The sequence below is a fragment of the Bos mutus genome, chromosome 5, assembly GCF_027580195.1.
Source record: "Bos mutus isolate GX-2022 chromosome 5, NWIPB_WYAK_1.1, whole genome shotgun sequence".
In the NCBI taxonomy this organism is placed as follows: Eukaryota; Metazoa; Chordata; class Mammalia; order Artiodactyla; family Bovidae; genus Bos; species Bos mutus.
Window position 1 is genome coordinate 59313415 of NC_091621.1, and position 144179 is coordinate 59457593.

Below are 144179 nucleotides of genomic sequence, written 5' to 3' on the forward strand. Positions count from 1 at the left end.
AATGGAAACAGTGACAGACTGTTTTTTCTTCGGCTCCAAAATCACTGCAAATGGTGACTGCAGCCATGACATTAAAAAACACTTGCTCCTTGGAAGAAAAGCTATGACCAACCTAGAGACAGCTTATTAAAAATTAGAGATATTACTTTTCCAACAAAGGTCTGTCTAGTCAAAGCTATGGTTTTGGTTTTGCCGTACATCAACATGCAAAAAAAAAAAAAAAGAGCTATGGTTTTTCCAATAGTCATGTATGGATGTGAGAGCTGGACTGTAAAGAAGGCTGAGCACCAAAGAATTGATGCTTTTGAACTATGGTGTTGGAGAAGACTCTTGAGAGTTCCATGGACTGCAAGGAGATCCAACCAGTCCATCCTAAAGGAGATCAGTCCTGAATATTCATTGGAAGGACTGATGCTGAAGCTGAAGCTCTGATGCAAAGAACTGACTCATTGGAAAAGATCTGAGGCTGGGAAAGATTGGCCATGTGATGCAAAGAACTGACTCATTGGAAAAGATCTGAGGCTGGGAAAGATTGAAGGCAGAAGGAGAAGGGGACAGCAGAGGATGTGGTGGTTGGATGGCATCACCAACTCGATGGATATGAGTTTGAGTAAACTCCAGGAGCTGGTGATGGACAGTGAAGCCTGGTGTGTTGCAGTCCATAGAGTGGCAGAGTCCGACATGACTGAGTGACTGAACTGAACTAGATCATTTTACATGAAAAATATATAAAATCCTTCACAAATAGATCATTTCAAAGCTATTTAAACTCTAATCATGTGGTGCTACTGATAAAGAAGACGCTTGCCAGTGCAAGTAGACATAAGAGATGCGGGTTCAATCTGGGTCAAGAAGTCTCCCTGAAGAAGGGCATGGTAACCCACTCCAGTATTCTTGCTTGGAGTATCCTATGGACAGAGGAGCCTGGCAGGCTGCAGTCTATAGGCCTGCACAGAATCAGGCATGACTAAAGCAACTTAGCATGCATGCATGCACCATATGTTAAAAAAAAAAGTAAAAACCCTGAATTCTTTTTTTCAAAGCAACCATAAAATTACTAAGTACTGCACTAAACCTGTCAAGAACTGTATAAAAATAGTAAGATCATTTATGAATTATGAGACATTTATTATACAAATTTTGCAAATAGAATTCTGATCATTATATGAGTAAAATGTCATTTTTCAAGAGATTTTATTCTAGATAGAAGTATTGTTCAACATTATCTAAGTTATTAATATAATTTAACATATTAATAAGCCTAAGGAGAAATATCACAATATTATCCATAGATATTAATTAAATATAAAAATATTTAATATTTTATATTATAGATATTGTCTTAAAATGTTAAAATATACTTATTCTTAGTTCAAGAGGCTTAATAGAGAAGCAATAAATATTTGCCTAGCAAAGTCAAGGACAAGATAAGGCTGTCCTCTGTCACATTAGTATCTAACACTTTAGCTACTTGTGAAAATATTTTGATAAAAGATAAACTAGATATAAGATTTAGAAATTAAAAAAAAAGAAATAAAGTGGCCTCTTTACAGACGATATGTTTAAATACCTGTAAAATAGAAGTGAATCAACAAAAATTATTCTGAAGGAAATAAAATAACTCAACATAGTATGGCATAAAACAGAATATTCATAAATAAGCATTCAAATAAAATAGTTTGAGCCATATTGGACAGTTATTAATCCATAAAAACATCAGCAATTTAATTAAACACTACTAACAGCAACCAGTAAAGTAAAAAGATAAATTTATAGTAGAAGAAAAGATCCCACTTGTAAGAATACAAAAGAGGTACAGTACCTATAAATAAACTTAACCAGAAATGAATAAATATTGTTTTTGACTAGAAACTGTAAAATACTCATGAAGAAAGAAGATTCAAACAATTTATAATGTAATGTGATGTTAATTAAAAAAAATGCTTTTAACTAAACACGCTGTCTCAAAGCTCAGATGGAAAATAAATGTGAATAACCAGGAAAATTCTTTAATAAAAACAAGGTCAATGGAGGCCATTAGCCCATTAAAATAAAATATAAAGCTTTCATAAATAAAACAAGATAGTACATTAGTAGACTATTGGAATAGAAGAAAACATATAGAAATATACATACAAACATGTACATAATATTATAATATGTGAAAATGTTTGTATCTAAAGTTAGGAAAGAAAAAAAATAGCTCATTCTATAAAAGGTTTGGGGAAAACTGGGTAAACATTAATACACAAATAAATTTGGAACTGTATTTCATGTCATACATTAGAAAAAAAAAACGCAAAATGAATCAAATATGGAAATGTAAAATTTTAACAAAGGCATGCAGTATAGCTGTGAAATAAATGACCCTAATTTGATCTTGCTAAGCCATAATGACCTAATTACAGAATCTCATTTCCTAATCCGGGATCCACTGGACATATTTGAACATTTTGCAGCCGTTCATTTCCATTTAAAACCCTCCAATCTTTGGCTTGAGTGACTTCAGGGTTCAAAGCTAACTCAGGTCAGGCAGATAGTTATAGTTACAACATGCCAGTTCAGGTCAGTTCAATCACTGTCATGTCTGACTCTTTGCGACCCCATGGACTGCAGCACACTAGGCCTCCCAGTCCATCACCAACTCCCAGAGTTTACTCCAACTCATGTCCATTGAGTCAGTGATGCCATCCAACCATCTCCTCTGTCATCCCCTTCTCCGCCTGCCCTCAATCTTTCCCAGCATCAGGGTCTTTTCAAATGAGTCAGCTCTTAGCATCAGGTACAAGATGCCAATATATAAATAAAACTAAAGTGAATAAACTGAATAAGTGGTGAGAAGAAAAAATGAATTCCAAAGATATTTCCTAGGTGTATTATTGATTAAATGACTTCAGTCATTCTTCCCTGACTCACCTTCCATAAGCAATTTTTGTGGAGGTAGGTTTTTAAACTCCAAGGTTTTGCTTTGCTTAGGGTTAGGCAATCAGAGTCATGTCTTTTCCAATATCCTCCCATACAAGATTTTAGCTTCTTTGAATAAGTGAGAAACAGCCACTTAGAGAGCAACATTGGAATGGACATCCAACTACTGGTTTGTACTGTAGATAATAAATCTTCACGTCTACCTGGCCCTTTAAAGTCTTCTTCCCTGGGATCTTTCATGTTTTTAAATATTATTGTTTTCACCAATTGGGTCCTCCCCTTCAGAGATCTTATCTACTCTCATAACTCAAAAAAAACATTGATGACTCCAAAATCTATAATCATATTTTTAAAAAACCTTTGGCTCCAGACCATTATTACCAGTTTACTATAAATTGTTGTCTCAAGTCAGAGACAACCACATGAAGGCAACTTAACACAGTAGTTAAGAGCATTGTGGGGGCAGGGGGTGGTGCGGTTCCCTGGAGGCTCAGTGGTAAAGAACCCATCTGCCAAACACGAGACTTGAGTTTGATCCCTGGGTTGGAAAGACCCCCTGGGAAGGAAATGGCAACCCACTTTAGTATTCTTGCCTTGGAAATCCCATGGATAGTAGGAGCCTGGCAGCTACAGTCTAGGGGTCGCACAAGAGTCAGACAGGAAGTAGAGACTAAACAATAACAGCATTGGAGCCAGGCTGCCTGGGTTCAAATCCCAAGTTTGTCAATTACTATTTTAAATACATGGTCCTGCAAAGTTGCTCAGTTTCACTGTGGTTCAGTTTCTCCAGATAGCTAAATTATTTAATATTTATCAAACATGTATAAGAGGATATAAGACAGATTGAGCTATTTAGGTGTTAAGTACATATAAATAATAATAAATGAGGGAAATTTACAGTGGGGATGTTCCCTCCAAGGAACTTATCCATGTACTTCATTAGAAAGCCAATAATTTGACATCTCTCCTCCAGGAGTTTGATGATCTATTGGCCTTAACCAGGAAAGTAAGGTATTTGAAAATAAAGAGTAAAGAGTACTGTTCCTGCAAGAAACTTGTCCCTCTCCTCTATCTCTCTTCCTAGAGCAGCTAAAAATATAAAAGCATAAGATAGAAGTTGAGGAGGTGGCCTAGAGCGATACACTATCGCCTTCCATGTGACTCCTGGTGATAATAAGGAAATGAGAGCAGACCACTGTACTTCCTTCCCGCTCCAAGTCCTTTGGCCCCAAACCAGGTCTGAATTGTGATGGGGGGAGGATATGAGATTAGAGTTGTAAACTAGAGTAGGCTTTTTAATAACTTAAAGTTGAGAGAAGTTCTAGAATTTGCCCAAGACATCATTAAGAGATTTGCTACCATCAGAGAAGGAAGATTTGACATAGCACAGTTGGGAGCAATGATTAGAAAAAATATAAATCCTTTTCAAGTGTTTACCCTACAAAGCTCAGACTCTCCAATAAACCTGTTATTATATATATAGCTATAAGAGCTTTGACATATGAGAGGCAAGCTGTAGCACTCAGATAGTTCTGGTTGGAAAAGCTTCTGCAAAATTTAAAATATTTTCATCAAGTCAAAAAAATCAGTAACATTTGACATAAATCAGGAGTCACTTAAAATGGCTTATACTATAACTGATTTTATTGCCATAACCAAAAAATTTTAATATTAAAAATGATTTATTGCCCAATATAATTTCATTAAACTCAGGAATTTCTAAAGATGAAATGTCTTAACACACACAATCACACACATAGTCAAAATTAAGTCATATTTTTAGCAAAGAAAAATTATGTTCTTAAATATATACCTCTTCACTAATTGTTTCATATGAATTAGATTATATAAGGAGAATACAAATAAAAGTGACAAAGAAAAAGGCAGATAACAAAGAAAGAGCAGACAACTACCTCCACAGTACTGTCAAGAATGCTAAAACATCTAGAGATGCAGAATTATATTTTTGCCACCCTATTTGTTGACTAATAAGTTGATTTCCTCATCTTTCAATGTTGCTATTAATACCACCCTGGGATTAGAATAATAAATCTGAGGTGGGAGAGGCATTATTTCAAACAGACAAGTTAAATCAGGTTGTTAACATATAAAATACTTAGCAGTGTAACAAATAGTAAATATATGTAGCAAGCATTAAATATATGTAAACTTATATAAAGACCTCTAAACATAATGGAGATGGAAGATCTTTGCTTTGTGTCCATTTCTTTAGGTCTCCCTCATGCCCCCAATACTGTTGATCCTTAAACAACACTGATTTGAACTGCACAGATCCACTTTTATGTGAGATTTTTCACTAAATGCATACTATAGTACTACCTAGTCCAGGGCTGTTTGAATCAGCAAATGCAGAAGCAAAGATATAGAAGGCTTACTGTGAAGTTATATGTGGATATTTGACTGCACATGAGGTGGTGGTAGGGGGCAGTCAACGCCCCTAACACTGTCATTGTTCAAGAATCAACTGCAAATCTTTCTAAATCTGAATCCATAAATACCATACAAAATTCACTGTAAACTCCAACTTTTCCAAACCAGCTTCAGCTGCTTCCTTCAGGCATTCTGTATGGTTTTAGAATTTCTACATATGTCAGCATTCCAGTTGTTTCAAATTCCCTCCCCCTTCTTCCACCTTCCAGTCCTTCTCCCTATTGTATCTTTGTCTCTGTCCCTACCTCTTTTATTATTGCTGCTCTTTTCTCATTTTTTCAAATTTTAAGTTTGAAACACTGCTCAGAAAACTCTTCAGGACACGTTTTCTGACAACTGCTCACATCCCCAACTAGTATACACAGCTAGGAGGGCTGTGGGTCCCACTCGTTAACTTGCTGTATACAAAACTGCAAAGTTTACACAAGGTTCTCTCTCCCAAGGTCCCTCTGAAAGAAAGTCAAGACAAAAGGAGCTGGCCATCATCCAGACGTTCTGTAGACATGTAGTTCTCAAACTGTGCTCCAGACTAGCAGAATCAGTAATATCTGAAGGCAAGTGAGAAATGCAAGATTTCTAACCACACTCTAGACCTGCTAAATTAGAAATCCTGGGGTTGAGGTCCTGCCATTTTTGTTTTCATAAGCTCTTTAGGTGATTCTGATTCATGCTGCAGTGTAAGAATTACTGCTGTAGATGATGTCCAACAAAGTAACTCTCCATGTAAGAAAGCTACTTTGCTGCTGAGTCAGGAGAGTGTCTAGAAATAAATCAACATGGTTAATTAAGAGAGAAACAGTAGGGAAAAAAAAAAAAAAAAAAAACCTAGACCTAATGTACTATAGTTCCTTTCCTGATGTTTATTCAAATGGTTCACAGAGGTAGAAGGAGAAATTGTACTTAGAATAAGTAAAAGGATTCTTATCAACTGGTTATGATGGAAAGATATAAAATTTTATTTATGGTTTGAATTAGTCGTATGTTTATTCAGCAAATGTTTCTTGAAACTTTTTTTTAATATAAATTTATTTATTTTAATTGGAGGCTAATTACTTTACAATATTGTATTGGTTTTGCCATACATCAACATGAATCCGCCACAGGTGTACACATGTTCCCAGTCCTGAACCCCTCTCCCACCTCCATCCCCGTACCATCCCTCTGAGTCATCCCAGTGCACCAGCCCCAAGCATCCAGTATCATGTATCAAACCTGGACTGGCGATTCGGTTCATATATGATATTATACATGTTTCAATGCCATTCTCCCAAATCATCCCACCCTCTCCCTCTCCCAGAGTCCAAAAGACTGTTCTATAGATCTGTGTCTCTATTGCTGTCTCGCAGAAGACAGGGACCTTATACTTCATAAAGTTAAATTCTAGTATGTGTAAGAAGTCTCATTTGCCCTCTTTGAGTCCCTGGCTAGGCCTAAGAATTAAACTGAAGTAAAACAGATTAACAGGAGAAAAAGCATACAAGTTTACACAAAGTTTTACATATAGGTGGAAGCCTTTATGTGAGAATGAAAACCCGAAGAAGTGACCAGAATGAAAAGCTTTTATACCCTTTAGACAAAGAAAAGACATTTGTGAAGAACTGATAAAGGATTTGGGGCTGCAATAACAAACTGTTGACAAGTGATCAGGAAGTGAGGGTTAATTTAACAAGGCTGCTTTGCACAGATTTTTCAGCCTCAATTCCCCATCTCTGGTGATGTAACAATGTCTTCCTTTTTTGTGGTACAGGAAGGGTACCTTTCACATGGGAGTTTTATCTCTGACTTTCAGGAAGAGGAAAAGAGGGTCAGAGTCCCTTTCCTTGTACCTGCTGTTTCTAAGTGCCTTTAATTTAAAATAATCATTATGACAAAATAGCATATTCTGGGATTCAGGTTCTGAATTATTCAAAGGGAAGAAAGAAAAAACTAAATATTTTATTATAATTTTAGGGCACTGTAAGAGTGATAAAGACAAGGAAACTGTAAGGGATTAGTAATGACTGGAACTAAATGATGGATGAGCAAAAAAGAAGAATATTAAAACAAGAAAATGAATAAAATTTGGGGAGTAGACATCAACTTGGGGACAATAGATTCTGGCAAAAGGAACAGAAAAATGCAAATACCTCAGGCTGAACTTGAACATTTCAAAAATTAGCAAGAAGGCTAGCGTGGCTGCAGCATAGTGAACAGAATGGAAGGTAGGCGAAAGAAGTAGAGGAAAGGGCTGAATCTGTGAGGACATCACAAGGATGCCAGATTGTATTCCAAATTTTGTGTGAAATCATTGGAAATTTTTCAATGGGAAAATTGACATGATTTGCTCAACTGCTGTGTAAAGAAGCTATAAGTGGGGCAAGAGTAGAATAAAGGTAAAAACCACTCAGAAGTCTAGAGTTGAGGTCAAAACAAGAGTAGATGGTAATTTGGATGAGAGTGGTAGCAGATAAGATAAAAAGGATAATCAGATTATAGATGTACTTTAATAGAATTTATGGGTGAATTGAATGGGAAGTGTGATAGAACTAGGATACAAGGATTACTTGTAGGTTTAGGAGCTGAAAAACTGCAAAATTGGTAGTGCCCTTTATTGTGGTGGGAACCAGTATGACAGCAGCAGGCTTAGAGAGGGATACTGAGGTCATTTTTGGCACATTAAATTTGTCTGTCCAAGTAGAAAGATGTATCATGCTTGTGCTGAGGGGAAAGACAAGATTAGTGAGAAAAATTGGGGAGGAATTCATGATATGAGAGAGAATACTTCTGAAGACTACACAGTTCATAGGAGGAAAGGAGGGAAAGCGTTTGCAGGTAATTAAGAAGATCCTGAATTTTTTGGTATAAAAGCAAATGGTCACCAAGAAACTAAAAGTCAGGATTTCAGGTAAGCCCCCCCAAAATATTTGTTGCCATCTGTTCAGATGTGTGACCCTGTTCACAAATGGGTGTCTGGGTAGCTAGATAAATTACTAGATCAATAGGACCCCAGATTTTTCTTTCCATGATCACCTTTCAGTGAGCTGCAAAAATTCAGAGATTTTCCACCAATTAATGAGGGTTGGTAATATTTTAATACAAAGACAAAAATAGGGAAGGAAAATTGCCTCAAAGGAAAAATAGTCAAATTTTACATGTGCTGGTTTTTATGTACAAAAGGACTAGAAGAGAATATTTGTATCATATATACTATTGTTCATAGCAGAAAAGTACTTAGAAAACCCTGTAGATTCACAGCCAAGCTTTAAGGATTTATTTAATGTATTACATATTGTCAAGAGAGTTTAATAAATGTGTTCTCTTGCTCAATAGAGTATGCAGAAACAAAATTATTTAATATATTTTCTTAAAATGTTTCTATATATCTTCCTGGCAAGATATTAAAATAACTTGTAGCTCTAAATATTTCTTCCATCATAGCCTAAAGTCACAGAACCTATTTTCACAATCTTGTTAACATGTACATATTAAACAACTCTAATATTTGTTTTTAAAAAAATTAATGAATATTTGTCCTAAATGGTATTTGAAGATTATAATTTCAAATAGCTGATTTTTGCATCTAAGGTGGAAAAAATTTATAGCAACTGTAAAGAAAAACCCAGAAAATATAAATATTATAGCTAGATAGGAAAGCAAAAAACTAATAGCAAAATAGTGAAAGATCCAATTAACATCATGGCTTTTTCCAATAGGACTAGTGGAATAGGTAAGTCAGCTTTTAAAAAAAAAAAAAACTGAAGAGGAAAAAATCCTTTTGTAAACAATACTTTTTGGTTACTAATTCACACTAGCAATTTCATAGCAAATGTATAACATGTGTACCACCATGAAGACAGGGCATGCTGTAATCAGACTGCTTTGTGAATTTACTATAACAAAATGATTAGACACTGGATTCAATCATGCCATGTCTGGGATTTGGCATTCTAACAACTACAGCCCAGCTGCCAGCCCTGCCAGTGGTAGAAACTTACCAGTCCTTTGTAATAAGGTTGTCTGGAGCTATTCCTTTGATTACTTTTGAGAGAGAGAAAGAATTATGTATATCTTCTACATGTGTAGAGATGGCATGACTCATCTGTGGTTGGAGGCTTTTCTTACATATCTTACTACACAATAGTATCCATATGAGTGATCACTGCCATGAACCCAGGAAATGAATATCTGGATACTTTTCATGATAAAACTAATAAATTATTCTAATGAATTCTGATGAGCAGGAACTAATATAATAATTTCAAATGTTTCAGTTCATGCTGGAGCAGAGAATAGCATGCTACAGCTTGAGCCAGTGCCTTTCCAAATTCTAAAGTGATATATTATAAATATTTTAATAATAAGGGATTTGATTTTGCTGCCAAATCGTATCTACTACATGCAATGTAACAATTGAATGTATCAAATACCTTTAAAAAAGTTACTTCTCCTATGGTCAGATTTTGAAATACCCCTGTTCTCAATCTCACCAAAATCCCAAACTAGAAAGATTACATCATATTGTTCTTTTAGACAATTAACTTCGAGAATGATGTTGATAACAGAAATGTTACAAAGAAGAACTGGTATGAGTAGAATATTAAGATTCTATTTTGAGGCTTTAGATACATTATACAGATGAAGATTGAGGAGATAATTTGCAATTATCTTACCTGTATGCCCCTAATAAATGATGTCAGTGGCTGTAATAACTAATCTGAAAGTCTTAGCAGCTTTCTATAGTACATGCATCCCTTGCTCCAGTGCAGATATTCCTGTTGGCAAGCATTTCAAGTAATCATTCACGGGCAAGTACTTTACATTTTGTTGCTCATACCGTGTTCAGTATCTCCATTCATTTGCTGAATAAAGATAAGGAAGGTCAAATATTTTGTAAGAAAGATTTCTGGAAGCTGGGTATTGAAGTGACATACAGGAATCACCTTTGTCCACATTCCACTGTGTAAAACTGTAAGGAGGCTGGAATATATAGTCTACTTGTATGTCTAGGAGTAAAAGCTGAATACACATAATCTCTGCCATATTTTGCTTGGTTAAGAGGTGAGGAATTGTGACGTGAACCAGAGCAGCAGAATGGAAGTGACCATGAAAACTTGATGACAAGTGGATATTTTGAAAAACTATGTGCACATGAAAAAGTATGTGTACATGAAAAATCAATGAATATTGAACCTAAGCGATATTTGAAGATTATAATTTCAAACAGGTGACTTTTGCATCTAAGGTAGAAAAAACTTATAGTAACTGTAAAGAAAAACCCAGAAGACATAAATATTATAGCTAAATAAGAAAGCAAAAAACTAATAGTAAAAGAGTGAAAGGTCCAATTAACATCATGGCTTTTTCCAATAGGACTAGTGGAATATGAAAATCAGTTTTTTGGTTTTTTTTTTTACCTGCAGAGGAGAAAAATCCTTTTGTAAACAATAATTTTGGGGGTTTTTTTGCTTTTCTTTTTTTTTAATTTATTTATTTTAATTGGAGGCTAATTACTTTACAATATTGTAGTGGTTTTGCCATACATTGACATGAATCAGGCATGGGTGGACATGTGTTCCCCATCCTGAACTCCCCTCCCACCTCCCTCCCCATCCCATCCCTCAGGGTCATCCTAGTGCACCAGCCCTGAGCACCCTGTCTCATGCATTGAACCTGGACTGGCGATCTGTTTCACATATGGTAATATACATGTTTCAATGTTATTCTCTCAAATCATCCCACCCTCATCTTCTCCCACAGAGTCCAAAAGTCTGTTCTTTACATTTGAGTCTATCTTGCATATAGGGTTATCGTTACCATCTTTCTAAATTCCATATATATGTGTTGATATACTGTATTGGTGTTTTTCTTTCTGACTTACTTCACTCTGTACAATAGGCTCCAGTTTCATCCACCTCATCAGAACTGATTCAAATGCATTCTTTTTAATGGCTGAGTAATATTCCATTGTGTATATGTACCACAGCTTTCTTATCCATTCATCTGCCGATGGACATCTAGGTTGCTTCCATGTCCTGGCTATTGTAAACAGTGCTGTGATGAACATTGGGGTACACATGTCTCTTTCAATTCTGGTTTCCTCGGTGTGTATGCCCAGCAGTGGGATTGCTGGGTCATATGGCAGTTCTATTTCCAGTTTTTTAAAAAAATCTCCACACTGTTCTCCATAGTGGCTGTACTAGTTTGCATTCCCAACAACAGTGTAAGAGTGTTCCCTTTTCTCCACACCCTCTCTAGCATTTATTGTTTGTAGACTTTTTGATAGCAGCCATTCTGACTGGTGTGAAATGGTACCTCATTGTGGTTTTGATTTGCATTTCTCTGACAGTGAGTGATGTTGAGCATCTTTTCATGGGTTTGTTAGCTATCTACATGCCTTCTTTGGAGAAAATGGATTAAAGATCTAAATATAAGACCAGAAACTATAAAACTCATACAGGAAAACATAGGCAAAACACTCTCTGACATAAATCACAGCAGGATCCTCTATGACCCACATCCCAGAGTAATGGAAATAAAAGCAAAAATAAACAAATGGGACCTAATTAATCTTAAAAGCTTCTGCACAACGAAGGAAACTATAAGCAAGGTGAAAAGACAGCCTTGAGAATGGGAGAAAATAATAGCAAACGAAGCAACTGACAAAGAATTAATCTCAAAATATACATGGAGCTCCTGCAGCTCAATTACAGAAAAATAAACGAGCCAATCAAAGAATGTAAATAATACTTTTTGGTTACAAATTCACACAAGCAATTTCACAGCATCTTATATTACTTTGGAATATATATGGAAAGAGTAAATAAAAATTTTAAAGTATATTAGTATAAAAATCCCATGGATGGAGGAGCCTGGTGGGCTGCAGTCCATGGGGTTGCTGAGAGTCAGACAAGACTGAGCGACTTCACTTTCACTTTTCAGTTTCATGCATTGGAGAAGGAAATGGCAACCCACTCCAGTGTTCTTGCCTTGAGAATCCCAGGGACAGGGGGAGCTTGGTGGGCTGCTATCTATGGGGTTGCACAGAGTTGGACATGACTGAAGCAACTTAATAGCACAGTATAAAGTATATTGGGATTCCCTGGTGGCTCAGATGGTAAAGAACCTGCCTGCAATGCAGAAGACCTAGGTTCAATCTCTGGGTTGGGAAGTTCCCTTGGAAAAAGAAATGGCAACCCACTTCAGTTTTCTTGCCTGGAGAATCCCCATGGACAGCAGAGCTGGCGGGCCACAGTCCATGGGGTCACAAAGAGTTGGACACAACCAAGTGACTAAGCACACCACCTTCACAATATTAAACTAGTTTTTGTAAATTGTTGTTGTGGTTTTTCAATCATTCAATCATGTCCAGCTATTTGCATACCCATGAACTGCAGCACACCAGGCTTCCCTGTCCTTCATTACATCCCAGAGTTTCCTCAAACTCATGTCCATCGAGCAATGATGCCATCCAGCCATCTCATTATCTGTCATCCCCGTCTCTAGCCTTCAATCTTTCCCAGCACCAGGGACTTTTTCAGTGAGTCTGCACTTCACATCAGGTGGCGAAAGTATTGGGGCTTCAGCTTCAACATCAGTCTTTCCGATGAATATTCAGGATTGATTTCCTTTAGGACTGACTGGTTGGATCTCCTTGCTGTCCAAGGGACTCTCAAGAGTGTTCTCCAGCACCACAGTCTGAAAGTATCAGTTCTTTGGCACTCAGCCTTATTTACAGTCCAACTCTCACATCCATACATGTCTACTGGAAAAATCATAGCTTTGACTAGGTGGACCTTTGTTGGCAAAGTAATGTCTCTGCTTTTTAATACACTGTCTTCCAAGGAACAAGCATCTTTTAAGTCCATGGCTGCAGTCATGTCTGTAGTGATTTTGGAGCCCAAGAAAATAAAGTCTGTCAATGTTTCCATTGTTTTCCCACCTATTTGCCATAAGGTGGTGAGACCAGATACCATGATCTTAGTTCTCTGAATGTTGAGTTTTAATTCAGCTTTTTCACTCTCCTCTTTCACCTTCATCAAGATGCTCTTTAGTTCCTCTTTGTTTTCTGCCATAAGGGTGGTGTCATCTGCATATCTGAGGTTATTGATATTTATCCTGGCAATCTTGATTCCAGCTAGTTATTCATCCAGCCTGGCATTTCGCACGATGTATTCTGCATATAAGTTAAATAAGCAGGGTGACAGTATACAGCCTTGATGTACTCCTTTCCGAATTTGGAACCAGTTCGTTGTTCCATGTCTGGTTCTAACTGTTGCTTCTTCACCTGAATATGGATTTCTCAGGAGGCAGTTCAGGTGGTCTGGTATTCCCATCTCTTCAAGAATTTTCCGCAGTTTGTTGTGATCTACACAGTCAAAGGCTTTATCATAGTCACTGAAGCAGATGTTTTTTTGGAATTCCTTTGCTTTTTCAATGATCCAATGGATGTTGGCAATTTGATTTCTGGTTCCTCTGCCTTTTCTAAATCCAGCTTGAACATCTGGAATTTCTCAGTTCATGTACTGTTGAATCCTAGCTTGGAGAATTTTTAGGATTTCCTTGCTAGCATGTGAAATGAGTGCATTTGTAGAGTAGTTTGAACACTCTTTGGCATTGCCCTTCTTTGGTACTGGAATTAAAAACTGACCTTTTCCAGTCCTGTGGACACTCCTGAGTTTTCCAAATTTGCTGGTATATTGAGTGCAGCACTTTCATAGCATCATCGTTTAAGATCTGAATTAGCTCAGCTGGAATTCCATCACGTCCACTAGCTTTGTTCCTAAGGCCCACTTGACTTTGCATTCCAGGATGTCTGGCTCTAGGTGAGTGATCACAACACTGAAGTTATCCAGGTCATGAAGATCTTTTCTGTATAGTTCTTCTGGGTATTCTTGCCACCTCTTCTTAATATCTTCTGCTTCTGTTAGGTCCCTACCGTTTCTGTCCTTTATTGTGCCCATCTTTGCATGAAATGTTCCCTTGGTATCTCCAATTTTCTTAAAGGGGTTTCTAGTCTTTTCCATTCTATTTTTTTTCCCTCTATTTCTTTGCATTGTTCTCTTAGGAAGGATTTCTTATCTCTCCTTGATATTCTTTGGAATTCAGCATTCAGTTTGGTGGGTCTTTCCTTTTCTCCTTTGCCTTCACTTCTCTTTTTTTCTCAGCTATTTGCAAGGCCTTCTCAGATAACCATTTTGCCTTTTTCCTTTTGTAAACAGGAATTATATTAACTAAGTATTTCTGCCAATAGGATAAATGAGATCAACACATTGAACTGGTAGAAGAGATCCAAGTTATTTTCTTTAGTTTTGTTCATCCTTTAATGCAACTTGTAGGAAAACATTAAGGGTTTTTCAGAAATAAAACTTTTTTTTTTTTTTTCTAATTTGAGCCTCTATGGAGATATATCTTCATGTTAGATCTGCACAAGAGGACTCTAAATCCTACTTTCTGGATTATTAAAAACCTCTCCTATGCTTTTTTCATAGATAATGGTATAGTTCTTTGTTGGATTAAATCAAAACTATGCAAAATAAGAGGCTAGCCATATTGTTTGGCAAGGCACACCAATACAATCCATAAATAGATATATTCCACATTTTAAGTTAAATATCATAAAAGTAGCTTGTGCCTACAGTGTGGTACTATATTCTATACACGTTATGGTATATATTATTAACCGAGATTTATAGTGGAAATTTACCTCGAAGTCTGTTTTTTTTTTTTTTAATAGTGTATTTTCCAGTAAATGGGTGGATTTTTTAATTGGCACATTTTAATATCCTCAATGTTTATTTCAATTATAGACATGTTACTCCGACAGATGTTTCCAAAGGAAATGTTTATTTCAATATTAGCAGAGAAACATCTGCTGTTGGAAGGAGAAAGACTGACATTTTATTTCTATAACTTAGAAAGGCCAGTGGCTCATCACCAAAACCATCTACCATCCATCTTAAACAAACATATTTATGTTATTAGGAATGAGCAATAATTTCCTTAATATTTCCTGGAACTCTAATTGTGTTCTGCTGAGATACTTGAAACTGTTTCTTTGTGATTCTATAATCTTTTCATTTGCCTATATTCATACAACCCAAAACTAATAAAGGTAAGATAGACTTATAACTCAGTTACAAACTATTACAAATAGAGTAATGGAAAGAGAATACTGATTAATGCAATATAAAGGGCAATCAATCATTTTACTTATCCATCTGAAAATAACTTCAGACTTGGAAGAGGTTTTTCTCATTATAAAGAGATATATCTGGTGTTTTTTGAGTTCTGTGGTTATAGAGAGAGATTTTATCTTGACTTGTATTTTATCTCCTGAGAAGCTTTAAAGGAAATGGAATGGAATTGCATAACCTATGGCATACACCTTCCCATCACTACTTTTTAGTAGAAAATCAGATTCGGTAAGCTTTTATTTAGTGAATACCTTACAAGTAATGAGCAATTTTTAATAAGTAAAACCTAAGGTTCCAATGTAAAGGCTCTTAAATATGACTGTTAACTCTCTAATGAACTGTGACATAATAATACAGAGGAAAAGTTTATATTTATCATTGCTTCCAGCAGTAGAATATCTGAGCATAACAGAAGTACTAGCTGCATTGATTTGGGTTCACATATTTTTGTCTAAGCCAAAGAAAAATTAATAAGTTCATTTTTGCAAAGTAAAAATTATTTTTCCAACCAAAGAAAATATGATGATTATATCTCTTCAAACAACATATTCTTTCCCCTCAGAGTTACAACTAGTCCCCAAGAAGCCTAGAGGATAAGAATTGCTTGGAACATTGAATAAAGAAATTAACAATTGGTTCAAGAATTTCAAGTAGTTCATACCAATGGCTGCTTTTACACAAAAGGAGTGATGATTGCAACAGGAAGGTTAACAAGAGAATTTGTTTTCAAATTTACTTCAGTTCAGTTCAGTCACTCAGTCATGTCTGACTCTTTGCGACCCCATGGACTGCAGCACACAGGGTTCCTTGTCCATCACCAGCTCCCAGAGCTTATTCAAGCTCATGTCCATTGAGTTGGTGATGCCATCCAACTATCTCATCCTCTGTCGTCCCCTTCTCCTCCCATCTTCAGTCTTTCCCAGAATCAGGGTCTTTTCCAACGAGTCAGTTCTTTGCATCAGGTGACCAAAGTATTGGAGCTTCAGCTTCAGCATCTGTCCTTCCAATGAATATTCAGGGTTGATTTCCTTTAGGATGGACTGGTTGGATCTCCTTGCAGTCCAAGGGATTCTCAAGAGTCTTCTCCAACACTACAGTTCATAAGCATCAATTCTTTGGCACTCAGCTTTCTTTATAGTCCAACTCTCACATCCATACATGACTACTGGTAAAACCATAGCTTTGACTAGATGGACTTTTGTTGGCAAAGTAATGTCTCTGCTTTTAAATATGCTGTCTAGGTTAGTCATAACTTTTCTTCCAAGGAGCAAGTGTCTTTTAATTTCATGGCTGCAATCTCCATCTTCAGTGATTTTGGAGCCCAAAAAATAAAGTGTCTCACAGTTTCCATTGTTGCCATCTATTTGCCATGAAGTGATGGGACCAGATGACATCACTTATATTTACTTAGATAAATTTACTCATATAAATTAAAATTTCAGCTCAACAACTGTCTAAAGTCCTTATAACAGTACCTAACACAGAGCAAGCTATTATTGCTAATAATGTTCTGTTCAAGAGAAAGAAGAGGTTGTAGGAGAACACAAAAGAAACATATAACCTGGTGGTATTCTTCTATTTTAGACCCATGAAAGGCACATGAATTTACTCACCCATTTAATAAATTTTTACTTCGTTTTTACTGATTTATAGTTGTACAATATTATGTTTTGGGTGTTCAACATAATGATTCACAATTTTTAAAGGTTGCATGCATGTATGTTAAGTTACTTCAGTCATGTTAACCTCTTTTGACCCTATGGACTGAAGCCTGCCGTGATTTTCTGTCCATGGGATTCTCCAGGCAAGAATACTGGAATAGGTTGCTGTACCCTTATCCAGGGGACCTTCCTGACCCAGGGATCGAACCCTGTTCTCTTATGTCTACTTGCACTGGCAGGAGAGTTGTTTTTGTTTTTGTTTTTTTCACCACTAGCACCACCTGGGAAGCCCTTTTTAAAGGTTATATTCCTTTTATAGTTATTATAAAAGTACTAACTATATTCCTTGTACTATATATCCTTGTAGCTTATTTTATAGTATAGTTTGTATCTCTTAAACCCCTACCCCTTTCTAACTCTTTCCCCTTCACTCCCCACTGATAACCACTAGTTTATTTTCTATATCTGTGAGTTTGTTCTTTTTTTGTTATGTTCACTAGTTTGCTATATGTTTTAGTTTCCACATGTAAGTGATATCAGGCTATATTTGTCTTTCTGTGTCTGCCATTTAATGTTTTCAAGCCATAGACCATACCAGGCTATTTATTAGGATCTGTGACCCTAGCAATTAACAAGACAAAAGTGGCCTGGCCTTGGAGAGGTCAGCAAATCCCATCACTGGAGAGTAGTACACAATTGTATGCAGATAAGAGTGACAACTGCCTTGAAGCAACCACCATGTGCTAGGTCCTTATAATTAATAACAAAACTGACATTGTGTTAATTTTAATCAACAGTTACTTTACATTTGTTATCTTTAATTTGACAACAACGATAGGGTACCTACTACATGCAGATTATAGATATGGATCTTGAGATCGCACAGAATTTAATGGTCTCATTGAGCTCACGCAACTGGCAAAAATGACAGGGCCAGAATTCACATCTCCGCCCTACTTACTACACTAGCTATTACAGAGTGAGTGAGAGGTTTCCTCCTAGAGATCCCTATACTCTGCATAGTTTTGTTCTTGTTGTTGTTGGTTTTACACTGAGTGCTACCTTCTCCCTCAGGGAACTGCTCTCTGTTTTACCCTAAATCAAATACCAAAATTTTTAACCATGCAATTGGTTCTCAAACCTCCCTGAACATTGGATTAACCCTTAAAAATTACTAATATACTGTTCCTACCAACAGAAATTATGATTTAATTGGTCTGAGTTATTGCCTGGGTATTGAATTTTTAAAGCCCCCTGGATGATTTCAATGTATTTTGAAGGCTGATAACCAATGAACTAAGAAATAAATGATTGCTTGGGTGGTGCTTAAATAGGGATCAGAGATATAAATTAAGGTATTATGTTTATATAATTTGAAAAATTACATTGAAAAATAATAAAAATTATAAATTCAATTTTATAAAAATGATTTGCAGTATTTCTATAAAGATTAAAAATATAATTTATTACATAATTATTGATAAAATAATATAATTGATTAAATATATAATTGCTTAAGTATATAATTGATTAAAACATGTTATTATTGATAGATTTAACAAAAGACACAAAATTTCCCCATATAATTTATATACTCTATGACTTGAAACTAAACATTAAAAAAATGAAGATCATAGCAACCAATCCTATGACTTTGTGGCAAGTAGAGGGGGAAAAAGTGGAAACGGTGTTAGATTTCATTTTCTCAGCTCCAAAATCTATGCGGATGGTGACTGCAGCCATGAAATTAAAAGATGCTTGCTCTTTGGAAGAAAAGCTATGATTAAATCAAGATAGTGTATTAAAAAGCAGAGATATCTCTTTGCCAACAAAGTCCATATAGCCAAAGCTATGGTTTTTCTGGTAGTTGTGTACGGATGTGAGAGTTGGACCATAAAGAATGCTGAGTGCCAAAGAACTGATGCTTTCAAATTGTGGTGTTGGAGAAGACTCTTGAGAGTCTGTCCCTTGGACTGCAAGGAGATCCAACCAGTCCATCCTAAACAAAATCAACCCTGAATAGTCATTGGAAGGACTGAATGTGAAGCTGAAGCTCCAATACTTTAGCCACCTAATGCAAAGACCCGATTCATTGGAAAAGACCCTGATACTGGGAAAGATTGAGGGCAGGAGAAGGGGCTGACAGAAAATGAGATGGTTGGCATCACCAGCTCCGTGGACATGAATTTGAGCAAAGTCCAGGAGATAGTAAAGGACATGGAAGCCTGGTGTGCTGCAGTCCATGGGGTCACAAGGAGTTGGACATGCCTTAGTGACTGAACAACAACAACCATTAGATTGTCCACAAACTAGCTTCTGCCTTCACACACATTTCACACTGTATTTCTTGTACTATTCACATTTTTTGGCACTGAGTCATCAAAAGAGTTTACATTTCAGTCCAACCTCTAGCCCTGTCAGTATGCCCTGGTAGATATGCATTATAAGCAGTACAAATATTCCTGAATGCTATTCATAACTGGCACAGCTAGCAATTATTTTGCTGTACACCAAAGATACCATGAACCATTCAACTACTTCTTACTAAACCCCAAAGACATTTATCCCCAACTCAGCTTCCCCTTAGTGTCAGTCATGTCTGACTCTTTGTGATCCCATGGACTGTAGCCCATCAGGCTCCTCTATCCATGGAATTCTCCTGGCAAGAACACTGGAATGGGTTGCCATGTCCTTCTCCAGGGGATCTTCCTGACCAAGGGATCGAACCTGGATCTCCTGCATTGTAGGCAGATTCTTTACTGTCTGAGCCACCAGTCACTCTACTAGGGGAAGTGTGATGGAGTGGAAAGGCATGTAGTGAAGAGACAATGTTCTCAATGACTCTAGTTATAATATTACTTTTGAAAATATTACTAAATTTTCATAACCCTTAAGAGACCTGTTAAAGTGAGGGATCTTGAAGATTAAGCTTTACAATATTCATGGCAAATCCATCTGTAAATATTAGCCACGATTATTGTCAGTAGCATCTCCATCATTTCAATACAGGGTAATAATCTGGTTAGAACATGTAGATAAGTAACTTATGTTATTAATTTCTATTTTAAGCATTTCACAGACATTAATGTGTTTAAGCCTCACAAGAACTTCCTGTAAGTACTATTATGATCACCAGCTCTCAGCTGAGGCAGGTGAGGCCCAAGAGCTCAGTGACCTTAACTCACAAAGTGAGTACATGGCACACGTGAACACAGACAGCCTGATTCTTGAGGGCATGTTAGGCATCTCTTTGAAGCTCAGCCTAAACTGAAAATGCATAATTGTTTATCCTAGTATGAGGAACCACCAAATATTTATTTTAAATCACTGAATAGGATGGGGAACACATGTATACCGGTGGTGGATTCATTTTGATATTTGGCAAAACTAATACAATTATGTAAAGTTTAAAAATAAAATAAAATTAAAAAAATAAATAAAAATAATAATAATAAATCACTGAATAGGGAATATGGGAGCTGATGAAAATTAACGGAAAACTGACTACTTGAATGAAAATTAGGTGGGTCTAAGGAGTCAGTATGGGAGTCCGCCCTGTACTGTTGAGGCAGTTCATATGCAACATAAAGGAAAACTTTAAAGTGGGCCTGACAAGAGAAAAGAGAACCACTGATAGAAATGCCAAGCAAAACGAAAATTGAGTCAACTTCCTACTGTGTGTCAAAGCAAAAGCCCAAAGCAAAGAGCATTTACAATGTGATTTACAAAGATACACAGGATCAATTAGCAAGACAAGGTACTTCTTTACTATTAAGATAGATACATTATAATATAAAGGCTTTGCACGTTCAATCAAAGAGCTTACAAAAAATACAATGCAGTGGTTTGCATTGTGGTTCACCCAGTAAGAAATCAAAAAGGAGTGTGTGTGTGGACAACTGTATCTGAAATTGTGTAACGGTCCTACTATGTGGTGAGAGAAGGCAAGAGAAGAACAGGGACTAAACCTAGGTCCAATGTTACTCTGATAAGTCAGACTAATTCCCATTCATTGTGATTCAGTTCAGACGTCAAGAAACAAAATCAGATGCACCCAACCCTGACATACTACATATTCCTTGTCTTTGTGTCTGTCTCTCTCAGAGCTTATCAGAGCATTTGGCATTTATCATAATCATTTCAGTTCTTATTTAGTTGCCTGTCTCCTCCAAAACGTAGTGACCTCATTGCTGGAAGATCTTATTTTTTACTTCTGTGTTCTAGTTTTGTCACCTTGGAACTGTTCCGGAAATCATAGAGTGATGAGTGAACAAATGAATGTGGGAGGGAAGAAATGCAATGTCTCACAACCTGCTTACTATGCATCACGGGGTTTTAAATTCAGCACGACGGAACACAGCACTGACCCGTGGCCAGGAATGTGACTCACACAACTTTCTACAAACATTGCACACTACCACCCACCCTTTGAACACTTGGAACACTTTTATTCTCATGATATTTATCATATCCATTCTCCAAAATATATATATTCGTATATTATACATATATATGTTGAGTACAACCATGTGATAGACACTATTTAAAGCAAAAGTATGAGTGTTGAACAAAATGATACTACTTTGTGTTCTATTAATAGAAGTTTTGTTCCTGTCCAGTTCCTGCATATTAAAAAAAAAAAAAAAAACTTATAGTCAACTCAGTGCTATATCACCTATGGTGGTGGTGGTGGTGGTTTAGTCACTAAGTTGCAACTGACTCTTACAACCCCAGGGACTGTACCCCACCAGGTTTCTCTGTCCATCGGATTTCCCAGGCAGGAATACTGGAGTGTGTCACCATATTTCCTCCTCCGATATCACATACAATATTTGCCCATTCATTTAAAACAGGGGCTTCCCTGGTGGCTCAGACGGTAAAGAGCCTGTCTGGGTTGGGAAGATCCCTTGGAGAATGGAACAGCTACCCACTCCAGTATCCTTGTCTGGAGAATTCCATGGACCTAGGATGTTCAGGGGGTCACAAACAAAGCGTAGGACAAAACTGAGTGACTGACACTTGCACTTTTCACAGTCCTACTTTTTAATTGCTAAATAGTTTACAGTATATAAAAAGTAAAACTTTGTGTTCAAATCTTATAAGCTACATTCTTAGTGAATGAATATAATTAAGCCATCACTAGTTTCACTGGACAGAGAAGGCAATGGCACCCCAATCCAGGACTCTTGCCTGGAAAATCCCGTGGGCGGAGGACCCTGGTAGGCTGCAGTCCATGGGGTCTCTAGGAATCCGACAGGACTGAGCGACTTCACTTTCACTTTTCACTTTCATGTATTGGAGAAGGAAAAGGCAACCCACTCCAGTGTCTTTGCCTGGAGAATCCCAGGGACGGGGGAGCCTGGTGGGCTGCCATCTCTGGGGTCGCACAGAGTCGGACACAACTGAAGCGACTTAGCAGCAGCAGCAGTTTCATTGGAAACTACTGCTGCAGGAGAGTCTTTCCTGAAGAATGTGTGTGTGTGTGTATATTGCTTCTACTGAATCAGAACCTATGATTTAACAGAAGATATGACCTTACAGAAACACTCTTCTGAGATCGCACATCATCGACATGCAAAGATCCTTGATCGGCAGATATTGAGGTAGCCAAGCACCAAATAATGTGGTATAATTTTTGAACATCCCCTAGTGCAAACAATAACTTCCTCACTAAGTCTGTGGAATCGGAATACATCACCTCCTATTATAACCGAGATCTGAAATTCCTATTTCTCCATCGATTTAAATAATGAAGGCTGCAGTCCATGGGGTCGCAAAGAGTCAGATACGATTGAGCGACTTCACTTTCACTTTTCACTTTCATGCATTGGAGAAGAAAATGGCAACCCACTCCAGTGTTCTTGCCTGGAGAATCCCAGGGATGGCAGAGCCTGGTGGGCTGCCGTCTATGAGGTCACACAGAGTTGGACACGACTGAAGCAACTTAGCAGCAGCAGGCTACAAAACAACCGTCTGATTATACTTTTAAAATCCTTTTATGTTTTGTTTCAACAGTGTTTTTTAAAAAAGGATTCTGAATTTTTTATCTTAAAAAGTTGCTACATTTAAAACGTGCACTTTCAAGCATTCAAACTCTTGATCAATTTAACAGCACTCTCTCAACGTTCCTGCCACTCAAGTCATGCCAAATGCTCTTTTGTTTTTTCTTTGAGAAAGGAATGCTGTCTTCTCTGACAGGACCAAAAGTTTTTCTATGAAGTCAGTGTTTATTTCACTGTTTTGACTTTACCTCCCACTTCCCCCAAATGCAAATATAGTTTTAGAATGTTATTTATATTTAGTTCTGTTTGTTTCCATTATACATGGAAAAAAACAAGGTTAAAAAAGTATATGTTTTAAAATTAACTAGCTATTGTTAGGAATTAGAAGACTAAGAAACACAAACTCTGGAACATTTTAATTCTTACCATCCCTCCTATTTTGAAAAACATATTGTACACTATGTAATTGTATTGAGAAAATTGTTCTCTCTGTGTGGTAAAGCTCTTGACACTAATTAACTCCCTACATGTATATAGATATAATTTTTAGTAACTTTCCTTTTCCATAGTGGAAGTTAAGCAAATTGAGTCCAGTCTAAAGATAAGAGGTTCTACAACACCTTATCTACTTCATATTGCTTAGCAATTATTCTTTCTTAAAATACTTCCCAAATTATTGTTATTTTAAAGAAAGATGAGATATTTTAATGTATGACTCTGGGCAAGTTGGCAGGCTTTTCAAAGTCAAGCTTAACTCATATCCTCTCATCTTCTCATTTTAATTCCAACTATATTCCTTTACGTGCCTACAAATTCCACTAAAATTAAGGTGTGCCTGTTTATATCTATTTACCTCTATTAATTTCAGTATCTTTACCTAATGAAAAGTTAACCTCATGTTTTTGATATTGCTAAATTCATAATTAGTTTAGGCCATATATAACATTATAAAAGTCAGAAGTATGTCTACTTTACTCATTGTTTGAAAAAGACTTAACATTTACTCAGCAGTAGCAAAGGTGAAAGTTACTTCTTCACTGAGTTAAGATATAAAGCTCATTTTTTATATCATAATACATGAATCAAAAGTGCTAATTCCTTAAGATGATTCTACAAGTAAGAAAGCTTCTAGAATTTAATAAGATATTTAACATTGCGTTGAAAGAAAGAGGTCAGAAGGTCAAAAAATAGGCCAAATTCAAGTGACACACTAAAATGGTACCCTGGAGAAATCACTTGTACTTTTACAATTTAGAAAGGTCTAAGTTCATAGTGCGGAGAAGGCGATGGCACCCCACTCCAGTACTCTTGCCTGGAAAATCCGATGGATGGAGGAGCCTGGTGGGCTGCAGTCCATGGGGTCGCGAAGAGTCAGACATGACTGAGCGACTTCACTTTCACTTTTCACTTTCATGCACTGGAGAAGGAAATGGCAACCCACTCCAGTGTTCTTGCCTGGAGAATCCCAGGGACGGGGGAGCCTGGTGTGCTGCCGTCTATGGGGTCGCACAGAGTCAGACACGACTGAAGTGACTTAGCAGCAGCAGCAAGTTCACAGTGAAAGTCGCTCAGTCCTGTCCACCTCTTTGTGACCCCATGGGCTTTACAGTCCATGGAATTCTCCGGGCCAGAATACTGGAGTGGGTAGCCTTTCCCTTCTCCAGGAGATCTTCCCAACCCACTAAAGTAATTCTTACATAATACTACTAAAGTAGATTTACTTTAGCTTGGTGGGGTGGGGATTTCCCTAATTAGTAAAGAATCTCCCTGCCAATGTAGGAGACAAAGGTTCAATCCCACGTGATACCACATGCCACGGAGCAACTAAGCCTATGCTCTACAACTACTGAGCCTGTGCTCTAGAGCCCAGGAACCGAAACTATCGAGCCCAGGTGCCACAACAAAAGAAGCCACCATAATGAAATACCCAGTCACCACAACTAAAGAGTAGCCCCTGCTCTCTGCAATAGAGAAAAGCCCATGCAGCAACTAAGACCCAGCACAGCCAAAAAAAAAAAAAAATTAAATAAATAATAACAGATTAAGATTTGGGCATGACTAACAAATTACATGGGCTTCCTTCGTGGCTCAGATGGTAAAGAATCCTTCTGCAGTGCGGGAGACCTGGGTTTGATCCCTAGGTTGGGAAGCTCCCCTGGAGGACATGGCAACCCACTCCAGTATTCTTGCCTGGAGAATTCCCATGAGCAGAGGAGCCTAGCAGGCTACAGTCATGGGGTCACCAAGAGTTGGACACGACTGAGTGACTAAGCACAGCACAGCACAACTAAGTATCTCATCATTAAAATCTTGAAAACAAATGCAACCCCTTAGACAGACTGAAAAAAGCATGGTGAGAAAGGGGTTACAGGAGAAATTTGGGGAAAACTATTTTTAGAGGTCATACAAAACAACAGAAAAGGATAAATAGCTAAATAGCCAATAGAGAGGGCCAAAGAGTTTGAAGATATAGAGAAAAAAAAGCAATCAATTCAGAAATGTTTGGAGATGGAAAGGATAGTGTTCTAGTTACAGGAGCCAAAGAATAAAGTGCAGAAATTAACCTTGACTAGAAAGAGAAATACCTCATCTGCACAGAAAATGTTTCAGTATGGATGGATTTGGATGCAGATGTTGCCTTGCAGGAATGGTAATGGGAGAACTTTTTAAAAGTCACATATTGTCTTGTTGGTAACAGTTAATTTTAAACACAAAGAATTTTAAAACAGGTTAATGTGCTTTTCTCATGCACAAATCATCGTGCTTGATTTTCCTCCATTCAACCACAAGTACACCTTGCAGAGAATTAAGGTTGAAAAGGAAAGGAAAAAGTTAAGGAACAACTTTGCCTTTTAAACTGGCTTGTGAAGCTCATTTCATTGATGGACATGTAACAGAAAAAACAACATTCAAAACTTTTAAGTTTGCAACATCAGAGATCAAGAAGGAAAAACAGGATGAGGATTGAGGGTCAAAAATCAAATCCCTGAAGGAACCTGATTCATAAACAGAGTTTCAAGAGGTAGATGAGCAGCCTATTTTATAGTCATTCTTTGATAGTGTTATTTCTGGCTGAAAGATCAGGAAAGTCCCTAAAGCATAAAAGAAAGAGTCACAGCAACCCAAGTAGACCATTCTTGTTAAGTAGTCCCACTTCTTCCAAGAGCAAGTATTGTCTAAACCAGTGAGAGGGAGACACTGCCTTTCTGAGGAGCAATGTAAGCAATCCTTCATACTGCAGGTAGTAAGTGAAAGGTAGCCTTTGTAGAGATCTGCACGGTGCTGGTCAATCTTCAGTAGGATAAATTCCCTCCACAACTCTTCCTTTGGACAAGCTATTCTTCAGTGTCCTAAGACCCATGCTTTCCAAATAGGATAAGGTCCTGGATAACCAGAGAGACAATTGAAAATAGACAGAAGGAGAAAGCTCCATGCCCCTGGACTTGGGGGATAAGCAGAGTCAGTTCCAGTCTGTCCCAACAGAGGCAGAGTTGAGGTCTATTCCAACTACACTTTTTGACAAGCAATGCAAAAAGATCTTAGGAGGGACAATGTAGTCAAGAGCAAAGATATATTCCAAGCCATATAAGAAAACAAGAATTCTTCTTCTGAGGTGGGAATCAAGGGGAATTAAAATCAGATCAGATCAGATCAGTCGCTCAGTCGTGTCTGACTCTTTGCGACCCCATGAATCGCAGCACGCCAGGCCTTCCTGTCCATCACCAACTCCCGGAGTTCACTGAGACTCACGTCCATCGAGTCAGTGATGCCATCCAGCCATCTCATCCTCTGTCGTCCCCTTCTCCTCCTGCCCCCAATCGTGGCCAAAGTACTGGAGTTTCAGCTTTAGTATCATTCCTTTCAGAGGCACAAATAAGGAAAAGTGAGGGGACTATATTCAAATAAATATAGAGGAATAGATAATTTATGAGAAGATGGTCCTGAGAGGATGGTGTGGCCATGTTTCAGGATTTGAGAAATTTAGGAAATACTGGATAACATGACATGCTCCAGATAGAAAAAGAAAAGGAAGAAAGAAATTTATACTTTAAAATATCAACTAATTACCAAATTATGGCAACATTCACCATGGTTCGATTTATTTGGGTTTAATTTATTTTCCCAGTAACAGATGTCCATGTTATTTGCTAGCTGCCAAACCACATGACTCTGTTTTGATAATAATTGAGGAGCTTATTTTAAAATATGATTTGTTTTATTAACTATAAACTGAATATTTAAATGTCATGAAGTAAAAAAAAAACTTTTTAACTAAGACTACAGAATCCCAGTGAAATTACTCATGCTTCTACCATCTGTTATGTAAAAAAAAAGTCCTGGCTTAAAAAATTTATATAAATACTTGACATCCAGCATTTGCCTATGTACTGTGATTTACTAAACTGTTACTTTAAATGAACAGAAAGAATACAATGAAAGTGGAACCAGCAGGAAGAGACAAGTTTTATTAGCCCAGAGAGGCATTATACAGAAATGTCAAACTGACCACCTACTGAAAATGGCTGGAACGCTCACTTCTTTCTAAATGTCACCAACTGCTCAAAATAAACACTACAGATGATGTATTAGCAGCCTTACATGATGTTCTTTTACAGTTATCCATACTTTATGCACTCCTTTTTTGTCCTCCAAACTTCAAGTGAAACTGTTTTTTTTTTTTTCTTTGTCCCTGGCAGCCTGTCATAAAACTCTTGTTTTCCTCACCTAGATGAACTTCCTCTGGACCAGGCTTCAATAAACCCTTCCAATTCTTCCAGGCCCCACTCTAGCTCAACATGAAAAGGGCACAACTTTTCAAGTCAGAAGACTGTCTGCTCTGTGCTTTGGACAAGTCTCACTCCATCTGGACTGCAGTCTCCTCCTCTGCAAAATGAAAGGATTCTGAGTCTTGTCCTTCAACCTTTACCATTCTGTGATTCAGATGCATAACTCATTAATACTAAGAAGCTCAGGGAAGCAGCAGTAGTAGATTATACAACCAAGGATCAAAAAGGATGCCAAAACTGTCGATCAAAAAGTATTCTACATCAATACTTTTCAACCAGATTCCCCAGATGTCCCTGTGGGGTTCAAATTTTCACATAAGTGAGAGTATCATTGATATTGTCAAAAAGAAAAGACTTAATTTGTGTGTGTACATGTGTATATGTGTGTGTGTATACAATAAAAGTGTATATATATGTAAAGTGAAGTCGCTCAGTCATTTCCGACTCTTTGTGACCCCATGGACTGTAGTCCACCTGGCTCCTCTGTCCATGGGATTTTCCAGGCAAGAATACTGGAGTGGGGTGCCATTTCCTTCTCCAGGAGATCTTCCCAAACCAGGGACTGAACCTGGATCTCCCGCACTATAGGCAGATGCTTTACCGTCTAAAATATATATATATATTTTAGAAACCATCACACAATTCATTGATGTCAGAAGACATTCACAAAGTACTAGTTGGAGATATTAAGATTTGTTTACTTGGTAAACCATATCCAACCATATGATTGCTAGGAAAGTAGTCATATAAAAATATGAGATATGTTATTTGTATTTTAAAAAACATGCTTTAAATCACAAGACCAAACCAGTGCCAGGAACTTGCTATGATCCTAAATATTTAAAACTATTTTGATGCAAGTATATGCCATTTAGGAAATTATAATACATGTGCAATTACATTAAATGTTTTTTTTTATCTCTGAAATAAAGCTAGCTATTTTGTTTACTATCAACAAGGAATGTTTACAGTCTTTTTCCAAAATAAGTTCAATGAATTTGCCATTTAGCATCTACTAAAGCTTCTACACAAAAAGTAATTTTACATGCTCATATTCATACAAATATGTAAGTAAAATAAGTGATAATGCAACATTTTCAAACTCCCATACCTTCTTAATATTTCAAAATATTAAGGTATTAACTCAATACCTTCTGTTATTTCCAGGTATTGAGAATGTATTTCAGAGTAAAAATGGAGAATTATAGCAAAATTGTAATGTACTATTTTTGGAGCTTATAAATGCATAAAAGCTATCAGATCAGATGAGATCAGTCGCTCAGTCATGCCCGACTCTTTGCGACCTCATGAATAGCAGCACGCCAGGCCTCCCTGTCCATCACCAACTCCCAGAGTTCACACGTCCATCGAATCAATGATGCCATCCAGCCATCTCATCCTCTGTCCTCCCCTTCTCTTCCTGCCCCCAAATCCCTCCCAGCATCACAGTCTTTTCAATGAGTCAACTCTTCACATGAGGTGGCCAAAGTACTGGAGTTTCAGCTTTAGCATCATTCCTTCCAAAGAAATCCCAGGGATGATCTCCTTCAGAATGGACTGGTTGGATCTCCTTGCAGTCCAAGGGACTCTCAAGAGTCTTCTCCAACACCACAGTTCAAAAGCATCAATTCTTCAGTGCTCAGCTTTCTTCACAGTCCAACTCTCACATCCATACATGACCACTGGAAAAACCATAGCCTTGACTAGACGGACCTTTGTTGGCAAAGTAATGTCTCTGCTTCTGAATATGCTATCTAGGTTGGTCATAACTTTCCTTCCAAGGAGTAAGTGTCTTTTAATTTCATGGCTGCAGTCACCATCTGCAGTGATTTTGGAGCCCCCAAAAATAAAGTCTGACACTGTTTCCACTGTTTCCCCATCTATTTCCCATGAAGTGATGGGACCAGATGCCATGATCTTCGTTTTCTGAATGTTGAGCTTTAAGCCAACTTTTTCACTCTCCACTTTCCCTTTCATCAAGAGGCTTTTTAGTTCCTCTTCACGTTCTGCCATATGGGTGGTGTCAACTGCATATCTGAGGTTATTGATATTTCTCCCAGCAATCTTGATTCCAGCTTGTGTTTCTTCCAGTCCAGCATTTCTCATGATGTACTCTGCATAGAAGTTAAATAAACAGGGTGACAATATACAGCCTTGACGGACTCCTTTTCCTCTATTTGGAACCAGTCTGTTGTTCCATGTCCAGTTCTAACTGTTGCTTCCTGACCTGCATACAAATTTCTCAAGAGGCAGAGCAGGTGGTCTGGTATTCCCATCTCTTTCAGAATTTTCCACAGTTTCTTGGGATCCACACAGTCAGAGGCTTTGGCATAGTCAAAAAAGCAGAAATAGATGTTTTTCTGGAACTCTCTTGCTTTTTCCATGATCCAGCGGATGTTGGCAATTTGATCTCTGGTTCCTCTGCCTTTTCTAAAACCAGCTTGAACATCTGGAAGTTCACGGTTCACATATTGCTGAAGCCTGGCTTGGAGAATTTTGAGCATTACTTTACTAGCATGTGAGATGAGTGCAATTGTGTGGTAGTTTGAGCATTCTTTGGCATTGCCTTTCTTTGGGATTGGAATGAAAACTGACTTTTTCCAGTCCTGTGGCCACTGCTGAGTTTTCCAAATTTGCTGGCATATTGAGTGCAGCACTTTCACAGCATCATCTTTCAGGATTTGGAAAAGTCAACTGGAATTCCATCACCTCCACTAGCTTTGCTCGTAGTAATGCTTTCTAAGGCCCACTTGACTTCGTATTCCAGGATGTCTGGCTCTAGGTCATTGATCACACCATCATGATTATCTTGGTCATGAAGATTTTTTTTGTACAGTTCTTCTGTGTATTCTTGCCACCTCTTCTTAATATCTTCTGCTTCTGTTAGGTCCATACCATTTCTGTCCTTTATCGAGCTCATCTTTGCATGAAATGTTCCTTTGGTATCTCTGATTTTCTTTAAGAGATCCCACAATGCAAAGAATAAAAGCTATATGCAAGGCCAAAGGCGAGCTTATGAAGATCACTAAGATAAAATTAAACATGATAAATCAAATAAATTCCAAGAATTATTTTGCACTGATAAGATATTGGCTAAAACCCTGTGTAAAAATTATAGAAACTTGCTAAATCATCTTTTATTGCACTGACTTCATGCATGCCAATGTTTTTAGCACATCACATATAAGACAAGCTTGGAACATTAATCCTCTAAGTTTTATGACTTCAGCAAAAATTATTCAAAATTGACCTATGGACTAGATTTTTAAAAATCACGTAAATACAGGATATCTCAATGAAGGGCCATTTGCATAAGAGTATAAATTTTTACCTTTATCATTATTTTGGAGTATACAAATGCCATTCCAAAAAGAAAGTTCAATTTTTCCATTATTCAGCATGTCACATGAGACATGAATTGCTCACCCATCTTTTTCAATTATTAATATGAGAAAGAAGAATGTTACCCCTCAGTGCAGGTAGCTGCAGTGGCAGGTCCAGCTGCTTATGACTCAAGTATCCTGTAATAGCCAACTGACAGTATTCTTCTATTTCAAAGCATTGTCTTTTCAGGTCATTTACTCTAATCATCAATCCCACTCCAACAGCTCTTCAATCCACTGGGACCACTGATCCACTGATCTATCACTTTTTCATTGGCAACCAGTGCCTCATTTTCTCATTAAAAAAATCCAGTTTAGATTCCCCATCTACAACTCTCATTTGGTTTTTGAATAAAACCTGAGCTCCTGTACTCTCTTACCTGTGCCTACTTGAAGAAAAAAAAAAAAAGCAACCCTTAATCCTCACTTAATCCAACTCTCTTAGCACACTAAGCTTGCACCTGAACTGTTCAACATGACTCTAGAAAGCACACACAAGCACCTGGGCTAGTCTCACCTCATATTCAGGACCATTTATCTCACTCAGGACCTCGCAGTGCTCTGGGATTCTAATATATGTCCCCATTGAGTTCAGTCTCCCAATTACAAAAATATTATCTTATACCATCTTCAGTTCAGTTCAGTAGCTCAGTCGTGTCCAGCTCTTTGCGACCCCATGAACTGCAGCACGCCAGGCCTCCCTGTCCATCACCAACTCCCAGAGTTCACTCAGACTCACGTCCATCGAGTCAGTGATGCCATCCAGCCATCTCATGCTCTGTTGTCCCCTTCTCCTCCTGCCCCCAATCCCTCCCAGCATCACAGTCTTTTCCAATGAGTCAACTCTTCACATGAGGTGGCCAAAGTATTGGACTTTCAGCTTCAGCATCATTCCTTCCAAAAAATACCCAGGGATGATCTCCTTCAGAATGGACTGGTTGGATCTCCTTGCAGTCCAAGGGACTCTCAAGAGTCTTCTCCAACACCACAGTTCAAAAGCATCAGTTCTTCAGTGCTCAGCTTTCTTCACAGTCCAACTCTCACATCCATACATGACCACTGGAAAAACCATAGCCTTGACTAGACGGACCTTTGTTGGCAAAGCAATGTCTCTGCTTTTCAATATGCTATCTAGGTTGGTCATAACTTTCCTTCCAAGGAGTAAGTGTCTTTTAATTTCATGGCTGCAGTCACCATCTGCAGTGATTTTGGAGCCCCAAAAATAAAGTCTGACACTGTTTCCACTGTTTCCCCATCTATTTCCCATGAAGTGATGGGACCAGATGCCATGATCTTCGTTTTCTGAATGTTGAGCTTTAAGCCAACTTTTTCACTCTCCACTTTCACCTTCATCAAGAGGCTTTTTAGTTCCTCTTCACTTTCTGCCATATGGGTGGTGTCATCTGCATATCTGAGGTGATTGATATTTCTCCCAGCAATCTTGATTCCAGCTTGTGTTTCTTCCAATCCAGCGTTTCTCATGATGTACTCTGCATAGAAGTTAAATAAGCAGGGTGACAATATACAGCCTTGACGGACTCCTTTTCCTATTTGGAACCAGTCTGTTGTTCCATGTCCAGTTCTAACTGTTGCTTCCTGACCTGCACACAAATTTTTCAAGAGGCAGATCAGGTGGTCTGGTATTCCCATCTCTTTCAGAATTTTCCACAGTTTCTTGGGATCCACACAGTCAGAGGCTTTGGCATAGTCAATAAAGCAGAAATAGATGTTTTTCTGGAACTCTTTTGCTTTTTCTATGATCCAGCGGGTGTTGGCAATTTAATCTCTGGTTCCTTTGCCCTTTCTAAAACCAGCTTGAACATCTGGAAGTTCACGGTTCATATATTGCTGAAGCCTGGCTTGGAGAATTTTGAGCATTACTTTACTAGCATGTGAGATGAGTGCAATTGTGTGGTAGTTTGAGCATTCTTTGGCATTGCCTTTCTTTGGGATTGGAATGAAAACTGACCTTTTCCAGTCCTGTGGCCACTGCTGAGTTTTCCAAATTTGCTGGCATATTGAGTGCAGCACTTCACAATATCATCTTCAGGATTTGAAATAGCTCAACTGGAATTCCATCACCTCCACTAGCTTTGTTCATAGTGATGCTTTCTAAGGCCCACTTGACTTCATATTCCAGGATGTCTGGCTCTAGGTCAGTGATCACACCATCGTGATTATCTGGGTCGTGAAGATCTTTTTTGTACAGTTCTTCTCTGTATTCTTGCCATCTCTTCTTAATATCTTCTGCTTCTGTTAGGTCCATACCATTTCTGTCCTTTATCGAGCCCATCTTTGCATGAAATGTTCCCTTGGTATTTCTAATTTTCTTGAAGAGATCTCTAGTTTTTCCCATTCTGTTGTTCTCCTCTATCTCTTTGCTTTGATCGCTGAAGAAGGCTTTCTTATCTCCTCAAATTTTCAGCACCCACTTCTCCCCACTCTTAGGTGATAACCAGATCTTAGTTCACTGAGCAAACTGAAGCAACCAAATCAGAACTTCTCTTCCTCCCATCTGCCTCATCTCTGTGCCTCTGTGGATGACTTCTGAAGATCCTTTCTGTAACACTGGATGACAAATCTCTACACCTATCTAAGGTCAACCTATTCACTTATATGCATTTCAACCTTGTCTCCATCTCAGACTTTGTTCCTTTAATTATCACTGCCCTCTCAAAACAAATTTTACTTCTCAAATTATTGGATTGTTTCTATTTGCATACCAACCTTCTCTAATATCTTTCACTAAAGAAAAAAGAAATCTATACGTATGTGCCATTTATTTACTCCTTAAATTCTCTTCTTTCATCTTTGCAAAATTTCTCAATGGGTTTGTTTATGCTTGCTGCCTCCATCTGATCTCTTAGTGCTTTGATCACAACCATTCCACTGAAATTGTTTCACTCAAGGATAATGACAATTTCCATGTTGGTAAATTCTATGGTTATACGGTCTATATTTAGTTTTAATTCTACTCAACGTTTCAGCAGCATTTAACTAGACATTTACCTCTTTCTTGAAACATTTTCTTCTTTTTAATTCCATGACCCTACATAATCCTGGTTTCATTTTACTGTTTCTGTTCAGACTCATTCTCTCTATTTTCTTCCTCTTCCTGACTATTAAGCCCTGGAATGACCTGGAAATCAAATCTTTGCCTCTGCTTTCTCTGCCCACCCCCACTCCTTAAGTAATGTCTTCCAGTCTCAGGCCTTTGGAAACCATCTACATGATTTGATAATTCCTAAATTTATATACTCATCTTAGGAAAGCCCCACTATCTCTTGACTGTTCATCTGACTGCCAAATCTCTCTCCTCACTTAGATCTTTAATAGAAATCTCACACTTAATGTTTCTAAAGTATAAATTTGAGTATTTCTATCCCTCCAAACTTGGCACCACCAGTTGCTCTGGTCAAAGCTTTGGAGAATTTTATTTTTTACATCCAAAATTCAACCCCTAATCATGAACAATTAGTTATATTGTGCTCAGTCTTCAGAATATATCTGAATTGGATTACTTTTTTAAACTTCCACTGCTAGCACTTTATTCTAAGGTATCACTATCCACCTAGCTGGAGTTATTTTAATTTTTTAAAAATCTGACTATAACATTCTCATTGTCAAAAACTCCCAATGGCTTCCCATCTGGTTTACCATGGGGACCTTACCTCATGGTCTTGTAGATTCTCCATTCCTTCCTCTTACATGTCTTTTTAATCCCATCTCCTAATGATCTTCCCATTTTTTCTGAACTCAACATATTTACACTTACTTCCTCACTTTAAATTTTTTCTTCCATAAATTGAGAAGACTTATTCATACACTTTATTCAGGTCTTTTGTCAAATTTACCGTCTTAGAGAATCCTTTCATGAACATCTTTTCTAAAATAACCTTCCCCTTTAACTTATTACATTTAATCTCCTTTATTTTTCTTTATAACACTATTTCCAAGAAAGATCATGATAGTAGCATATATAGTAATATATTTGCTTATTTATTGACTACTTCTACCAATGGACTATAGACTTATAAGGACTTACTTTCTGTCTTACTAATTCTTCTATCCCTAACATAGTACTCGACAGTGTGAGAGCAACATAGGTATTGAATGAATGAATGATGAGAAAACTAATGAATTTAGATAAATCCATGACAAAATTCAACAATTCAAACTTCTCGTTCTATTTAAAATTTTATTACTTATTCTCTTATATCACAAACAGTGCATCCTTGATGGCTTAACTAGAGTGTTCTTTAGTATTTTTATTATAAACTATGAATTTCAAATATAGGAATGGTCAAGAGTTTCTTTAGTTTCACTACTTTAGTATGATATTCAAAGATGAATCCCATTCAAATACTGAATTAACCAAAAGGCTCTTTCAGGTATTTTCAAAAGATCCTATGCAAAATCTGAAAGAAACTTTCGGCCAGTCCAATATAATTTCACTCACGCTAGGGTCTCACCTTTCCTTGTTCTATGTATTTCATTGTAGTTTTGAGTCAAACTGCCTGACCTCCAATACAGAATTAACTCATTATTAGTTGCACAACCTTAAAAGACTTAATCCTCCATTCTGTATAATGAAGAAAATTCTCATAAAATAAACAAGAGATTTAGTGCATATAAAGTACCTACAGATAGTACCTGATCCCCAACTTGCACTCAAAAAATGTCAGCTTTTTACACACTTTTTACACACAAATTTCAGAAAGCCCTGATTGCTTTTTGAAAGCAGCACACCTGGCTTCAGGTAAAATATCGGGAGAACGAAAAAATTCATTCATTTTTCCAGAAGATGTTACAGAAAAACCTGAATGAACTTTCTGGCCAACTCAATATTTCTGGGGATACTGACTTCCTTCTCACTATAAATTATTTTATGAGCATGTGTGGTAGACAAGGATTGAAAAAAAAAATTCAGGAATTCTAGGATTCGAACTTGCCAGTGTTATTTGATTATGATTTGAGGGTCTGAGTGATCCTCAGATTCTGAATTGTGCTCATGCTCCTAGATTTCAGAGGTCAGCTGACTTTTCTCTATTTAGGAGCCTTCCCAGGTTTGCCTGCTTGCCTTTATTACTGATTACCTACTTGATAGTCAAATACCACTGTCTTCCATTTGCCAGATCCTTGTACATCTTACATCTAAAACCTTTCTCTCTCTGCCATAGACTTTGTAAATCACAGTTCAAAGCTATGCTTCTGCCTACGTTTCATTACAAGTTTGTGTATTTATTCTGATAGGTTAATATGACATACTTCTTAGCATCATTGTATTCCATGCTCTTTGGAAAATTTAGTAGAGATAGAATAACAACTATCAATGGCACCCCACTCCAGTACTCTTGCCTAGAAAATCCCATGGACGGAGGAGCCTGGTAGGCTGCAGACCCCCTTCCATGGGGTCGCAAACAGTTGGACACGACTGAGCGACTTCCCTTTCACTTTTCACTTTCATGCATTGGAGAAGGAAATGGCAACCCACTCCAGTGTTCTTGCCTGGAGAATCCCAGGGACTGGGGAGCCTGGTGGGCTGCCATCTATGGGGTCGCACAGAGTCGGACACGACTGAAGTGACTTAGCAGCAGCAGAATAACAACAGAATTCAAACTAATGTCAGCATCAATATTAATGTTTCTTCATGTATTTTATTTTTCATAGGATTCTTTTCTCCTCTTACATAAATTTTATCCCTCTACATGTCTATGAATGTTCTTTATTGAATAGATAATAACTTACGTAATTAAAAATCAAGAGGATTTTTCTATTAAAATGGATTTCATTTGTTTTTTCAAAAGTATTTTAAGGAGGGCAGTTATTGCAACCAACTAGTTTCTCCTAAAATCTAGTACATGCTAATATATTGTGGTATACTTCTTGATTTAAACTCTAACCTAGAAGTAAAATAAATAAAACATTATAGGTTATTTAACTAAATTAAAATGCAGTCTCCCAAAATATATTTTTATTGCTACTCTTAAAGTTCAACAACTCTATCTTATGGATAGATGTGAAACATACCATTAAAACAGGTCATAAAAGAGCAATAAATTGGGCCAATTTTTTTCGTGTCTAAATGAGCATACGGCTTGAAAATCTGCAGACAAAAAAGACTTTGGCATATCTACTTCAATGGATATACTTCCCACTAATGCTTTTCTCTAAATTTTAAAGCTGTTAACATATTTATACATTTGAAAATACAAAAAAGTAAACTTTAAGAAAAATAAGAATAAAATTCACCATAATACTACACTAAGATTTAATACCGTCATAATGCAAAATTACAGGGTGAAAATGCTGGCACTTTATACTTTAACTGGATTAGCAAACAAGATACAAACAGACAACAAAAATGAAACTGGATGTATATCAAACACAATACCCAAGTAAATAATTAAGAGAAACAATGTGTTGCAAATCTCCCCAAATGAAACTGACATACTGAAGGTCATGCTCATTCACATGCTGCAAATAAATATAAATCAATGGTGTGATTTAGCTATTAAAGTCAATGAATTATTGAGGTGCTTTTACAGTAGAGTAGCAGCACAGATATAAAATGAAGCTTTCTAAATTACCTAAGCAATGAAAAGCATACAAGGGTTAGGAAGGACTCAGAGGAATGATCTAGAAAAAGAGTTTGAGACATCAGAAAGGCTTCATAATACATCAGAGAATCATGAAAAACTGTCCCTAAAGTAGATTGTGGAATGAAAAAGACATAGGATAAAGGAATAGTACAAGATATTTAGTCATATAGTGAAATATTTTGACAGTAAGGATAGTTAAACACAAGAATAACTTTAAGTTGGGGAGTAATTTGCTTAGAGAGATTTCAGTATGGAGTTGGTCTTCAGAGATGACATAGTTGAAACACAGATCTTTCAAAAACACTAAAATGTTCACATGACTGCTATGATTATCTCCCAAACATGATTATTAAAGGACAAACCAGACACTTTACTTGGCATTTAATAAAAACTCTTTTGCCGGCATCTATCTTAAACTGTACTTGGCTGTTCTTAATGAGCTTAGAATTTGGTTGCAATTCCAAAAAAAAGAAAAACAAAAACAAACCCTTGGACTTCAGGATCAGAAAACCTGATTCTGAATTCTAGCTGAACCAGCATTTCTTCTTACTTGTCATGGCTAAAGTATAAAGAAATAAAGCTGTTTGCTGGTAAGAAGTAAGAACCCAGACATGCACACTTCTGTCAAGGAGAGAGACAGACATACACAACCAGGAAGCCGCAGCCACGAACATTCATTAAAAAATAAATATTCAATATATCTAAATTTAAATATTTTCAAAAACAAGCTCCCAGTTTTTGTGACATGCAAATTTTATAGGAAGGACACATAGTCTTCTATGTAAGTCACAAATAATGTCTCATTATTTCATTAATGTGTATTTATTAATTAGTTGGTTGCTCAGTCATGTCCAACTCTTTGCGACTCCATTGACTGTAGCCTCTGTCCGTGGAACTCTCCAGGCAAGAATACTGGAGTGGGTAGGCATTTTCTTCTCTAGGGCATTAATTACATACATAAGAGTAATACAAAATTTAAACATGATTATTAATCGACCAAATTCAAAAGTAGATATCTCATTCCAGAAAATCATAGTTGTGAGATTCAGAAGAGGATAAAGCAGAATTTGAAGGCATAATCTCCATCATACCAGAAGTGGGACCAGTCCCTTAGTTCCGAGGTTAATAACTGTAAGTACTTTCCAGGTGAAAGGAGACTAGAAGCTGATCTCAGAAACCCATCTATAGGCACAGTTGTTCAACATGATACCTAAGTAGAAAATGTGCTTATTTCTTATTCCTTAATGAGTTCAGTCATTGCTAACAAATTTTTTTGTCATCTTCAATAAACCCCAAATCTAAGAAGGAAAAAATTACTCCCTAGCTATTGCTATACAAATCCCCATGGGTTACAGTATCTGTTTCCAAATATTTTAACCTGAAGTAAAAACATAATAACAAAAGGTAAATACTGTTTAAGAAGTCCATCTTAAAGAGGCTTAATTATTTTCAAGATAATCTACAAGTAACAAAATTAAGATTAGTAGTTTCCAGATTTGATAAATATCTGAAGAATTTAGAAATAACTATAAAGCTTTATTTAAAATACCAAGGTTCAGTATTCAGTACCAGAAATTTTAAGATTACAAATATGGGATGGCAATCTTTAATGTTTACTGTATAACTCCCAGAAGTTTGTGATACACAATTAACATGCATAAATACAAATAAACATATATTTAAAATTAAAACCATAAAGGAAAATTACTCAAGGATTGGAAAATTTATTTACTAAACTCTTCTCAAATATCATGTTGAACTATATGAAATTGTCGTTTTTGTAGGGCAGAGGTAGTTGAGTATTGGCCATTCATGTCATTAAATTTAATAGTTATTCAATCATATATGTGTTTCAGGATCAGTTACAAGCACTAAGGATACAATGTGAACAAGATTAGAATCTGATGTGTAAATAAATTAATCCTCTACAGTTTTCCTGGCCTTTTAGTGTGTCTATATATCACATGGATGACTGTTTTCAGTCAATTCATCCATAGATTCATCCATATATTCATTTTACAAATGTTTACTTGGCACTTGATATATGCTAGGTATTTGCCTCAGTAATAACACATTCATTATTAAAAAAAGAAAAAAGAAAAAATTCAACACAGTCTGCTCTAATGAAGCTCTTCTAATGAAGAGCACAATTTCTGCTCTTAAATCTTATAAAAACAGACATCAAAACAAGCAAACAACCTTTACAACATTATGAAAATAAATACTGTAATAAGTGTATTAAAAACATGTATAAATGGCTTTATGAAAAAGTAACCATGAAGATCTTGCTTGATTTTTGAGTTTCCATATTTTGTCATCAGCAGTCCATATTTTTGAGGCATCTCAAAAATACAAGGGGGAAGCTATAATAATGCTTAATAACTGATGTAGCTTGGACTAAAGGCTTTACATGTTTTCTCATTTAATCACCACAGCAAAAGCAGACACAATTGTAGCCCCCATTTTAACTGTGTGTGAAAGTCATTCACTTGTGTCTGACTCTTTGTGACCCCATGGACTGTGTCCTCTGTCCACGGAATTCTTCAGGCAAGAATACTGGAGAGGGTAGCCATTCCCTTCTCCAGGGGATCTTCCCAACCCAGGTCTCCCTCACGGCAGGAGATTTCTTTATCATCTGAGCCATCAGGGAAGCCCCTATTTTACTGATCAAGAACCAGATCTTCATGGATTAAGTAACTTGCCTAAGAACACAAAGCTAAAGAATAATCTCAGACTTTGGACTCCAGGAGCCTCTCTCTCCAGTATCTCGGTTTTCAGCCTTTCCTTCTGTTGCTTCCTATACCTCAATTCTGATTTATACAGGGCTAATAGGCAGAGGAACCAGAGATCAAATTGCCAACATCTGCTGGATCATGGAAAAAGCAAGAGAATTCCACAAAAACATCTATTTCTGCTTCATTGACTATGCCAAAGCATTTGACTATGAGGATCACAATAAACTGTGGAAAATTCTAAAAGAGATGGGAATATCAGACCACCTGACCTGCTTCTTACCTGTGGCAGATTCATTTTGATATTTGGCAAAACTAATACAATTATGTAAAGTTTAAAAATAAAATAAAATTAAAAAAAAAAAAAAAAAAGAAAGAAAGAAACCAGTACACAGGTCAGAAAGCAACAGTTAGAACTGGACATGGAACAACAGACTGGTTCCAAATAGGAAAAGGAGTACTTCAAGGCTGTATATTGTCACCCTGCTTATTTAACTTCTATGCAGAGTACATCATGAGAAACGCTGGACTGGAAGAAACACAAGCTGGAATCAAGATTGCTGGGAGAAATATCAATCACCTCAGATATGCAGATGACACCACCCTTATGGCAGAAAGTGAAGAGGACTGCAAAAGCCTCTTGATGAAAGGGAAAGTGAAAAAGTTGGCTTAAAGCTCAACATTCAGAAAACGAAGATCATGGCATCCGGTCCCATCACTTCATGGGAAATAGATGGGGAGACAGTGGAAACAGTGTCAGACTTTATTTTGGGGGGCTCCAAATTCACTGCAGATGGTGACTGCAACCATGAAATTAAAAGATGCTTACTCCTTGGAAGGAAAGTTATGACCAACCTAGATAGCATATTGAAAAGCAGAGACATAACCTTGCCATCAAAGGTCCGTCTAGTCAAGGCTATGGTTTTTCCAGTGGTCAGTATGGATGTGAGAGTTGGACTGCGAAGAAAGCTGAGCACTGAAGAATTGATGCTTTTGAACTGTGGTGTTGAAGAAGACTCTTGAGAGTCCCTTGGACTGCAAGGAGATCCAACCAGTCCATTCTATAAGAGATCAGTCCTGGGTGTTCTTTGAAAGGAATGACACTAAAGCTGAAACTCCAGTACTTTGGCTACCTCATGCGAAGAGTTGACTCATTGGAAAAGACTCTGATGCTGGGAGGGATTGGGGCAGGAGGAAAAGGGGACGACAGAGGATGAGATGGCTGTATGGCATCACCAACTCGATGGACGTGAGTTTGAGTGAACTCCAGAAGATGGTGATGGACAGGGAGTCCTGGCGTGCTGTGATTAATGGGGTTGTAAAGAGTTGAACTGTCTAGGGAGGCCTTATAGTAGCTGTGAAAAGAAGAGAAATGAAAAGCAAAGGAGAAAAGGAAAGATATAAACATCTGAATGCAGAGTTCCAAAGAATAGCAAGAAGAGATAAGAAAGCCTTCTTCAGTGATCAATACAAAAAAATAGAGGAAAACAACATAATGGGAAAGACTAGAGATCTCTTCAAGAAAATCAGAGATACCAAAGGAATATTTCATGCAAAGATGGGCTCAATAAAGGACAGAAATGGTATGGACCTAACAGAAGCAGAAGATATTAAGAAGAGATGGCAAGAATACACAGAAGAACTGTACAAAAAAGATCTTCACAACCCAGATAATCATGATGGTGTGATCACTGACCTGGAGCCAGACATCCTGGAATGTGAAGTCAAGTGGGTCTTAGAAAGCATCACTACGAACAAACCTAGTGGAGGTGATGGAATTCCAGTTGGGCTATTCCAAATCCTGAAAGGTGATGCTATGAAAGTGCTGCACTCAATATGCCAGCAAATTTGGAAAACTCAGCAGTGGCCACAGGACTGGAAAAGGTCAGTTTTCATTCCAATCCCAAAGAAAGGCAATGCCAAAGAATGCTCAAACTACCGCACAATTGCACTCATCTCACATGCTAGTAAAGTAATGCTCAAAATTCTCCAAGCCAGGCTTCAGCAATATGTGAACCGTGAACTTCCAGATGTTCAAGCTGGTTTTAGAAAAGGCAGAGGAACCAGAGATCAAATTGCCAACATCCGCTGGATCATGGAAAAAACAAGAGAGTTCCAGGAAAACATCTATTTCTGCTTTATTGACTATGCCAAAGCCTTTGACTGTGTGGATCCCAAGAAATTGTGGAAAATTCTGAAAGAGATGGGAATACCAGACCACCTGATCTGCCTCTTGAGAAATTTGTGTGCAGGTCAGGAAGCAACAGTTAGAACTGGACATGGAACAACAGACTGGTTCCAAATAGGAAAAGGAGTCCGTCAAGGCTGTATATTGTCACCCTGCTTATTTAACTTCTATGCAGAGTACATCATGAGAAACGCTGGACTGGAAGAAACACAAGCTGGAATCAAGATTGCCGGGAGAAATATCAATAACCTCAGATATGCAGATGACACCACCCTTATGGCAGAAAGTGAAGAGGACTGCAAAAGCCTCTTGATGAAAGGGAAAGTGGAGAGTGAAAAAGTTGGCTTAAAGCTCAACATTCAGAAAACGAAGATCATGGCATCTGGTCCCATCACTTCATGGGAAATAGATGGGGAGACAGTGGAAACAGTGTCAGACTTTATTTTTCTGGGCTCCAAAATCACTGCAGATGGTGACCACAGCCATGAAATTAAAAGACGCTTACTCCTTGGAAGGAAAGTTATGACCAACCTAGATAGCACATTCAAAAGCAGAAACATTACTTTGCCAACAAAATCCATCTAGTCAAGGCTATGGTTTTTCCTGTGGTCATGTATGGATGTGAGAGTTGGACTGTGGAGAAGGCTGAGTGCCGAAGAATGATGCTTTTGAACTGTGGTGTTGGAGAAGACTCTTGAGAGTCCCTTGGACTGCAAGGAGATCCAACCAGTCCATTCTGAAGGAGATCAGCCCTGGAATTTCTTTGGAAGGAATGATGCTAAAGCTGAAACTCCAGTACTTTGGCCACCTCATGCGAAGAGTTGACTCATTGTAAAAGACTCTGGTGCTGGGAGGGATTGGGGGCAGGAGGAGAAGGGGACGACAGAGGATGAGATAGCTGGATGTCATCGCTGACTCAATGGCCGTGAGTCTCAGTGAACTCCTGGAGTTGGTGATTGACAGGGAGGCCTGGCGTGCAGCGATTCATGGGGTCGCAAAGAGTCTGACACGATTGAGCGACTGAACTGAACTGAAACTGAATATAACATCTCATGACACAACTTTTCTTAAAAAATCCCTAGGATTTTTCCACTAAGCCCTTTTCTTTGTGTGCTGAGATGTAAATGGGAAACACAGGGCAGGAGAAGGGTGAGAGTTGATGGCATGGTCATTCGGCCGAGAAACAACTGGAGCTGAGGTGGCTGAAGTAGCTATCGTCTCTGTTCACATAATCCTGTGAAATGTGATCTGAAATTCCTCTTTAGTTTAGAACTGATACCTGATATTCAACAGTTGTGCATTGAAGCAACCTTTACCCAACTCCACACAGGCATACTCCAAAGAAGCTAAAATTTACAAACAACTGTAACATAAAAATCTCAGAATCGTACAATACCTCTCTGTGTACAGTTGACATGGGAGAAAAAAAAGTCATTTCAAATTTCAGTAGACAGGGTTAAAACTTAAGAACTAAGTGTAATATACTATGCAAGTAAATCCTTAAGCAAATTTAACATAATTTGGATGGGTGAAATACATCTCAGAACAATTATCAGAAGTTTTCTATTAAATTTCATGGCCATTGACCCTTATTTACCTCTTTTCATTATACCTGATAAAAGAGTGTTACTGTGAACACTACCATTTAGTGCACTTGATGTGAAATACAACATTAAAAATAATGCTATGTTTACAGTCAGTAAACACCAACTATAGAAGACAAGATTTCCTGCAGCACCAAATTCCCTCTCCTTGATTATCCAGCTCTCTATGTGGCTAAGAATAGAGATATCATCCCTAACACTTTCCACTAGGCCTCATTTATAAGAAACATTTTACATTCCTGCTATGTCCAGAAGTCGTAAATACATATTTTTATGGATGTCTTCATCTCTATGTAGCTGCTGAGTTTATTTTGAAATCTACCACACTCAACATAGTAAAATGAAACACAGAACTATGGTTTGGCCAATTCCAGAGACTATACATAATGCCATGTATGTGATTCACATTAAATATTACATGAAAACTAATAAATGTATTGTGTGGCTACCATTTTGGTTTATGGTGGTATTAATTATATACAAAATTAGAAAATATCAAAGGAATCATAGATAGATAGCATCATGTCAATTGTTCAGTCATGTCTGACTTCTTGTGACCCCCTGGTCTGTAGCCTGCCAGACCACACTGTCCATGGAATTCTATACGTCCTAACGCGGACATGACCAAAAACCAAAATGGAAGAGCGTTCTCCGACAGGAAACTGAAACCCCAGTAATGCAAATACTTGAATACTGCCAGCAACCTAAAGTGGCTCTATAGCAGATGTTTCCACAACCGATTCTCTAGCCTACATATGGATTGTAGTCTTCTGTGACTGAAGCAGGAGGCCCAGTTAAACTGTGCCCAGACTTCTGACATAAATCGTGGACAATACATGTGTCTTGTTTTTAGAAACTAAGGTTTTGGTGATTTGTCTTGTAGCAATAAATATCTAACACATTCACCATTAACACCATTATTCTTCTGGCTTTGGCAGGGTTTATCTTTCTAGATAAAGATTTTTCAGATCCATCTCTTTAGTGCAGTTCAGTCGCTCAGTTGTGTCTATTTGTGACCCCATGGACTGCAGCACACCAGGCTTGCCTGTCCATCACCAACTCCAAGAGCTTACTCAAACTCATGTCCATCGAGTCAGTGATGCCACTCACCATCCCATCCTCTGTCGTCCTCTTCTCCTTCCACCTTCAGTCTTTCCCAGCATCAGGGTCTTTTCCAATGAGTAAGTTCTTCGCATCAGGTGGTAAACGTATTGGAGCTTCAGCTTCAGCATCAGTCCTTCCGATGAATATTGAGGACTGATTTCCTTTAGACTTTCTGCCATACAAATGTAACTCCTTACTATTGCTTTCAGTTTAGACCAGCTTTCAGGGGGGAAAAAAGGCATGAACAAGTTATTTGCTACTAATAGTGGCAGGCACAAAGAAATGGCTTCCTAAATGCCTGATGACAGTATTTTTTTGTTCATATCACACCTGTTCTCCTATTAAGCAGTTCCCAAAGTTTATACAGTTTCCATTTACAAAAAGCAGGAAAAGTGAAGTCCTACAATGCCAAGTGTAATGACATAAAGCCAAATGGATATTCCTGCTCCAGCACACCTAGAAGTCGCACACCTGTAAGCAGCAGCCACTTATATACACTCAACAAAGAGAAACCCCCAGTGAAGTCCTCATATTGATTTTATCATTATACTTAAGGGCCTATCACTGTGATGCCACCTCTTAGGTAGAGGAAGAGGTCATTTTCTAAAATCAAAGCCTTCAGTGAAAGCCATATGTAGGTAACCATTACCCTGGGGGAAAAGACTTAATACCCATGACTTAACAATATACATATTTTATGTGTGTGCTCTTATCAAATAATTGTTCTACACACTAAAATTTGATAAAGTTTAAGGAGATCAGTCCTGGGTGTTCATTGGAAGGACTGATGTTGAAGCTGAAACTCTAATACTTTGGCCACCTGATGCAAAGAGCTGACTCATTTGAAAAAACCCTGATGCTGGGAAAGACTGAAGATGGGAGGAGAAGGGGACGACAGAGGATGAGGTGGTTGGATGGCATCAGTGACTCAATGGACATGGGCTTAGGTGGACTCCAGGAGTTGGTGATGGACAGGGAGGCCTGGCATGCTGCAGTTCATGGGGTCACAAAGAGTTGGACACGACTGAGTGACTGAACTGAACTGAAACTAGCGTAAGAAGAAAATCTAGGTAGAGCAGCTAGAAACTCAGTTTTGACTTATGTATTGATCACGTTCCTAGTAGCAAATGAATAAGAGGCAGATTGACAACTATGAAATATCCCTGCTTGTCTTACTTTATTTTCAATGTTAAACCTCTAAAATGTAATCTATTCATTTGCTATGATTTTATGAAATAGTGTATTCACATACTGGAGAGTGTACTCAGTTACTAAGGCAGCATGAAATGAAATGAATTAATGACAGAGTTCTTATGATGATGTTATCATAGTGTTGAGCTTTAAAGAAACCCTGGACAGAAGGCAGTGTATCCCCTGCCTATTGTTCACATATTCCCTAGACTTCTCATCACATGACTAAAAAGTTAATAGGAAATGCAAATTCTAAGCCTGAGACCACAATTGTCATTATAAATAAAACAAATTTTTCCATGACCAAACACTCCCAGGAGATAAATCCAAGGGCTTTGTAATCTAGACCAATGGGAAGATATGTAATATAAAGAATATGTGCTGGACTACATGAAAAAAATCTACGTCAAAGATCTAAAAATCTTCTGAATTCTGAACCCCACCTGAGCCCAAAGACTTCAGATAAGGAATGACATACGCTTGCTATTTAGGCTCCTCTGTCCATGAGATTCCCCAGGCAAAAATACTAGAGTGGGCTGTCATTACCTTCTGCAGGGGATCTTCCCAACCCAGGGATCAAACCCAGTTCTCCAGCACTGCAGGCAGACTCTTTACCAACTGAGCCACCAAGGAAGCCCAGTAAATTATACAAGTGCATATTTAAAAGAACATAGGATTAGATTGATGAACTTACTCTTTGCATAAATTAAAATAATTCAATATTAGCACCTTCTATATGGTTCAACTTAGTTCTTCCTCATTCCTCATACTTTCAATGACTGGTGTAACAGGATATTAAAATGTGCTTGGTTCTCAGGTTTAACTGAGGTTCCAATAATGATTTGGGGTCAGACTTACCTAACCACCCACCCAAAGGGGATCTGGCATGCTGCTGCTGCTGCTAAGTCGCTTCAGTCGTGCCCAACTCTGTGCGACCCCAGCTCTCCAGGCTCCCCCGTCCCTGGGATTCTCCAGGCAAGAACACTGGAATGGGTTGCCATTTCCTTCTCCAATGCATGAAAGTGAAAAGTGAAAGTGAAGTCGCTCAGTCGTGTCCGACTCTTAGCAACCCCATTGACTGCAGCCTACCAGGCCACGGTCCTTGGGATCCCTGATCCATATCAAAGATATTTATAAAAGATGAGAGAAGGGAGGGCTGCTTAAAAGTCATGAAATCCTACTTCTAATTCCTAGTGTTATCTCCTCCTAGTAAGAGGAGATGGGGCTTCAATTCCCTTACCTAGGAAAATTGTTTTTGAAGTATGTTTGCTGAAATTGTTCGATACAGAGAGAGCTGGTACTTGGTTCAAGTTTGAGAAATCTAAACTGTAAGTGGGATCTGACTCCTGCCTATGAGAAATGTGCTCCATGTTTGCTTAGATGATGAAGCCAGGAGAGTGCGACTATGGAAGGATTCACTTGCACTTCAGAGTGTGATAGGCTATGAGATCCAAAAGAAGTGCTTCCTACAGACCAGTGAAGGCCACAGCAGGAAAGACCCTATAAGACTGTCTGGAGGAAGCAGAGACCTCTGGAGAAAGAGTCTCGAGTTATAGCAGCAGATGCTCAGAGCCTAAAAATGGCAGTTAAGGGACCTTTCTCAAGAGAGATGCTTCCTCCACAGAAAAGGGGGACCAGGAACAAACCTGGGCGGAACCCAGAACAATATCCCATTGTCCACGTCATAGTGCAGGACCAAGCTTATTATCAGATCACAGCAACTGAAAGTTGTTCTTGTCCTGGCCCCTGACTAAACCTTCCTTCCCCTTATTGAGGTCAAAATAGCAACTGTAAGAAGAAACCCATCTGACTGACCATCACTCTGCCCTTTTTTCTGATAATTTCCAGTCTGAAACAGACCGTTTCAACTGGGGGGTTGAGGGGGAGAAAAGATTTAATGAATGCAAATTCAGTGTTTAATTATAGACACTGAACATTCTAATTTGAGTTGAGATTAAATGCAATTTAAAGGACTAAGGTCTTCACAGCAGGATCCTCTATGACCCACCTCCCAGAATATTGGAAATAAAAGCAAAAATAAACAAATGGGACCTAATTAAACTTAAAAGCTTCTGCACAACAAAGGAAACTATTAGCAAGGTGAAAAGGCAGCCTTCAGAATGGGAGAAAATAATAGCAAATGAAGCAACTGACAAACAACTAATCTCAAAAATATACAAGCAACTCCTACAGCTCAACTCCAGAAAAATAAATGACCCAATCAAAAAATGGGCCAAAGAACTAAATAGACATTTCTCCAAAGAAGACATACAGATGGCTAACAAACACATGAAAAGATGCTCAACATCACTCATTATCAGAGAAATGCAAATCAAATCCACAATTAGGTACCATTCATGCCAGTCAGAATGGCTGCCATCCAAAAGTCTATAAGCAATAAATGCTGGAGAGGGTGTGGAGAAAAGGGAACCCTCTTACACTGCTGGTGGGAATGCAAACTAGTACAGCCACTATGGAGAACAGTGTGGAGATTCCTTAAAAAACTGGAAATAGAACTGCCTTATGATCCAGCAATCCCACTGCTGGGCATACACACTGAGGAAACCAGAAGGGAAAGAGACACGTGTACCCCAATGTTCATCGCAGCACTGTTTATAATAGCCAGGACATGGAAGCAACCTAGATGTCCATCAGCAGATGAATGGATAAGGAAGCTGTGGTACATATACACAATGGAGTATTACTCAGCCATTAAAAAGAATACATTTGAATCAGTTCTAATGAGGTGGATGAAACTGGAGCCTATTATACAGAGTGAAGTAAGCCAGAAGGAAAAACACCAATACAGTATACTAACGCATATATATGGAATTTAGAAAGATGGTAACAATAACCCTGTATACGAGACAGCAAAAGAGACACTGATGTATAGATCAGTCTTATGGACTTTGTGGGAGAGGGAGAGGGTGGGGAGATTTGGGAGAATGGCATTGAAACATGTATAATATCATGTATGAAATGAGTCGCCAGTCCAGGTTCGATGCACGATACTGGATGCTTGGGGCTGGTGCACTGGGACGACCCAGAGGGAGGGTATGGGGAGGGAGGAGGGAGGAGGGTTCAGGATGGGGAACACAGGTATACCTGTGGCAGATTCATTTCGATATTTGGCAAAACTAATACAATATTGTAAAGTTTAAAAATAAAATTAAAAAAAAAATAATAAAGGACTAAGGTCTAAGCTGAAAACTCCAAGATTTAATGGAGTTTTCATCCACAAGAAGGGAAGATTAGTGTACTGAGAAAAGCCTACAGGGATGGGAGAAATAATTCATCATTTGATGTCCTGATTATATCATGAGGTGTGTTTCTTAAACATACTGATTTATATTTATAAAGAAAGACATAAAATGAAAAATAGTAACTCTGTGTGTGTGTGCTCAGTTGTGTCTGACTCTCTGTGATCCCCTGGTCTTAGTCTAGCAGGCTCCTCTGTCCATGGAATTTCCAGGCACGAATACTAGAGTGGGTTGCCATTTCCTGCTCTTTCTGACCCAGACATAGAACTCACCATCTTTTGTGCCTCCTGCATTGGCAGGCAGATTCTTTACCACTGTGCTGCCTAGGGAGCCCCATAATAACTCCATCATGGACTAATCCCATGAATATATAGAAAAACTTTGATTTTTGCCAAATAACATTTCCCTGCGCATAAAGAACTAAAAGTACACACAGAACATTTTCTGTGAAAGCAAGAGAAACTCCAAGAAATGCCACATTAATATTATTTTTAAAATTATGATTAGTAGGAGACATATGCATAATTACAAATATCAACCTTAATTCCATAACTACTTTAAATATGAAATTATCATAAAATATCAATCATGCAGTCCATGGAGTCGCAAAGAGATGGACACAACTGAGCAACTGAACTGATCAATCATGAGTCAAATGTTTTAATGTGTCTTTTAAAAAGATTTAGGAAGGCTTTGTATCAAAAAATAAACACAAAGTAATTCAGACTAGAAATTTATTTCCTATTAAGCTATAAACATCTATGAGAAACATAACATATATTTCAAGCCCACAGCTTTAGGATTTTTATCTTATATTTATCTGCACTCAGAGGTACTGTGTTTATGTATATAATCTTCTCAACTAATGTCTCACTTTCATTATTTCATTTTACACATACTCGGAATACCTACTTACATTTCAGATGTTCAAGGGTAGGTAAGTAATAATAAACTAGACATAAATGTCTAGACTGTTCTCAGGAAGCTTTGCACAATTAATAACAAACATGGCACATGTCACAAAATGGCAGGAAGCATCAGAGCACTTCAAGGAGTGATGTGTAGTTCTACAGGGGAGCAAGTGAGGGTACAGTGAAGCTCATTATTTTTGTGCAAAGTTAGAAATGTAGTCATGGCACTGTGTTCATACGCTCTTAACATGACAATCAAAACATAATAAACTGTGGTACTGATAAAAAATAAAGTATATATGGGACTAAATGGGCCTCTTGATGAAGGTGAAAGAGGAAAGTGAAAAAGCTGGCTTATAACTCAACATTTGAAAAACTAAGATCATGGCATCTGGCCCCAACACTTCAGGGCAAATAGATGGGGAAAAAAATGGAAACAGTGACAGACTTTATTTTCTTGAGCTCCGAAATCACTGTGGACAGTCACTGAAGCCATAAAATTAAAAAATGCTTGCTCCTTGGAAGAAAAGCTATGACAAGCCTAGACAGCACATTAAAAAGCAGAGACATTGCTTTGTAGACAAAGCTCCGTGTAGTCAGAGCTATGGTTTTTCCAGTAGTCATGTATGGATGTGAGAGGTGGACCATAAAGAAGGCTGAGCACTGAAGAATTGATGCTTTTGAACTGTGGTGTTGGAGAAGACTCTTGAGAGTCCCATGGGCAGCAAGGAGATCAAACCAGTCAATCTTAAAGGAAATCAAGCTGAATATTCCTTGGAAGGACAGACGCTGAAGCTCCAATACTTTGGCCACCTGATACAAAGAGCTGACTCATTGGAAAAGACCCGATGCCTGGAAAGATTGAAGGCAGGAGGAGAAAGGGGCACAGGGGATGAGATGGTTGGAGGGCATCACTGACTCGATGGACATGAGTTTGAGTGAACTCAGGGAGATATTGAAGAAGAGAGTCCATGGGGTCACAAAGAGTTGGATGCGACTAAGGGACTGAACAACAACAAATGAATGGGTTCAAGTCTATTTTGGGGATTATTTTCAAAATACATTTTCAAAGGTAGCTCTCTCTTATGTATCCTGTGTTGGCAGGCAGATTCTTTACCACTAGCGCCACCCGGGAGGCACCAAAGCTAGCTCTGTGTGCTGTGCTGTGCTTAGTCACTCAGCTGTGTCTGATTCTTTGCGACTGCAGCTTGCCAGGCACCTCTGTCCATGGGGATTTTCCAGGCAGGAATTCTGGAGAGGGTTTTTATGCCCTCCTCCAAGGGATCTTCCGAACCCAGGGATTGAATCCAGGTCTCCTGCCCTGCAGGAGGATTCTTACCATGTGAGCTACAAGAGAAGGTTCAAAAGAAATACAGTTGACCCTTCAATAACATGGGTTGTAGAGGCTTCCCTGCTGGCTCAGTGGTAAAGAATCCATCTGCCAATGCAGGAGACATGAGTTTGATCCCTGATCCAGGAAGATCCCACCTTCTGAGTAGCAACTAAACTGCGTGCCATAACTACTGAGCCTGTGCTCTGGAGCCCAGTAGCCACAACTACTGAGGTCATGAGCCACAACTGCTGAAGCCCAAACACCCTAGAGCCTGCGGTCCGCAACAAGAGAAGCCACAGCAACGAGAAACTAGGGCACCGCAACTAGAGACTAGCCTGCGCTTACCTTAACTAGAGAAAGCCCAGGCAGCAAGACCCAGCACAGCCAAAATAATAAAATAAACTTCAAAAACTTAAAAACAGATGGGCTGTGTAACTACTCAGATCTACTTAGAATTGAATTTTTTTCAGCTGTAAATACTACAGTACCACATGATCCACAGTTGTTTGAATCCATGGATGTGGAACTGTTTCATGGGAGGAACATGTATAAGGAGGGCCAATTCTATGTTATATTTAAATTCTCAAAACCAGGGAGGTCAGACCCTAACGGCTACTTTGTGCAAGGGTCAACTGTATTCATCCTGTGTGATGTCACAGAAATTTTACTAGGAGAAACATATGCCTTTATCTTACAATAGTTCATCCAGACTATTATCCTCATTGCTGATCCAACTTCTCCAGATGCTTCTGTATTATTTTTGTTTTGTTTTTTCCTTAAATCGCCTAAACATATGACTATGATCAGCAGTTGTTTTGTTTTTTTTTTTAACCGTCCATCTCAGTGACAGAATTAGAAGATAAATAAAAAACTGAATACCAAATATGCATCCACTCAAAATATCTCAAAGCAGTCATATTTTTACAGGGGACCCCCAGGCACATGGGAAGCTAATTTTGGATTTGAAAATACTACTTCAGAAAAGCAATAATGTTTATTTGGAAGAAAATTTAAATGAAAAGAACAATGGGTTGGGTGGAGAACAAAACAATTGTACTATAAAAATAAGCATCAAAGAAAAAAGTAAAAATATGCCGTGTGGAAAAACAGATTTCCCCAATGCGTCGTGAAAAGTAACAAATACTACTAAACCATACTGAGGAAGAGACATTTCGTCATAGTGATTTTCTACAGATGTCGGCCGTGGCAGGCCACTAATTTATGTTTAGAGCAATAAATAAGCATAGGTTTAGTTGAAGAAGTTTTAGGTTTGATGCTTTAAGCTTTCTTGGAAGGGTCACTGGAGTTATTTTATATGCATAAAGAATACTTATAAACTACATATTCTGAGTAATCTTGTTATAGGAGGCAGTAATAATCTGTAAAAGGTGCATTTATCACTATGGTAATAAAAACAATCAACCTCAGTCTTTCTTCTCTTCCTTTCTTACCCTGCACTCAATCAGTAGTTATTCATTTTCCTGTTTCTATTCATGGTACCACGATTTTCCTGCCTCCCAATGTGGAAAGCAGCTATTAGGATCACAACTTTGGAATCAGACAGCCCCCTGAGGCCAAGCTCTCACTCTAGCCGTTTAACCTTGAGCCAGCTGCTTAACCCCTCTGATTCCCATTTCTTCTGTCTACCTGATAGAGATCACAGCATCTTGCTCACTCCATTTTTGTCAAGATCACAATACATGCAAACATTCATGATGTGCGCTGGTATCCCTATCACCATGGTTATCCACCTTCCTCAGCATCATGCTGACATCTATCCTTCCGTCCCCTTTCCTGTTTTCTTCATTCCAACACTGAGCCTCTGACATTCACTTTCTATTGTCTCTAACTACATCTCCCAGTGTTCTGTTTTCTTGGTTGCAAACCCATGTTCTACCCTCCTCATAAATGAAACCAAAGCAAAAAGAACATTCCTCTTTTGTACACCTGGTTTTTGCTATAAAAACATTCCCCTTCCCTCCCTTTGCAAGGCCTGCACAAATGTTAACATGCCAGCTGCACGAAATCACAGGCTAATAGGCTATCGAGCCTAAAATGTTTTCAGATGGGACAACTAGAATTCCCACCCATTCTATCTGGTAAGCAGAGTCTTGTTTTTTCTGAACAAGATAACTCTCCAAACCAAGACATTTAACCTCTGTCAGTATCTTTCATCAGGAGTTCACCAGACCTTCCCTCACAGAAGCCCTGCTGCTCATTGTAAAGAAGACAACCTGAGCAAAGAAAAAGGGAGCATCTCCTTTTCCATCGATATTACAATTTCAATATGTATGCTGAAAGCTCCTTGCACTTCCTTAACGCAAGCTCCTTGGAGGACGAAAGGTTATGTTGTGCTTTGCTTTTTTTCCTTCCCTTTCTTTCCTTTTCCCTCCCCTCTCAGCCTCTTCCTCTTCTTCCCTCCCTCTTGACCTCTACTTATTCTTTCTTTCCCCCGTTCTTCCTCTCCCTCTTCATTATACCTGGATGCCTAACGTTTTTTCATATTATCCTAGGTATGTGTGAGTACATCAAGGTGCATCTGGCTTGAGCAATACTGTGTCAATTGCCAGCACAGCATCTAGAATCTCCTGTTCTACATGAAAGTGACAGTGAAGTTGCTCAGTCATGTCCAACTCTTTGTGACCCCATGAACTGTAGTCTACCAGGCTCCTCTGTCCATGGGATTTTCCAGGCAAGAATACTGGAGCGGGTTGCCATTTCCTTCTCCAGGGGATCTTTCCGACCCAGGGATCGAACCCCCGTCTCCCACATTGCAGGCAGACGCTTTACCCTCTGAGCCACCAGGGAAACACACAATGTTCTACATGGATGACATAAAATAGTGCAAGGCATAAATACTCAGCCACGTTGGATAAATGGAATTTAACTCTATTTTATTTCTGCCTTAACTGTCTTAGAAGGACAAAACCCATTCTAAGAAAAAAGAAAGTATAAAGGGCATGGCCAGCTCCTATGTTTTAGAATAATATGAAAATATACTGCCTCACTTCTACACAGAGAATAATGCCTACACATTAAAGGCCCCTGGGCTCCACTGAAACCCAGGGGAGGCCTAGGAGGAAGAGTCCTACAGATATAGATGATGTAATAAACCCGTGCATGCTGCTTCCTCATACTTATCTATGGCAAAATGTCAATGTCACTTTAGAATATGATTGTGGTCTGCTGAATATAGTCTACTGGGAATCGTGTTGTTCCTGCTTTGCATAATACACTTTACCATGTGCCATCACTTCGATCATCTCAAAGATAATCCCAGGCAACCAAGGGGACCACTAGATTGTACAAACATTTGAGTACCTGTGAAACACCATTCAGCTCCTTTCTTCTTCCATACCTTCCTTCACCCTACCTATTATCTCTCTCTTCTTAATCATAAGTGCTTCCCCCTGTCTGGGATCATTTCCATCAAATAAACACTCCGAAATATCTCCCATCTCAACACAAAAGAAAAACCCTCCTATGATGTTTGACTCTCCTTCAGAAAACATCATATGTCTGTGCTCCTCTTTTAGTAAAAAATATGTAAAATGTTTTTAATCATCTCTGTTCTCTCATTCTCTCTAGTCCAATCAGGTTTCATCTTTGCTAGCCACTGAAACAACAGTTGACATATCTAGTAATTATCTCCATTGTGGCTAAATACTGTGGTTGTTTTTTGGGTCTTATTTGTCTTGGTTGTTTTGGGTCTTCTTATTTGTGTTAGTGGCAGCATTTGACACAGTTGATGATAGTCTCCTTCTCATAACAGTTCCTCAACTTAGCCCTCCATGACATCATCCTCTCTGGGTCCAACTCAGATTTCATTGAGAAATGAAGTAAACCCTTAACAGTTTACTCTGCTGATTCTCCTTACATTCTCAAATTCTAAATTTTGGGTTTCTCCTACATATAATTTTTAGGCTCTGCCTCTTGTCTATTGATTTTATTTCATCTATATCCTGCTATTCCTAAATGTGTATCTGAAGACCATATCCATCCCCCACAAATTTATTTCATGAAATAAAATATTTTAAGCCTGTTTTAAACTATTTTAAGTATATTTCTCTACTCTATGGAGTTTATTCACCTATTTTTGGAAATGATATCTACATTTTAGGGCTATTGCAAAGTTGAAATAAAATACCTTAACTGGAAACAAATAATTTTCATTTTAAAGCAATAAAACATAAAGGGATAAAACTTAGAAAAAAGCTTTAATGTTACTTCCCAAATATGCCCAGATATTAAAAATTTTAGTGACTCAAACATAGAGCTACTTTTCAAAATTGCATTCCTCTATTCAATATATAATGAATCTATCTTATAAGAATATGCATTTTCCATGGAGCTTATTAGAATAAATTGTGTATTAACTTTTAATATGTATCTTGCAACCATCTTTATTTTATCTAAATTGACCATTCGGGGGGGGGGGTAAAAAGTATCCCTCAAAAAAATGTATGTTACTAATGAAATAACTGTTCATGGGGTTCTCAAGGCAAGAATACTGACGTGGTTTGCCATTCCCTTCCCAGTGGAACACATTTTGTCATGAAAAGGCAAAAAGTTAGGACACTGAAAGATGAATTCCCCAAGTTGGTAGGTGCCCAATATGCTACTGAGGATCATTGGAGAAATAACTCTAGAAAGAATGAAGAGACAGAGCCAAAGCAAAAACAACACCCAGTTGTGGATGTTACGTGATGGAAGTAAAGTCTGATGTTGTAAAGAACAATATGGCATAGGAACCTGGAATATTAGGTCCATGAATCAAGGCAAATTTGAAGTGGTCAAACAGGAGATGGCAAGAGTAAACATCAAAATTTTAGTAATTAGTGAACTAAAATAGACCGGAATGGGTGAATTTAACTCAGGTGACCATTATATCTACTACAATGGGCAAGAATCCCTTAGAAGAAGTGGAATAGCCAGCATAGTCAACAAAAGAGTCCAAAATGCAGTACTTGGATGCAATCTTAAAAATGACAGAATGATCTCTCTTCATTTCCAAGGCAAACCATTCAATATCATGGTAATCCAAGTCTATGTCCCAACTAGTAAAGTTGAAGAAGCTCAAGTTGAATGGTTCTATGAAGACCTACAAGATCTTCTAAAACTAACATCCAAAAAACTTGTCCTTTTCATTATAGGGGACTGGAATGCAAAAGTAGGAAGTCAAGTGATACCTGGAGTAACAGGCAAATTTGGCCTTGGAGTACAGAATGAAGCAGGGCAAAGGCTAACAGAGTTTTGTCAAGAGGACCCACTGATCATAGTGAACACCTTCTTCCAACAACACAAGAGAAGACTCTACACATGGACATCACCAGATGGTCAATACCAAAATCAGATGGATTATATTCTTTGCAGTCAAAGATGGAGAAGCTCTATACAGTCAGCAAAAACAAGATGGGGAGCTGACTGTGGCTCAGATCATGAACTCCTTATTCCCAAATTCAGACCTAAATTGAAGAAAGTAGGGAAAAACCACTAGACCATTCAGGTATGACCTAAATCAAATCCCTTATGATTACACAGTGGAAGTGAGAAATAGATCAAGGGATTAGATCTGATAGATAGAGTGCCTGAAGAACTATGTACAGAGGCTCGTAACATTGTACATGAAATGATGACCAAGACCATCCCCAAGGAAAAGAAACACAAAGAAGGCAAAATGCTTGTCTGAGGAGGCCATAACAAATAGCTGAGAAAAGAACAGTAGTGGAAGGCAAAGGAGAAAAGGGAAGATATATCCATCTGAATGCAGAGTTTCAAGGAATAGCAAGGAGATATAAGAAAGCCTTCCTCAGTGATCAATGTAAAGAAATAGAGGGAAACAATAGAATGGGAAGGACTAGAGATCTCTTAAAAAAAATTAGAGATATCAATGGAATATTTCATGCAAAGATGGGCACAATTAAGTACAGAAGTGGTATAGACTTAACAGAAGCAGAAGATATTAAGAAGAGGTAGCAAGAATACACAAAAGAAATATACAAAAAAGATCTTAATGACCCAGATAACGATGAAGGTGTGAACACTCACCTAGAGACAGATATCCTGGAATGCAAAGCCAAGTGGGCCTAAGGAAACATCACTATGAACAAAGCTAGTGGAGATGATGGAATTCCAGTTGAGCTATTTCAAATCCTAATCAGTTAATCCTGATGCTGTGAAAGTGCTACACTCAATATGCCTGCAAATTGGAAAATTCAAAAGTGGCCACAGGCCTGGAAAATGTCAGGTTTCATTCCGATTCCAAAGAAAGGCAATGCCAAAGAATGTTCAGACTACCACACAATTGCACTCATGTCACACACTAGCAAAGTAAAGCTGAAAATTCTCTAAGCAAGGTTTCAACAGTACTTGAACCGAGAACTTCCAGATGTTCAAACTAGATTTAGAAAAGGCAGAGGAACCAGAGATCAAATTGCCAACATCCATTGGATGATTAAAACAGCAAGAAGTTTCCAGAAAAACATCTACTTCTGCTTTATAGACTATGAAAGAGCCTTTGACTGTGTGGATCACAAAAAAATTGTGGAAAATTCTTAAAGAGATGGGAATACAGACCACCTGACGTGCCTCCTGAGAAATCTGTATGCAGGTCAAGAAGCAACAGTTAGAACTGGACATGAAACAACAGGCTTTTTTCAAATCAGGAAAGGAATACATCAAGACTGTATATTGTCACCCTGCTTATTTAACTTATATGCAGAGTACATTATACGAAATGCTGGACTGGATAAAACAGAAGCTGGAATCAAGATTGCCAGGAGAAATATCAATAACCTCAGATATGAAGATGACACCACCCTTATGGCAGAAAGTGAAGAAGAACTAAAGAGTCTCTTGATGAAAGTGAAAGAGGGGAGTGAGAAAGTTGGCTTAAAACTCAACATTCAGAAAACTAAGATTATGGCATCTGGTCCCATAACTTCATGGGAAATAGATGGGGAAACATTAGAAACAGTGTCAAACTTATTTTGGGGGGCTCCAAAATCACTGCAGATGGTGACTGCAGCCATGAAAATAAAAGAAGCTTGCTCCTTGGAAGAAAAGCTATGACCAACCTAGGCAACACATTAAAAAGCGGAGACATTACTTTGCCAACAAAGGTTCATCTAGTCAAACCTATGGTTTTTCCATTAGTGATATATGGATGTGAGAGTTAGACTATAAAGAAAGCTGAGTGCCAAAGAATTGATGCTTTTGAACTGTGGTGTTGGAGAAGATTCTTGAGAGTCCCTTGGACTGCAAGGAGATCCAACCAGTCAGTCCTATAGGAAATCAGTCTTGAATATTCATTGGGATAACTGATGCTGAAGCTGAAACTCCAATAGTTTGTCCAATTGATGCAAAGAACTGACTCCTTGGAAAAGACCCTGATCCTGGGAAAGACTGAAGGTGGGTGAAGGGGACGACAGAGGATGAGATGGTTGGATGTCATCATTGACTCAATGGACATGAGTTTGAGTAAGCTCCAGGAGTTGGTGATGGACTGGGAAGCCCAGTGTGCTGCAGTCCATGGGGTTGCAAAGAGTCAGACACTACTGAGCAACTGAACTGAACTGAATGAAATAACACCAGATCATCCAGTAAAGATAAAATATTCATAATATTTACTTTCTGATTAGTCTTTGTAGAAAATTTCAAGGGAAAAATCTAACTAAATAATTCATTTATTAGAACAATCAAGAAAATTGATACCCTTTAAAACCTTAAAGTTCAAACAGGAGTTGAATGAATTTTTGCATTTTCAACAGTTATTATGATAACACGAAGACATGGGCACAGTGTATGCTTCAAGATGTTCTTGTTCTCTAAGTCTAATTATACAAGGTTGCTCTCAAATACAAAAAGAGGTCAGCAGAGGACACAGCTGACTAATAAATGTGGATGAGATTAAAGCAAGTGGTACAAACCAAATACTATTTTTGCAGCCTAATGATTTTCGAAAACTATTTCCTAGGTAATTATGATTAATCCAAAAGAAAATCTGGCATCCAATGCTTTTAATTCAATTTCTGAGTGATTAGGGCATTGAGAAGGTAAGATAATAACTCTTTTAATGGGGTGGCTTTTAAGCACAAAATTACCTTTTGAATGCTTAAAGAAAAACATTTCAAGATTTAAAGAACCTTGCTGTGATTATTAAAACCTATGACAAGTGTTCTCAATGCTCTAATAATCAAACAAAATAAAAGTTCTTTGTCCTACTTAGCCTTACCCTTTCAATTTAGGTCAGCCAACCCATCTACACTGTCACAACTTTGACCTCATCTTCATTGCAAGCTCTATAATATCAAACTTACTTTCTTCTTTTGAGCACAACTTCCTGTCCTTCCCCTTTACCAATTCTTTAATATTACAGAATCTGATCATCAACCTCAGTATGACCCCTCATCCCTCTACTTATTTTTATTATCCTCAACTCTTTAATTCACTTAACTCTATTTCTTAAACCTCTCCACCATAGACATACATTTCCATCAAATTCTCACCATACTTTGCTTGAGGGCCTGCTAGAAGATGCAAAGAGAACATTCAGAGCCTTAATGGATAGAACCAAGCTAACTGGCAAAAGGAGGTCATTATGATTATAAAATAGGAGTTCAGTTCAGTTCAGTTCAGTTGCTCAGTCATGTCAGACTCTTTGCAAACCCATGAACTACGCATGCCAGGCCTCCCTGTCCATCACCAACTCCCAGAGTTCACTCAAACTCACATCCATCGAGTCGGTGATGCCACCCAGCCATCTCATCCTCTGTCGTCCCCTTCTCCTCCTGCCCCCAATCCCTCCCAGCATCAGAGTCTTTTCCAATGAGTCAACTCTTCACATCAGGTGGCTAAAGTACTGGAGTTTCAGCTTTAGCATCAGTCCTTCCAAAGAACACCTAGGACTGATCTACTTTAGAATGGACTGGTTGGATCTCCTTGCAGTCCAAGGCACTCTCAAGAGTCTTCTCCAACACCACAGTTAAAAAGCATCAATTCTTTGGCACTCAGCCTTCTTCACAGTCCAACTCTCACATCCATACTGGAAAAACCATAGCCTTGACTAGACAGACCTTTGTTGGCAAAGTAATGTCTCTGCTTTTGAATATGCTATCTAGGTTGGTCATAACTTTCCTTCCAAGGAGTAAGCGTCTTTTAATTTCATGGCTGCAATCACTATCTGCAGTGAGTTTGGAGCCCCCCAAAATAAAGTCAGCCACTGTTTCCACTGGTTCCCCATCTATTTCCCATAAGTGATGGGACCAGATGCCATGATCTTAGTTTTCTGAATGTTGAGCTTTAAGCCAACTTTTCACTCTCCTCTTTCACTTTCATCAAGAGGCAGAGGAACCAGAGATCAAATTGCCAACATCCGATGGATCATTGAAAAAGCAAAGAGTTCCAGAAAAACATCTATTTCTGCTTTATTGACTATGCCAAAACAAGGAGAAATGGACACAAATAAGAGTAGCGAGGCAATGTGAAATACTGGGATAGAAATGCTCCAGGACAACATGACCAAAAAAGAGCAGAAAAAGCAGTTCAATAGTATAGAGATCTGGGTGAATATAAGATCCCTGCAGCATATGTGCAAAGATCAGTTCAGTTCAGTCGCTCAGTGGTGTCTGACTCTTTGAGACCCCATGGACTGCAGCATTCCAGGCTTCTCGGTCCATCCCAACTCCAGAGCTTGCTCAAACTCATGTCCAACAAGTCTGTGATGCCATCCAACCATCTCATCCTCTGTTGTCCCCTTCTCCTACTGCCTTCAATCTTTCCTAGCATCAGAGTCTTTTCCAAGCAGCAGGTTCTTTGCATCAGGTGGCCAAAGCATTGGAGCTTCAGCTTCAGCATCAGTCCTTCCAATGAATATTCTGGACTGATTTCCTTTAGGATTGACTGGTTGGAACTCATTGTAGTCCAAGAAACTCGCAAGAGTCCTATCCAACACCACATTTCAAAAGCATCAATTCTTTGGCACTCAGCTTTTTTTATAGTCCAACTCTCACATCTATACATGACTACTGGAAAAACCATAGCTTTGACTAGACAGACCTTTGTTGGCAAAGTAATGTCTCTGCTTTTTAATATGCTGTCTAGGTTGGTCATAGCTTTTCTTCCAAGGGGCAAGCTTCTTTTAATTTCATGGCTGCAGTCACCATCTGCAGTGATTCTGGAGCCCAAAAAACAATGTGCGTCACTAGATTATTTCCCCATCTATTTGCATGAAGTGATGGGACCAGACACGTGATCTTAGTTTTCTGAAGGTTGAGTTTTAAGCCAACTTTTCCATTCTCCTCTTTCATTTTCATCAACAGGCTCTTTAGTTATTCTTCACTTTTTGCCATAAGTGTGGTGTCATCTGCGTACCTGAGGTTATTGATATTTCTCCCAGCAATCTTGATTCCAGCTTGTGCTTCATCCAGCCTGGCATTTCTCGTGATGTACTCTGCATAGAAGTTGAATAAGCAGGGTGACAATATACAGCCTTGACGTACTCCATTCCCAATTTGGAACCAGTCTGTTGTTCCATGTCCCATTCTAACTGTTGCTTCTTGACCTGCATACAGATTTCTCAGGAGGCAGGTCAAGTATTCTTGTATTCCCATCTCTTTAAGAATTTTCCACAATTTGTTGTGATCCACACAGTCAAAGGCTTTGTTGTAATCAATAAAGCAGAAGTAGATAGTTCTCTGGAACTCTTGCTTTTTTGATGATCCAATGGATGTTAGCAATTTGATCTCTGGTTCTTCTGCCTTTTCTAAATCTAGCTTGAACATTGGAAGTTTACGGTTCATGTACTGTTGAATCCTGGCCTGGAGAATTTTGAGCATTACTTTGCTAGCATGTGAGATGTGCAAATTTGGCTGCATTCAAATAACCAAGGATGGAAAATATTCTATTATCCATATTGGGCCTCTTTCTATGCCTTTGAGTTCACCTGTTGAAAATTTTTGGCATAGCTGGTACATTTATCAGATGGGCTGTGGTCTCCTGCGATCATTATTCTGATTCTTATATCTTATCTAACAAGTTATTAGAGTTATTTATAACTCCAATAGCTATAAATAGTTATCAGATAGCATTAATAGTGTGCATGCATGCGTGCTAAGTTGCTTCAGTTGTGTCCTACTCTTTGCAACCCTATGGACTGTAGCCTTCCAGGCTCCTCTGGCCATGGACTTCTCCAGGCAAGAATACTGGAGTGGATTGCTATGCCCTCCTCCAGGTGATCTTCCCAACCCAGGGATAAAAGCCATGTCTCTTACATCTCCCGCACTGACAGGCAGGTTCTTCACCACTAGCACCACCTAAGAAGCCCATTAAGGTGTCAGATTGGATCTTATTATATGGTATATGTTTCAGGGAGCAACAACCCTGCAGCCATCTCTCCTCCTTAAAGATGCACACAGTACAATGTTGAGAATATATGTATCACAATAACAATTAAGACAAGGTATGACTGATATGGGCTCAGACATGAACAGGGCCTTTCATTTTCCCTAAGTAGAAATAATATACACAATCAGTCAGGGCTAGCTTCAAAGTGTGTGATTTGAGTAATCACAAAAGAGTCCCATGCCCTGAAGAGACCCAGCTTGTTTTAATGTTATGTTGTTGCCTCTTCAAATTCCTAATAATTGTGTCTTTGAACTTGCATTTTGCAAGTGAAGACCGATTGGACAGTGGAGCACGAATGTTATTTGAAAACGTATCCACAATGTACATGTCCATCACTGTTCCTGGTCACGCCATTTGCAATACTCCATAACACACAATTCTGGTGGTCACACAATATGTGGAGTTCCATGAGACTCAAAGTTAGCACAGGATACCTGTGTTATAGCCACAGTGGAATAAGGAGGGTCGGCCAGCCCTGAAAGGTCACACTTAACTATCAGAACCAGAATTTGCTTCAAATGCAGACCGAAGGTAATGGCATTCTAAAATACGATCTAAGAACTCCTACGGTATCCTTTCATACTTGTGTTACTTCCTTGTATTAGCTAAACATTTGCACTGGAAATGATGACATGAGGGAAAAAACACAGAAAGGTAGGGCAACCTGTAGTTCCTTTTACTTCCTTACTCAGAGAGTTGAAGGTAGTACATTGATACAAGGTGTGCATATAAAAACCTAAAATAAGAACAAATTTTGTGCAGCATTTCCATATGTATGAAATATGAATTGTATACATTTAGTGATTTGAAGAAGTTAAATGTTGCTATATTTGCATTAAAACTGGTATTGTGTAATATAAAAATGAACAGTAAAATTCAAGCTCATAATTTTAAAAAATGTTTTAACTTATAATGACATTAAATAACCAATACAAAATACAATGGCAAGTCTAGAAACTGTGGAAGAAAAAGCTTCATGTTCTGTTACTTTTAGAGATATTTTTCCTTCTTTTTGAATAGGTGGTCCTGTATTTTTACTTTGCACTGGATTCCACAAATTATATAGCCAACCCTACAACCAGTTTAAAAAAAAGAGAGGATTGAGCATGTTTAATTATGTGTGAAAGAGAAAAAAGGAAAAGAATACGGCTAGACTTATCCTTGGATTTAACCTTGTTTGATTATATATTTGGACAGAGGAAGGTAGGATGCACACAATATGCTTATGTGGCCACAGAATTTTAATATACATGCTCAGAAAGTTTCCAATTTAGAGAGATGAAAGCCACGGGATGACACAACCCTTTTCCTCTGTTCCCTATCCAATTTCCCCTCCTCCCACTTTTGAGAGTAAAGTGAGTATTTCCCTGGTGGCTCAGATGATAAAGAAACTGCCTGCAATGCAGGAGACCTGGTTTTGATCCCTGGGTCAGGAAGATCTTCTGGAGAAGGAAACAGCAACCCACTCCAGTATTCTTGCCTGGAGAATTCCATGGACAGAAGAGCCTGGTGGGCTCCATAGGGCTGCAAAGAGTTGGACACGACTGAACGACTAGCACTTCCACTTTCATTATAATTTGTAGAAATTTTAAGAGATTATTAATTATATTATTTAAAATAACATAATAAAGGAAACCTAACCTTTTGTAAAAAATCTGCTAGCTAACATTATACTCCAATCTATAGGAGAAACAGAGGGTTAGAGGGATTATGCAAAACATCAGGTAATTCTCTTTATTTCATTCCACTTCAATATTGGCTATTGGTTTTTTCAGGTTTTCCCAGGTATGTATAGTTATTATAAATGATTACTGTGCCACTTAATGGTTTTCTACGATCCACACTCTAGTCATAAAGAAACTTTCCAGAGTTTAATCAATTACATTGTCCTTCATTCATCCCATCACCATTGCTCAACATTTAAGCTAATCTTTATTCATTTGTTTTGACATCTATTTCCTTTATTCAGCACAGATGGAAATAAGTGCTTTTAGATTTGGGAACAAACTTTAATTCCTATCAGCTAAGGAAAAAATGACACCACCCTTATGGCAGAAAGTGAAGAGGAACCAAAGAGCCTCTTGATGAAAGTGAAAGAGGAGAGTGAAAAAGTTGGCTTTAAGCTTAACATTCAGAAAACTATGATCATGGCATCTGGTCCCGTCACTTCATGGGAAATAGATGGGGAAACAATGGAAACAGTGGCTGACTTTATTTTTTGGGGCTCCAAAATCACTGCAGATTTCATTGCAGCTATGAAATTAAAAGACGCTTATTCCTTGGAAGGAAAGCTATGACCAACCTAGACAGCATATTTAAAAGCAGAGACATTACTTTACCAACAAAGGTCCATCTAGTCAAGGCTATGGTTTTTCCAGTAGTCATGTATGGATGTCAGAGTTGGACTATAAAAAAAGCTGAGTACAGAAGTATTGATGCTTTTGAACTGTGGTGTTGGAGAAGACTCTTGAGAGTCCCTTGGACTGCAAGGAGATCCAACCAGTCCATCCCAAAGGAGATCAGTCCTGGGTGTTCTTTGGAAGGACTGATGTTGAAGCTGAAGCTCCAGTATTTTAGCCACCTAATGTGAAGAGCTGACTCATTTGCAAAGACCCTGACGTTGGGAAAGTTGAACGCAGGAGGAAAAGGGGACGACAGAGGATGAGATGGTTGGATGTCATCATCGACTCAATGGACATGAGTTTGGGTAAACTCCAGGAGTTGGTGATGGACAGGGAGGCCTGGCGTGCTGTAATTCATGGGGTTGCAAAGAGTCGGACACAACTAAGCGACTGAACTGAACTGAAGGAAAAAATACAAAACACTGCCATGTCTACTACATTTAGAAATGGACAAAAACTTTTCTCTTTTCATGTTTAGTTCCTTAACTCAAGTAGGCTGTATTTTTCTATCAAAATAAGGTAATTATTGGTGGAAATGATTAATATTTGCATGCAAACAAACTGTCCTTTCAAATCTCTCTTATTTTTTACTCACACATATCAGGTTGGTACTCAGTAACTGTGCACCTGTGGAATCCTTAAAATATTGTAGCATTTCAACAGGCTTTTCCTTGCTTCTGATGATTACATAGAAGCATTGGCTCATAGGTGCTCTGTTGAAGTGTGTTTGCTTCTGAAGTTTCAGATTATCTTTCTAATCATGTCAAGGTATTTCATTTTCAGTTAAAAAAAAAAAAAGTACTGACTTTGTTTATAGTTGCATGCAATATCGTTACTTTTATTTCCCTGGAGATCGTCACCATCACTAGTCAGTTTTGGACTCAGACTTAACTTTTTGAAGGTGACAAAGTAAATATTTTTTAAGAAACAATTTGGTGAGTTTTTCTTTGCCTTTTATTTCCTAAAAGATATAAGATACATTTCTCATCTTTCTATGGTTCTGTAAAACATTATTTGTAATATATTTGTCATATTTATTTTAAATAGAGTTTTTGGCAGGAGTCAGTATGGTAGGATAAACAGAAATTATTTCTTGTTCATTAGGTATTCTTAGCACTTTGCAAGTTAATTTATGTACTAAGCATTTAATAAATGTTTGTTGAATACACAAAATGGTTGCATTTTAACCTAGAGTTCTCCAGGGAGATCACACTCAGAGTTTTAATCCAATTGTCACTGGTCTGCTCTATTCACTCACCTACTGCATGAATTTCAGATTCTCCTTGTGGTGTGTGGTTTTACATGATGGTGACTAACGTGGGCTCATAAAAAAAGCAGCTGTTGCCTTCCTGTAAAAATTATTTGAGATGAAAGCTACGTGCTAGTGGGATGTTATGGATACCACTCACAGTGACAGTTTTCTTGCTTAGGGCAGTCATTTCCCAAAGCTAAACCTTGAAGCTGCCAAAGAAGCACTGGTTTCCCTTCAGTCAATGCTGGTCAGGTACTCTGCTGTTTTCCATATAAAAACGAGACTCCATTGTCTCTGATTGAATGACAGACACTGTCATCATTAACTCATGTATTTGATCAATACATCTGTGGTGCAGGTTTTCTATATGCTAACTACTACTCAAGGCACTGGAGATCAAACGACATACAAGATGGTAAAGGTCAAATAACGAACAGGATAGCAAATGTACCTCTTATCATGACATTTCAGTATAAGGGAGAGAAGAGATGAGAAATACTTGACAAGCCTATCATTTTAGTGTTAGAGCATAGCCTGTGCTCCATATCTCAAATGCCTCATTTCTTACCATCTGCGTCACAAGTTGCCTTCATAGTTAATGGCTCTGAAATCAGGATGTCTATTACATTGATATTAGATTTAATGTGGTGCATCCTTTTAAGTTGTTTTCTGTGAAAATCTGTTATTAACAGTGCTTGTGATGAAGAATGGCTTCTTAGGATGAAAGAAATACCGCAGTCCTTTCTGACGCCACTTTCTGCCTGCTACACCTCCTATGGAGCATTAAAAACTAGTTCATTCAACTGACATGAGAACTATACAGAACACTGATCACTGATCATTTTTCCCCTAAGGTCCTATATTCAAACATTCTCCATAGAGACCCACCCCATCCCTCTCGATCAGCTCATGAGATATATTCTTAATGGGCCTGAATGACCTCTTCAGTAGATATATTCAGACATGCCTCAGACTTAACCACAGGCTCTAATTAATTTCCAGCTATAAAATGTTACAGCTTGAGTCTTTCTCATCTAATCCTCTCCTTTTACAGCTAAGAAAAGCAAAGTCTCAGATGTTAGGTAAGATGTTCAAAGTCTACTCCAGTCTCAGGATTGGAGCCTATGAACTCCCAACTCCGAATCCATTTATCTTTCCACAAGACTATGCTACCACTACTTTAAATACTTTAAAAATTCTTTCACCTTGCCTCTAGACATTATTCTTCCTAAGTAACATTTGAAATCTTCAAAATAAAAATAAAAGTATTCAAGATCTTGAAACAAGCTTAGAAAAAAATATCACCAGATGCCTCCTCTGTGGTGGGTCATTAGGATATATGAGAATGTGTAAGAAGCTGCTTACGCCCTTGAGAATCATGGGCTCATGCTCAATTGAATAGCAAGTATCATAATTTATGATCATCTTCAAACAATGCTTGCTCAAGAAGAATGTCTGAGTGTCAGACTAAGAATTTTTGTTTAATAACTTAAAATGGTTGTCAGTTACTGGTCCTACCTAGGCCGGATCCTATTAAACAGGAAGGACACTATAAATTCTGGTGATCTATTAGTGTAGGCTCCATGTTTGATGATAAAGAAGAGTTATATAAAACGCACTGCAGGGGACTTTATCCCACTCTTTCTCTAAAATTCATTTCCAGTCAGGAATTGGTAAAGCTAACAAATTCTCCCTTTATGGAAAGGCCAAGAGTCATATCTATTTATTCTTCCCTAATAGGCTATGTGCACCAAGGCATCAGTGGGGAATGATGGTGGGAGATTTTGCTCAAATAAAAGATGATTTACTTTTCTGAGAGTAATATGAGAAAAAATTATGTGAAAGAATTATGTGAAAGACTTCAGACTGTGATTTATATTTTAAAGGCATTGAATATGAATAATATTATACTTTTATATAAGGTAGGTGGAGGACACATGCTTAGTACTGAAAGGGTTTTAGAAGAACCCTTCACTCTTAACCATTCTTTAATCTTGATTTTAGAATCACGAGTTTCATTAAATATCACCCTAGTATTACATACATCATCAAGCAAATATTTGATACAAAGCCTTAGAAAAGAAATCTATGTTTCTAGGCCTTATTTGCTAAACTTGGAATACTACTTAACACTCCTCCTGAAGACATGGTAAGAGAATACATGTGAAGGGCGCAGTAGCTAGTTAAACAATGGAACATTATATATTTCTTTCCTAAAGATTAATATGCATATAAACAAATATCCTACTTTACTGTGTTAGTGTTAGTCGCTCAGTCATGTCCAACTGTTTTACGATCCCATGGACTGTAGCCCACCAGGTTCCTCTGTCCATGGAATTCTTCAGGCAATACTAGACTGGGTTGCCATTTCCTTCTACTTTACTAGAGCTGCCCTAACAGAACCACAGGCTGGGTGTTTTAAAATGATAGAAATTCACTGTCTCAAAGCTCTGAAGGCCAGAAGTCTAAACTCAAGTTATCAGGGAGCCATGAGCCCCTTCAAGGGGTAGGGTAGGATCTGTTGAAGGCCTCTCTCCTAAGCTTCTGGGAGGGATTTCCTTGGCTTGTGGCAGCATCACTCCAGTCTTCACATGGTGTTATCATTGTGTGCACATCTGTGTCCAAAGTCCCCTTTCATAAGGACATGGTCATATTGGATTAGGTGTCCTTCACACTCTAGGATGACCTTCCTCAATGTAACCAACATATGCAATAACCCTACTTCCAAATAAATCCATATTCTGAGGTCCTAGGGGTTAGGATATCAACAAATAAATTTTTAGGGAACATAATTCAATCAAACAGCATCATAAAATCTTTTGGAATACCATTAAGAATAGCATTTTATTCTGATCATATTGAAGAATTCTTTTTTTAATCTTTTTTTTTTCTTTCTTTTTTTTTTTAAGAATAGACCACTTTATTACTATATTCCTGTCAACATCTTCCCTGGTGGCTCAAATGGTTAAGAATCTGCCTGTAATGCAGGAGACCCAGGTTCAATCCCTGGGTCAGGAAAATCCCCTGGGAAGGAAATGACCACCCGCTCCATTATTCCTGCCTGGAGAATCCCATGGACAGAGGATCCTGGTGGGCAGCTACATTCCATAGGGTGGCAAAGAGTCAGACACCACTGAACGACTAACTTTCACTTTCACTTTGTTAGCATCTTATAAAGCAGTATAAGGAAGAGGCAAAAGAGAAAATTAAGGTATGACATGTAAAAAATACCTGAATTTAAGGTAGTGCTGATGCGAATGGAAAATGTAACTTGAGAAGGAAGCTGTGTAAATAGTTGCTGCAGAAGTGGAAAGACAGAAAAGTACAATGGCAACGGATATGAAGGGAAGGAGAGAGTTAACACAAAGAGGATATTCAGCTGGAATCCAGCCTGTATCTAGTGGCATTTGCTACTAAACAGATCACCCCAGATCTCAATGTCTTAAAACAGTAAACATATATTTCTCACATGTAGAATTCAGCTGCTGTCTATACTGAATTTGGCAGATCCCTGCTTATTCACACGCGTCTGTGGGTTGGCTTTGTTCTACATGCCCTTCAATCTCCTCCTGGGATTAATAGGTTAGCCCAGGTATCTTCTTTAGTTCAATGGCAGGGATAAAGAAGGCAAGTGGAAATATCCAAGGCCTTTTGAGGACTGAACTTAGAAATGCATAGCTCTGCTTCTGCCTCATTCTCTTGGCAAAAGCAAATCATATAATTGAGCCAGAATTAGGACGAGAGAACATTCATCTCCACATTGACCATCCCACCTAAAAGCTAGAGGCCAAAGGAAGCTAATGAGCTCTGTCCTGCCACCCACAGATGCATCAACTGCATGATCTTTACATTTTTAATTTACCTCTTCAACCTGGAATGCCTCCTTTCGGTGACAATTATATGCTTTCTTGATGCTAAAGCCAACATCTATAGAATCTAAAAGCTGCCCAAAGGAATATCTGGGATATAAGTTCATTTTTAACAGAGGTATAAATAAAGTGGATGTGAATGAGTACTGAGCTGCAATACATATAGGTATATATACATACCACGCAAACGCTCAACACACACATTCATTCAGCACACTGACAGACTAAAGCCTTGACCTCTTCAATGTAACCTCCCTCTTTATTCCCTGAGTCTACCTTTTTATTTTTTGGTACAGCCAACGTCTTTCACTTCTTATTGGATCATATTTTCTGATAAATGAGAAACAGTTCAATGAACTCAGATATAAAACCTGAGACTATCACTGAAGATGTATACAACCTTTCTGAATATATGGCCACATTTTATTTGCATAAAATTAGCTGACATGGAAATGGAAATTCAATGCATAACAAATTAGGATAACTATGCATTCATCTAATATTTATTGAATGCCTATTGTATATCAAGAATTGTTTTAGCTCTGGAGAGAAACTTTATAATCACTAAAACCAGCTATTTCATAGGACTTTCTATCGTATCACATTAAATCAGCTCTGAAACAAGAAAAATTCAATGCAAAATATATTTGATACTTGTTGCTTCATCTAATATTTACTGAATGCCTATTATGTTTCATTCACTATTCTAGGCTCCAGAAATATTTCAGTAAATATCTCAGCTTACGTTTCAGTGGTTCATTTCAGTTCAGTTCAGTCACTCAGTCGTGTCCGACTCTTTGCAACCCCATGAATCACAGCGCGCTAGGCCTCCCTGTCCATCATCAACTGCTGGAGTTTACTCAAACTCATGTCCATCAAGTCAGTGATGTTATCCAGCCATCTCATCCTCTGTCGTCCCCTTCTCCTCCTGCCCCCAATCCCTCCCAGCATCAGGGTCTTTTCCAATGAGTCAACTCTTTGCATGAGGTGGCCAAAGTATTAGAGTTTCAGCCTCAGCATCAGTTCTTCCAATGAACACCCAGGACTGATCTCCTTTAGAATGGACTGGTTGGATCTCCTTGCAGTCCAAGGCACTCTCAAGAGTCTTCTCCAACACCACAGTTCAAAAGCATCAATTCTTCCATGCTCAGCTTTCTATATAGTCTAACTCTCACATCCGTACATGACCACTGGAAAAACCATAGCCTTGACTAGATGGACCTTTGTTGGCAAAGTAATGTCTCTGCTTCTGAATATGCTATCTAGGTTGGTCATAACTTTCCTTCCAAGGAGTAAGCGTCTTTTAATTTCATGGCTGCAATCACCATCTGCAGTGATTTTGGAGCCCAGAAAAATAAAGTCTGACACTGCTTCCACTATTTCCCCATCCACTTGCCATGAAGTGATGGGACCAGATGCCATGATCTTAGTTTTCTGAATGTTGAGCTTTAAGCCATCTTTTTCCTCTCCTCTTTCACTTTCATCAAGAGGCTTTTTAGTTCCTCTTCACTTTCTGCCATAAGGGTGGTGTCATCTGCATATCTGAAGTTATTGATATTTCTCCCAGCAATCTTGATTCCAGCTTGTGCTTCTTCCAGTCCACCGTTTCTCATGATGTACTCTGTATATAAGTTAAATGAGCAGGGTGACAATATACAGGCTTCACGTACTCCTTTTCCTATTTAGAACCAGTCTGTTGTTCCATGTCCAGTTCTAACTGCATATAGGTTTCTCAAGAGGCAGGTCAGGTGGTCTGGTATTCCCATCTCTTTCAGAATTTTCCACAGTTTATTGTGATCCACACATTCAAAGGCTTTGGCATAGTTAATAAAGCAGAAATAGATGTTTTTCTGGAATTCTCTTACTTTTTTGATGATCCAGCTGATGTTGGCAATTTGATCTCTTGTTCCTCTGCCTTTTCAGTGGTAGTTACAGCAAAAAACCAAACAAATATAAAAATAATTCCAAGTTACTCTAAGTGCTATGCAGAAAAGCTAAAGCAGAGTTAAAGTGTAGGTGCTATTTTATATGGATCTATCCAAGATGACTTTGATCAGGGACACCTAAACAAAGGAAATAGTAAACAGAAAGATAGAAAGCCAGGAGAACGCCCAAAAAAAGACTCTACTATCAGAGACAACTGCAGATACAAAAGTCTTGTAGTGGCATTTAAGTGAAGTCGCTCAGTCGTGTCCGACTCTTTGCTACCCATGGACTGTAGCCCACCAGGCTCCTCTGTCCATGGGATTTTCCAGGCAAGAATACTGGAGTGGGTTGCCATTATGTTTGACATATTCAAGAATATAAACAAGGATGCTAGGGCTTTCAAAGACGTAGCCAGCATCCAGAAGAGGTAGGGCATCCATTAGCAGCCTTCCCACGATTTGTAATTTCATTCTAAGTGTTAGCAAAAGTCAATGGAGGGTTTCGAATAGGGGTTATAGAAGGATAGTGAGTCATTATTTTTGCTATTAATGCATGCTTTTACTCTGTCCACCCAAGTTCTACAATCTGGAACCAATCAATCTATCTCCCTGACTTAACATTATTTCATAAATCCTAATTCTCTAGGAAAAGATCCTGTCATCATTTCCCATTACTTCTGTCATTGCTTATCAAAATCTACTCATCTTTAAAGGCCTCTAAGGATAAATGCCACCTCCTTTACAAAGGAACATTTCTGATTGGAATAATTTCTCTATCCTTCATCTTTTTATTTTTTGATCTCTGTGTGAGATTTTTACTTCCCTAGAAGCCCTATTATTCAACACAACTTTCAGGTAACAGGTCAAATAATTGAAAAGGATTATAAAAATGTGGAATTGTTAACAAAGACATCCACATCATATTTTATAGTAAGTTAAAATATGTAACTGCACACTCATGAATATTTTAGTGTAAGGTTAAAACCTTTTCTCCGAATGTGGATCTACAGATTATAGTTTTAGATAACGCTCTCTCCTAAAGAATGGTCATAATGCTTTGTCTACCGATTTTAATTTTAGTTAATACTGAGCAGCAACTTAAAGAAACCTATATATATTAATCTCAAGGTAAAAATCCTTGAATGTTTATTTGTTTTCTTTCTTTTAGCCTTTTCCTTGCTGCTCAAGGTGCAGTTCACAAACCAACACCCTCATCATCATACCCTGGAATTCATTATGAATACACAATCTCAGGATCTGTACCAGAATTAATTTAATATGAATCCATACTGCAACAAAATCTTCAAGTGATTCTTATAAAAGTTGCATAAATAATGGTCTAAGCACTGCTCCAATTCACCTGCAATTTATTTTTTTTAAATGCCATAATTAAATCTCTTCAAAATATTGAGCTTGCTTTTCCTAGACACAACTGTCTCTCTTGATCTCTATTTTTTGCTGCATTCATATTTCATTGGTATATGAATCAGCAAAAAACACTTAATATAGCAAGTCTGATACTGTTCTTAGAAAGTCCAGCTTGCAAAGTTGGCCCTTGGCTGATACCAGGGAACCTGCCTAGGAAACAATTTTCTATATGGGTATAAAGTTGTCTTGAAAGAGTCAAAGTGCCTCTCTGTGCCAATGATGTAGTTTATGGTGAACACTTGTGCTCCTTCTGAGAGTCTGGAATTTTGGTGTATGCTAAGCAGAGGACGCCTTTAAGACTGACTCTCAAAAACCCTGAACTCCTATGCTCATGTAGGCTTCCCTGGAAGCTAACACTTTACATGGGTTGCCACAACTAGTTGCAAGAGGAATTAGATGTATTTTGTGTGATTCCCCCAGGAGGGGGCTCTTGGAAAACTGCACCAGATCTCCTAAGCCTGCACTGCACACCTTTTCTGTTTGCTGATTCTGCTTCATGTCCTTCCCTGTAATAAATCTTAGATGTAATTACAACTATATAGGAAATCCTTCTAGCAGATCACCCGAGTTGGGAGCAATCTCAGTGACTCAAAACACAAAGTAATTCTAAATTAAATTACCACATTACTAAAACAAATAGAACTGATTTTGGAACACACATAGCTGATTTTTAGTAAGTATACAACCCAATTAGTGAGAGCAAAAGTGCACGAATACTCAAGAGTCACCAAGGGCAAATAGAACATCTCGGATATTACTCGGCATATTTTCAGAGAGATGAGGTGATATTAGTCAATTCTCCAAGGATATAAAGCTCTCCTTAGGGCAATATCCAAGCTTAACAAGTTTATTTTCCTCCACAGACTATAACACTGTGCCCTCCACATAATAAGCTATCAGGAAGTGTTTATTTTAAAAATTATTTAACCATTTAAATATTTGACTAAATTATATTTTAAGCAAGGTAAAAGAATCACTAAGCCTTTTTTAAAAAAATAAAGGGAATGTAAATGATGTATAGGTAAATCCAATTTGCCTATAAATATTTTTAACAAAAGAAAAACATACTGTATTTCCAGTTTTTCATTATCAACTTAATATGAAAAGATGTCAGCAGTTTTTTCTCAACATAAAGCAAAGTACTATGCTTTTATGTTAGTAAATTTGGCTGTCTATTTCAGGTTTTATGGGTTCTATTCTAGATCACTACAGCCCTCTAGAAAATCACAGGGGTGTTTCTGCTCCAAAACAAATCTGACATTCCCCAAAGCCATCATTCTTCTTAACTTGTCAACAGATTCAATTTGTTGTATTGATATAAAACTTGAACTCTGAAAACAAAATACCCCAGGAAGCTATGATCCTTCCATGCTTGTTTGAAGGGCTTTGCCATTTAGACAAGTAAATGACTCCGTTTAGAGACCATTATGAAAATCAAGAACAATTGTTAAAATGTTGATTTATCATAATGTAGGTAAATTGCTTCATTTTGTGGCTAACATGATTTCTCACAGCCTTTGGTCACCCAGAGAGAGTTAACTTTAAAAACATTAACTTAGAATGGTCTCTGATGTACATGTGCTAAAAATCATCTCATTATCATTTTTTCTGAATTAGTACTCTTTGAATACCTAGACATCTGGTACCAACCAAGTCTATGTGATCATAATTTTATCTGAATCCTCAAAATTACTGGTCAACTTCAACTTGTATTGGGCTGACATAAGTAACCCTGTGGAATGGAATACTATTAAGTACAATTTTCCACCTATTCTGATGCAGAATCTTTTGTACTCATTATATATAAAGGGTTACAAAATAAAGACATTTAGAACATTTATGGACAAGGGAAACTAATTATAAATTATAGATTCCATTTTAAGTTCACTAAAGCTATATCTTTCTATAGGATTTTTCTCCTTGCAATTAATCATAGATTTCACAAAAATCTTAGCATGCTGAAACAATTTGAAATATTTATAAGGACAAAGAAAAGGGTTTTCTGTTATCCTAAGAAAAAAATAAGGTGGCTTTTACGTGAGCCACTTTTCATTTATAGGCTCAGTTTGGAACAATTAAAAAATTCCAGAATTTTTAATTTTAAATATTTTAAATCTACTGAGCACCAAGAGCACCATTCTGCAATACACACACACACACAGACACCCCTATGTATACATATCTATACATATTTTATTCAAATGTGGAATATAATATATTGATTCAGAGACCAGTCCAGTAGTTGATGCACATAGGAACTAAATAAACAACTCTTGAATAAAAAAAATAAATAAATGAAAGCATTAACAAATAAAAGAGTAAATAGGTGAATTAGTGAAATTATTAGAGTGGTAGATCCTGACCTTTCTGAAACTACAAAGTCTGCTACTTGAAAAAGAAGAGGCCCCTACATATAGCACTTTTTGACTTCTAACATATTGTTAAAATATTAATAACAACACAGATTGAGATCAGGGGAACAAAATATCATGTATACAGTAATTTTCTCTGATGCATGATTTAACCCCCTCAGTTCTTAATATCTAAATCAAATAAGCAGCTGACATATTATCACAGATGTTTCTAGTCATGGGTTTATTTACCAACCTCCATTAACAGTATTAAAAGTTATTTGTTCAACATGTATGTGTATGTCATAATTCCCAATTTCTTTTAAACGTGTTTTTCAAAATCCTTGTAACAGTCTTGCCAATCACTAAATTCACTTTTAAAATCAGAAAATTGGAGATGAGGAAATTATATTACTTCCAAAAAGATTTAAATCAAGTAAGTAAAAATTCATGCAATAAAATAATTTCATGCAATACAACCATAAAGTGTAGTGCAGTGGTGTTGGCTATTCTTTTGTGTGTAATGTTTTATTTTTAATTGGAGGATAATTGCTTTACAAGGTTATGTTGGTTTCTGCCGTACATTAACATGAATCAGCCATAGGCATACATATGGCCCTGCCCTTGAACCGCCCTTCCACTCCCTGTCCCATCCCACATCTCTAGGTTGTCACAGAGCACTGGACTGAGCTCTCTGCCTCATGCAGCAAATTCCTACTGGCTATCTATTTTACATATGGTAATGTAAATGTTTCAGTGCTACTCTCTCAATTCATCCTACCCTCCCCTTCCCCCACTGAGTCCACAAGTCTGTTGTCTGTCCTCTATATCTGCATCTCTATTGCTGCCCTGCAAATAGGTTCATCAGTATCATTTTTCTAGATTCCATATATATGCCTAAATGTAAGACAAGAAATATTCAAACTCTTAGAGGAAAACAGAATACTCTCTGACATAAATCAAGGCAAGATCCTCTATGACCCACCTCTTAGAGTAACGGAAACGTAGATAAACAAATGGGACTTAATTAAAGGCATTGGCACACCAAAGGAAACTATAAACAAGAGGAAAAGACAACCCTTAGAATGGTAAAAAAAAAAAAAAAATAACTGCAAATGAAACAAATTACAATGGTGAACTATTCTTATAGTCATCAATGCTATAGTGAAATAGCAGATTCCAAATCTTAAATTTGGAATTTTAAAAAGTTTGGATTTTAATTCTATTGAGAAATTCAAAAGAGAGACAAATGCACCAGCCATCAATATTAAACCAAATGGAAATTCTTTTGTCAAAGAAGATGAAGTAAAATGCCAATAGACTGTCTTTGAAAAATACAATTAAACCAGAGGCCTGAAAGTATGTAGAGAATGAGATGTGTTTTGCTCTGATTTCTGAAGCCTGAGATCTGCACATAGAATATCAGCTTTGATTTATTTCCATTCCTTGACTTCTTCAAATATCTGTTACCTAATCCTGACATTTTTTTCCAAAATTAGTATTTTAATGTCCTTATATACTTTATATGGGGGCTGTTTCCATCATCATAATTTTGTAGTGGAAGAGAAAGATGTGATTCAGTCTGTGCCTTGGGATGTTCCTTTATCACTTGTCTTCCCTTTCAGAATAAACTATGTTTTAAAATGTTCACTTTTGGCATCTGAATGGAAACCCTGGAGTATTTATTATATATATATATATGAAGTGAATATATGAAAAAAATTGTAAATAATTCTATAAAAAGAAGGATTATTTCTCAAACTATGCAAGAAAACTGGTAATTTAAAACGTATACATTTAAAATTTGTATGTGTTATATGTCAAAATAAAATTGTAAAAAAAAATTGTATGCAGTATATAAGTGATATGATTGTAATATCAGTAATATTTGGATTCTTGGCAAGGAAGGAGGCCTACAATTTTGCAGGACTCAGGTCCTGAAACTATCAGGGTTGTCTCCTTCATTCTCATCGCTGCATTTCTTAGCATGTTGGCTTAATTTTCCGTTGCTACTAAGGCACATCTTCTGCTAGTCAAGGGCATGGCATCAACACATACTGGGCTAAAATGTGCACTCCTTAGTGACAGAACTCAAAAAGCTCTTCCTCCATCAAAAGTTAGAAATTTCCCAGGGAACTGGTATGATAGACTGGGCTTGGGTTCATGGTCACTTCTTGAACCACTGCCATGTCTAGGCAGCAAGTTCCATGGAAAATACATCAGTTCCCATTTGGACCACGAGGTAAAATTAAGGCGGAGTTATCAATACCTTGCCCAATAGAGGAGGAGATGCTGGAAATCAAAACAATGTGATTACAACATACATGTTCAGCATTATTTAGATTAACTATTAGCAACAAAAATGTAAAATAAATTGCCCATGAACAAAATTAAAATGTAGTGTTATATATAAATGCTCACAGAACAAATGAATATAATCAAGTCATTTTACTTCTCTCTAAGTCTCCTTTTTTTCACTGCCAATTACAATTCATATTTTTTTTCTAAAAGGATGGTTTTGAAATTAAAATACAAAATAACCTTAATATAACAAGGGCTTAGTGAAAGTTGTTCAGACATGTCTGACTCTTTGCGACCCCAGGTACTGTATAGTCCATGGAATTCTCCAGGCCAGAATACTGGAGTACCCACTGGAGTACTGGAGTACTCCAGTACTGGAATAGCCATTCCCTTCTCCTAAGGATCTTCCCAACCCAGGGATCAAACCCAGGTCTCCTGCATTGCAGGCGGGTTCTTTACTAGCTGAGCCATCAGGAAAGCCCAACAAGGGCTTAACATCACATGAAATTCATGACTCATAATTTGTTCCCAACTGTTCAAAATTGAAATGGTCACAATCTCTATTCCCTTTGAAAGAATTCTGCTAATCTTCCATAACTATTATTGTCAAAACAATATGCTTTGGGGTTATTATTTTCATTAATAATAATACCATTTATCATTTTAATATTCTGAGTCATACTGACATTTGCATCTGTACAATATCAGCATAAATGAATACATGTATGATAGACAGGTAATGCAAAGTGTTAATACAAGAAAAAATCTCACAAAAATTACTGTCTTTTACTAATAATATACATTTCTTCTACCAAGGTTTACATTTAGAATAGTGCTTTTAGAAGTAATTTACATCCATAATTTCTCTCTAGAGGCTATCACCTCAGAAAACCAATTGTATCTGAAATAATTACTCTGTGGCAATATTGTGATCTTCTACATTAGCTGGGCTGAGCGAAGGTAAAGAACCTTGCCTTTCAGTCAATGAAACAAGCAAAACTTTGCACAATTCAATATTTTGGAAATGAAGGAATCTGTACAACTCAATTACATGAGTACAAAGTTGTGAAGTGTTTGACATTTATAAAACCTGTCTATATTTTCTGATTTTCTCTTCATTTCCTCAGTTTGCTTTTCACCAAAGAGTGTTTCATAGGATAACTTTCCTAAACTTAAATTAAGAAGATAATTTTTGTAAGTACATAATGACCATGTACCAAGAACTTAACTGTCACCTCAAAGCCACACCAGCCCAAGAACTGATACAGGGATTATTACCAGTAAAAAGTTCTATTCATTGTTTGCTACCTCCATATACCGAAGTGCAGTCCCGTAGTGCCCTCAAGATTACTCTCCATGAAGAGTTATGGTGAATTCCCATGCAATAGCTGAGGCTATTTCTTGAACAAATTTAGGAACTTCCTGCCCATAATTTCTGTAGCTGTACTGTAAATCCTTCACGCGGAGCTCTTCCCACTTAACCTGTTCCAGTCACAACTATTTCCTTTGTATCCTAAATGTCCAGTTATTATCAACTCTAGCTCAACTGCTGACTCTGCTTCCATTTACTCTTAGTCACAGTTATGACACCTTGTGGGCAGTATCAAAGTTCTCAGGCACTATCTGTTCCAGAAACTGTGACAAAAAGACAACATTTCAGAATGTCCATTAGTGTTACACACTGAGCCAAGTTCTAAAGCAATGCTTAGTAACCACTCCAGCACTTACAATGCACTAGGCATGCTACTAAATCACCTCATATGATGTTCATTATTTGAAAATGAAAATCTGAAGCTAAAGCCATTGAGTAAATTGAGTAAATTCAAGATCACTCAGTAAACAGCAGTACTGATTACTCCATCTACATCTGACTCCAAAACACAGGTTCTAAACCATGCTTCTAAATATTTACAGAGGTTTCAGGGAAAATTTCTCTCAGCTTTTACTTAAAGCCCTTTCTTAACCCTTAGGATCTGGCAATGAATCTATGAGCTGCTGAACTGTGAGAAATCTAAATGAAATCACTGTGTTCTCTATGCAAAACCATTCTCTCTCAACAACTCTGATATTGTGTAACAGAGCTAAGCCTGTTGTATCTGATTTTCTCTTTGGAACAAGTTTCTTCCCAAGATGGAATTACTTTGCTCAATGGAGTGGGAGATGCTGGCAATTAAAACAATGCAATTACAACATAAATGTTTAGCATTATTTATGTTAACTATTAGCAATAAAAATGTAAAACTAATTGCCTATAACAAAATTAAAATACATAAAGTTCCCCATTAGAGAACTTTCCTGGGTGGGGTAGGTAGTAGCTAAGACTCTCCTATTGCAGGGGGGAATTAGATTGATTCCTGGTCAAGGAACTAGATCCCACCTAGGAGTGTTTCAGTGGATAACTCTTTCCTAAAGTTTAACTAAGAAGATAATTTTTGTAAGTGCATAATGACCAACTGTGTACCAATAACTTAACTGTCGCCTCAAGCCACACACCACAACAAAGATTGAAGATCCTGCATGGATCTATTGCAGACAAATGAATATATATTTTTAAAAACATAAAGCATTTAAATAGAAATGCTCAGAAGTATGAGCTGCCTAAACATCTTATGTAAATAAATATCAGTTCTAAACCTGCCTGGAAGTATCTTAGCCCAGCAATAAAGAAAGTTGGTATCTATGTATCTTGTGTTATTTGATCTAGAGTAAAAATAATCTAACTTCATAGCCTCAGGACCTCTGACTTGCATAAAAAATTATTGAAGATCTCAAAGAACTTTAATTTTTGAGTTATGTCAGTGTATATTTAACATATTAGGCAATTTTAAAGTGTAATATCTTAAACACGACCACAAATTCTTTTCCGTTCCTTCAAACAATAGCATTCACTTCCCAACTTTGAAATTTTGCATGCCTTTTGGCTTGCTTTGGCCAAAATAATGGAGCAGAAGCAACATTGTATGACTTTCAAGACTAAGTCTTAGGACACTTTGTAGCTTGTGCTTTTGCTTTTTTGGAATTTTGAAATCACTATGCTCTAAGGAAACCACATCTAATTTACTGGGTTGGAGACTTCATGGAGGGGAATTGAGGTTCCCCAACTTACAGGTAGACCTATAACTCAGAACATCCTGTACCTTGTAGTCCAACCCAAACCTCAGCAGAATGCAGCTTCATTATTGAGCTTAGAGAAAACCAAGAAAAGAAACTCTCATTCATAACAAATAATATGGAGAAATAAATCACTGTTGTCTGAAACCACTGAATTTGGGGTGAATTTTAACACAGAAATAGACAACTGTTATGAAAATCATATGCAGTTTTAGAGTCATTTTGGGTACCTAAAAATTAAAAAATTTGAATCAAAAAGAAAATTAGATTCTAATTAATGAAAGGAATATAATACTACTTTAAATGTAATTTACCCAAAGTGCTTTTTTCAGCTTAGTTCCATTCTTCCCTAAACCTCTGTTTGTTGGATGTTTTGAAAATAAGAACCAGCTTGATTTGAAAAGACACCTACACAATGGGAAAGAATATTTGCAAATGTGACCAACAAGCGGGTAATTATCAAAATATACAAATAGCTCATACAGCACAATATCCAAAAAAAAAAAAAAAGCCAATCAAGAAATGGGCAGAAGATCTTAGCATACATTCTCCAAAGAAGACAGATGGCCAACATCTGAAAAACCATTCAACATCACTAATTATTAGAGAAATGAAGATAAAAACAGCAATGGGATATTGTTTCACTCCAGTCAGAATGCCATCATCAAAATGTCTACAGATAAAATAAATGCTGGAGAAGGTATAGGGGGAAAAGGAATATTCCAACACTGTTGGTGGGAATGTAAATTGGTATAGCTGCTATGGAGAACAGCATAGAGATTGCTCAAAAAACTAAAAATAGAACTATCATATTATCCTGCAATGCCACTCCTGGGCCTATATCTAGAGAAAACTATAAACTGAAAAGATACATGCATGCCAATGTTCACTGCAGCACTATTTACAATAGTCAAGACATGGAAGCAACCTACATGTCCATCAACAACATGTGTAAAGAAGCAACCTACATGTCCATCAACAAAATGTGCAAAGAAGATTACTCAGCCATTAAAAATGAATTAATGTTATTTGCAATAACATGGAAGGGTCTAGAGATGATCATGTTAAGTAAAGTGAGCCAAAGAAAAATAAATGATATTGCTTACACATGGAATCTGAAAGGGGGGGAATGAATTAACAAAACAGAAATATATCCCACAGACATAGAAAACAAATTTAAGGTTACCAAATGGAAAGATACAGGGGAGGTGGGTAAATTAAATTGTTGAGATTAACATATATATACTACTATATATAAAATATATAACCAACAAGGACATACTGTATGCCATGGGGAACTATACTCAATATTTTGTAATTACCTATAAAGGAAAAGAATATGAAAAAGAATCTAAGTCACTGAGCTGTACACCTGGAACAAAACATCACAAATATAGTATCTGTCAGTTCAGTCACTCAATCATGTCCAACTCTGCGACCCCATGAACTGTCCATCACCAACTCCCTGTCCATCATCAACTCCCTGTCCATTATCAACTCCCAGAGCTTGCTCAAACTCATGTCCATCGAGTTGGTGATACTATCCAACCATCTCTATATATAGAATATATATAATAAGAATATACTATACTTCAATTTTTATAATTAATTAATAAATCAAACAAACTTGATTTATTTACACAGTAGACTTTGGAGGATTTAAAAAATCTCCCCAGACTTTATTTATTCCTTCAAATTCTGTGTGTGTGCATGCAAGCACATGTGCTCAATATTCAGAATTTCAGCAACTATTATTGATGATTCTGACAGTTGAAATTTTACTGGCCCTTTTGTATATGTGCCAAGAGTTAGTATAATGATGCCCACGATTCTTAATGATTACATTAATACATTTTTCAGTGTATTCTAGTTTTAAGTGAAATGTACAGATTCTTTGACACTGAGACTTCGTAAGAATAGGTCTAAATTAAATAGACGGTTGAGACAATTATCTGCCTAGTCAGTTACCAATCTCTATTATTAGGAAAATGCAGAAGTTTGAGGTTTAAAATTTTCAGATTGGTTGTCTACATTGAGTCATCCAGCTTTCCATTATCCTTTTTATGGAAATATGATTCAACTCTGTTTGATACAGAATACCTTGCTGCTGCTGCTAAGTCGCTTCAGTCGTGTCCAGCTCTGTGTGACCCCATAGATGGCAGCCCACCAGGCTCCCCCATCCCTGGGATTCTCCAGGCAAGAACACTGGAGTGGGTTGCCATTTCCTAAGTACATCCATATCCATATAACAATATGGAGTGAAGCAGTTATTGACTATGCCAAAGCCTTTGACTGTTTAGATAACAATAAACTGTGGAAAATTCTTCAAGAGATGGGAATATCAGATCACCTGATCTGCCTCTTGAGAAACCTGTATGCAGGTCAGGAAGCAACAGTTACAACTGGACATGGAACAACAGACTGGTTCCAAATAGGAAAAGGAGTACGTCAAGGCTGTATATTGTCACCCTGCTCATTTAACTTATATGCAGAGTACATCATGAGAAACGCTGGGCTGGAAGAAACACAAGCTGGAATCAAGATTGCCAGGAGAAATATCAATAACCTCAGATATGCAGATGACACCACTCTTATGGCAGAAAGTGAAGAACTAAAGAGCCTCTTGAAGAAAGTGAAAGAGGAGAGTGAAAAAGTTGGCTTAAAGCTCAACATTCAGAAAACGAAGATCATGGCATCTGGTCCCATCACTTCATGGCAAATAGATGGGGAAACCATAGAAACAGTGGCTAACTTTATTTTTCTGAATTCCAAAATCATTGCAGATGGCGATTGCAGCCATGAAATTAAAAGACGCTTACTCCTTGAAAGGAAAGTTAGACCAACCTAGATAGCATATTAAAAAGCAGAGACATTACTTTGTCAACAAAGGTCTGTCTAGTCAAGGCTATGGTTTTTCCAGTGGTTATGTATGGATGTGAGAGTTGGACTATAATGAAGGCTGAGCACCGAAGAATTGATGCTTTTGAACTGTGGTGTTGGAGAAGACCCTTGAGAGTCCCTTGGACTGTAAGGAGATCCAACCAGTCCATCCTAAAGGAGATCAGTCCTGGCTGTTCATTGGAGGGAATTATGTTAAAGCTGAAAGTCCAATACTTTGGCCACCTGATGAGAAGAGCTGACGCATTTGAAAAGACCCTGATGCTGGGAGGAATTGGGGGCAGGAGGAGAAGGGGATGACAGAGGATGAGATGGTTGGATGACATCGCCAACTCAATGGACATGAGTTTGGGTAATTTCCAGGAGTTGGTGATGGATAGGGAGGCCTGGTGTGCTGTGGTTCATGGGGTTACAAAGAGTCGGACACAACTGAGCGACTGAACTGAACTGAGTTACCTATTTAACTTGGTCTGATATCAGCAACTGTGTATTTCTCTTTAAAATATAGAAGAAAGTTACCTCCATTTGGTGCTTTGCTTTGAAAACATGCCACATTAGGCTGGTATTATACAAATTCAGTTTTAAAACAAATATTTGATGGGGTTAAGATTTCTTATGAATGATGATAAAGGAACTAGAAGCCACTAGAGAATAGTAGATAACATATACTATTATATGTATATATACTATACATATATACATATGAGAATTATCTTCTAAGAGAGGAATAATGGCTATAAGTGAAAGTGAAAATGAAGTCGCTCAGTTGTGTCAGACTCTTTGCGACCTGTAGACTGTAGCCCACCAAGCTCCTCCATCCATGGGATTCTCCAGGCAAGAATACTGGAGTGGGTAGCATTGACTTTTTGTTGTTATATTCTTAAAGCACAATATTGACTTTGCCATTAATTTTTTTTTAACATTAACTCATTAACAAACTCATTAACTCTTGTGACAGTCACAGGAAACAGATTTTTTTCCCCTGAAAAGAAATTATATACAGGGTGAAAAGAGGAAAAACCTAAGAAATTTTCAGTTAACATGATTGACATAGAACATCAAAGAATAAAAATTAGGAGCCAAATGTAGCTTTTCTCATGAATGGTTTAAAAAAGAATTTGATCAGTCACTCATATGTCACCATGGCCTCATAATTTTCAAAATCCTTGATCGCTTATTGGTCCTCATTATAACTGAAGCACACTGTGGCACCCAAGCCCCTGTCTTTCTAATGAAGTTTCAGGGACAAGCAATTTGTAGTTATCTACTGGTTTATTGAGGGCTTCCCTGGTGGCTCAGAAGGTAAAGAATCTGCCTGCCATGCGGGAGACCTGGGTCCAATCCCTGGGCTGGGAAGATCCCCTGGAGAAAGGAATGGCTACCCAGTCCAGTATTCTGGCCTGGAGAATTCCATGGACTGTATAGTCCATGGAGTTGCAAAGAGTCAGACACAACTGAGCAACTTTCATACTTGCACATTGATTTATTGAAAGAAAGGAAAAACCTTTATCTTTACTTTCTATCATTTTTCACACCTACATCTTCTACCAACAGATGAATCCCCTTTCAAAGATTATAAGAGAAAGGTCACAGTGACAGCAAAATCTGTAACATTCATTCACTTAGATCCTTTCTGGTTGTTATCAATGGTGACTATACATCTTGATTTAACTGAAAGGAGCATAATTTACATCTGCTATAGCAGAATAAATATTAACCACCTCCCCTTTCATTATCAAAAAAGTATTCAAGTTTGGATAATAACATAGAAGATTAACCAATGAATAGCTTTTCCCATGGGACTCTCTCTCTCATGAATATATATCTCCTTTCAGAAGCTCTCTTCAGTATGAAGGAGAGCAGGTTAATAGTTCTGTGATTTTCCTCCATGTCTTCCTTCTTCTTTTTCTCTCAACCAATTATTCTGTTCATCTCTCCCTTGTTTATTTATCTTTCAAGGAAAAGTCAGCTATATCCTTACCTTTATAGACTCTTGCCTTATAATGAAAACAGTATTATTTAGCAAGCAGGTGAGGATGAGCTCTTGAGCTAGAGTCAACCTAGACTGAACTTTTTAAGACTTTAGTTTCCTCGTTTGTAAAAGGAAAATAGTAAACTATCGGTCTCATTAGTGTGAGTGTGAAGTCACTCAGTCGTGTCCGACTCATTGCGACCCCATGGACTGTAGCCCACCAGACTCCTCTGTCCATGGAATTTTTCAGGCAAGAGTACTGGAGTGGGTTGCCATTTCCTTCTCCAGGGGATCTTCCAGGAAGTGGTAATAAATTTGTTTAAAACTAAATTATGAAAATGCACATACTCTGATTTATGTTACAAACTAAACTTGAGAGGGGAAAAAAAGTATTTCTCCAGTACTAATTTTCTAGAAGTTAACCAATCTTTAAGTTCTTTTTCAAAATTATGATAAGTAAACTGTTAGTTTTAAAATAAATTTTTTCAGATTTCTGAGAATTACAGAATATAAGCATCAGAAGGGACCCTAAATGTTAGAAGTGGGGGGAATAAAGGGAAGAAAAGGGAAGGGAAAGGATGAAGGAAGGACAAAAGAAAATAGGAGGAAAAGAAAACAAAGAACTATCATACCCAGAAAAATAATAGGAACAAATCTCAAGCTGAAATCCTAATAATTGAAGGATAAAAGCTTACAGGATAAAGCCACATTATTTTTTTTCATATAAGAACTAAAAATAAACTTGAAAAAGACACACAGGGTAAGTTCGCAAAGATTTATGGAAGGATGACTGATACATAATGGCCTCGAGGATCAGTCAGTACAGTTCCTTCATTACATCTGAAGTTTTGCTTCATATTTTACACTTAGAGCATAATAAAATCTCTAAACATGTTTGTAGTCAATTGATATAAAACTGTCTTAGCTAGAGGGAAGGTTAACAAAAAATGAACCAACAGAAAAAGGCAGCAAAGTGGACTTCAACATTTTGATATAGCATTATTTAAAACTGATTAATTCAAATCACCAACATTTCATATATTCCAGCCAACAAATAGTTGATGCTCTAAATCAACTATATATAAGACAATTTATAAAAAACAGTCACTGCCACACAAAGTGTATAGAGCTAAGCTGAGAAGAAAGAACATTTATATAGAAAGATGTTTTTAAAAATTAGATGGGATTTATCCTTCTGAAACAATTTGGAGTTTTATCAGGGGCTAGATTTATCCTCCTGTCTAAAACCACGTGGAAAATAAGAAAAAATATAGGAAACTATTTTTAAAACATTGGACATAAAGTGACAAAATGTAATATGATCTCTGAGAGGTGAGCAACAGACCAGGTGAGCCTCAGGCCTGCCCCCACATCCTCTTCTCAAAGTCATTCCAGACGCTGACACAGAGACAGTGATCCAGATGCAGCCCAACAGTCTCCCTCAATGGAGGAAATGGAGCTGAAAGCCACGGGGACCACACTGGCTGGAATTCACAGGGCAAAGTGCTGGTTAGGAGAGAGTTGCACAGAATAAATACCCCAGAGATCTGCAGAGGCCCACACTTAGAGTATTCCACAGGGTACTGAGCAGTGCAAAAGTGTGAAGAAATTACTTAAAGTCAGGAAAGAACCACTCAAAAGGATTAAAAGAGACAGTATTCAGAGCACACACAGGAACAGGAATAATGTGTATCCCTTTGCCAGAATGAAAACCTGTAACTCATAGGACACTGGAGAGTATATGCAGAAAGATCTTGCCTCAGTAACAGGGAATAAATAATTAGCCATACACTAAAGACTGCTCTGGTTCTACCTAATAAATCTTAAAGGCGAGACCTAAAAGTGTCAGTTTTCCAAGTAACTCAGCCATATCCCAGAAGAAAGCTCAAGAAAACTTTTAAGAATACAAACAATACCAATATCCAACAAGGCAGAATTCATAATATCTGTAACCTAAGCAATATACTCAAGAACACTAGAAAGACTATGTTGGTAAATGCATATGATTTTTTTTTTATCATTTAAAAAATTTACTTAAAATAAAAAAATTGGACTTCAGCTTCCAAGATTTAGTGGAAGTACTTTTGTTTATTCCCTTGTTAAGTACAACTAACCACTCTGAATGCTATATTAAAAAAAAACAAACAAACAAATATAAAAGTCTTCAAAAGGTACAGAAAAATCAGACGGGTTAAGAAACAAGTGATCCAGGGAATGAGATGGTAGTTCATTCCCTGGGTTTTATTTTTGCCTTAATATCACAAACACAGAGTTGTAGAAGCCAGGAACCCATAGGAGGGATATTTATATAGTCATCTAAAAAAGATGCACGACTTGACAGTTGCAAGTTAATTTTATTTGGGGCAAAATGAAGACTGCAGCCCAGGAGGCAGCACCTCAGATAGTGCTGAAAGACTGCTCCAAAGAAGCAGCACGAGGAAGGTCAATATAAAAGGTTTTGGTGAAGTGGGAATTCGGTACCACTAAGCACTCATTTTACAAAAGTTTTTTGTTAGTCATGAGGATCTGATGTTACCATGAAGGGATTTAGTGCTTCTCCAGATATGAGGAGATGCAAGGATTAAGATCATAAAATCTGTTCTGAAAAACATACAATTATCCAAGACCTGTCCCACCAGATTCCCTGGAGCACTACACCCAAAATTCCCTCAGCCAGTGTTGAAGGTCTACAACTACAGCAGCACAGGGTTCAACCACACAGAGTTCAGTTCAGTTCAGTTGCACAGTCGTGTCTGACTCTTTGTGACCCCATGAATCGCAGCACACCAGGCCTCCCTTTCCATCGACAACACCCAGAGTTCACTCAAACTCACATCCATCGAGTCGGTGATGCCATCCAGCCATCTCATCCTCTGTCGTCCCCTTCTCCTCCTGCCCCCAATCCCTCCCAGCATCAGGCTCTTTTCCAATGAGTCAACTCTTTGCATGAGGTGGCCAAAGTACCAGAGTTTCAGCTTTAGCATCATTCCTTCCAAAGAACACCCAGGACTGATCTCCTTTAGGATGGACTGGTTGGATCTCCTTGCAGTCCAAGGCACTCTCAACAGTCTTCTCCAACACCACAGTTCAAAAGCATCAAGTCTTTGGTGCTTAGCTTTCTTCACAGTCCAACACTCACATCCATACATGACTACAGGAAAGACCATAGCCTTGACTAGATGGAGTTTTGTTGGCAAAGTAATATCTCTGCTTTTCAATATGCTATCTAGGTTGGTCATAACTTTTCTTCCAAGGAGTAAGTGTCTTTTAATTTCATGGCTTCAGTCACCATCTGCAGTGATTTGGGAGCCCCAAAAATAAAGTCTGACACTGTTTCCACTGTTTCCCCATCTATTTCCCATAAAGTAAGGGGACCAGATGCCATGATCTTAGTTTTCTGAATGTTGAGCTTTAAGCCAACTTTTTCACTCTCCATTTTCACTTTCATCAAGAGGCTTTTGAGTTCCTCTTCACTTTCTGCCACAAGGGTGGTGTCATCTGCATATCTGAGGTTATTGATATTTCTCCTGGCAATCTTGATTCCAGCTTGTGCTTCTTCCAACCAGCATTTCTCATGATGTATTCTGCATATAATTTAAATAAGCAGAGTGACAATATACAGCCTTGATGTACTCCTTTTCCTATTTGGAATCAGTCGGTTGTTCCATGTCCAGATCTAACTGTTGCTTCCTGACCCATACACAGGTTTCTCAAGAGGCAAGTCAGGTGGTCTGGTATTCCCATCTCTTTCAGAATTTTCCACAGTTTCTTGTGATCCACACAGTCAAAGGCTTTGGCATAGTCAATAAAGCAGAAATAGATGTTTTTCTGGAACTCTCTTGCTTTTTCCATGATCCAGCAGATATTGGCAACTTGATCTCTGGTTCCTCTGCCTTTTCTAAAACCAGCTTGAACATCAGGAAGTTCACGGTTCACATATTGCTGAAGCCAGGCTTGGAGAATTTTGAGCATTACTTTACTAGCATGTGAGATGAGTGCAATTGTGCAGTAAATTGAGCATTCTTTGGCATTGCCTTTCTTTGGGATTGGAATGAAAACTACATTTTCTAGTCTTGTGGCCACTGCTGATTTTTCCAAATTTGCTGGCATATTGAGTGCAGCACTTTCACAGCATCATCTTGCAGGATTTGAAATAGCTCAACTAGAATTCCATCACCTCCACTAGCTTTGTTCATAGTGATGCTTTCTAAGGCCCACTTGACTTCACATTCCAGGATGTCTGGCTCTAGGTCAGTGATCACACCATCGTGATTATCTGAGTCATGAAGATCTTTTTTGTACAGTTCTTCTGTGTATTCTTGCCACCTGTTCTTGATATCTTGCGCTTCTGTTAGGTCCATACTATTTCTGTCCTTTATTGAGCCCATCTTTGCATGAAATGTTGCCTTGGTATTGCTAATTTTCTTGAAGAGATCTCTAGTCCTTCCCATTCTGTTGTTTTCCACTATTTCTTTGCATTGACAACTGAGGAAGGCTTTCTTATCTCCCTGGCTATTCTTTGGAACTCTGCATTCAGATGCTTATATCTTTCCTTTTGTCCTTTGCTCTTCGTTTCTCTTCTTTTCACAGTTATTTGTAAGGCCTCCCCAAACAGCCATTTTGCTTTTTTGCATTTCTTTTCCATGGGGATCGTCTTGATCCCTGTCTCCTGTACAATGTCACGAACCTCATTCCATAGCTCATCAGGCACTCTATCTATCAGATCTAGGCCCTTAAATCTATTTTCACCTCCACTGTATAATTGTAAGGGATTTGTTTTAGGTCATGCCTGAATGGTCTAGTGGTTTTCCCTACTTTCTTCAGTTTAAGTCTGAATTTGGCAATTAGGAGTTCATGATCTGGGCCACAGTCAGCTCTCAGTCTTGTTTTTGCAAACTGTATAGAGCTTCTCCACCTTTGGCTGCAAAGAATATAATCAACCTGATTTTGGTGTTGACCATCTGGTGATGTCCACGCGTAGTCTTCTCTTGTGTTGTTGGAAGAGGGTGTTTGCTATGACCAGTGTATTCTTTTGGCAAAATTCTATTAGCCTTTGCAGAGCTCCTTTCAGCAGGAGGACTGAGAGGAGCTACTCCACATTCAAGGTCAGGAGGGGAGGCGGTAAGGAGATACCCCTCGTCCAAGGTAAGGAGCAATGGCTGCGCTTTGCTGGAGCAGCCATGAAGAGATACCCCATGTCCAAGGTAAGAGAAACCCAAGTAAGATGGTAGGTGTTGTGAGAGGGCATCAGAGGGCAGACCCACTGAAACCATAATCACAGAAAACTAGTCAATCTAATCACACTAGGTCCACAGCCTTGTCTAACTCAGTGAAACTAAGCCATGCCGTGTGGGGCCACCCAAGATGGGCCAGTCGTGGTGGAGAGGTCTGACAGAATGTGGTCCACTGGAGAAGGGAATGGCAAACCACTTCAGTTTTCTTGCCTTGAGAACCCCATGAACAGTATGAAAAGGCAAAATGATAGGATACTGAAAGAGGAACTCCCCAGGTCAGTAGGTGCCCAATATGCTACTGGAGATTAGTGGAGAAATAACTCCAGAAAGAATGAAGGGATGGAGCCAAAGCAAAAACAATACCCAGTTGTGGATGTGACTGGTGATAGAAGCAAGGTCCGATGCTGTAAAGAGAAATACTGCATAGGAACCTGGAATGTCAGGTCCATGAATCAAGGCAAATTGGAAGTGGTCAAACAAGAGATGGCAAGAGTGAATGTCGACATTCTAGGAATCAGCGAACTAAAATGGACTGGAACGGGTGAATTTAACTCAGATGACCATTATATCTACTACTGGGGGCAGGAATCCCTCAGAAGAAATGGAGTAGCCATCATGGTCAACAAAAGAGTGCGAAATGCAGTACTTGGATGCAATCTCAAAAACGACAGAATGATCTCTGTTTGTTTCCAAGGCAAACCATTCAATATCACAGTAATCCAAGTCTATGCCCCAACCAGTAATGCTGAAGAAGCTGAAGTTGAACGGTTCTTTGAAGACCTACAAGACCTTTTAGAACTAACACCCAAAGAAGATGTCATTTTTGTTATAGGGGACTGGAATGCAAAAGTAGGAAGTCAAGAAACACCTGGAGTAACAGGCAAATTTGGCCTTGGAATATGGAATGAAGCAGGGCAAAGGCTAACCTCCACAGAGGCAGATGGCAAATACCCTTGGTGCAGTCCTGCCCAACTCTTTGTGACCCCATGGACTGTGCAGTCCATGGAATTCTCCATGCCAGAATACTAGAGTGGGTAGCCTTTCCCTTCTCCAGGGGATCTTCCCAACCCAGGGATGGAACCCAGGTCTCCCTCATTGCAGGTGGATTCTTTACCAGCTGAGCCCCAGGCAGTGCCTTTGGCAAGTTCCAATTTGTAGTTGACAATAGAAAGTTATTATTTTTGAAAAATAGAGATAAGGTTTATTTCCCTGGCCAGTATGGCCCCAAAACACATAAAAAAATGATCAGAATATAAGAAACAGCGATTTTTAATGACATTGGAAGTCAAGTACCAAACATATTTAAGGGTGATAACACACGTATCTGTGCATTCTAATGATAAGACAGAGAAAAGGGGCAGCCTAGTAAGACAGAAAAGTTTTAAACAATTACTGTTCTACTAAGCCAAACATCATCAAATATGATGGGGGGTTGGGGGAGGGGGGGAACAAATCCTGTGGTCATGTATCACTGACTCCAGAAAAAGCTGAACGCAATATCAGAATACAGACTTCTAACCTAGCCAGGATGTAATGAGTCATCTCAGCCCCTCCCCACTACAGGGTGGTGTCAGATAAAACCAGGATTTTTATCCTTCTTGCCTGGAGAATCCCAGGGACGGTGGAGCCTGGTGGGCTGCCGTCTATGGGGTCACAAAGAGTCAGACACGACTGAGTGACTGAACGGAACTGAACTGAAAATCATAATCAATGGGGAAAAACTGAAAGATGTGCTATAAGGCAAGGATGCCTATTCTTGCCACTTCACTTCTATTCAAGAGGGTGCTGAAAGTCCCAGCAAGAGCAATCAGATAAGAAAAAGAAATAGAATGCATCCAAATCAGAAAGAAAGCAAATTCTTTCCATTTTCAAATGACAAGGCTCTACATCTAGAAATCCTAAAGACCACAAAAAACATCTGTTAGTAGAAACAAATTTAGTAAAGTTGGAGAATACACAATCAACATACAAAAATCAATTGCATTCTTTTATACCAAAAGTGACTATCCAAAAAGAAACTCAAGAAAACTCTCATTCTAGGATAGTATCAAAGAGAATAAAATACTTAGGAGTAAATTCAACCAAAGAGGTGAAAGATCTACACTGAAAATTGTAAAACACTGATGAAAAAAGAAGTTAGTCATCAGAGAAATGCAAGTCAAAACCACAATAAGAAGATATAAACTCATGTCTATCAGAATGACTATTAAAAAAAACAATTCAAGTGTTGCCAAGGAAAAAGAGAACCCTCATACACTTTTGTTGGGAATATAAATTAATAAAGACATTATGAAAAACAGTATACAGGTGCTTTAATACAATAAAAATGGAATGATCATATGATCAAGCAACCTCTCTTCTGAGTATACACCCAAAGGAAATGAATCAGTAATTTGAAAAGATATCTGTGTTTCCATGTTCAATGAAGCATTATTTATAATGGCTAAGATATGGAAACAACCTGAGTATCTGTTCATAGATGAATGGATAAACAAAACATGGTATATATACTCAGATTTAAAAAAGAAAATCCTGCTATTTGCAACAACATGAATGAACCTGGAAGACATTATCCTAAGTGAAATAAGTCAGACGCAGGGAAAAAAAAAGTATGATCACACTTATGTGTGAAATCTAAAAACAAAAGTCAAAAACATAGAAGCAAAGGGGAGAATGGTGGTTACAACAGACAAAGAGGTGGGGGAAGCAAGGAGTTGTTGATCAAAGGGTACAAAATTGCAGTTATGCAGGATGAATAATTCTAAATATCTATCATATCATACAATATGATAACTATAATTAATAATACTGTGCTGAATAATGGAAATCTGCTGAGTAGATTTTAAGTGCTCTCATTACACACACACACACACACACACACAAATGGTAGTAATGTGATGAGAAGATACATTAATTAGCATGACTGTAGTGATAATTTTACTGTGTATGTGTTCATATATATCAAATTATCATATATAAACCTTAAATATATTAAATTTTATCAAAAATAAAAAAATAAAACACAACACTGGACTAAGGTATCATTGGAAGATTTTTTTTTTTTAAGTATGTTTGGGCAACTTGATTTCTGAAAATTCTCTTACAAAACCTATGAAAGCTGGTATGTCTGATTAAAATTCTTAACTGCAGATGTTGCAACTGTGAAATACTTGACTAAGAAGGTCATTATGAATAAAACTCTAACACACTTTATTCATGATTCTGACATGTATTACATTTCAAACTGATCATATTCTGGACTTTCTGAGCTAACTAAAAATGTTATAAAAAAGTAACCATAATATTATATTAATATAAGTGGTTTTAAAACCTTCAAATAAAAGATAGAAATTGTCAAACTGAATAAAATAGGAAGTTCCAACCATAAGAAATCCTCTTTAAATATAAAGACATAGAGGTAACAGGTTTAAGAATGGATAAAGATAAAACAAGTAAAGGAGAGTTTCAATGGAGTCTCAGTGTTGGTATCAGCCAAGTGGTGGTGGTTTAGTCACTAAGTCATGTCCGACTCTTGTGACCCCATGGAATGTGGGATCCTCTGTCCATGTGATTTTCCAGGCAAGAAGACTAGAGTGGGTTGCCATTTCCTTCTCCAATCAGTCAAGTAGATCAAAGCTAAGAATATCATCAGGGATGAAGAAAGTCACTTCATAATGATAAAGGAGTCAGTTAATCAAAAGAACATAACAATGTTCTTTATACACTCAATAACACAATATTTATGCACCCAATACCAGAGCATTGAAATGCATGAAGCAAAAACTGTAAAAGCAAGAAGACAAAAAATAAATCAGAATTACAGAGAAAGACTTCAAAAATCTTCTCTCAATGCGAGAGTTGAACCATAAAGAAAGCTGAGTGCTAAGAACTGATGCTTTTGATCTGTGGTGTTGGAGAAGACTCTTGAGAGTCCCTTGGACAGTAAGGAGATCCAAGCGGTCCATCCTAAAGGAAATCAGTCCTGAATATTCATTTGAAGGACTGATGCTAAAGCTGAAACTCCAATAATTTGGCCATCTGATGCAAAGAACTGACTCCTTGGAAAAGACCCTGATGCTGGGAAAGACTGAAGGTGGGAGGAGAAAGGGATGACAGAGGATGAGATGGCTGGATGGCATCACCAATTCATTGGACATGAGTTAGAGTAAACTCCAGGAGTTGGTGATGGACAGGGAGGCCTGGTGTGCTACAGTCTGTGGGGTCACAAAGAGTCAGACACGACTGAATGACTGAACCGGATTGTTACTCAGTCATAAAAAGGGCAGATTTGACCATTTACAATAATGTGCGTGGATCTAGAGAGTATTATGCTTAGTGAAACAAGTCAGACAGAGAAAGACAAACACTCTTTTTTGCTTTTGCTTGTTTCTCATGTTCTGAAAACAGTGAATGTCTGGCAATGCTAGGCACATTTTCCCCCAAGGAAATACCTTGGACAGTTTTTCAGCTAAGGCAGTTAGTTGAAAACTGTGGCCAGTTCCACAGTAGCTGCTTGACTTTGTTCACTGAGTATCAATTGCCATCTACCATCATAAGTAGTCACACTATTATATTTCTTTCGGTAAAGAGGGAAAAAAATTAGTTCTTGTGAGCTTCATTCACTTAGATTCCCTGCTTTGGCCCTAGGGCATTTTACTTTGAAAGCCCGCCATATAGACTGTCACTAAGATCTTAAGTGATTAAAACTTTGGTTTTTCTTGGTCTTCTTAGGGTAATGTACCCAGTGGTAACCATATTAATCAGCCATCTGTACCCATGGGTTCCACATTTGTAGACACAATCAAACACAGGACAAAAATGTTCAGAATAAAAATTTGAGAAAGTCCCAAATATCAAAACTTGAATTTTCCATGCATTTGTAAACAGTTACGTAGCACTTACATTGTATTAGGTATTGCAAGTAACCCAGAGATGATTTAAAGTATACCAGAGGATGCTTATAGGCAAATACATCTTTTTATATAAGGGAGTTGAGCATTCACGGATTCTGGTATTTGAGGAAGATCCTGGGACTAATCCCCATTGGATTCTTAGGGACAACTTTATATTTAAACTAGCATTCCCAAGCGGGAAAGATGCAAACTGGTACCTTAGAAAATATACTGATGTTGCTCCATAGGAGACCTATATTCTGCTTTGGGAGTCAGAAGAAGCATCTCCTTCTTGACAAATGGAGCAAAAATAATACAAGCTTTCTCTTTGCCCCTCTGTGGTATAAAATGGAATTAGCAGAGAAAAATTGTGGCTAGCAAGTAAAGAACAGGAAGTCAGTATTTGAAAAGATGTATTAGAGGGAAGAAAGTCATTCTCAGGAAACAAAAGATAGTCAATGCAAATTAGACTTTAAACAATGGCAAAAAAATAATAAATGCTTATTGTGAAACATAATTTGGCTCCTGAGGTGACAATGATAAATCTGAGAGATATTTTTAAATATCAGTGCTTTGAAAAATAATTGAGACCACAAAGCAGTAAGAGAACCCTTGATCAGAGTGGCATTTGAATCCTTTATTAAAAATAAGTCTAACATTTATATGAGCTAGGAACTATGCTGATCCTCAGAGAAATTCTCTTAGGTACAATTTCTTCATTATTCATGTGAAGAAACTTAGATACAAAAGGGTAAAGAATACCTATGCCAATTTGTTGTTGTCCAGGTTCTAAGCCATGTCCGACTTTCTACAACCCCATGGACTGCAGCATGCCAGGCCTCTCTGCTCTTCACTGTCTCCTGGAGTTTGCTCATGTCCATTGAGTCGGTGACACCATCCAACCACCTCATCCTCTGTCATCCCCTTCTCCTCCCGCCTTCAATCTTTCCCAGCATCAGGGTCTTTCCAGTGAGCTGGCTCTTCACATCAGGTGGCCAAAGTACTAGAGCTTCAGCATTAGTCCTTTCAGTGAATATTTAGGGTTGATTTTCTTTATTGACTGGTTTGATTTCCTTGCACTCCAAGGGACTCTCAAGACTCTTCCTCAGTACAACTTAAAAGCATCATTTCTTCAGCACTCAGCTTTCTTCATGGTCCAACTCTCACATCCATACATGACTACTGGAAAAACCATAGCTTTGACTATACAGACATTTTTCGGCAAAATGATGTTTCTACTTTTTCATATGCTGTCTACATTTGTCATAACTTGTCTTCCAAGGAGCTAGCATCTTTTAATTTCTTGGCTGTAGTCACCATCAGCAGTGATTTTTGGAGCCTCAGAAAATAAAATCTGCCACTATTTCCACTTTTCCCCATCTATTTGCCATGAAGTAATGGGACCAGATGCCATGATCTTCATTTTTTGAATGTTGAATTTTAAGCCAGCTTTTTCAATCTCCTCTTTCACTCTTATTAAGAGGCTCTTTAATTTCCTCTTCATTTTCTGCCATTAGAGTGGCAATGTATGTCAATATGCAGATTCAAATCCCTATGATCCCAGATCTCTGGGTCCTGTCCTCTTCATAATACATTTCTATTCCCTTCATGTCAAGGAACCAAACAGTGAAATACGAATTCTAAAGTACAGTTTATCTCTGCTGTGTGTGTCTATTTATACATAAATGGATACACAACCATCAAATCTTTATATTCTTTCTATGGAAAGATTGATCTTCTCTGGGCAGATACATTACAATGAACAGATTCCAGGATCAGTCTAAAAACAACCTTGGACAAGTGGATGCAAAGTTGTCAAATCAAGCCTGGAAACCAGGAACATTCAGATAACTCCATTTATTTATGGCCCTGTTGCTGCTGCTGCTAAGTCTCTTCAGTCGTGTCCGACTCTGTGCGGCCCCATAGACGGCAGCCCACCAGGCTCTCCTGTCCCTGGGATTCCCCAGGCAAGAACACTGGAGTGGCTTGCCATTTCCTTCTCCAGTGCATGAAAGTGAAAAGTGAAAGTGAAGTCGCTCAGGTTATCTACTTGAAAGTTACACAGTCGTGTCCGACTCTTAGCAACCCCATGGACTGCAGTCTACCAGGATCCTCCGTCCATGGGATTTTCCAGGCAAGAGTGGGGTGCCATTGTCTTCTCCTTATGGCCCTGTATCTGGAGACAAACATTGTTTATACTCTCAGATTCCCTCATTTGCTTCATTCTTCTTCTCCTACAAAGCCCATTGGACTCAGATGAAACATCACACCAAGGATTATATGTGGAGTTTAACAGCTCCACTATTATATGTGGAGCGCATTCCCCACAACTATTGATCCTGTGCTCTAAAAACCAGAAGCTGCAGCTACTGAGTCCACGCACCACAACTAAAGCCCTCGCACCCTAGAGCCCGTGGCTCCTCAACAAGAGAAGCCACAGCAGTAAGAAGCCCCTGCACCGCAACTAGAGAGGAAGCCCTTCTCATCACAACTAGAGAGAAGTCCACACAGCTACGAAGACCCAGCACAGCCAAAAATAAATAAAAGTATTCAAAATCCCCACAATTTTCCCATACTTTAACTGCTTGTCAACATCTTCCATCCATTCCTAAGTTTTCAAAAGTTCTGCAGGTCTTGAATACAGTATTTTCTTTCTAAGATGCCACTGGACCTTCTTTTCATAATTCTGAGGTAAGTCACTGAATCACTGAGTGTTCAAATTAAAATCCCCAATGCTCCCTTAGTAGCCACTAATCCCCAAAATGTTTGAAATATCTGTGATTGGTAAGTCAGTTTCAATTAGGGAGGGTAATATACCTTTAAGCACTGGTGCTCAGCAAATGTTTAAATACTATCAACACCATATTTCCTGAAAGTATGGAATAATTCATACCCAAATCTACAGACATCATAAATCTATATGCTAGTTGGAAACTAGCACCTATAACAGCTTTGCTCTGTTTCAGTAACTTATTATGTCATTTAAGTAAATAAGACTTTAAAAATTCATATTTCAAAATTAAAACAAATAAAATTTAGATTAATAAATTACAAGAAAAAGATTTCTTTGGTAGTGGTAGTGGAGGTTTTTGCTTGCTTAGTTATACTCACTAACCATTGGGTATCTGCTAAAAATCACTTTTGTGCAACACTGGCTTCTGGATCCCTAGTAAAGAGTTCAAAGCATCTTAAATTCAGGATATGATATGTTCATTCACCTTAATGCAACTCTGTTTTTTCTGATTCTTTTTCCTGCATCACCATTAATTGAGATTTTACTGCTAAACTGAAATTTTTCCCTAACAAAAAAATTAGAAAATCTTTGTAACAGAACAAAAATGAAAACAGAATTTATCAGAAATTGTTATATGCAGCTAAAAGTTGCTCAATGCAACTATATACAATGTGGAATCATTAATAAGGTATGGAAACAACGGACACTAGCCTAAAATTTCTACAAAATTTGAGCAAACTCTCTACTTTAGCTAACAATACTGTATCACATGTGAATGTCTTGTGTTTTTGTTTTTTTTTTAAACAACAGAGTATTTCTTTATATTCTCAGGATTTGATTAGACGTTTCAAGCCTCATTCAATTTTTTTCTTAAATCATTAAGATAATAAACTTTCTAGATGTTAAGCAGCAATACTACATGCCAAAATACATGGAATTATAACAATGTTTTGAGTGAATATAAATTGGAAATCTAGCATTCTATTTATACTAAGTCAAATGAGTGGAATCAAAATGCCATAAATATTTTATTTAGGCAACAATTCATAAGTTTTGTAAAAGAAATATATAGATATTCTATATCTATTATTTTCTACAATATATATATTATATATCCTCTATGTGTATACAAAAGTTTTTCTACTACACTTGATAAAGGTTTGAGAAAGAACAACAAAAAAGAGACAAATTGGAAAACATAAACTGAATGAAATGGGAGCACTGAATATGAAATAGCAAAAGTGAAACAAACTAGACAAAAGTAAAAGATCATAATCAGTTCAGTTCAGTTGCTCAGTCATGTCCGACTCTTTGCGACCCCATGAATCGCAGCACACCAGGCCTCCCTGTCCATCACCAACTCCCGGATTTCACCCAGACTCACGTCCATCGAGTCAGTGATGCCATCCAGCCATCTCATCCTCTGTCGTCCCCTTCTCCTCTTGCCCCCAATCCCGCCCAGCATCAGAGTCTTTTCCAATGAGTCAACTCTTTGCATGAGGTGGCCAAAGTACTGGAGTTTCAGCTTGAGCATCATTCCTTCCAAAGAAATCCCAGGGCTGACTCCTTTAGATTGGACTGGTTGGGTCTCCTTGCAGTCCAAGGGACTCTCAAGAGTCTTTTCCAGCATCACACTTCAAAAGCATCAATTCTTCGGCACTCAGCCTTCTTCACAGTCCAAATCTCACATCCATACACGACCACTGGGAAAACCATAGCCTTGACTAGATGAACCTTTGTTGGCAAAGTAATGTCTCGATTTTTGAATATGCTCTCTAGGTTGGTCATAACTTTCCTTCCAAGGAGTAAAGGTCTTTTAATTTCATGGCTGCAGTCACCATCTGCAGTGATTTTGGAGCCCCAAAAAATAAAGTCTGAAACTGTTTCCACTGTTTCCCCATCTATTTCCCATGAAGTGATGGGACCAGATGCCATGATCTTAGTTTTCTTTAAGCCAACTTTTTTACTCTCCACTTTCACTTTCATCAAGAGGCTTTTTAGTTCCTCTTCACTTTCTGCCATAAGGGTGGTGTCATCTGCATATCTGAGGTTATTGATATTTCTCCCGGCAATCTTGATTCCAGCTTGTGGTTCTTCCAGTCCAGCGTTTCTCATGATGTACTCTGCATATAAGTTAAATAAGCAAGGTGACAATAGACAGCCTGATGTACTCCTTTTCCTCTTTGGAACCAGTCAGTTGTTCCATGTCCAGTTCTAACTGTTGCTTCCTGACCTGCATAAAGATCATCATATACTCATATAATACAGTTGCTTTTAAACATGGCTGCTCATCAGAAACACATTTGGAACTTTGGAGAGAAAAAGCAATACCTGGGCACTTTTATTTTTCAAAAACTTCCAAGATAATTCTGATATGTGCATCTGTATTTTAAAAAAGTGGTTACAGGTTTTTCTATTAAACTGTAGTTTTAGTGATATAAAATTCTATTATTTTCTGTAGACCAATCATGATACAATGGTATTAAGCAAATAATAGTTACATAATCACAATAATAAGAGATGCTTATCAGTTTTCACAATCAATAGCTGGACAAAAATAAAAGATAATTACAATCGCAAGCCATAGTGGAAACATGATTAACCTAAAGAAACAACATAATTACATACACTTTGGGGGTTAAATACAGTGATATGGTAAGTGTATAAACTGCAAATTTTCAATGTGTTTCCTCACTCTCGATTTCAAACAATACAATATCCCTAGAGTTCTCTCCAAATTTATTAAATTTATTCAATTCTATCCTATAATTCCTCATGGAAAGAGAAGTCATTTCTTCTGGCTTGTAGTCTCTTCTATAGATTTTCCTTCCACTCTGAACCTGTTGAGGAGGCTTCCAAAACCAGTTTGTAAGCTTTTGCATGAGGAATACTCCAGGTACCGTTCATGATGAGAGTGAATTAAGGGATACTTATTCATCTATTCGTTTTGCTTTTCTTGCATTAGTACACAGAATGTGGAAAGAAATGGCATCCACTTATTGGATGTCTTCCTGCTGCTGACAGAGTTGAACAAGCACTTAAAAAATAATCTTGGAATTCACTGCAATCAGAAGTGTCTGTGCGTCTGAACTCTTTCCAAGTCTGGGCATGTGAGTGTGGCAGTATCTACCTACTGAATGCTGCTATTATCCAGTAAGGAAATTCCAATTAAATGATACCATTACCTAGATATGGATGGGTTTCGGAATCTCAGCATAGAGAGAAGGAGAAAGAAAAACAAAATCAAATGTAAATCTAGAGATGTCATTTATGTTTTTGAAAAATAACTAATACTGCTCCCTGAGGCCACAGGGTTTTTTCCCTTCACTGTCCTGCTTTACTGCTTGGATTCATGATAACGTATCAAGGTCGCATATTTCAAGTATCTCCCCTGGGCTATCTGAAAACATGTAGCACTACCATTAGAAACCACATATGCTTTGATATATTCTCATTGGCAGTAGTAGGTTTAGATCTTGGCCAGTGTCATTTCCACATGCTGTTCTAGTGAATTTTCTTTTTTTAAACATTCTCTAACTTTCCTTCAGCTTCTGCCTCCTTTCCTTCTTTGATCAGCTTTAATAATTAAGAAAAAAGTTGTTTGTGGGGCAATCATATTCTACTTAGGACATTTTATATTTGGAGAACCTTGGGATTGGAATTGATCCAGAAAACACTTGAACTCAAATCCATATTCCACAGATTTTTTAGGTAGTAAAGATATATTTCTCCTATCATTCTGGGAAGTTATTTAGCAATTAGCTACAACAGCCCTCCAGCTCTCTACTCACCAAAATGCCCACTTGAAGGCATTTACACGTTTTCCCACTGTCACTGACTTGCTTGGTTTTTTGTTATTATTATTTGTTTTGGTTTGGACTAGCACTCAATTACAGAGTTTTCTAACTCTTTACTTTTGTATCTACCAACAACTCAGGAAAACATGCTGGGTCATAGCTCAAAAGGTCACCAACCTGATGCTAGGATACAATTTCCTGAACACAATCCCAGCTTTTGGTTATGGCATCTTCCAGTAAAAGAGGAAATAAGTATCCTGATGCCAAGAGGCATTTATCAGCTTAACAATTATTAATATTTTCTGATTCCTTCAAATTACCTTTCAGGCTCTCTCCTTTTTTAAAGGATGCATAAGGGGAAAAAAAAAATCACTTTTTACTGGACCCTCAACTAACTTCCTACAAACTTTCTTTATTTTAATAAGCTAGCACACAAGGTAAGATAACTGCATAGAAACTACTCCCTTTGGTAGAGTCTTCCTAAGTAACTATGTCTAATATGATTTTAATGATGTTTTCAACAACCCATAGATCCTGCTCACAGTTGGTCATTGTTCTATCACCAGAAATGTAAATATTAGATTGATCTTTATTCCTATGCATTATTCCTATATGAACCTCGTGTTAAAAAAGGAGAGATATATTTAATTCCAGCTTAGAGGTACTGTTATACTTTGAAGTAATTCAGGTTTCTGAATTACTCGGGACTTTACATCATGGTGGGCAAATGTGTAAATCACCTAAGAAGAAGATGGGAAGACAGACCAAAAAAGACAGGGCTGACAGGTTTTATCTGGTTCATAGCAAGGTTATACTTGTGTGTCATAGAAGGGCTCCACCAAATTAAAGGGGATGGTGCTGACTTGATTCAAAGACTTCCCAGCCTACTCTGTAGTTACAGTAAGGCTTTCACATCACATCACTGTTGCAGGTTGACTTGCTTTCTCTCCATGTTTTCTAAGTAGAATATAAGGTAGAATTTAGTATCAAATCATCATTCCTCTGGGATAGTGGATTATCACAAGCCCTGAGATCTCTGAAAGACCTCCCATGTTCATTACCCTCTACCACCTACGCTGTGGTACTCCATTTTGATAATGGAGTTCTAGTCATTTTTACCCAGTTGTTAAAGGAGAATTGCTACCACACCATAATGATTTGTTGATTCTCATTCTCACTAACTGAGACCTACATGCTGTTGCCGGGTCCCTACCCACCTGCAATGCAGGAAACGCTGGTTTGACCCCTGGGTCAGAAAGATCCCTTGGAGGAGGAAATGCAACCCACTCCAGTATTCTGGCCAGGAAAATCCCATGGACAGAGGAGCCTGGCAGGCTACAGTCCATGGGATCGCAAGGAGTTGGACACGATTGAACATAGCACACAGCACACTCTAATGTCAACAAGTCTGCCTCTGAACCCTGACCCAGGGCAGTAACAGTGTCCCCTGAAGAAAACCTCAGATGATCTCTGTTAGTCTACCTTGTTTATAGGTATCACCAGTAATATGCAGCTGTGATGGCTACCTTTATGTGTTAACTTGGCTAAGGTGTGTCCAGATAATTGGTAAAATATTATTTCTGGGTATGTCTGTGGGGATCCTTTTAGAATAGATTAGCATTTGAATTGGTCAACTGAATAAAGAAGATCACCCTTACAAATTTTGGTGGGCATCATTCACCTGAACAGGAGGAAAAAAAAAAAAAAAAAAAAAAGAACAGTTGAAAGATGAATTTGCTTCCTGCTTGAACTGGGACATCATAATTTTCTGTCTTTAGACTTGGCAATCCAGGCTTTCAGGCTTTTAAGCTTGGACTAGAATTATAACCACAGATTTTCACATACCTCCAGCTAGCAGTGGGCAGATCTTGATTTTCTTAGCCTTCATAATCACATCATGACTTGTAATATAAACCAATGTCTATAAATATTCCTACTATGGCCTGTTGAAATCTATTAATGTATTATTACTGAATGCAGAGTTGTGCACTGGTGGCCAGCACGAGCAGACAAAACCAGCTCCAGCACATCTATCTAGATCACCTATGATTCTTTTCTGCATCTTGCAACTTCTGTCAATTATTTTACTTGAACTATAAATGTGAACAATTTGTAGACTGTGGAATCCACCCAACCCACCTCCAACAGAATGTCTGTGTGTGAAAGTAAACTTCCTTGTTCAAGTAGGCCATCCACATTGCCACACCTATTCTCATTATATGCTCAATCTAAAACTCACACACCTACCAGTTTAATGCCAGACCCCGATCCTAGATATCCCATCAATACATCACTGAAGAATTCTGGAAAAACTACAGGACAAAATCAAGAATGCTAGAATACATTCAGGGTATTTGTATTTTAGCTCAATTAACATGAAATTAAATTGATTACCAATTATCCATTCATTGTTTCATACTAATAGTGTGAGAATATGACTTCATGTTATTAAATTATCAGAAGTACTTATAGGAAAGGTTACAGGGTTTCACAATTTTTGGCTACCATTTGTCATTAAAAAGCCTAGCAGGTGGTCTTATTTCTGAGCCATGCAGTGAGTAGCCTAATACAGAGCTCAGCTGTTCTCGTGTAATTTGTCACTGGCTCTCTCTGAATATACTATGTACTGGGTTTCTTTTCTCTGATATTATCTAAATTAAAGTAAATAGAAAAAGATGCACACATGAGAGGGCTAACTAACAGAGTGAGTAGAATTTTAAATCAACTAACAAATGGAAGCCATCTGGTAAAACAAAAATGTAGTACAGAAATACGCTTAAGATCTAGACTTCTTGGGCCAGAGATGTGTTTCAGTCCCCACATTTGCCAGTATCAGTTGTATGATATTGAACAAGTTACTAAACATCTGTTGGCAGAGGCTGCCAGCTGATCATCATAATGACTTTTACTGCTCCTAGATTCCCTGCTAGACTATATATCTCAACATTTCTTGCAGTTAATTGTGGCCATCTGACCAGTTTTACCAATGGAACATGAACAGAAAAGCAAGAGATGGTACTCTGGGGCTAAGGATTTATCCATCCTCCATTCTCCTTTTTCAATACAGACTGAAATACAGATTCATATGACAATAAAGACTCTGAAGCATGGTGAAACAAGCTGGAACAAGCCTGGTTCCTTGAATTACCACAAGGAGAAGAGTTACCTGCAGACCAAGGCCAGCACTTTGACTTTTCCTTGAGTGCATTGTCTTTGAACTTCAAAGCATCTGTTATATCAGTTCAGCCTACCTGAATGAACACAACATCTCTTTAAAGCAAAATATAATACCACTACCTGACTTAATTAACATTATTTTGGTTGGGAGCAGCAAAACTTCACTGAAGCTACACTAAGTTAAATGGAGAAATTTCCCATAGTAAACTGGTAGTTCAGGAAAACAGTTGGTTTTTAAGAGAAGATAGAGACAATCAGGAAAGCCATCTAAAAACCAAGAAGCAATTTTAAAATATCTTATCTCTCTATACCTTCATTATTTTATCTTTCCATGTAAATGCCAATTCACAGTTGGATTTTACACACCCATGTTCCAGAAAGTAATATCTCTCAATTGCAATTTCAAGCTCAAGGAGATAGAATCCATGTGACTCATCTTAGGCCAAGTGTTCACCATTTGTCCACTTTATTTATTTTTTTAATATAAATTTATTTATTTTAATTGAGGTTAATTACTTTACAATATTGTACTGGTTGATCCTCTACATAGAAAACCCTAAAGACTCCACCAGAAAATTACTAGAGCTAATCAATGAATATAGTAAAGTTGCAGGATATAAAATCAACACACAGAAATCCCTTGCATTCCTATACACTAATAATGAGAAAATAGAAAGAGAAATTAAGGAAACAATTCCATTCACCATTTGCCCACTTCAGAACAAAGCCACAAGATCACAAAATGCTAACATTATTGCCAAAGGCCCACTCCTATGTGTGAAGTAAAGAGAGGTGGTTCTCAAAGTAAAGAGGTTTGGAGCAAATAGATTCAAAGTGGGCCAAGTACACTACCTCATGAATGACCATAAAAAATTAAATGAACACTCCTGAAATCCTTAGCAAAATTCTTATGCACAGTAAGAATTCCAGGCAACTTGTTATTCTTATGATTATTACTGTTAGACATTGTACAAGTTCTGTTGACAGCAGATTATCACAAACACAGCAACTTAAACAATATCCACTAAACAACATCCATCTATTATCTCACTGTTTCCATGGGTCAGAAATCTGGGCATGGCACAGCTCAGTTGGATCCTCTGGTCCAGGTCTCACAAGAACCAAATCAAGATGTTGGCAGGATTGTGTTCCTTTCTAGAGGCAGATTTTTGGAGGGACTTCAAAGCCCTTTTCATTTGTTGGCAGAACTGTTCCTGTACTTATAGGGAAAAGTTCCCTATTTTCTTGAAGATTGCCAGTTATGGGCTGTCTTTTATCTCCCAGGGTCTCTTTCTGGTCCTTGCAATTGGTCTCCTGAGCTGAGGACAAGCAAAGACACATTGAATCCTTACTTGGAATCTCTGCCTTCCCCTTGTGCAGCATCTTTCCTGCTTTCTCTTCCATCACATCTCTCTGACTCAAGCCAGAGAAGACTATCTTCTTTTAAAACTTGTGTGATTAAATTAGACCTGCCCAAATTATCCAGAATAATCTTCCTACTATAAGGTTCAAAACCTTGTTTAGTTGCTTGGTCATGTCCAACTCTTTTGCGACCTCATAGACTGTAGCCACCTAGGCTCCTCTGTCCATGGGATTTCCCAGATCAAAATACTAGAGGGGGTTGTCATATTCTTCTCCAGAGTATCTTCCAGAGCCAGGGAATAAACCTGTGCCTCTGTCTTCTGCATTGGCAGGTGGATTCTTTACACTAGCAAATTAATTTCTTTACATATATTTAAAATTCATAATTATTGTAATCTTGTTTATTTAACTTATATGCAGTGTACATCATGCAAGATACCAGGCTTGATGAAGTACAAGCTGGAATCAAGATTGCTGGGAGAAATATCAATAACCTCAGATATGAAGATAACACCACCCTTATGGCAGAAAGCAAAGAGGAATTAAAGAGCCCCTTGATGAAAGTGAAAGATGAGAGTGAAAAAGCTGGCTTAAAATTCAACATTCAAAGAATGAAGATCATGGCATCTGGTCCCATCATTTCATGGCATATAGGTGGGGAAACAATGGAAACAGTGAGAGCTTCAAAATTACTGTGGATGTTGACTGCGGTCATGAAATTAAAAGATGCTTTCTCCTTGGAAGAAAAGCTCTGACAAACCTCAAAAGTGTATTAAAAAGCAGAGACAATGCTTTGCCAACAAAGGTCTGTATAGTCAAATCTATGGTTTTTCTAGTAGTCATATATTGATGTGAGAGTTAGACCATAAAGAAAGTCTGAGCACCAAAGAATTGATGCTTTCAAACTGTGGTTTTGGAGAAGACTCTTGAGAGTCCCTTGGACTGGAAGAAGATCAAACCAGTCAGTCTTAAAGGAAATCAACCCTGAATATTCTTTGAAAACACTGATGTTGAAGCTGAAGCTCCAATACTTTGGCCACCTGATGCGAAGAGCCGACTCACTGTAAAAGACCCTGATGCTGGGAAAGATAGAAGGCAGGAGGAGAAAGGGATAACAGAGGATGAGATGGTGGGATAACATCATCAACGTAATGGACATGAGTTTGAGCAAGCTCCAGAAGATGGAGAAGGACAGGGAGGCCTGTTGTGCTTCAGTCCATGGTGTTGAAAAAAGTCGACATGACTGAGCTACTGAACAACAACAATTCTCTTTGTTAAATAACATATATACTATGATTTATATATTTATTTCACTTTTTTTTTATGTGCTCACAACTTCAAGTACTGAAGATATAGTCCTAACCAGCACAGTTTAAAGTCCTGTGCCATGAAGGAGCCTATACACTGGTATCAAGAGACAAGCAATAAGCAAGTTAACACGTAAAATATCAAGGTAATTTTCAGATGACGATAAAACAGAGTTAAGTGATAGAGAGGGCCCAGAGAGCTAGGTAGGGAGAAGGCAGCTATATTTTAGATTGGCTGGTTAGGGCAGATCTCCCTAGAGAGGTAGGATTTGAACCTTCCAGGTAGAAGATACAATAGAGGAATAGATTCATGGGGATGGGAACCAATTTGAAGTGCTATGGCAACAAGGTTGAAAAAAAGTAATCAATGAGAGAAAGGTACTAGATGAATTCAGCAGGGGTGTGGGGGGCAGAGATCAGATCACTTGCCTAACACTTTTAAATTCTAGTAGTCAATATAGGTACTGTCATTTGTTCTGTGAGAGTGAGATCAGTGTTGTTTGAGAGAACTTTTAATTAACAGTACCAGGGATTTCTCTTTGTTAATTAAACAAATGCAATTTATTTTGTTTCTAGTGTAATTAACATTGCTCATTTGTACTTTTAAAATTTGTGAAAATTCACTCAGGGCAGGGATGAATTTGTCTTTCCACTATCTATAAAGATATACTTGCTAAATAAAGTAAAATAGGACTCTATAGTGTATACAAGGTACTTAGAAAATTATTTTTTTAAATGACTCACTGACTGTAAAAATATTTACAGTAAGACTACTGGGAGTTTAACATAAACATACTTTTTATTGAAAAATGTCTTTAATTTCTAGGTTAACTCCAGTTACATGCATTGTAAAATTTAAAACTATGCATTTAAAAATAATCATTGTGTCTTTCTATAAATTTGCCAAAGTGCTTCTGCAATTAGTCTATATTATTGTTTAAACAAAAAATAAAAATCTTTGAATGGAAAAAAAAAAAAAAGATAACCCATATAACATCTATAGTGGGAGAACTAAGAATCCTTCTTCCTCATGCCCTTTTGCAAGAATCTTTAGAGTTCATGTTTATTCAAGTCAGTTTGCCCTAATTTACTGTTTCTGCTAAATTTTAATTTCACTTGTATCTGTCTTCTGTTTTTTACTTCCTCCCAAATTAGTAAAATTATTTGTTTTCTTTAATCTCCTTCAAATTCTTCCCCCACAACAGACATAATTGTATTAAGCTGGTTATAAGCAGGAGAGAAATACAATACAAGTAATACTACAGCTACTTCAAACTTAATAATGATCATCTTTGTTCCAGATGACATTGGCTATTCCCATCTGGGGGACGGGGTGTTCATAATGTTCTCTTAGTCTTCAACAATGTTGCACTCTGGTTCCTTTATTACTCTATCACCTTAGCCCCTTACTCAGGATTGTCAAAGGAAACTTGGAATCAACTATCCCCATGGCTGCCAGGTCTCAAGAATACCTCAAATTTTTCCTTAAATAATATTTTTATCTTTCACAGGAATTGTGCTGTTGGATTGTTTTTACTCATTGTCTTAAAAACTATGAAAGCTTTTTTGAAAAACATAATTTACTTTTTCCTTTAGGCATTAACTTTCTTCATTATGAACACATGCCACACACATGTACTTTCAGAGGAAACATGCTCTATAAATTCAAAAAAGATAATGCTAATTATTCATAATTTCTTATGATATATACTAGAATTCATATGTAAAATGATCTGTTGCTGAAAGATGGACAGAATGAGAGATATTTAAAACCTTAGCTGGAAAAAAAACCTAGTTAAAATGTATAAAATCTTATTTTATTCAGCAACCCAACTTAAAAATGGCATTGTTAAAAAGGCTGTATTCAAATTTTCAGTGAACAGAGATCTAAATTTAATTATTCTGTTGGCTTGAGAACTTTGAGAACTTTTTATCATTCTTACCGAGCCTAAAATATGGTCTTTAAGCAGCTCTGGGCTTTTTGTACATTCAAACCATATGCCTCTTGTTCAGACTCCCACTTTTTAACTCTATGTAGTCGAATGCCTTAAGTACCTTGGGAAAAAAGAAAAGCAGCACAGAATTCTGACTCTTATAAATCAAATGATAAACACCTCAAGTTGTTAAATGATGACTCTGACAATCAAATCTTAATATAAATGCTGTGATCATTTTTCAGAGAAATGTGTATTCAGATAATTTATGAAATTTCATCATTATTTTGACAAGGGACAGTGTAAGATCAAGAAGGCCCAGCTCTGTCTGGGTATTAATTTCAGTTCTGTCATTTACTAGTAAGTCATTTCATTTTTTGTGCTTCAGTCTTCTCTTCAGTTAAAAGGGTAATAATTTATACAGTTATGTAAGAATTCAATGAGTTAATACAAGTAAAGTTCTTAAATCAATGTCTGGCATGAGACAGTATTTTTAAAAGATTAGCTATTAAGATAAAAATATATGAAGATATAAAATTATTAAACTTCACAGAAGTGGGGAAATGAAAGTATTTCTCCTACTGAGAAAATATTAAGTTAGTGGGTTATCCAAAACTTTCCCCATAAGTGCCAACTGGACTAACCTTCTCAACCGATAGATCAAAGTGTGAAGGAAAAAAATGCATGACATATTGGGAAAAGTTTACCATGTCAAAATTATTTTATAATACTGTTAGTTTTCAGTGATTCCCTTCATGGATCACTGCCTTGTCACGGTGAAGGGGCTTACATATAATTCAGTGAATCTATGAGCCATGCCAGATAGGGCCACCCAAGACGGACAGGTCATAGTAGACAGTTCTGACAAAACATGATCCACCAGAGGAGGGAATGGCAAACCCCCCAGTATACTAGCCATGAGAACCCCATGAACTGTATAAAAAGGGAAAAAGATATGACACTGAAAGATGAGGCCCCCAGGTCAGAAGGTGTCCGATATGCTACTGGGGAAGAGCGGAGAACAACTACTCACAGCTCCAGAAAGAATGAAGCTGTTGGGCTGAAGTGCAAATGATTCTCAGTTGTGGATGTGTCTGGTGTTGGAAGTAAAATCTGAGGCTGTAAAGAACATATTGCCAAGGAACCTGGAATGTTGGGTCCATGAATCAAGGTAAATCAGACATGGTCAAGCAGGAGATGACAAGAGTAAACATCATCTTAGGAATCAATGAACTAACATGGACAGGCATAAGTGAATTAAATTCAGATGAACATTATATCTACTACTGTGGGCAAGAATTACATAGAGGAAATGGTGTAGCCTTCACAATCAACAAGAATTCAAAATACAGTAGTTGGGTGCAACCTCAAAAATGATAAAATTATCTCAGTTCATTTCTGAAGCAGAGCATTCAACATCACAGTAACCAAGTCTATGCCCCAACCACGGATGCTGAAGAAGCTGAAGTTGATCAGTTCTAGGAAGACCTACAAGACTTCCTAGAACTAAACACACACACACACACACACGCACAAAGATGTCCTACTCATCATAGGGGATTGGGATGTAATAGTAGGAAGTCAAGAAATACCTGGGGTAATCTGCAACTTTGGCTTTGGAGTACAAAATGAAGCAAGGCAAAGGCTAACAGAATTCTGCCAAGAGAAAGTACTTGTCATAGCAAACACCCTTTTTCAACAACACAAGAGACAACTTTACACATGGACATCATCGAAAGGTCAATACTGAAATCAGATTGATTACATTCTTTGTAGCCAAAGACGGAGAAACTGTATACGGTCAGCAAAAACAAGACCTGGAGCTGACTGTGGCTCAGATCATCAGCTCCTCATAGCAAAATTCAGGCTTAAACTAAAGCAACTGGGGAAAACCACTAGGCCAGTCAGGTAGGACTTAAATTAAATCCCCTATGAATATACAGTGGAGATGAGATGAATAGAGTAAACGGATTAGATCTGATAGACAGAGTGCCTGAAGAACAATGGACAGAGGTTCATAATACTGTTCAGGAGGCAGTCAGCAAAACTATCCTAAAGAAAAAGAAGTGCAAGAAGTAAAGTGGTTGTCTGAGGAGGTTTTACAAATAGCTGAGAAAAGAAGAGACACAAAAAGGAAGGGAGAAACAGAAAGGTACCCCTGACTAAATGCAGAGTTCCAGAGAATATTAAGGAGAGAAAAGAAGGCCTTCTTCAATGAACAAGGCAAAGAAATAGAGGAAAACAACAAAAAGGGTAAGACCAGAGATCTCTTCAAGAAAACTGGAACTATCAAAGGAACATTTCATCCAAAGATGGGCACAATAAAGGACAGAAGTGGTAAAGATCTAATACAAGCAGAAGATATCAAGAAGAGATGGAAAGAATACACAGAAGAACTGTACCAAAAAAAGATCTTAATGATCCAGATAACCACGATGGTGTAGCCTCTTACTCAGAGCCAGACGTTTTGGAGTGTGAAGTCAAGTGGGCCTCACCAACCACTAAGTGGCAACACTATTGCTGCCAGTAAAGACACTGAAGGTGATGGAATTCCAGCAGAGCTATTTAAAATCCTAAAAGATGATGCTAATAAAGTGCTGCATGCAATATGTCAGCAGATATGGAAAACCCAGCAGTGGCCACAGGACTAGAAAAGATCAATCCTCATCCCAGTTCCCAAGAACGGTAGTGCTAAAGAACACTCAGACCACAGGAAAATTGCACTCATCTCCCACGTTAATAAGGTTATGCTCAAAATCCTCCAAGCTAGGCTTCAGCATTATGTGAACCAAGAAATTCCAGATGTTCAAACTGGGTTTTTAAAAAGGCAGAGGAACTCGAGATCAAATTGCAAACATTTGCTGGATCATAGAGAAGGCAAGGGAATTCCGGAAAAACATCTACCTCTGTTTCATTGACTACATTAAAGCTTTGACTGTGTGGATCATAACAAGCTGAGAAAAACTCTTAAAGAGATGGGAATACCAGACCATCTTATCTGTCTCCTGAGAAACCTGTATGCAAGTCAAGAAGCGACATAGGGAAATTGTTAGGGAAATTAGAAAAATAGTCTTGTTTAGGCTTCAGAGATAAAGCATAGCAGGCCTCTGAATTTGTCTCTAACCTGCCTGGACACTGCCCTGAATATGAATGACTGCCTGCTGTGAGTGTAAGATTTGCAGCACAATAAATAAGATAGGGGAGGAATCTTGGGATTGTTGAGCCCCTGGAGTGGGGCTGGCCAACCAAGTCCTGGGCTTAACAAAATTCCAAGTTTTATGCATTAACATGAAGTCAGAGCTACTATTCGCTTACAGATTGGTGATGATATCAGTCTGTGACCTGGGATTATAAGCAGGAACTCTGAACCGCAATCTTTGAAGCCTTATCCATGGAGCAGACACATGCCTGGGACCTTTTACCAATTGGGACTTCAGATATGCTGTGTCATGGGACTTCCTAGTGCTATTTGAGTCTGGATGTTGGTCAATGAAACTAAAGCTATGCCGTATGGGGCCACTCAAGACGGATGGGTTATGGTGGAGAGGTCTGACAGAATGTGGTCCACTGGAGAAGGGAATGGCAAACCACTTCAGTATTCTTGCCTTGAGAACCTCATGAACAGTATGAAAAGGCAAAATGATAGGATACTGAAAGAGAAACTCCCCCGGTCAGTAGGTGCCCAATATGCTACTGGAGATCAGTGGAGAAATAACTCCAGAAAGAATGAAAGGATGGAGCCAAAGCAAAACCAATACCCAGCTGTGGATGTGACTGGTGACTGAATCAAGGTCCAATGCTGTAAAGAGCAATATTGCATAAGAACCTGGAATGTTAGGTCCATGAATCAAACCAAACTGGAAGTCGTCAAACATGAGATGGCAAGAGTGAATGTCGACATTCTAGGAATCAGTGAACTAAAATGGACTGGAATGGGTGAATTTAACTCAGATGACCATTATATCTACTACTGCAGGCAGGAATCCCTCAGAAGAAATGGAGTAGCCATCGTGGTCAACAAGAGTTCGAAATGCAGTACTTGAATGCAATCTCAAAAATGACAGAATGATCTCTGTTCATTTCCAAGGCAAACCATTCAATATCACAGTAATCTAAGCCTATGCCCCAACCAGTAACCCTGAAGAAGCTAAACATGAACAGTTCTTTGAAGACCTACAAGACCTTTTAGAACTAAAACCCAAAAAGATGTCCTTTTCAATATAGGAGACTGGAATGCAAGTGTAGAAGTCAAGAAACACCTGGAATAACAGGCAAATTTGGCCTTGGAATATGGAATAAAGCAGGGCAAAGGCTAATAGAGTTTTGCCAAGAGAATGCACTGGTCATAGTAAACACCCTCTTCCAACAACACAAGAGAAGACTCTACACATGGACATCACCAGATGGTCAACACCAAAATCAGACTGATTGTATTCTTTGCAGCCAAACATGGAGAAGCTTTATACAGTTAGCAAAACAAGACCAGGAGCTGACTGTGGCTCAGATCACGAACTCCTTATTGCCAAATTCAGACTTAAATTGAAGAAAGTAGGGAAAACCACTAGACCATTCAGGTATGACCTAAATCAAATCCCTTGTGATTATACAGTGGAAGTAAGAAATAGATTTAAGGGACTAGATCTGATAGACAGAGTACTTGATGTACTACAGGTGGAGGTTTGTGACATTTTACAGAAGACAGGGATCAAGACCATCCCCATGGAAAAGAAATGCAAAAAAGCAAAATGGCTGTCTGAGGAGGTCTTACAAATAGCTGTGAAAAGAAGAGAGGAAAAAAAGAAGGAGAAAAGGAAAGATATTCCCGTTTGAATGTAGAATTGCAAAGAACAGCAAGGAGATAAGAAAGCCTTCCTCAGTGATCAATGCAAAGAAATACAGGAAAACAACAGAATGGGAAAGACTACAGATCTCTTCAAGAAAATTAGAGATATTAAAGGAACATTTCATGCAAAGATGGGCTCAATAAAGGACAGAAATGGAATGGACCTAACAGAAGCAGAAGATATTAAGAAGAGGTGGCAAGAATACACAGAAGAACTGTACAAAAAAGATCTTCACAATCAAGATAACCACTTTGGTGTGATCACTCACCTAGAGCCAGATATCCTGGACTGTGAAGTCAAGTGGGCCTTAGAAAGCATCACTATGAACAAAGCTAGTGGAGGTGATGGAATTCCAGTTGAGCTATTTCAAATTCTGAAAGATGATGCTGTGAAAGTACTGCACTAAATGTGCCAGCACATTTGGAACTCAGCAGTGGCCACAGGACTGGAAAAGGTCAGTTTTCATTCCAATCCCAAAGAAAGGAAATGTCAAAGAATGCTCAAACTACTGCACATTGCACTCATCTCACATGCTAGTAAAGTAATGCTCAAAATTCTCCAAGCCAGGCTTCAGCAATATGTGAACCGTGAACTTCCAGATGTTCAAGCTGGTTTTAGAAAAGGCAGAGGAACCAGAGATCAAATTGCCAACATCCGCTGAATCATGGAAAAAGCAAGAGAGTTATAGAAAAACATCTATTTCTGCTTTATCGACTATGCCAAAGCCTTTGACTCTGTGGATCACAACAAACTGTGGAAAATTCTGAAAGAGATGGGAATACCAGACCACCTGACCTGCCTCTTGAGAAACCTACATGCAGGTCAGGAAGCAACAGTTAAAACTGGACATGGAACAACAGACTGGTTCCAAATAGGAAAAGGAGTACATCAAGGCTGTAAATTGTCACCCTGTTTATTTAACTTCTATGCAGAGTACATCATGAGAAACGCTGGGCTGGAAGAAGCACAAGCTGGAATCAAGATTGCCGGGAGAAATATCAATAACCTTAGATATGCAGATGACACCACCCTTATGACAGAAAGTGAAGAGGAAAGTGAAGAGCCTCTTGATGAAAGTGAAAGTGGAGAGTGAAAAAGTTGGCTTAAAGCTCAATATTCAGAAAACTAAGACCATGGCATCCGGTCCCATCACTTCATGGGAAATAGATGGGGAAACAGTGGAAACAGTGTCAGACTTTATTTTTGGGGGCTCCAAACTCACTGCAGATGGTGATTGCAGCCATGAAATTAAAAGATGCTTTCTCCTTGGAAGGAAAGTTATGACCAACCTAGATAGTATATTAAAAAGCAGAGATATTACTTTGCCAACAAAAGTCCGTCTAGTCAAGGCTATGGTTTTTCCAGTAGCCACGTATGGATGTGACAGTTGGACTGTGAAGAAAGCTGAGCACCTAGAATCAATGCTTTTGAACTATGGTGTTGGAGAAGACTCTTGTGAGTCCCTTGGACTGCAAGGAGATCTAACCAGTCCATCTTAAAGGAGATCAGTCTTGGGTGTTCATTGGAAGGAACTGATGCTGAGGCTGAAACTCCAATACACTGGCCACCTTATGCAAAGAGTTGACTCATTGGAAAAGACTGTGATGCTGGGAGGGATTGGGGGCAGGAGGAGAAGGGGACGACAGAGGATGAGATGGTTGGATGGCATCACCGACTCGACACACATTAGTTTGGGTGAACTGCGGGAGTTGGTGATGGACAGGGAGGCCTGGCGTGCTGCAATTCATGGGGTCACAAAGAGTTGAACATGACTGAGTGACTGAACTGAAGTGAACTGAACTCTGTTGGTCAAACCCAATTTGGTGATGTTTTCTCTGCTCTTTCTATCTCTTTTCTTTTAATGTTAGTGTATTGAAAATAAGTCAGATAATTCTCTAATAAGTATTGGTATTATTTATTTGTTTAGAAAGAGTGTCTTATTTTGTTAACAAATCCTTTGAGCCTGAGATGAAAGTGAATACTTTTCGCAAAACAACCCTGTATGGAACTGACTGGTTTAGGATTGAGAAAGGAGTGTGACAAGGCTGTTTACTGCCACCCTGTTTATTTAACTTGTACTCAGAGCACATCATGTGAAATGCCAGATTGAAAGAGATAATAGACTGGAATCAAGACTGCCAGGAGAAATATTAATAACCTCAGAATTGCAGATGATACTATTCTAATTGCAGAAAGCAAAGAGGAACTAAAGAGTCTCTTGATGAGGGTGAAAGAGGAGAGTGAAAAAACTGGCTGAAAACTCAATATTATAAAACTAAGATCATGGCATCTGGTCCCATCACTTCATGACAAGTAAAAGGGGAAAAGGTGGGAGCAGTGACAGATTTCTTTTTCTTGGGCTCTAAAATCCCTGTGGATGGTCTCTGCAGCCATGAAATGAGAAAATGGCTGCTTCTTGGTAGGAAAGCTATGACAAATCTAGACAGTGTGTTAAAAAGCAAAGACATCACTTTGGTGACAAAGGTCCATAGAGTCAAGGTTATGGTCTTTTCAGTAGTCATGTACATATGTGAGAGTTGGACAATAAAGAAGGCAGAGCATCAAAGAATTGATGCTTTTGAACTGTGGTGCTGGAGAAGACTCTTGAGAGTTCCTTGGACAGCAAGGAGATCAAACCAGTCAGTCTTAAAGGAAATCAACCCCAAATACTCTGGAAAGACTGATGCTGAAGCTGAAGCTCCAATACTTTGGCCACCTGATGTGAACAACTTACTCACTGGAAAAGACCCTGTTACTAGGAAATATTCAAGACAGAAGGAGAACAGGGCAACAGAGGATGAGTTAGGTTGGATGGTATCAGCAATTCAATGGACATGAACTTGGGCAAACTCCAGGAGATGGTGAGGGACAGGGAAGCCTGGCGTGCTGCAGTCCATGGGATCAGGAAGAGTTGGACAGGACTAGGAGACTGAACAACAACCACAACAGCTCTAGGAGACGAATCATACCACCACTCATATCATATCAATCTCTTAACAGTAAATAAAAAAGTATTCATTACTGGCTTTCTTCTTAATTCACTTAATTTCTCCCTATGCTTATTTCAACATCAATATATTCTTTAAAATGAAATTACTTCTTTGCATGATTAAATCAAAATGCATTAGCAAGCTATTCATGTAATTCACAATTTTTAGGCCATCTAGAGTTTTTTTCCCTCTTCCAGGGATTCCCAAGTCAGTGATATATTTCTCTTTCTTCAGGGATAAAACAAATTTTATCTTCACTTGCAAGTAACTTTGCCTTTCACAAATTATAATCTATAATATACTCTGTTTTAAAGATAAGCTATAACTTAAGAAACTCTGATGGTTGTTTTGAGCATTTTAGTTTTTTAAATGTCCTCTGGCCTTTTTCTCAGATTATCCGTGATTGTCAGTGAAGATTTATAAGTATCAAAATTTTAAAAGGATGAAAAAGATAAAAATGAGATGAGCAGTCATGTCACTAAAGCTACAAGGTTGAGACTAATAGTGACACAAGCCATTCATATGTCTCCTGCCTACTGTCCACCTCCTGGCAGTGTGTGACACAGGAGAGAAATTCACGGAGGATAGGAAAGGAAGAAGACTTAAACCAACTCTGACATTTTTTGGTTCGGGTAAGGATACCCCCATGGCTCAAAGAGAAAATGTGAACAGTTCACTTGTTCACATATACATAGATATATAGACATATAGACATAGACATAGATGTAAATTTTAAACAAACAAGTGTCGCTCAGTCGAGTCCGACTCTTTGCGACCGCATGGACTGTACAGTCCATGGAATTCTCCAGATCAGAATACTGGAGTGGGTAGCCTTTTCCCTTCTCCAGGGGATCTTTCCAACCCAGGGATGAACCCAGATCTCCCGCTTTGCAGGCGGATTCTTTACCAGCTGAGCCAGAAGGGAAGCCCAAGAGTACTGGAGTGGGTAGCCTATCCCTTATCCAGTGCATCTTCCGAATCCAGGAATCAAACCAGTGTCTCCCGAATTGCAGGTGGATTCTTTACCAACTGAGCTATCAGGGAAGCTGTTACATTAAAAGTCACAGCTCTTTTACATACTGTGCTACCTTTTCCTCTCTTTTTGTTTGGCCCTTGTTTTATCACCACTTGAAATTACCATGATTTTTTATGTGTTACACGTTTATATTTTCTTTTTCTCTCTCTCTTCTTGTCACACAATCTCCCTTCAAAGACTTTACTCGTATGAATCATTCCATATCTTCCTCTTGTTAGAATAACCATACATAATGTGAACACAGAAAATAAACTGGGTGCATGAAGGCACATGAATTTGTGTAGGCATATATGGGATTTTCTGTCATTTAAAGTTTGCTAAAACTCACCAGTTAATCTACTTAGTCATTTTATTGATTGATACTGAATCACCTTTCCTTTATTTCCAGGCTAATGTATTTACTAAAGTGTTCTTCTTCTTGGGCAATTTTGACATTTTTTAATTTGCTGGGCAATCATCCACTTCTTCTAGGTTACAAAATAGATTTGTCTGCCATAAACTCTTCAAATTCTGTTCATCTTTTCTGTATTTGGGAATTATGTTTTCTTCTCATTCCTAAGGTTTCTCATTTCTTCATATTTGATTAATCAAATGAACAAATAGTTTGTTCTGGTTATACATCTTTTAAAATTGGCTTTTATATAATTTAATATCTGTACTATTATTTACAAGATTTTTTTCCCATTCATTTTGGTTTCTATCCTATTAAAAATAACCATTGTTTTAGAAATAATTAGTTATTTTCTAGATGACCACTTCAGAAACCCTTAAGAAAATAGCATTTGCAAGATAGCTAATGTATACTTGCCATTAACCAAATCATAGATATATATTTGTGAAAATTATTAGGTATTGAATATCTGAGAATAAACATGTGTTTATATCCTTTACAGTTGTTTTTATTATAAAATTATACTTTAATGGCATTTTGGATTAAAAGAAACAAATTTAAAACTATTAAATCCAAATATTTCAGAAGCTTTTTATATCCAAAATAATTTACTGTGTTCTACATTCATGATTTTTTTCAAGATCAAGCATGCTTTATATGATTCTTAGCTATTACTTACAGACAACTAGGAGTCATTTTATGTCTTTTCTAAATAAGGATACGGCAGAAGTGGCATACGTAAAAAGGCTTTAATTTTCTTTAAGATAAAATTATGTTCTTTGTTGTAACTTGTAATATTAGGTTTTTCCAAATATTTGTTGGATACTTAAGATGTTATTTAATCTTTATGATGATTCTAGAGATCAAGTAAATGAAAAAACAGCTTAATATTATCATTATATAAGAGGTCATATAGATTAAAAAATGAATAAATTAATTCAGGGAATAACAATGAACCACTCAGCATAACAAATTTAAAAACTGATTAAAAATTCACTATGAAGTAAAGGAATTAAATATGCTCAATACTTATTTATCAACAAGCTCTGAGAATCATGATAAACTTTCATATGAGAGACAAAAAAAGGAAATAATCACTAATTGAACATGCACAGTTTTCAAAAATAAAAACCCCTGGATTTTCTAAAAAGAAACTAAGACTATAGATCCTTATTAGGTTAAATGTGAGATACTGTTACTCTTGACTGTACTTGGACTTACCTTTACAATCAAATTCCAGAACAGCTCTTAGACTCTGAACCATAGGCTTTTCACAAAGGAATAAGCCAATCCACCCAGAGTTCTGCGGACAAGATCCAGGACGCCACCTCTTGTGAAAAGTCCCCCAAGTCAGCAACTTAGGAGAGCATTTGCAGGAGAAATGTATTTAGGAAATACCAGGAGACAAAGAAACAAGTTTATCTTTTAGAGAATGCTAATTCAAGACCATTTTTAATTTTTTAAAAACAAGAATAAACACAGGCCAATTCTGTCTGCCCTCTGAAACAATTAGTGTATGTCTTAACACTTAATTTCTTTTTAAAAAGCATTTGATCCACCTTTATTATTGTTGTTTAGTCACAAAGTCATATCTGATTCTTTGCAACCTCATGGACTGCAGCCCACCAGGTTTCCTCTGTCCATGGGATTTCCCAGGCGAGAATACTGGAGTGGGTTGCCATTTCCTCCTCCAATCTGCCTTTAATCAGTTCAGTTCAGTTCAGTCGCTAAATCGTGTCTGACTTTGTAACCCCATGAATGATAGCACGCCAGGCCTCTCTGTCCATCACCAATGCCCAGAGTTCACTCAAACTCATGTTCATCGAATCGGTGATGCCATCCAGCCATCTCATCCTCTGTCATCCCCTTCTCCTCCTGCCCCTAATCCCTCCCAGCATCAGAGTCTTTTCCAATGAGTCAACTCTTCGCATGAGGTGGCCAAAGTACTGGAGTTTCAGCTTCAGCATCAATCCTTCCAATGAACACCCGGGACTCATCTCCTTTAGGATGGACTGATTGGATCTCCTTGCAGTCCAAGGGACTCTCAAGAATCTTCTCCAACACCACAGTTCAAAAGCATCAATTTTTCGGCGCTCAGCTTTCTTCACAGTCCAACTGTCACATCCATACATGGCTACTGGAAAAACCATAACCTTGACCAGATGGACCTTTGTTGGCAAAGTAATGTCTCTGCTTTTGAATATGCTATCTAGGTTGGTCATAACTTTCCTTCCAAGGAGAAAGCATCTTTTAATTTCATGGCTGCAATCATCATCTGCAGTGATTTTGGAGCCCAAAGAAATAAAGTCTGACACTATTTCCGCTGTTTCCCCATCTATTTGCCATGAAGTGATGGGACCAGATGCCATGATATTAGTTTTCTGAATGTTGAACTTTAAGCCAACTTTTTCACTCTCATCTTTCACTTTCATCAAGAGGCTTTTTTGTTCCTCTTCACTTTCTTCCATAATTACCTACATGTAATTAGAAACACGTAAAGTATCTTCTCATAAGATGATTCTGATGCCAGCTATAGTTTATGTTCTGTTTAAATCAAGAAGGGAAGGGAAAGAATGAATGAGTGAGGAAGGGAAAGAGGAAGAGGGGGAAAAAATTCCACAAGTTACTCTGAGCTTTGAATTGTGCCTTAATCATCTGTAGCAAATTAAACTAAGTCATCAGGACTTGTGACTGTCCTCGGAAATGGGATTAAGGTTTCAGAAATCAGCTTGGTATGAATCATCTTGGAGTGAGAAAAAGCATTCTGCTAAAATAGGAGGAATTATAAAGAATTTATAGTATCTTTGATCTCAAAAATCTGAATTTAAAAAAATCAAAGTATAATTGTCACCTTTGAAACCTTAGTTTTACTATATCTTTGGAAGGCAAATTTTGAATAAGAACAATTCTTCCTTTAATTTTACTACAATCCCAACTGAAACAATAGGACCTATCAACAGAATCATTTCTTTTCAGAATTTAAGTCCTTATTTTTTAATGTTTAATAATTTATTAAAATGAATAAAAATCTGTTTTTTTAAACCCTAGTGTGAGAACATTGGCATGATAATTCTTCATTAATATTTGTAAGACTACTATGAAAAAAAATTCATTATTGAAAATGTTTTAAAGCCACATGTGTTATTGTGCTAGTCAATTCATAGTTTTTTCAAAAGAATTTCCTTTAGTTTTCCTACTTTACAGAAATGAAAGCTCTTAATTGAACAGCTGGAAACTTCACAAATGGTTGATTTTGCTTCACAAATGGCTGATTCTGCATCACCAATCACATTGTCTCTCCCATTAAAAGAGAGCAGAACCTGTATAATCCATTACTGTTCTGATATTTTATGATTTATTATATTACAATGTATTGTATTACTTAAATACATTCAGAATTTTGTCCATGTTTTGCAATTTATACATAATGCTCAGTTTTGTTTGGAATTATTTTACAGATGTTCATACTAACATTTTAAGATCCCAGTATCAAATTCCATGAGTCTCCATGATGCTGTTCCCATAGTCCAAATAAAAAGCAACATATAACAAATTTGAGAGCAGGCACTTTGGTTAAATGTTTCGTTGCCAATTATGAAGCTCTAACTAAACAACTTTTCTTTTTTAAGCCAAGACTTCATCATAATTAAAGATGTTATAGAAATCCGACTCAGCAAGCTTAGAAGTAATTTAGGAAAGCAAAATAAAAAAAACCATAAATGAGCAATTTGCATATTTTTCTTCTCTATTTCATTGCCATAGTGGTGGGAAAATAGACAGTTTATGGATTATGATGGTCTCATCATTTCTAGTAAGTCAACTGACTGACCAAAGTCTCCAGAAAGTTTCATGGTTCATGAAGTTTTAAATTACAAATTAAAAATTCTCACAGCATCCATCTTTCAATTTATAGCAGCTGGAGCAGAAATCTTGTTCTAAACAATTAGCTCAGAAAGTGCTGGCCCCTTTTCGCTTGATTCCATCAGTATCATTCTTGAATGTGAATCCTCAGTCTCTAAGCCAATTTCTTCCTCCAACTGACAATCCACTTATTAAAAGGGCTCCAATATTTGCCTTCTTGGACTCATTATTCACCGACAGATATTTTGATAGCGTTAGCTTACACTGACCACAAACGTTTCATAGCTTGTGTTTTTGTGCCTTGACTTTTTTTGAGAGAGAAACACTGCAGTTAATTACAGGAAAAAGAAATAGATAGTAATTGGCTATTAAACAAATCAAAGCATAGGCACTCAAGGGCATGCTCTAATTTGCTGCTTATTTATTGGTTTGTAATTTATGTCCTGAAAGGGTCAATATGAGACAGTTGCTCATAGATATGAAGAACGTATATAGATTATTGTGTTCTCAGTTTATGTGAGGTCTCAAAAAAGTTTCATCCTAATAACCAATCCTTACTCCCTAAAATACTCTTTTCTCTTCTGTGATATATTTTCTTAAAATTTTCTGAGGGTTTCTACTTTACCAGCTACTCTAGCTACTCCTTCTCTACCATGATCTATCACTGAATTTTTCTGTGTTTGATATTGAACCCTCTACCTGGAAGCTGTACCTGTTCCAATAGTTTTCAATATTATCTCTTTGCTGGTGTTGCCAATACTATTCCAGGCACTTGTATCCAATTTTCTATACAGTCTATTTAACCAAATGCTTCACAGGCATCTTAAATAAGTCTCAGAACAAAGTCTTATCCCTCTGTCTTCTGCAAATCGTTCTCTCCCAGTCTTTTTCAGGCATACAGGGTACCATCACATGCCCAAACTGCTGAAAATGGTACCATGTAGGTGATAATACAAAAAAATGGGAGTAATCCTTAATTCCTTCCTCTTTCTCATCACTTACAGGCATTTCCCATGAGCTTTGCCTCAAAAGTATTTCTTGATTATGTCTGCTTTTCTCCAGCTAATCTCCTACCACCTTTTTGAAACTCCTTCCAGGGCCACTGAAATAGCCTCATTACTGGTGTCTCGGCTTTGCCTGTGGTCTTCGTCCATCCTATTGTTACACAGCCGCCAAGGTTACACATGAACCAGATCAGGTCAGGCCTCTTTGTAAAAATCCTTTAACATTTACCCATTGCATTTCAAATCAAAAGTTCTAATATTGGCCTACATGTATTTGAAAGGTCTGACTCTTATGTCAGAGATTATGTCAGATTTGACAGATAATGTCTCCAATTTTAAGTATAAATATATAAAATAAGTACATATTTATATTATATATAAAATGTAAAATGTCTATATTTATATTATTTATAAATATATAAAATAAGTATATAAAATATATATGAGTAAATCATGTATATAATGTTTTATATGTAATTGTGTATATAAAAAATATAAAATATGTATTTATTATATATAAAATAATAATATTCTCAATTATTATTAGCATCACTTCATCTCCAAGAATATGCCACTTTCCCTCCCTACTTAGGCACATAGTACATATGTTTCAGGACTACTCTGGTGGTTCAGCTGGTAAAGAATCTGCCTACCATGCAGGAGACCCTTGTTTGATTCCTGGGTTGGGAAGATCCCCTGGAAAAGGGAAAGACTACCCACTCCACTACTCTGGCCTGGAGAATTCCATGGACTGTATAGTCCACGGGGTCACCAAGAGTTGGACACAACTGAGTGATTTTCACTTTCACATGTTTCATGATACCTGAAATGCTATTGTTCTCCAGGTTCGGAACATGGCTGGCTCTGTCACATCTTTCAAGTTTCAATTTAAATGTCACCTCATCAATGAGACCTTTCCTAAACTTCCTATCTATCCCATTATGCTCTACCAACATTCTCTAGTCAGACAAGCTTGGGCATGAAGTTGACAGGCTCTGCCTGAGCTCACATCTCAGCTTTACCTCTTCTTACCCTGGACAACTCACTTGTCCTCTTTGTACCTCATTCCCTCATTTTTAGAGAAAAAATTACAATGGTGCCTACCCCTACATTGCTAAGAAGATTAATGAGTGCTGGTGCTGGCACTGTTCTATTAATGTTCAGTTCATGTTAGTTTTCTTCATAGCATCTTACAATTTGCAATTACTTTTTGGTTGGCTTGGTTTGTTTCATTTTATAGGCCTGGTCCTTTAAAAGACTAAGAACTCTTTTAAGCAGGGTATATTCATGTGCCTTCTTCTTTATAACGTCTTATCAGTGACAAATGTAATATCAGGCATGCCGTAGATATGCAATAAGCAATTACTGAATCAAGAAATTATTTTTGAATGGGCTTAAAAAGTTACACTTAGAGACACATACACCTGGTTTTGTTTTTCCTTTGACTATGGGGGAAAAAATGTGTGGTTCCTTTAACCATTCACTGATGATTAACATAGACATACATGTAAAGAATTATATTACACAATTATGCTCATTTTAATCCTAATTCACTCTTACTAAACAAAATATTTTAGCCATGAGTCACCAGATCCACTTTCATATCATTTTCTCTTTATTATCTACTTTTATTTTATTTTATTTTTTTGCTAATTTTATTTTATTTATTTTTGTGTGTGTGTGTGATGTTTTTCTTTTTTTTTTTTTTCATTTTTTTTTCATTTTCTTTCTTTTTTTTTTTAATCCACCACAGGTATACATGTGTTCCCTGAACCCTCCTCCCTCCCCATACCATCCCTCTGGGTCGTCCCAGTGCACCAGCCCCAAGCATCCAGTATCGTGCATTGAACCTGGACTGGCATCTCGTTTCATACATGATATTTTACATGTTTCAATGCCATTCTCCCAAATCTTCCCACCCTCTCCCTCTCCCACAGAGTCCATAAGACTGTTCTATACATCAGTGTCTCTTTTGCTGTCTCGTATACAGGGTTATCGTTACCATCTTTCTAAATTCCATATATATGCGTTAGTATACTGTATTGGTGTTTTTCCTTCTGGCTTACTTCACTCTGTATAATAGGCTCCAGTTTCATCCACCTCATTAGAACTGATTCAAATGTATTCTTTTTAATGGCTGAGTAATACTCCATTGTGTATATTATCTACTTTTAATAAACCTTATCTCTAAACTTTGAGGCTTCTGTATTTTCTGTAGCACCAGGGGCTTTCCATGTAGGTTCTGAGACCACATCTGATCTTTCAGATACACAAATATTATAGTTTAAAGACCTCTGAAACTTAGGCAAGAGTTCTACATTACTGTTGTTACTGTTGAAATTGTAACACTTTCTCTTGACCTCTGCATACTTGAGCTCTGCAGATGGATGTTTTAGATCACAGTTTTTGTTTTTGTTTTTTCCACTCTTTGTTTTCTTCTATATTTTCTTTGAAGTTTGTCTTTGTCCATCTCCTATCCTGAGATAGATCTCAGGGTCTCCAGTCTTCAAAAGGACTGACCCTTAGCCTTATGTCTGTTGCATGACTGGTCTTCTTCTGGGCTTCCTGAAAAAATTGGCTACATTCACCCCTTGTCATGCCCTGAAAAATCTACATCAAGCCTCTTAGTGACACATCAAGTCTGCTTAGACTGTAACACTGTATCACTGCTCCATTTTAATCTTTAGTTTTCCTTATTTGATAAAGTAATAAGTAACAGGAGTTAGATGTCATGGTAAAAACAAAACAAACAAAAATATTGCCCTGGAAATAACTTGCTTCCTTCCTATAGTCCCTTTATCTCATCTGATTATCAAGACATAATCTCATCCATGCATTGGCAAAGTTTTATCTTCAAGTTACATACAATTTAGATCTATCTAAGAGGCAGCACAATGGTAAAGAATATGCCTAACTGCAGGAGACACAAGAGACACAAGTTTGATCGATGGGTCGGGAAGATCCCCTGGAGAAGGTAGTGGCAACCCACTCCAGTATTCTTGCCTGGAAAATTCCATTGACAGAAGAGCCTGGTGGACTACATTCCAGAGGGTCGCAAAGAGTCGGACATGACTAAGCTCACACACACACAAGCTTATTTTTTGTACTTCTATTATGCCATTTGCTTTGTCGCAATTAGGAAACCACATATGAAAGGAGATCACAATAAAGGAAACACAAATTACAAATAGAAAGAAAAAAAGAACCTGCCTGTCTATAGTTATTAAAGAATTAGCTGTTGAAACAACAGGATTCCAATTTTAATATATTTGATTGAAAAGATTCTTTATTAGTTGTTTTTTTTTTTTTTTTTTTTTGCGGCCATGCCATGAGGCATGTGGGATCTTAGGGAATCAAAACTATGCACCTTTCAGTGAAAGCACAGATTTTTAACCACTGGACTGCCAAGGGAGTCTCAAGATTATTAAGTCTGATGAAACCTACAATGAACACAAGTATGCATTATTGGCTGAAGTATAATTTGAAGTACTCGTTGTGGTAAAAAATTTGGAAATACCAAGGAAAAGTGAAAATATATACATACATTTACCCAGCATTAGTACTTCTAACAATTTACCCAGCAAATAGCAAAAGACACAAGACAACAAAGATACATCCACAAGGAACTGGTAAGCATTTTTTTCCTGTTCCATCTACCGCCATAGTCCATGTACTTTCAGTACGGCTCATATCGTATCCTCCAAAAGCAGGATGTGACCCAAAATTGAACAATCAGAGACTTACTCTCCATGACCACAGTAATCAGTCAAAAGAAAAGCTCATGAACCAGTCACACCCAAACAGAGTAATTCTCACCAGTTTTGCTTGAGGAAACAGAAGAGAGTGTCTCTCTTTTCTGCAGGTTTCCTGGGACAAGACTCCCAGTCTGAAACTGCTGGCAGCCCGTCTGCCATCTTAAAATGAGATCCAGCTTAATCAGAGAAGCAGCCAAGAGGGGAAGCATGCCAAAGGATGGAGAGAAACAGTTACAGACAAAATTAATTGAGATTCTAGAGCCAATTACACTTAAAGTTAGCTCTTTTTGAGCTGTAATGGCAAACAAATTTCCCTTTTAGTTTAAGCCAATTTTAATTGGGCTTTTATAACACTTGATAATCAAAAGCTCAATAAAAACATAGCATTTTAGCACATAAATGGGAAAAATAAGTCATCTCTGTAGAGGATTTTAATTATGACAATTGTGACACCCTTAAATGGAATACTAAACAACTATTAAAGAGAATAAGATATAGCTATAGATATTTCTATAGACAGACACACAAGACACATATCCATGATATAGTAAAGTTCTAGAAACAAAAGTATATTGCAGTGCCATTAAAAAATGTTAAAATCTACACACACACATATTTACACAGCCTTGTATAGAAAATGGCTGAAATAGTGAATAGTGGTTACTTTCATGATTTCTCCTTTAATGGCATATTTTTATTTTACATTCATTTGTTTAAATATTTTACCATAAGAAATACTTATATTTATAATAAAGGTATATTCAGTTCAGTCGCTCAGTCGTGTCTGACTCTTTGCGACCCCATGAATCAGAGCACGCCAGGCCTGTCCGTCACCAACACCCAGAGTTCACTCAAACTCATGTCCATCGAGTTAGTGATGCCATCCAGCCATCTCATCCTCTGTCTTCCCCTTTTCCTCCTGCCCCCAACCCCTCCAAACATCAGAGTCTTTTCCTAACTCTTCACATGAGGTGGCCAAAGTACTGGAGTTTCAGCTTTAGCATCATTCCTTCCAAAGAACACCCAGGACCCATCTCCTTTAGAATGGACTGGTTGGATCTCCTTGCAGTCCAAGGCATTCTCAAGAGTCTTCTCCAACACCACAGTTCAAAAACATCAATTTTTCGGTGCTCAGCTTTCTTCACAGTCCAACTCTCACATCCATATAGGTTTTAAAAAGAAAGACATAGAAGCAGCAAGATAAGGAAGTACTACTTTTTCTACCTCAGTCAAGGTAAAATCAGTCTATTAGAGAAGAATTAGTACAATCTAATACCATTTACCATTCCTTTCTCTGCTCAGGAATTAATGATGTATATATCACACAATTGTGGCAAATTGAAACAGAAAATGAGGAAAGACGTCAATGCATCAAGCCAAAATGTTTTTATTTTTCTTACTGTAGTGGACATAATTGACATGGTGTATAGGACAGATTTTAAGGTGGTCCCCTTGATTCCATCCCTGGTGTTCTTTCCCTTGAGTATGACTTCCTTCTAATTAACAGAATGTGGCAAATGTGACAGAATGTCACTCCCATGATTCTGTTGCCTTATATGGGAAAGGGGGCTTCCCAGGTGGCACAGTGGTGAAAAATCCGCCTACCAATGCAGGAGAGGGAGACACAGGGATGCAAGGGAAGCGGGGTGAGTTCAATCCCTGGATCAGGAAGAAATGAAATGAGTAGGAAATGACAACTCACTCCAGTATTTTTGCCTGGAGAATTCCTTGGACAGAGGAGCCTGGTGGGCTACAGTCCATGGGGTTGCAAAGTCAGACACGTCTGAGCACACACACACTTATATGGGAAAGGGGATGGAGTGGCACTTACATGACTGTTTAAGACTCAGTCTTACTATTCAACTTATGCTCAAATCTCGGCAGCTTCTTCTCTGTCACTGGTTTCAAAAAAAACAAGCTATTAATAACATGGATCCTATAGTCACAAGGAAATGATTACAACTAAAGGATTACAACTACAAACAACAACTAAAAAAAACTCAGAAGCTGATTCTTTCTTAGTAGGCCTTCCAAATGAGAACCAGCTAAGCCATGCCTAAGCTTCTGACCCTTAGAAATTGTTAGATGATAAACGTGTTGTCTTAAGTCACCACATGTGTGGTAATCTGTTACAAACAGCACAGAAAGTAATAAGAATGAAACAGCCTTGAAGTCTAATTTTCATCAAAATTTTGAGACTCTTCTACTTTAAGATGAAAATCTCATTACATACCTGCTTGAAAGCAGATCAATAAGAAAGCTAAATATTTTTAAGTTGTATATTAATTAAAAGGGGACACAAATAGCAAGGAAAAGAGAAGATACTAGGGAAAAGTTATATTTTCTTTGTGGAATATATAAAACACATATTTGATGTGCTTGTTCCTGGCATAAAATTATATTCAAAATTATTTTTCAGAATTTCAAAGCCTAAAACATAAAATGATGCTTTCTACCAAAAAAAGGTACCTATACCCTATACAAAAAATGGGGTGATGGAAGAGGATAAAATTAATGTGTATACACAAAAGAGAGGTGTACAAATAGTTTGGTTTACATAAAAATCATTTAATGTAATTTAAATCCTTGGCTAATAAGTAATGCAGATTTAATAAATTTTTAATAAATTTAATAATTAAATTTAATAAATTGTGTTTGCATATGTAATGTCTAAATTATCCCACTAAAAAGCAACAACAAAACTTGTCTATAATTACAGATACAATTTGAATGTGTTCTCTCTAATATTTAGTAACCTATAGACATACACACTGATTTTAAAACATAAGATCCTTCCCAATTTTGAATGGATTTTAATCAAGTCAATCACCTCTCAAAGTCCCTCATAAAGAAATATTTTTATGTGAAATAATCTTCTTCAGTAGAGTTCACATAAATAAAGCTTCACAGACATTTTAATAACTGTGGCAAAAAAAAATGTGGATTGGGAATTTATTTTTTCTTATAGCTGTATACATTCTCTTCTTCTTGGATTCTCTGTCTGGTAGTTGGGGAATTTAAACAATTCTTTAAACAAAGTAACAGAATCAGAGGTCAAAAGTTTCCAAGCATGGACTAAACCTAAATGGCAAGAAAAATATCAAAATGTACGCAAAAATATACAGAAATCTTACTGATCTCATAAAAGCAAAACATACCAGAAAATCGCCTTAAGAAAATAAAGCTTATTTTGTCTTAGAAAAACTTATCAAAAAGTAGGTAATAATCACATCAGTCAGTCAGTTCAGTCACTCAGTCGTGTCTGACACTTTGCAACCCGATAGACTGCAGTACGCCAGGCTTCCCTGTCCATCACCAACTCCTGGAGCTTACTTAAACTCATGTCCACTGAGTCAGTGATACCATCCAACCACCTCATCCTCAATTATCCCTGTTTCCTCCCATCTTCAATCTATCCCAGCATCATGGTCTTTTCCAATGAGTCAGTTCTTTGCAACAGGTGGCCAAAGTATTGGAGCTTTAGCTTCAGCATTAGTCCTTCCAATGAATATTCCTGATTACCTTTAGGATTGACTGGTTTGATCTCCTTGTAGTCCAAGGGACTCACAAGAGTCTTCACCAACACCACAGTTCAAAAGCATCGATTCTTCAACGCTCAGCTTACATGACTACTGAAAAAACCATACCCTTGACTAGATGGAACTTGTCAGCAAAGTAAAGTCTCTGCTTTTTAATGTGCCATCTAGGTTGGTCATAGCTTTTCTTCTAAGGAGCAAGCATCTTTTAATTTCATGGCTGCAGTACCATCTGCAGTGATTTTGGAGCCCAAGGAAATAAAGTCTGTCACTGTTTCTACTGTTTCCCCATCTATTTGCCATGAAGTAATGGGACTAGATATCATAATCTTTGTTTATTGAATGCTGAGTTTTAAGCCAGTTTTTTCACTCTCCTCTTTCAATGTCATCAAAAGGCTCTTCAGTTCCTCTTCAGTTTCAGCCATAAAGATGGTGTCATCTGCATATTTTAGGTTATTATTATTTCACCCATGAATCTTGATTCCAGCTTGTGCTTCATCCAGCCTGGCATTTTTCATGATGTACTCAGCATATAAGTTAAATAAGCAATATATAGCCTTGACGTATTCCTTTACCAATTTTTAACACATCCATTATTACATGTCCGGCTCTAACTGTTGCTTCTTGACCTACATACAGATTTCTCAGGAGACAGGTAAGGTGGTCTGGTATTCCCATGTCTTTAGAATTTGCAGTTTGTTGTGATACTCACAGTCAAAGGCTTTGGCATAGTCAATAAAGTTGATGCTTTTATGGAATACTCTTGCTTTTTCTATGATATAGCAGATGTTGGCAATTTGATTTCTGGTTCCTCTGCCTTTTTTTTTTTTTTTTTTTTCTTCAGTCCTCTGCCTTTTCTAAATCCAGCATGAACATCTGGAAGTTCTCAGTTCATGTATTGTTGAAGCCTAGTTTGGCAAAGTTTCAGCATTACTTTGCTAACATGTGAGATGAGTGCAATTGTGTGGTATTTTGAACATTCTTTCACATTACCGTTAGTTGGAATGAAAACTGATCTTTTCCAGTCCTATGGCCACTGCTGAGTTTTCCAAGTTTGCTGGCATATTGACTGCAACACTTTAAGAGCATCATCTTTGAAGATTTGAAATAGCTCGGCCAGAAATAGCTCTAACTTCCACTAGCATTGTTGATAGTGATGCTTCCTAAGTCCCACTTGACTTCGGACTCCGGGGTGTCTGTCTCTAGGTGAGTGATTGCACCATAGTGGTTATCTGGGTCATGAAGATCTTTTTTTGTATAGTTCTTCTGTGTATTCTTGCCACCTCTTAATATCATCTGCTTCTGTTAGGTCCATACCATTTCTGTCCTTTATTGTCCTTTATTCATCTTTGCATGAAATGTTCCCTTGGTATCTCTAATTTTCTTGAAGACATCTCCAGTCTTTACCATTCTATTGTTTTCCTCTATTTCTTTGCATTTATCACTTACAAAGGCTTTATCTCTCCTTGATATTCTTTGGAACTCTGCATTCAGATGGATAGATCTTTCCTTTTCTCCTTTGCCTTCAGCTTCTCTTCTTTTCTCAGCTATTTGTAAGGCCTCCTCAGACAACCATTTTAGCTTTTTGCATTTCTTTTTCTTGGGGATGGTTTGATCACTGCCTCTTGTACAATGTCATGAACCTCTGTTCATAGTTCTTCAGGTACTCTATCAGACAGAATCCCTTGAATCTATTTGTCACTTCCATTGTATAATTGTAATGGATTTGATTTAGATCATACCTGAATGGTCTGGCTTAAAATTCAACATTCAGGAAACTAAGATCATAGCCTCTGATCTCATCACTTAATGGCAAATAGATGGGGAAACAGTGAAAACAGTGACAGACTTTATTTGTTTGGGCTCCAAAATCACTACAGATGGTGACTGCAGCCATGAAATTAAGATGCTTGCTCCTTGGAAGGAAAGTTATGACCAATCTAGACAGCTTATTAAAAAGCAGAGACATTACTTTGCCAACAAAGGGTCATCTAGTCAAAGCTATGGTTTTTCTAGTAGTCAGGTATGGATGTGAGAGTTGGACTATAAAGAAATCTAAGCCCCAAAGTATTGATGTCTTTGAACTGTGGTGTTGGATAAGACACTTCAGAGTCCCTTGGACAGCAAGGAGATCAAGCCAGTCCATCCTAAAGAAATCAGTCCTGAATATTCATTGGAAGGACTGATGCTAAAGCTGAAACTCCAACACTTTGGCCACCTGATGTGAAGAACTGACTCATTGGAAAAGACCCTCATGCTGGGAAAGATTGAAGGCGGGAGGAGAAGGGGACAGCCGAAGATGAGATGCTTGGATGGCATCACCACTCAGTGGACATGAGTCTGAGCAAACTCCAGGAGTTGGTGATGGATAAGGAGGCCTGGCATGCTGCAGTCCATGGGGTTGCAAAGAGTCAGGCACAACTAAGTGAATAAACTGACTGACTGACTGGTCTAGTGGTTTTCTGTAGTTTCTTCTATTTAAGTCTAAGTTTTTCTACAAGGAGTTCATGATCTGGGCCACAGTCAGCTCCCAGTTTTTGCTGACTGTATAGAGCTTCTCCATCTATGGCTGCAAAGAATATAATCAATCTGATTTGTGTATTGACCATCTGGTGATGTCCATGTGTAGAGTTGTCTCTTGTGTTGCTGGAAGAGGATGTTTGCTATGGCCAGTGCGTTCTCTTGGCAAAACTATTAGCCTTTGCCCTGCTTCATTTTGTACTTCAAGGCCAAACTTGTTTGTTACTTCAGGTGTCGCTTGACTTCCTACTTTTGCATTCGAGTCCCCTGTGATGAAAAGCACATCTTTTTTTTTTTTGGTGTTCTAGAAGGCCTTGTAGGTCTTCACAGAACCGTTCAACTTCAGCTTCTTCAGCGTTAGTGGTTGGGGCATAGACTTGGATTACTGTGATATTGAATGGTTTGCCTTGGAAACGAACAGAGATCATTCTGTCATTTTTGAGATTGCATCCAAGTACTGCATTTTGGACTCTTCGGTTGACTATGATGGCTACTCCATTTCTTCTAAGGGATTCTTGCCCACAGTAGTAGATATAATGGTCATCTGAATTAAATTCACCCATTCCAGTCCATTTTAGTTCACTGATTCCTAAAATGTCAATGTTCACTCTCACCATCTCCTGTTGACAACTTTCAATTTGCCTTGATTCACAGACCTAACATTCCAGGTTCCTATGCAATATGACTCTTTACAGCATCAGAATTTACTTCCATCACCAGTCATATCAACAACTGGGTGTTGTTTTTGCTTTGGCTCTTTCTCTTCATTCTTTCTGGAGTTATTTCCCCACTCTTCTCCAGTAGCATATTGGGCACCTACTGATCTGGGGAGTTCTCTCTCAGTGTCATATCTTTTTGTGTTTTCATACTGTTCATGGAGTTTCATGACAAGGTTACTGAAGAGGTTTGTCATTCCCTTCTCCAGTGGACCACGTTTTGTCAGAACTCTCCACCATGACCCATCCATCTTGGGTGGCCCTAAACAGCATGGCTCATAGTTTCATCAAGCTCGACACTGTCCATGTGATCAGTTTGGTTAGTTTTCTGTGATTGTGGTTTGCATTCTGTCTGCCCTCTGATGGATAAGAGGCTTGTAGGAGCTTCCTGATGGGACAGACTGGCTATGGGGGCATATGGGTTTTCTTCTGATGGGCAGGGCCATGTTCAGTAAACTTTTAATCCAATTTTCTGTTGATGGGTGGGTCTGTGTTCCTCCCCGTTGTTTGGCCTGAGACCAAACTAAGGTAGGGGTAATGGAGACCTCCTTCAAAAGGAGTGATGCCAGCACTGCTGTATTCAGTGCCTCGCCCACACCTCTACCAGAGACTCCTGCAACTCACAGGCAAGTCTGACTCAGTCTTTTTTGGGGTCAGTGCTCCCTTCTCCTGGCTCCTGGTGTGCACAGTTTTGTTTGTGTCCTCCAAGAATCTGTTTCTCCCATCAGGTGGAAGTGCTGTAATCAAATGCCACCGGCCTCCAAAGCCAAATCCCTGGGGGATCTCAGCCTCTTTGCCAGATGCCCAGGTTTGGAAATCTGTTGTCTATCCTAGAACTTTCATAACAGTATAAGAACTTCTTTGGTATAATTGTTCTCTAGTTTGTGGGTCGTCTGCTCAGTGGTTCTGTGATGGGTCTAATGGTGACACGTAAACTAACCTGACTTAAAAATTTTGTTTTTAAAAGAGCCATTTCCATAGGATGAATAGTATCAGTCCAGGGGAAAAAAAAAAAAAAAAAAACAATGTCCTGTTCAGAATGATAAAAATGGAGAAATAGATAGTGGCCAGTCTAATTTAGGAAATGGAACCCAGTCAAATGGAAAAATTGAGAATCAAAAAATTTTAAAAATCTAACTAATGCTGTGTATAAACATTTCTAGAATAAAGTGGAGAATTGAAGTAATTATCTGGATAACTAAAGCACAAAACAGAGAAGGCCATGGCAACCCACTCCAGTACTCTTGCCTGGAAAATACCATGGACAGAGGAGCCTGGTAGGCTGCAGTCCATGGGGTTGCGAAGAGATGGACACGACTGAGCTACTTCACTTTCACTTTTCACTTTCATGCATTGGAGAAGGAAATGGCAACCCACTCCAGTGTTCTTGCCTGGAGAATCCCAGGGACGGGGGAGCCTGGTGGGCTACCGTCTATGGGGTCGCACAGAGTCAGACACGACTGAAGCGACAGCAGCAGCAGCAGCAAAGCACAAAAATGTAAATGTTTCTGTTCCTCTGTTTAGGTATTTCAGGGAACGTTTTACTCGGAATGTTCACTTTATGTGACTGTACAGCAGTCATGAATTAGCATTTCTCCACAAAAAAGGCTGAGTAATGACTTTACTCAAAGGTTGAGAGTAATTAAAAAGAACACAGATTCATAAATATCTTAAACTTCATACTTCACATAGCTTCATAGGCCTTTGAAAGACTTCTAAGACATTGGGGCTCAGCCTAAAGCTAAAAGAAGCCATCCATACAATCATAATTGTATTTGAAAAAATGTGCTCTGGATACAGTATGGAGAATTTGTCAGAACAAAGGAGGAAGGTAATAATATAGATGCCACAGTAACAGAAGGCTAACGTGCTACATGTTTTGTTCTGTAATTCAACTTCTTTCTCTGTCTCCTTTTCTCTTTGTTTATATTTTCAGTTCAAGTGTCTTCCTTTCTAAGGAACAACTTCGTAAATTCCAACCTATTCTGTAAAGTCATCCATCCCTGCTTTTGTGCCCCATTAAACTCAGAATACATTTCTACCCTCTTACATAAACCATTGAATTGTGTACTTATTTACATCCATTCTTATCCTGGCCAGTGAATTTTTAATGAAAGTTATTTTTGTTTCCAGGATCTAACACAATGTTTGGACTTGTGCTTATCAACAAAGCTCTGATTGACATGAGAAATGGTTTGGTACTATTTTCCATATCTTCCCTAAAGACCACTCTTAAAAAGACATTTTGAAAATAGCCATTTTGGTAAGTACTACTGAGTTACTTTAACAGCACTATAATTAAAGTTGTTTAAGGAAGATATCTTGTCTGTTGTTCATACCACATCCCCTGGGCCTAAACTAATGTCTAGCATACAGTAGGCACTCAATAAATATTTAAAGAATAAATAAAAGAACAACTTTTTAAATTCAAGTTTCAGCTTTCCCCTTCATTTGAAAAAGGTCATCTACCACTGGTATATGTAAAAATCATAATTCACATCTACTTTTAGGGTCTTCAATTATTTGTCTACCATAAATTGGAAACATTGACTAAGATAGTCATCAGAGATGGTGGTTCAACAGCTGAAGGGTTAGTGTACAGTGGGTTCTCTCCTGCCACAAAGTCTTAAAAATGGAAAAATGGTAGACTTGATACTCTAGCTGCCTTGATCCAAAAGAAATGCAATCATAAATATTAAACCTTTCAAAGGGGAATTGTACTGTAGATGCACCTTGTTTCCTTGACCTTGATCACCATTTTTTATTCAATATATTCTTGATACATTTTCAAACTTGACTAGTGCAAATACAATATCCTCTATGTAAATTATGTCCTTTATACTATTTGGTTTGGCATTTGCCACCCTATCGCACCAGGCCATATGTAGACCTTAGCAAGTAATACGTTCTCCAAAGTCCCAAAAGTTCATTGCTTATTCGAGAGTAACAGTGGGAAGGAGGGTGGAGAAGGACGGATTTTCGCAATCAGACTAGTTTCCTTCCAGAACTCTGTGTCCCTCTCCCTTTCCCTTCTTCCCATCTTCTCTCTCTCCCTCACATTCACTCACTCACACACACACACACACACACACACACCCCATATGGCTCTGAAAGAAAACACAGTCCATGACCACAAGCTAAACAATCAAGGTCTGTAGAGAAGAACACACACCTGAAAAGCCCAGGCAACAATGACAACATCACTATAATATTATGCAGACCCCACTCCTCCTCATCTGTATTATTAATAGTTTCCTGGGGCTGATGTAATAAATTACCAGAAAATGCATGATCTCAAACAAGAGGATTTATTCTCTCAAAGTTCTAGAAGGTGGAAGTCTGACATCAAGATATCAGCAAGGCCATGCTCTCTGAAGATTCTAGGGAAAATCTTTTCTTAAAGGTTCTAGGGAAATTCTCTGCCTACACTGCTGTTGGCAATCTTTGATGCTTCCTAGTTTGTAGAGTCATCACTCAAATCGATGCCTCTCTTGTCACCCAGTGTCCTTCCCTCTGTGTATATCTGTCTTTATATCTCTCCCCCCTCTTTTTATAAGGACACTAATCATATTGGATAAAGGGCCCATCCTAATCCAGGGTGACCTCATCTTAGATAATTATATCCTCAACAATCCTATTTTGAAATAAAGTAAATTCTAAAGTCCTGGAAAGATATGAATTTAGTGGTGAGCAGGGCACTACTCAACTTAGTACACCACTTTGGATAAACCTCTGGCTAAGCTATGCTGTGGGCATGGTACTGACCTGTAATAGCAAATGGAAGCATTACTAGAATCTTCTTTTACAACAATCTACAGAAGCTTTAAAATCATAGCATTAATTTTTCTGAATTCAATATGACGCTAGTATCTTCTTACCCTGAAAGTCTGATGCTATATGTAGATGATAACATTCATGGAAAGTTCATAATTTTTTTTCACATGGAGGCTGTTGCAAAGCTCCCTGTTTTAACACATAGTCTTTCTATCACTTCTCTCTTAGCAGCTTCAATGTAATTTTTTTAAGTAGTTGTCCATATGTCTGTAACAACTGCACTAAAGGAAATTTAGTAAAAGACATGGTTTTCCTTTATAACATCAATTATAAATAAAACATGAATGATCAAATCTACACTATCCCCAGCTTCCTGCCCCACGAGCAGTCTGGATAAAACACTCAACACATTATTTCTACCTGTGCTAATTACAATAGTGATTTTCATACATTTACTTATAAAGAAACTATTTTCTTTCATTTTTTCTCTAGCTTTAAGAAATATTCAATGCCCATGTATAAATGCTTTATACATAATGAATATGACTGCTGCTGCTTTCTATCAGTTTTTCCTCATTTACTCTCCCTCATCTCTTTCCTTGATCACATCAATTATTAATCTTAAACTCTGTGATTGTTTCCCTTAGACAAAGAAAATGGACACTTTCAAAATATTTTAGGAGCAAATAGGGTTTATTAGAGATAACTGAAGACGCTTCTCTGTTTTATTTCCATTACTCTGATGACGCCTGCAGTCATGAGGACCACATTGACTATGGAATAATGCTTTTGTTTCTCTGAGGAGGAGCTCAAACTCCATTTCTGATCATAAGCTAGTTTGCGGTACACTCTCTTATAAATATATACAGAATTCAGATTATTCTCCCTTAACCTTGATCATATGTAGACTTTATGAAACTGCTATTTCCCCTGCCTTGGGAGCTCTTCCTGCAGCTGTACACTAATTAAAAGAGCATTTTGTTAAGCAGTGGGAGTCCAGAACATATGGAGATTGGAAGTATTTGTGGTCTTGCCCTTTTCCCAGATTAGGTTAAGTAAATCCGGGCCCAGCAGCATCAGAGGAGGACTCTACCATTTATTCTTATCTTTGTAGGAAAGTGCCTGTTCATCCCTGTTTTCTGTCACTAAGCTAATTCTCTATCCATGACTAAACAATTCCTCCCTGGATTCATTGTAATTTCACAGTAACTCACATTCTTAGAAAATAGTCCTTGATGAGGAACTTTGCCAAAATCCAAATGAAGTCTAAATAACACATATTCCCTAGCCCTCACTAATTCATTATTTTAGTTACCCACTCAAAGATCTATAATAGTCAAGCATGATTTCATTTTACAAAAACCAGGTTCATTTCCTAATAGAAGGACATATTTATTTATTCTTTCAGCATTGTTACTTTCTATCATAGATTCTACTGGTTTATTGGCTCCAAAGTTTGTACCAGATAAAACGTAAATAGTCCTAGAGAATTATTTACATTTAAAATGTTAAAAGTGATTTTAAATTATATGTGTATGTTACTAGGTATTATTCACATAAACCTTAGAAAAAGATATTTCAAGAAAGAAAAGTAAAATAGCCCCATAGTTTCCTCAGTCAAAACCAAGGAATGACAAAAACTAACTAAATAAAACGTTCATGACAACATAGATTGTTCAGAGACAGAACTGAAAGACAGAACTATCAGTACTAAGAACAAATTCCCAGACTAGTGATATTCAAGTATATAGTACAGATAAAGCATCCCAGAAGATGGAGAAAGTGAGAATGAGAGAAAGAAAAGAGTAGTAAAGTGTGTTAGCTCACTTGTATGATTCTGAGATTTTGTGGTTCTATTAAATTATTTGCTATTATCTCTAGAATCTAGTTATTTCACAAGAGCATGGCACTCTCTTTAGAAAACAAAAATCAACCCAAAGCGGGGACTATGGTATTTTACTTTGTCATATACATCATGTAATAAAGGCTTGACTCTTTTCTAGGAAACTAGATTTTACTATATGTGTTTTCTTATCTAGTAGCGTTGATTATACTACTACTATCCTAGGTTATGTTTAAAGAATAATGTTCTATGTTTTTAAGCCATTGCAGTTAATATATCCTCAAAGGTTGAAATAGTTCCATGAGTCATGGCAGGTCAAAACTGGCAGAAAATGGAACAAATAGCTCTTTTTCATTTCATAATTAAATTTTGGTGTGATTTTTCATTTATACATACCGAAAAAGGGCATCTGTAGTTTTGTGACTTAGCATGAATACTCTAAAATATTATTTCTCTTTCCAAACCCCTTGATAACAACTGAACTAGCCAATTACTCTGTACAGTAAGAATTTAGAAATTAACATTTGCATTTGCCAATAACTTATCACTCCTTTCCTTCCAACCCTTTCTGTTACTTGAAATTTGCTTTCATTTCTTTGATTCTGATTTCACAATTGTCCTTCCACATGGCATTTTTTAAAACAACACTCAATACAAAGTGATAACAGAGATTCTAACAATTGCCTGGGATATTTAAAATCAGGTTTTTTTTTCCTCTTTTATAAGGGCCATACTAGATTAACATTTTTTTTTTTACTGTTCCAGTGGCCAGTTTTCCTTCCATATCATTATTCTTTCAGTTATACATGAATAAAATTCTCATTAAAAACATTACAAAAAAAACTAAAATTCCTCTCACATCATTGTCAATCCCACTCCTCAGATGTAACCATCATTTTTACATAGATACACTTGTATTTTTGTGCATTTACACCCATATATGCACCCACAGAAAATATATAGTATGATTATGTAGGTTTTTTTAAAAATTACAATGCCTTAGACATCTATCATATTACCTATCTCTTTTTAATTCTAATATCATATTCCATACAATGGATATATCACTATTCTCTCGTAGGTGGGCATTTAGTTATTTCAAAATGTGTATCAATAGTGCTATAGTGAATATCCTTATATCTGTTTTCCTAAACACAGAGAACTTAATATCCTTCCTTTCTATTCCTTACCTGATTCAACTTCTATTAAATGTCATTCAGGGTATCTCAAATATTACTAATCTCCAAAATTCTACATAATAGTATTCTTTTTTAAACTATCCTCTGAATATGGTTGACTTTTTATTTTGACACTTAATATAGCCTAGTTTATTTTACAGTTACTTGTCTACTCCTTGGGATATCCATGTAATTTTCACACATTAATCAAATCTGTATAAGTATGTTCTATGTCACAAAATATTGTTCTAAGTACTAGCAATGTACAAGAGACAAAACACTAGAGGTTCTGCCCATGTGAAAAAGAAAGGACTATCTTGCATATCTTGATTCTCTTTCAGTGCTGTGCATATATCATAATTGATAGAAATGTTCAATAAATCTTTTGCTAAGGCTGACTTATACTATGACATAAATAAATGAGCTAAAGGTAACTATATACATAGTGTGATAGTAAATTTTATGTGTCAACTTGTTTGGGCCATGGTGCCCAGCTCTGCAGTCAAACATTATTCTGAATGTTTCCAAAGGATACTTTTAGCTGAAATAAACATTTAAGTCAGTGGATTTTGAGTTAGGTAGATTGCCTTTATAACATGGGTTGGCATCAGTTGAAGATTTGAACAGAACAGAAAGCCTGACACCCCCTGAGCAAGAGAAGATTCTGCCAGTAGGATGCCTTTGAACTTAAACTGCAGCAAGTCCTCTTCCCTAAGTCTTCAGCCTGATGATATCTGGGCTTCATAGGAGATTTTGAGCATGTCAGCCTCCATAATAATGAGTCAATTCCTAAAACAGACACATGTGCACACTCACAAACACACATACCATATTGGTTCTGTTTCTCTGGAGAACACTGACTGATGCACAGAGGGAAAATAGTGAAATGATTTAGCTCTTACTCTGGGGCCATGGAGAGGTTTTGTAGTAATCTCTATTATCCCTACCCGCCACTTTCTGAGGACTGCCAGCATCAGACTTGATGGTGTACATAGTAGGAACCCTTTTCATTGGAAAATTGTACTTCTCCACTCTATTAACAACATAAAGCTTGCAGATGTGACTCACTTTGACCA